This window comes from Oenanthe melanoleuca, chromosome 1A (assembly GCF_029582105.1).
Source record: "Oenanthe melanoleuca isolate GR-GAL-2019-014 chromosome 1A, OMel1.0, whole genome shotgun sequence".
Taxonomy (NCBI): domain Eukaryota; kingdom Metazoa; phylum Chordata; class Aves; order Passeriformes; family Muscicapidae; genus Oenanthe; species Oenanthe melanoleuca.
The window spans coordinates 23,383,937-23,508,637 of NC_079334.1; the positions used below are offsets into that span (position 1 = coordinate 23,383,937).

At 42.8% G+C, this 124,701-nt stretch overlaps 3 protein-coding genes and 1 long non-coding RNA gene across 7 annotated transcripts; 2 read left to right on the forward strand and 2 right to left on the reverse strand.

Annotated features, from left to right (window-relative positions):
- Positions 1 to 264: 264 nt before the first annotated feature.
- Positions 265 to 13,668, reverse strand: LOC130248225 (uncharacterized). Its single transcript, XR_008839613.1, has 3 exons — positions 13,648 to 13,668; positions 3,794 to 3,888; positions 265 to 3,220 (listed from the first exon to the last, which is right to left on the reverse strand). It is a non-coding gene; the product is annotated as an uncharacterized LOC130248225 (long non-coding RNA).
- Positions 13,669 to 15,167: 1,499 nt separating this feature from the next.
- On the forward strand, positions 15,168 to 75,677 carry EP300 (E1A binding protein p300). The gene is made up of 31 exons (XM_056481815.1): positions 15,168 to 17,058; positions 30,875 to 31,533; positions 39,396 to 39,572; positions 41,719 to 41,980; positions 42,734 to 42,847; positions 43,749 to 43,985; positions 46,462 to 46,555; positions 46,882 to 47,016; positions 47,421 to 47,538; positions 48,018 to 48,192; positions 48,587 to 48,664; positions 49,468 to 49,577; positions 50,101 to 50,256; positions 51,316 to 51,762; positions 52,239 to 52,427; positions 53,313 to 53,469; positions 54,009 to 54,127; positions 55,309 to 55,548; positions 56,102 to 56,190; positions 58,611 to 58,691; positions 60,799 to 60,855; positions 62,291 to 62,368; positions 63,367 to 63,434; positions 64,080 to 64,230; positions 64,771 to 64,917; positions 65,349 to 65,462; positions 67,113 to 67,278; positions 67,876 to 68,040; positions 70,039 to 70,200; positions 70,659 to 70,940; positions 72,280 to 75,677. The coding sequence occupies exons 1-31, from the start codon at positions 16,965 to 16,967 to the stop codon at positions 74,506 to 74,508; spliced, it is 7,350 nt and encodes a 2,449-aa protein (XP_056337790.1). The 5' UTR covers positions 15,168 to 16,964; the 3' UTR covers positions 74,509 to 75,677.
- Positions 75,678 to 83,923: 8,246 nt separating this feature from the next.
- On the forward strand, positions 83,924 to 103,131 carry L3MBTL2 (L3MBTL histone methyl-lysine binding protein 2). Of its 4 annotated transcripts, none has more exons than XM_056481817.1 (17): positions 83,924 to 84,002; positions 85,379 to 85,646; positions 85,859 to 85,992; positions 86,680 to 86,803; positions 87,766 to 87,845; positions 89,128 to 89,245; positions 89,565 to 89,699; positions 90,370 to 90,458; positions 91,355 to 91,586; positions 92,282 to 92,361; positions 92,941 to 93,045; positions 94,117 to 94,264; positions 95,100 to 95,182; positions 96,848 to 97,082; positions 97,837 to 97,902; positions 98,820 to 98,942; positions 99,773 to 100,657. In XM_056481817.1, exons 1-17 carry the CDS (start codon positions 83,982 to 83,984, stop codon positions 99,880 to 99,882), a joined length of 2,151 nt encoding a protein of 716 aa, XP_056337792.1. In that variant the 5' UTR covers positions 83,924 to 83,981; the 3' UTR covers positions 99,883 to 100,657. The 4 variants fall into 4 exon arrangements, with proteins under 4 accessions (XP_056337792.1, XP_056337793.1, XP_056337794.1 ...); XM_056481818.1 differs by having other exon boundaries at positions 86,680 to 86,794; positions 99,773 to 100,644; XM_056481819.1 differs by lacking the exon at positions 97,837 to 97,902.
- A 354-nt stretch (positions 103,132 to 103,485) lies between these two features.
- CHADL (chondroadherin like) lies at positions 103,486 to 106,863 on the reverse strand. The gene is made up of 4 exons (XM_056516365.1): positions 106,676 to 106,863; positions 104,922 to 106,583; positions 104,070 to 104,236; positions 103,486 to 103,732 (listed from the first exon to the last, which is right to left on the reverse strand). The coding sequence occupies exons 1-4, from the start codon at positions 106,826 to 106,828 to the stop codon at positions 103,507 to 103,509; spliced, it is 2,208 nt and encodes a 735-aa protein (XP_056372340.1). The 5' UTR covers positions 106,829 to 106,863; the 3' UTR covers positions 103,486 to 103,506.
- Between the last annotated feature and the right edge of the window lie 17,838 nt (positions 106,864 to 124,701).

Genomic DNA, 124,701 nt, shown 5'->3' on the forward strand with positions numbered 1-124,701 from the left:
GAGAAGGAGCTGATAATTCCAGTGAGTTCTGCAATCTGTTCATATGCTGCCCACATCACAAGCTGCTGTCCTGTCCTAGGATTTAAGATGTTCATGAGGTGTTTCTGAGGAACTCAGAATAACAGCTCAACCCTGCTTTGTCCTGATTACATAAATGACCCCAAAACAACACACCTCTTGGGGTAGTAAGGGGCTGAACATGCTCATTTTCAGGTCTCCTATTGGCAGTATTCTGAAGATGACTTACCTACTTAGCATAGGTGCTGCCGAACAGGGCACCTGGGAGATATGTTCTTCTCTGCACAGCACCTTCTGGATCCCCAGGGCTCTTCTTGTCCCACTGTGCCATGAAAACTGGGACTCATATCAGCTATAGAGCCTGTCCCACCCAGAGGCATCACCATCCATTTCTGGGTATCCTGCTCACACCACTCTGCAACCTACTTGTAGCTCCAGAAAACAGAAAACTGAGGGGCTGCTGCAGGGTAAGCTTGTGACTTAGTCCAGTTAAATGGTGGTTTGTGATTGACCTGGAAACTGTTTGAAACTGGGTCCATCAGCAAACTTGGGTGACCAGAAGATGGTTGGTTTTATAGTTTGAGACAGGTTATTTAGAAAAAGAAATTAAAACCCATCAATGATGTGATATTTTATTGTTTTGTCCTGAATTCAATTGCTGTTCTTTCAATTTCCTAAGATGTTAAATGGGTTTTTTCAGCCTTCTTTTCTTTATAGCAAAAGATAAGATTGATACTGAGTCAAGGGACCGAGCACTGCCGTGAGATCCTGGGTGCAAACATGGCCCTCCATTCTCTGCCTCAGGCCTCTTCCCATTGCTACACCAAGGACTAGATGAAAATGAAACATCCTTTCCAGAGGGACTCAACCAAATAGATTCCCGATGGTTTGCTTTTGTTCATAAAGCTGAAAGCTTTATCAAAATCTGCTGTTTAGATACCCTGTGCCATTTAAGCACATTTGTTAAGGAATGCTGCTATGTTTTAGAACACCAAATTGTACTGACTTGAAAGCAAAACCAGTGAGAGACTCCAAGTCAGAAATACAATTTAATAGGAAAAAAAATAAAAAAGAGGAATATAAAATGCATGCAATACTACAAAAGAAAAACCACTGACAGTAAGAATACAACCTGACACCCCGCTAGTTAGGCTGGTGGTAACATCCAGATGAAGTGGTCTTGTTGAAGTGGTGATCCTGTAGAATGGTCTGGTAGCTCTTGTCCTCTGGAAACCAGTGGGTAAAGGCTGCCTTGGTGTTCTAAATCTCAGCTTTTATCTAGGTAGGAAATGTTTGGCTCCTCCCCCACGCTGGAGCATCTCCCAGTGGGCTGATGTAATTTTATCAGACATACAGTGGGACTCAATGGCCCATTAACAGAAGATATCTTCCTGGAGGAAGGATGGGTGTGGGAAAGATAAGAAAATGGCCTGGTTTTTACAAATGGCCCATTAGCAGAGGATATCTCCACAGAGATAAGAATCACTACCCCACCTGGTTTCAGCAGATGATGATAGAATACATACTTTTGGGCACATCTTTACATTGTAACCTAGGACACAAATCTAAGAGCAACCTGTCATCTCTGTAAGTAAAAACATTAGGATATCTAAAAAGAAAGTTGTTTATTTTGACTATCCAAAATGGATGAACACTAGTAACTAAACTACATGAAAACACAACTAAAATCATAGTCCTTATTTTCTACATTTGAAAGCATTTTTCTCCTCAATAATCTCTTGATTTCATGTCTATACATTTTTATTATTAGTCATGTGGCAGCTCTTTTTAAACTGTATTTTGAGAAATAAGATTTCCTCATTGATGATCTCAAACCTTCAGAGCAAACCATGAGTTCCCAACCAAAGAGCTCTTCCCATGTCAGCACACGAGGCAAAATTTTTAAATGCAGCCAAGGTAAGGAGAGGTATTTGAATTCCTTTGAAAGAAAATAACTTCCTAAAATACTACTATCAAATACAGAAGTACTAATATTTGTCTAAGCTGAACAGATCTTCACCTCCTAGGACTGCTGTGGCAGATGGGTCAGAGCAGGTGGAAGAATACGCATAAGGCAAGGAGTAAAAGCTCTCTCTGACAAAGAGGCAGAAGCCTTGGAGAGGGATGGGCCAAGTTGTGAACCTTCAATAAAATAATCATCAAATCAGAAGTGCTATGACCTGGTAGGTAAAAACTTTAGTTTATAAACTGGGAGGAGTAACCACCAGGGTTTGAAATGTCCCTTGATGATGAATAAGCAGGTGAGCAAAGGTGGGTACATTCACCATGTGCACATTCTGAGGCTTCACCATCATTGCTCCTCTGTTTCATTGATCCCCTAGTTGAGCTGGGAGCACCAAGAAGGAGATCTCCCTGGGCTACCCACAGGTCTGATCCAGGGCAAAATTGCCTTTAGCTCTAAGGGTTCAGGTCCATCCTGCCTGGCTCCTGCTGGTCCCCTGAGAGTCAGGGCAGAGGAGCATACGGGCAGCTCTGCTGCTCCTTTCATTGCCACCAGCACCTTAGCTGGATCCTGGGGAGCAATTTGATGAGTTTTGCATTCAAAGTAGGGGGTGAAGTAAAAAATTTTCTCTTTTTCTCTGATGTTCTCAGAGCAGTATGACAATGACACAAAATTAATATAAAATCAAGAAAAAGTATCTTTTAATAATAACAAAAATAAAAGAGTGCAACAGTGAACCCTAAGGTTTCTGGAAGTTTTTCCAGTGTATCATCCACCCACTAGTGAATTTGAATGAAAATCACTGAAAATATAAAAGCTCCAGAAGCATTTCTGATTGAAAGAAGTGGACAATAAACAGATCATAAAGCTGCATACAGTCGCCATAGCGACAGGGCTTCCAAAAGGACACAGGGGAGCCTCAGCCTTCAGGAGCATCACCAACCTCCACCACACCAGGAGAAGCAGGACCATCCCAAAAGGGAAGCTGGGAGTTGTCCTTTAAAGGGAGGATGTCCCTTCAGAGAGACAGGTGAGAGGCTGTTCATACAGAGCCATTCCTGCTGGTCCCCTTGCCAAAAGAATCACTGAGCAGATGTGGAAAGTTTGGGATCTTGGGAAGAGACCTTCAGAAACATGGCCTTAGGACAGCAATTGAGTTGTCTGGGCTTACCTCAAGTAGCAAGGATGGGAGGTGATCTCAGGTCTTCATCAGCCCAAGTTTCTAATTGAGACTGAGCCCTGAAGAACTTCAAAGAAATAAATTAATTCAAAACCAGCAGAGGCCAGAATCAACCAGCTTAGCTCCAAAAATCTTTCCTGATTAGAAAAAGAGCACTGAACACTCCTGACTCCATCATGGGGCACTGTTCACAGAAGACTTTATCTCATATGGTAAAAACAAGATGAGTAAGGGAAAGGGTTGCTCTGCTACCCAATAAATAGCAAAAGCTATTGATAAATACTTTCAATAAAGTCAAAGTCCTCAATACTTTTTTTTATTATCAGCCTACAGTGAATATATTGCTGCTGAATAGGCAGCCAAGAAAAGGAATGAGATGCAAGCCTGAAAGCAAGCAGTGGTTAGAGAGCACACAGATGAGGTAAATGTTTTCAATTTCATTGTGCAGGAGCAATTTCACACAGCACTAACTGACAGTAGTGGTTAATTTGGGGAGTTAGTGATGGATATGCCAGAACCCCCCAAGTTTAAAAAGGCCAAAGGAGTTCCTATGAATAGGGAAGAGAAGCCAAGGGAATCACAGACCAGTCAGCCTAACTGAAACACTTTAGAACACACAATGATTTATTTACCAGCTTTTCTCCCAGAGCAGACCAACAGCAGAAGCTCCAGAGGTGCAGCAGCTCATCTCTAGACAGGTTTTGAACCAGTCTCATACAGTGTCCAGCTAAACCAGGCAGAAAAACACACTTGATAAAATTAGTGGAGGGCTAGTAGCAAAGCCCTGTGCTATTCTGGTCTTTAAAGGTGATTTATTTTCCAAATCAAAGGCTGAACCAAGTGAGGGTCATCCACGATCTGTCCTGAGCACAGGCTTGTTCATGGCTTTCATGTAAATTATTTGCCTGAAAGATTAGGTTGATTAAACCTGCAGATGACCCAAAGCTGTGTCATGTTGCAAGTAACACAGATAACTCTCTCTAAAAAATAATACAAAAGAAGCTTTACAAAATAAGGTATTCAAATTTCAGCTATGGTTACTAATAGCATCTCAGAAAGACTGAATATACATATAGATGAGATCAGTCAAAATCCTTAGCTACATATCACCCTAAATCAGGAAATTACTTTCTACCAGAGCACTCTGCAGAGCTCACCCCCCAATTTGTGCTATCTCTGCAAGAGGAGAACCAGAGCATTTTTTATTTTACATTTTAATTTTTTATTTTTAAGGCCCACATGTTGCCTCAGGCATGCTGTAATTCACATCGGTGACAAAGAAATGTGAAAAGCCTTCCACCACATTACCAACAAGCCTGGGGCCTCCATGGACTGGGAATTCAATTACATTTTGACCCTTGCTTGGGCAGGACATTGTGGGATGAGGATAGAACCAAAGTAGAGTCAATACTGAGAAAACTTTAATGGTCAAATAGTAATTAATGTAACAATGTTTTGTAGGTTTGGATCAGAAGCCATGAGATTAAGGAAAAAATTTCCCCAAGTTAGCATCCCAATTCTTTTCCAATAAGAAATTTACAATATTTTAATTGTAGGAGGAACTAGCCCAAGGAAACTGTACCAAGGAGAAAGTGTGCTGAGCAGGATGCCAGGTACTTTTCTGAAAGTTGGGAGATTTCCACCAACAGCATGTGACACTCCCTTCACCTCTGCTGCAAGACAAACTTCCACCCTACTGGCAAGGCTTCCTCCTACACATCTGTATTTTATATTACAGATATATGATCAAAACTGATCAGGCAAAATCAAAGGTCACTCCCTGGTGGGACTTCCTGACACAGCTTATGAGGGACCTGATTGGCAGATGCCACCAGGGCTCACAACTGGCCAGAAAGCCCTACAGTGGGAACCCAAGGCTGATTTAAGCAGAAGTTATACCCGTACAAATGATAACGATAGTGATAATGATAATGATGAGAGAAACATGATTCTCTTGTATCATCCACTACCCAAAATAAAACCATGAACATGACGCCTTGGCCTGGATAATGCATGCAGAGGAAGATGAGCTAGACTTGAGGGAAGGCTCTCATGGGGCTGGCCAGGCTGCAGCCTGCTCTGGGGCCACGTCAGACTCCAGGCTGTGTGCCCAGAGGAAGCCTTCAGTGCTGTGTTTGGCATAATGAAGAAATATGGATGTGAATGAAACCCTCCAAGGAATGATGAAATTACATTGTTTGTTTTATCTTTGTTTTAATGAGTCAATTCCATCTCTTCTTGGTTTTCTGTTGGTATGAATGGGTGACCAGGTATGCTTGTGTGAAGAATACCCTTGGAGGAATACTAAAACTAAGTAGTAAATTAGTTAAGATGGCAGGTTTTGGAGTTGAAAACAAGATTATTCAGAAGTAGCCAGGCTTACCTAACCTGGTTTCTCTTCTGCTTTGGCAGTGGAGAAAAACTGGGCCACTTGTGAAACAGGATATATACAGACAATAAATGTTAATACATTTTAAAGTAAAATTAAGGTTTAAGAAAGATGTGTTAAAGGAAAGTTACTGTGGTGATGCCTGCCATGTTACATCCCCAAACACAGTGAAAACAAGATTACCATATGATCTGGGTCATACAGCTTGGCGAAAAATCCAAAGAAGACTGGATATCCCCCTTCTGTGCAGGAGAGACATCTCCTTCGATATCCTTATATCTATCAAAGGCTTATGTTCATCACTGCTGTAAAGCTCACTGCTGTGGTTTTAGCCTGAAAAGACTCTGCCTCCTCCTTGAAATCTTCCTAGGCAAGATTAAAATCTAAGTAATTCCTTCAGTGGTAACCTCACAAGTCACTTTGATAGATATACAACCTGTTGATCAACCATTTGAATCTACTGATTTATTGATTTGATCTTAATCGTGACCTCAGTGTGATCACTTAATTGATCTGCCTTTAATTAGCTTAGCAGAAATAATGAATTAATCTGGTGATATCCTTGCTCAGGTGTTCCTTCATGCGTTCATCCTTTTTAATCACCTCTTCAGGGAATATACAAGGTAGATTTACATTATTAAATAGTCACCGAGGTCACAAACCTGAGGGCAGGAGTAAATTTGGGTAGGGCATATGCCAGCAGCTCAGCTCTGCACTGCTCCAGCCAACACCTCATACACCCTGTGAATAAACTCATCTCCAAGCAATTTTGGTCTTCCAAAGGTCTTGTTGCATTGCTGAATGAAAGGTAAGGAGGGCTTCATCTCAGAAGCAGTCAAACATTTCAAGGATGTCTTTCTCCATAGTTCACAAGCAAAGAAGAGCAGACAGGGCATCCTGGGCCCCACAGTGGATGATTTATCCTCCCTTAGCCTTCGCTTATGAGCACAGAAAGCTCTGATCCTTAAAGTCCTTAGGGAAAAAGTTGTGGCTGAATTAAACTAAAAGAGAAGATAAGATTTTGAATGGTAAGATTTTGAATAATACAGTACTGGGGTGACAAGCATCCCATTCTGTCTTTTATTTTTTGCATTGTCACAGTTATGGACACCAGGTGAGACGACATACTCCTGTGGGATAGGTAACACAAAAAACAAGTCTCAATGGACTTTTATGTGAGGTGGATGAGTGGTGGAAGGTGCTGAAATCACACAAAATCACTCGGTATTTGCACCTAGATGGTTAAAATTTGAGCAGAAGGGCTGAGACTTCATGCTTGTCACACAATGCGACTGAACAGAGAATGAACTGGGCTGGTGCCCATGGAGGAACCCACCATCAGAGTATGAGTTCCCACTGCTGCCAGTGCCCAGGCAACTCTTCCTTCAGGACTGATGCTTTCAAATTCAGGTCAAATGCATAACCACAACAGGAGCAGGGAAAAAAAAAAAAAAAAAAAAAAAAAAAAAAAGGAAAGGAAAAAAAAAGGAAAAAAACCCACTCATATTACCAACTCTGTGGGTAAGGGATGCAGTTTTCCTGACCACTCACTTAGCTAATTTTGTTATTTACAGATATTTCTGTTAACTTTGTGAGAAAGTCAGAAGACATCATCTGAACTGGGTTAGAAATTATAAACAAGCATTTTAATTTAAACTGGAGAAGCTGTTAAAAGCCTGTTTTGAAGGCAGTTAAAGTTCATGAATTATTTAATCGGGCTTTGTTTGCAGGCGTGGCAGCAGCCTCTTTTAAAGTCATTCCTCTGCTTAAAATCAAGCCTTGCTCTCGTAAGATTTTAACCACTTCTTCCTAGGTTAGGCACCGGGATGGGCTGGTGACGGTCCCTGCTGCAGTCGCATACCACTCGCGTGCTGCTGGCGTTTGAATCCAGGCTGCTTCCCTGTTTCCACTGCCGACTGTTTGCAAACGCAGGAGAGGAGCTGGGAATGAACAGAGCAATGCAGAGTCGGGGAGGGAGGGGTTTGGTGGCTGGGCTGGAGTTAGTCACCGCAGACTTCCATTTCCAGATCGTGAGGAAGGACTCAAGCCATTTTAGGCATTTTCTTGGACTTCCTTCTCGGCTTTTAATTGAAATACCCAGGAGGGATGGAGGAATCCACAGGCCCATTTTGCACTGATGTGGGATACTTCTGTGCAAGCACAGACGTGCTCCCCCTTTATATTGTAGAGTCAGACCACTGTTGTTAGTCTTCGCCTTGGATCCTTTGCATGGCAACGGGGAATCTTCCACACGTCTCACCTTCTGGAAGCTGATGCACTCCTCTGTGGAAGATGCTCACTGCGGTGAAAATAATGCTAAAAGAATTTTCTTGCAGGAGCTAACTATACTGGGATGGCTTGAATATTCAAAACAAAACACATTTAATTCTGATACCTCTGAGGTATATAAATATACATATACATTTATCCATATATATCTGTAAGTCCCACAGATAGGAAGACGTATGAACCAGCAAATTGCAAAATCACAAGAGGCTTTGAACACCCCTATTCCTTTTTAGCAGGAATTCAGATGCCTACGTCTAACAGAGCAAACAAGAAAAAACTCTGCCTAGCTGCCAAGACAACTGACATATCCAGCTGACAGACTTTTCACTATGCTTCTCACACCGGTGTTGAAGGTTTTGCATCTCCCCTTGTCCAGCAGCACAGTCCTTTTTGCCAGAGCAGCTGTCTGGGATATCACCCCCAGGATGTCCCGGGGAGGCAGGCAGCAGGCATACTAGAAGCACATCCAGCAGGGCCAGGCAAAGTCCCCTCTGTCCATTCCCAAGCATGGGGCCCTTACTGTGCAGAGCAGCAAAAGGGATTTTTTTCCAGTTGATATTACAACACTTTTTTTCTCCTGCTGAGACAAAAGAATTTTCTCTGTCCAGGGGAGCTCATTGTCCTGGTCACCCAGAGAAGCTCTCCTGGGTTTGGTGCTTGGCCTAGCAAGACCGTGCAGAATGCTCATGGCCAAGCTGATTCACACTGAGCACAAACATCTGCACAAAATACTTACTTATCACATGGTGAAAGAACCAGAGTTTCTGGCCTTTTGTGATGCTGATTGCGCACCTTGCGCTTTGTGTTTTGCTTTCTGGAAACCGATTCTTAATTAGCAACAAAGTTGCAATAACAGAAACACTGAGGACAGAGCAGTAACATCAACCTTCAAATTGTTACTTTCCTGACCACTAGAAAAGCTCTCTACCTTCCCCTAAAAGCTACTTAAATGTTTCTTCATTTCTAAGAAACGATAAACCAGCCCTTGCTGACAAAGTGCCATGACATCAACGACCTTCCTTGCTTGTGGGGCCTGCTGGTGTATGAAATGATGATCAGTCCAGCCATCTCAAAAGGTTTCAGTTGTAATCCCAGGTAGTTGCACTTTTATTATGGTGCCTGGGCTGAGCTGGGTGACTGGCCTTTCCCTGACACCCCACTGATACGATCACCTCCACGCCCCGAATCTGGAGCATCCTATGACATCCCTCTCCCATGTCTGTCCTGCAATCAACGGGAAGGCATCTGAGATGGCAAAAGAGGTTGGAGTAAACATCACAAATCAGCCCAAAACACTGCTCTGCTAAAATTATTTTTGAGGCAACGTAGGAGCACAAGGAGAAAAAGTGTGCTGCTGGGGGGCTGCCAAGCTCCTGCATTCTGGCTGCTCTCTTGGTCCCCTTCAACAGCGTTGCACCATTGGGATGATGCTCCCTTCTCCAAGGCTCCCAGGCCTCGCTTGAGGGACAGGTAGGAAATGAGAACTGAATGTCTGGTGTCGCCTGATGTCAGCATCCCTTGCTATAAGAAACCAAGAGAAAAGAAAAACTCATAGGCAATAAAATGTGAGGGTTTGCAAGGAAACTTCTGGGAAGAGAAGTGGTAAGTCCGTATAAATTAGGAAGGTAGGGAACTGAGGATTAACCCTTTTGTTTTACACACATTGTTTGCGTTAGAATCAATTGTATTTTGGTATTTGTTGTTAATAATTGATTTCTATTTGCATGTAGAAGGAAAGAATTCATGCCAAAAAGCCAAGAATGTACAAGATCTTTTAAGGGAAAAGCGGGAAAAGCAGAAAAAGACAAAAACCAGCCAGACCTATATTTCCTGTGGATTTTTTTTTCTTCCATGGCAGCTGTTAAACCAGCTCAGATTGTGTAAACTAAGTGTATTATCCTGTGAACAACAGGGTCCCATTAGCTCTGTCAGAAGGCCAATACCCTTTGTACTGAAAACCTCTTGATTCAGTACATTTCCCTGTAATAGGGTAAATTTCTGCTTGACCCCATTGAAGGAATCACTTTAAATCTTAAAATATAAAAACCATTAAAGCAGAAAAAAAGTTACTTTTCCCCTCTCTTTGCATTTTGATTGCAGACATCAAACACCACGTTGCAGTTCACCATATAGAAGAATGTTGTAGCAAGTAAAAAAAAAAATACTGAGAAAAAAAAAAAACAAGAAAGGGAGGGATTGTATGGCAGTAATAAATGTATGCTGTTCTTTATAAACACATGTGTGGTGTGGATTTGTGTCTGTGGGACAATTCAGGAAACAAATGAAAAGATAAGTTTTGGGTTTAAACTCAGCAGATTTCAAAGTGCATTGTTTATACCTCTGCAGTGCAATAAACCTTATCAAGAACTTTTCCATCGGATACAAGAGTCAAAAGGAATAAGAGGAATGTGAACAGTATGCTTCCTTTGGGTTGCTACAATATCTGTAATTCTTTCAGCACAGATTTCCCATGTTAGCTTAAGCTCTGTCTCACAACGATCATTTTTAGCAGATAATCGTAAATACTTTGCTGAGCTGACTGAGTTGTTCAGAAATTTGCCATCATTTCACTCTCCACAAGCTCAAAGCATGTGGCAAGTTCAAGGGCCCTTAATTAAAAATATAATACTTTCATTCTAGAAGCTATTGCTTGCATCCCATTAATACTCTGGGATAAATCAACTGCTGAAGTAGATGCATTAATTTCAGTCCAATTTCATTTAAAAGCTACAAAAGTACAACATTTTTATTTAATGATTTGAATGTGCTTTCTGTAAGGGGTAGTAGGATCACCTCCCCTTTACAGAGAGGAGAGCTGAGCCTGGGAAGTGAGAGGCAGAGATTTGACCTTGGTAAAAGCTGGGAGAGCATGCGAGCCTCTTGCTCCAATCCACATTTGTGTTTTCATCATGAACCAGGACATGAAAACAACACACGAGGACACATATATTTCAAGCATGAGATTTGGCTCTAGATCATCAGACCTCAAAGCTGCAATATTTCCTAGGCAGAATGTACTTCTGCCCCTCTCTTAAATTGAGAGGCCAATTTTTGTCCTCTTTTCCAATTTTGCTCTTGTAAGGGAAGACAGCACGGCATGTTTGTTAGAACTATAATGTTGCATTTGCTAATTAAATAAAGTGGGGGTTTTGGGAGAACTTCTTTTAAGCAAAACCATGTGTTCCAGGGAGGAAACATTCTTCTGGTAAACAGCTGAGCCCTTAACATTTAGCAACATTACTCTGTGTTTGCAGCTATTGAAAACTGTGTGACCGAGGAAGCCTGTGTTTCTGAGGCTGAGGACTGAAAGCATTTTTCTCGCTGTCAGAACGCCAGCCCTTTCTTTTATGTATACGCTAAAAGCAAGAAAGAACCAACTATTGGACGGTTGCTTCTTATGGTTTTAATAAAATTTGTCTCATATCAAAACGCTGCTGGGTTTTAATGTTGACGCTGTGCTGAGCAATGTTCTCTGCTCTGGCACAGCTGGCTCTTGCTTTCCAGAAATATAGCTGCACCCTGGCAATACTTACAAAAATTGCAGCCTTCAAACATATCCTCATCCCTCTGACCTGTGCCAGAAGGACCCTCCATGCACGGATCTCCTCGTTGGTACAAAGAAGGGGGTCATTCCTCCTCCCTCTCCAGCTGCTGTGTGAGCAGAGTGCTGCGGTGGCAGGAGGTAGCTAGGGAACAGAAGTTACCTGCCAGACATGAACAGCAGCCCTGGAAAGCTCAGGCATAAAAAGATAATAGAGCTGGAAACTGCAAGCAGAAACAGGACTGAGAGAATGGGAGTGCCCTGTCCTTGGCTCCTGCTTTCCATTCCAAGAGTCTACATCTTTCACAGACACTAGAAGGGGCAAATTCTGCTGGGGGGGCAGGGAAGTTTTATTCGGTAAAAGTGATTTCCTAAGGAGCATTAGGGAGGGGGGAGGCTGACTTTGAGGTCTTACAACGTTTCTCTATCCAGCAGCTGGAGGGGGAAGGCCAGAGCCCCAGCTCCCTCTGGACCGAGGGAGATGATTATTCCTCTGCCCGATCATCTCACTAAAGATGGGCTGCTGAGCTCTGGGCATCACGTTGACCTTTGCAGTACAAAGGGATCTTATCTTGTTCTTTGTAGCCCTCAAAGCAGCTGGGCATGCTTACAAATTTCAGTAACTACCAGCTAAGGCCAAACAAGATCCCACGATAAAAGTTCAAGGCTCTGCATTCCTCTCTTATTGCTTTCCTGAGCAGATTCTCACTTTAAACGACTTATGGTGCTTTCATCCAGTTATCTTAAAGTACACAACGACTACTGTAATTACTGACAATAATGAGCTAATCAGTTCTTCTAGGTATTATTTTCAAGTGGTAAATATTACTATCCTTGCTGTAAGAATGGGGAAACTGAAGCAAAGACGAGAAGCTTTGGATAATAGGTGTGTTTTAATATTATATCCTCCTGGTTTTATTTGTATGGGTTTATGTATTTGCTTTTTAGTATTCTTTGTGTTTTGCTATTGCTTTCCAGTAATGTTATCTGCCATGGGTTGTGTGTGTGTACTAAAATTAATTTAAGAAAATTGCAGTGATTACAGAAAACAGATATTGATGAGGTTTTTATCATTGTTTATATATATATATATATATATATATATATATATATATATAACTTGATTTATCATATCCCTGTTTTCCTGACTTTTCCTTTTCTTTCTCCTTATTTTATTTTGATGACTTTTTTTTTTTTTAACCCCCAAAATAATGTTATTTTCTATTTATTTTCCCTATATATCAGCTTGCATTTAAATCTCTAATATGGAAAGCCAACTGAATATCACCTTCTGATGCCTAAAGAACTAAGGTACTTAAGTGGGTAGGAAGCTTGCAAGGCAGAACTATAGCGTTACTAAAGTTAATCTCATATATATAATCAATATTCAGATGCCATATGTTGGTTTGGTAGCACTTATCTAAGAGTTTAAGTTTCCTACAGTTCAGGTATGCTTTCCTGAACCCTTTTCAAAGATGGATAGACAGGTAGCCTGATCAAAGGCTAAGTTTCACCAAAAAAAAAAAAAAATTGTTTGTCAGCACAATTTCAGGTAAACTATGTGGTAGGGTCAAGACTCTAGATAGGAACAAGTGTCACAAAACTCTTATTTGCAACATTTTCTTTGCTTTAAACTTGTTGTTTAGTACCGGTCTGACTTCTAAAAGCATTTAGGTGTTTATGTGCACTTCAGCATCTTTATGAAGCTAGCACTAATTCCTTATTGAACTGTGGACTAAGGGCCTCCAGATAGTCTGCAACCATTGACTTATTTCAGTCAACTTCTAATTCTAAAGAGACCAAAAAGTTAAAATAAGTCTCAGCTGTGTTAAAAAATTGCTTCACAAACACAGGAAACAGTCAATCTGTTAAAAAAAAGAGGCAATATAAAACCTCTATAATTGGAATATTTTGGGAAATTTAGGAACACTAAAAGGCAAAAAACATGTGAGAACTTCTAACATAGTTTCTAAGGTGCCACTGTCAAGTTTAAGGCTGTTAGCCCTGGCAGCTTTAGTTCTGAGACTTTCTGCAGATTATTTTCCTGAGGGTTACTTGTCCTTGCAAGGCTCCCTCCACTTCTCTTGGTATACTGCCTATGCCTTCAAGACTTTTCAGGAAGGCTAATCCAATCTTTGGGCATTTTTGGAGTGGTTTGTGTTTTTCCTTTAGCGCTGGGTGAGACAAGAGCAATCTTGCTTAAAATAAAACCCAAACAAGGCAAACTGGAGAGTGGGAGTATGCGAAGGAGCTGGTGGATAATTTACAGGGCTGTGAATCTCCTCTTGTAGGCTGCAGTATTGATTCCGTGTTTAGTCTAGGCTCTTCCCAAATACCTGCTTCGGCTCTCAGGCGGACTGCAGTGAGCTCAGCCCTGAGGGTGAGCAGCAAGGGAAGTCCTGCTTGCAAATCTCCGGTTTTGTATCAACACCCCCCGATTTTCCATTAAAAACACGCACGTGCCTGCGTTTCCCTTCCACTCCTATCCCGTAATGGTGTGCGGCCCGACGGAGCCCAAACGCACCGGGAGGAAATGCCGGGATGGGGCATTTCCTCACGGATGAGCCCTCAGGGATCTGAGGAAAACTCGTGGCGGGTCCGTAACCTCTGGGGCGGCTCAGGGCCGAGAGGGCTGGCGAAGGACCGCGCCAGTGTCACCTGTGCCGGCGGCAGCCCCGCTGAGGGCGGGCGCGCTGTCAGGGCTCTGCGATCCCTCACGGCGAGCCCGGCGCCATCCCCGGCACGCGCGGGGGCCCGGCAGACGGCGCGGGGCCTGTGGGCTCATGTACCCTTTGGCATAAAAGTGTGTGCGGTTTGGGGGGGTTTTGTGTATGTTTTGTAACGCCGAAGGGAGCCTGAGGCAGCTCTGGGCACTCCCGGGATGGGCAGTACAGAGCGCCCCCAGATTAGCACGAATTTATTCACAGAAAGCGCAATTAGGCATTGGGAGCTTCCCGGGGAGGTGGTGGAGCCTCCGTATCTGGGGGCGTTTAAGGAAAGACTGAATGTGGCACTCAGTGCCATGGTCTGGCTGACATGGTGGTGTCGGTCACAGGTTAGACTCCATGATCTCAGAAGGTTTTTCTAATCTAACTTATTCTGTGATTCGCATATCCACTCGCCCACCTCGGGGTGCGGGTCCGGGTCCCCAACCCCTTTCCTGGCTGGCCGGGGGCTGCCGGCCCGGGCTGCCATGTCTGTGGCGCAGCACGGCCCGGGACCGGCGGCAGGAGCGCCCCGCCCGCCGGTGCAGCGGGGAACCGGCCGGGAGCCGCCAGCCGGGAGGGAAGGAAGGAAGGAGGGAGGGAGGGAGGGCGATGGCGAAAGAACCGTGCTCTTCCTCACGGCGCCTCAGCCCACCGGGCCGGGCAGCAGGCACCGAACGGTGCAGTAGGCCGGGACCGCCACAGGGCCCGACCAGGCTCCCTCGGGCCTACGCCGCGCACTTTTGGGCCGACAGATAAGGGCGTGTGGGGCGGGGCAGGAAGAAGGAGCCTTTTTTTTTTTTTTTTTTAAAGGGAAAAACCCTTTGCCTTTAAGGGGCGGGGCCAGTGGAGTTTGCGGAAGAGCCCGTCGAGAGGCAAGCGCTGATTGGGTGAGGGCGGTCTCGTGACGGCGGCTGGGGAGGTCCCAATGCCCCCACCCCGCCGGCGCCCCGCGTTCCATTGTGTGCGCTAGCGCCGCCGGGCCCCGCCCCGCCGTGTCCCCGCCCGCGACGCTGACCACGCCCCCGGGGACGGCCCCGCCCCCCGTGTTCTCTTGGCTCATTTCCGGCCGCCGCCGCCACCGCCGCTTCCCTCCGAGGGCTCGGGAGAGCGAAGGAACAACAGCCGCCATTTTGTTTGTGTGTGAGCGACGGAGGGAGGAGAAGGGAGCGAGAGGCCGAGCCGGACGGGGCGAGCCAGGGGGAGGGCAGCGCACAGAGACCCAGGGGCTCGGACAGGGGACGGGGAGAGAATCGAGGAGCCCAGACGCGCCCCCCCCCCAACCCCAGCCTGCCCGTACCCTCGCTATTCCTTCTCTCTCTGTTTCCTTTTCTCTCTTCTCCTTTTCCCGGAATTCTCTCTCCCCGCACTGCCCTCCGCCCCCGCTTTGCCCGCTCCGCACACACGCCCCCGGAGCGCCAGGCAGGGGCAGTAGGGAGCCTGCGCTCGGCCCCCGCGCTGCCGCCGTCCCGCCCCGGCCCCCCCCGCCGGGCTGCGCCGGGGACCCCCTCCCCCGCCCGGCCATTCCGGGGCGAATCTCCCGGCCTCCCCTGCCGTGAATTTTTCTCCTGTTTTATTATTTTAATCTTACCCCTCGCTCCTCTTTTCGGAGGGGTCGCTGCGCGGCCTCCCCTCCCACCCCGACTACCAACCTCTTCGCTCCCTTCCCCACCCTCGCAGAGGCGAAGGGGGAGTCCCCACCGCGCCCCAACAGCGGCCGAGGGTCTCCTCCCTCGCTCATCGCGCCCCGCATCGCCCGTGGGTCCGGGGGAGCTGAGACAGGCAGCCCCCTCCCTGCCACCGTCCTCGGCCGCCCGGGAAGGGGGAAGGTAGGCAGAGAGGGCGGGAGGGGCCGGCTTCTTCCTCCTCCTCCTCCTGCCGCTGCTGTGGGATCGGCCCCTCCGCTTGCGCCGGAGGGGGGGCAGCCTGCTACTGCGAACGAGAGAAAGAGGAAGGGGAAAGAAGAGAAAAAGGGGGGGGGCAGAAAGGGTGTTGAAACCCGCCCCCCACCTTCCCATCCCGCGATCGGTGCTGCCTCCATCAGGACAACAACCCCTCCTCCTTCCCTGCACAACAAGATGTGAAGCGGAGACTCCTGGGACTTATCCTCACCCTCCTCATCCTTACAGCTCCCCTTTCTGCAGCCATTAGCGACGGGCGAGGAAGAAGCGAGTGGAGCTGGGGACCCCGCGCACGCCGTGCCACTCCCCCCGCCGCCCCCCCCCCAGCCCTGTCGCTGGCGGTGGGTATTTTTTCGCAGGGTGGTGTTGGAGGGGGAAGGAGCCGCTGCTAGAGGACGGTGATCTTTTTTTCTTTTTTCCTCCTCCTCTCCCCTCCTTCGCCCGCCTCCTTGTGGCGATGAGGAGGAGGAGGACGGCGCCGAGGAGGAAGAGGCTGATGGCGGCGGTGAGGAGGCAGCAGGAGGAGGAGACCCCCCGAAGGATGAAGATGATGATGGTGGCGGCGGCGAGGAAGCACCAGCACAACAGCCGGGATTAATTTTACAAAAAAAAAAAAAAAAAAAAAAAAATACTCACCAGCCTTTTTATTTTTTTTTTTTATCTTTTTTAATTTTTTTTTTTTTTGGCGGGGGCTTTACCTGCTCTTCCCATCTTCGTGCAGCCCTTTCGCCTGGGGGAAGAGGCCTCATCCCCGCCCGCCTCAGCTCCCACCTCTCCCAGCTTCTCCGCTGCCGCCCTCCCGGAGCCCGAGGAGCAGAAAAAGGGGAACTTGGCCCCCCTTCTCCGCCAGATCCTCCTCGCTCGCTCTCGGCGTTATTGTTGTTCTTCAGCTGACTCGGGGCTCCAGAAGAACGTGAAGGTTTTGGGGTTCACCCCCCAGCTTCTCTCTGCTCTAAGTGATTGTCTAAAAAATTAAAAATGGCCGAGAATGTGGTGGAGCCGGGCCCGCCTTCAGCCAAGCGGCCTAAACTCTCCTCACCGGCGCTCTCCGTGTCCGCCAGCGACGGCACAGGTCAGTCTCGGGGCCCCAGACCCTCCCCGCATCTCGGTGCCGCAATTTACTGCCCTTTTCCCCCCTCTTTTGCCTAAATCTCCTCCTCCCTTTTGCTGCTGTTAGCTCGAGCCTGCCTTTCTCCTTCCCTTCTGTTTCGCCTGTTCTCGCTCTGTTTGAAGCTATTTGTGTTAATGGCATAGGGAGGGTGTTCGGATGTTTTTGCCCTTCTGGTTTTTTGGAAGTGATTGAAAGCAAAGCCGTTCAGTTTATTGTGCTTTTGATTAGCTGCAGATAGGACTTAACAGTTCGTAATTTTCGTGTCTTTCACAATAGTAGTGATTATCGAGCTCCTTGCTAAGCATAATGCCAGTTGCAGAAATGCGAAGTAGTGCTAAAGACGATGCTTTTGTAAGCTACATTGTTGAATTACGTGCATACGCACAAACGTCTTGTTTTTGTATTTTATTTTGCATATATAGGTTTCTTTTACAGTTTAGAAAATAGAGATTTATTTCTCTGCTGTTTTTCTTTTTGCCTTCTTATGTGCAGTCTGCTTATATGATTTACTTTTCACAATCCTTCGTTCTTCTTCCTTGCAGAAGTGTATAAAAATACTGCTTTTCTGATTCAAATAGACCATCAGCTTGAGGAAAAACAGATAAAACCAAAATCCAGATGCCGTGCTTGTGGCATAAGGTTTATTGAGACTCTTATCTTCTTAGAGATGAAATTTTATTTCACCTTATTTACATTAAGAATCAATATGGAGTGTAGTTAATCTTGCCTCTCCTGTTTCTTTGCTGCAAGACCAAAATGTCTGAAATTCCCCTGTAGACTTAAGAGCTGTGAAGAGAAAAGGGGCTTCCCTGTGTTCCTGCAAAGATCTTTGGTGATGCTGCGAAGGCAAGCTAGAGCATGGAAATTTTAGGTGCCTCAATCCCTAGCAAATATGAACTGGTTGTACTGGGGTGGGGGGAGGAAGTAACAAAGAGCTCTTCAGCTTTTTAATGCTTCTTGCGAAGCAGGTGAGTATTTAGTGTCATTTTGCTACGAGAATACTCTGTTACCTGTCCCACAGGAGTTTCTTTGAACTCACATTAGATCTTATTAGCCTATGGGATATGGAGGAGGCCTCCTCCTGCCAGTCTGGTCAGTGGTGGCATTTCTGAAGGCACCAGTGCTCTTGTTCAATGCAGTTAACAACTGGCAAGAAAAGGGAAGAGTAGTTGTTGTTGTTGTGGGTTTTTGTTTGTTTGCTTTCTGAAAAGCTCTCTTTGACAATTAACACCAGGTTTTAATAGCAGGTCTTTGAGCTGTGTATATGATTCTACATACACTTGGGATCATCTCAAAAATGTTGATTTTTCCTTTTCTATTGTCGATGAATGATTTCTTAGTTTTGAAAAGTTTGTGTGTGACTTTTAGTACATATTAAATACAGCCAATATTATGTTGTAATTGGAGGACATGACTCTTCCTAATATCAACAGGTCTCTAGTAAGAGAGTAGAAAAGGGTTGGAGAAGCTATTCTTCAGCTACAACTAGTTGTTGGCTGTTTTTGTGCTAGACTTGGAAAACAGTGGTTAATTCAATAGTAACTGTTTTTAATTTGTCTTGATAGTGGTTATTTTGCTCTGTTCAGAGAGGTGAAATAAAAATATTTTGGAGAAAAGTTCTGATACTTTAAAAATATGAAAGTTAAAGGCACATTTTTATTCAAATGAACACATCTAAATTCAGACATTTGTGATCAAATAAGTGTTGGATAATTTGTGAATGTATTTCAGTTTAACAGGTGCAGACTTTCACAGAATACTTAGTCTTTAGTTGTTAACTTACTGGACAGCTTTTTATAGTTAGTAAATGAACTCTTTACAGTTTTGATGACTAGGGACTGGACAGTTTCAATAAGTTTCAGAGAGTTTCAGTTTTTCTCAAAACAGTGACTGTCATCTCTGTTACCTATGCAGAGGTTTATAGTGGTGCAGACATTTCATATGTGCTACATGAGACCCATTAAAAAGTTTTTAATATTCTGTTTTTGTTTTTTTTGTTTTTTTTTAATAAAATCCAACTTTTGAACCAATAAATGTATTTTGAGGGTTGTATTTTTTGATTTGCTGCTTGAACCTGCAGTTTGTCTTGTCATACTTCTGTTGTGGAAAACTGCTTTGAAGTTTGATTTTTTTAACCTATCTGCTGGTTAAATTTGCTTTGGAATAGTGCAAGCAGCTATCATTAAGTAAATTCCACTTATAGAATCTTGGATTGTCCCCACTCCTCGGTTAATTATAGGAAATAAGTAACATGGTGCTTATGTACTTACTCAAGCACTCTTTCTAAAACTGTTAGATTCTCATCACTGTCAGAGGGAAGGAGAAAGGCAAGAAACTTGCACTGTTGATGAAACTTTTTTGCAGCACCTGTGCATAGTGTTGTTTTTGCTGTAAACTTTTTGATTAGTTTCTTAATCTGAAACGTTTTTGTTTTTTAGATATATAAAAATGGTGACTGACTCCTGTTAAATTATTCCCAAAATTGCAGATGTTAAGTGTAGTTATATTGAAGACTAAGAGGAGCGTCTAACTCATATGTATTTTCACTGTAGACCTGGATGGTTCTCATATTCTGGGCCTGGAATGTACTAAACTCTCACGTTGGTGGCTTTCTTCTAAAAAGTAGGCAGGGATTGGATTGTCCTAATATGCTTGATACATTGGCAGTAGCCAAATATAGCTGCATTTCCCACTTTTCTTGCGGTCCTGCATCATCTTCTGTCTTCAAAGTTATAGATGGTTCATGTGTTTCCTGTTTAGAATTTGCTTTGCCATGGAACATACTGTGTTAGTGTGCTTTTAAGTTGTTTTATTAATGCCAGTTCATCCTTTAGGAGGCAAACTGGGATGTTTGCAGCACATCTTGCAATAAACATTTTGAAGTAGTTTAGAATGTCTTGGTACTGTCAGTGTCCTGTAGTATGTTAGAATTTTTGCATGGATTAATTTTTTCTTTAATGTGTAGCTCTGGAATAACTTCAGAGACAGGACTGTGTGGGATTTAATTTAACTATACAGGTCTGGGTTTTTTTTGTTTGTAGTTTTTCTTTCTCCTCTCCACCCTATTAAAGTGTTAAATTTATTGCAAAGAAGAATGGTAAAGATTTATGTATCTTGTCCAGGCCTTATATTTTTCTGAGGGACGTTTCAACTCTACGGTGGGGTCATCTTTTGGTGACAGCTGTGGCTGTGTTACACTTCTGTACCAGCACGGTTACATTGACAGAAGATGACACTGGCTACTTTGCAAATGTAGCTCCTTTGCTTGCCTTTCCTAACTGGTAGCAACATTTTTGATATGTTGCACCTACTCTAACAAGACTTTCTTAAACATCGTGTTAGCAAACTTGTGCATGTTAGTACCCCCACGATAACAGAATAACGTGACTGCATCCTGAGGAATTACCTCTTGGAGTAAAATGAGTGATAGTTGTTCATAAAGATAGATTTTTAATTGGATGCTTTAAACCACTTGTTTTGGTATTTTTTTTGTGGGGGGGGGTAGTGGTGAGGAGCAGTATTTTTATTTGTGGATCCCTCCGCTTTTCCTGCAGTAATGCAGGTGTGCTGAAATTGCTATGTACAGATTTCCATGGGACATATTCAGGACAGGAGAGTTTAATTGTATTTTACAACCCCCACCACACCACACACACTCTCCTCCTCCTGCTTTAAAAATAACCTATTTACTGTGAGCTGGGAAAGTGTTTTGGGCTCTTGGTTCAGAACCAGTGTTTCTTCACAGAATAAAAATGGAGTACACTCCCTGCTGCAGTGTGTTTGTGTAGTGTTGTGTCTTTAGGCTGCTGGATCTGAAAACAAGATTTTTAAGTGCTTAGTGTTTCGGCCTTGCTGGGACACTGGAAGTCAGTTTTCTGCAATTAGTTGGCATGTGTGTTATATCAAAGATCAGAGAATGTATTTGTGGTGTGTGCCTTATCATCTTTCAGTTTACTGTATCCAAAAGTCACGTTTTTCTGCGCAATAGCGCATCTTCAATCTGCCTTGAAGTATCCATCTTTTGTAAAGTCTGGACGTTCCTTTTTGTCAGAAACTGTTTCTGACCTTTTACATTTTATTCTCCATCACATCAAAGGTCTAAGACCTATTATGAAACTTTTCTTCTGTACTACTGCAGTTTTGACTGATGCTCATCTTTAATTTGTTCCGAATGGATCAGGATGTTTCTTTTCTCAAAATGAGTTGTATTGATCTTGCCTCACTGCCCTTTACAATTCTGTTTTCTGAGAGCTGTGTGGTTTTTGCTAGTGTTTGTGTAACTACATTTAAAACTAACAACTTTTCATCAATCTGTTTTCTAGCTAATGTTAAAAAAACCAAATGATTAGCTACATTATAACTTACAGCTATCAGTTAAATGTTTTCATCCCGTCTTGTTAAAAGCCGTATTTCTTGCTGGTCTTGCCTTAAAATGTCATTTGATGGATGGCATGTACTGTAAGTCAAGTATGGCAGTGGTGGATGCTTGTGGGACAAAAATAAGTGGCTTTGCTGTGTAGCTAAACATGCTCTCAAAGTAACTGTATTAGGAATAAATATAAATTAAGAAAATTTAAGTCTGTGAGACTTCTTTAAAAAGTAAATCAATCATTCATATAGTACTTAGTGATTTTTTTAAAAAGAAAATCATGCAGACTTTTGAAGGTTGCCAAACTCCTGTATCTATTATTTTGTGTCTTTCACCATGGCATCTCTGATATAGGTAGGTACTTCTGAGCAGTGTTAGAAAGGTACCTAATTTTTTAAAAAAAATAAATACTCCAAGATGAGGATCGTACATACCATGGTGTAAAACTGAGTGTTGAGCACTTATGGATAAAAAAGCCTTTGGGACTGGAAAACCAGTTTACAATTGCAATTTAAAACTAGATTCATAAGTTTTGTATTCAGGGAAAACCTTTGTTTGGGAAAACATTTGGGAATTTAAATCCTAGATTAGAGAAAAATTACTGGTTTTTTTCATCTTGTTGCTCAGAGTCCTAGAGCAGGGCTTTGTTTGAGTTCAGGTTATTGGTCACTTGTGCATTTGCAGGAAACCAAATTTTATCTGGAAAAGGTCTATCAGACTCTAGGTTTTAGTATGTGTTTTTGGGGGATGTATGTCTAATAAGATACTGGGACTAAATGCTGAATTCTACTGTAGGAATTCTGGGGGTTTTTTGTATCTTTATAAATTGGAGAAAACCACAGTATTATTAAATTTTATTTTTTATGATTTAGTGTATATTTCCTGCATCTTCTCTCTAGGCTGCTTGATATCTCCAGTGTGTCATCTCAGTGTCTTGCTTAGCAGAAGGAGCCTTTCAGTGCTTGTTCCAACTGTGTAGTGATACTACTTCAACCTTGCTCATCACTTGCGTTTGTGATCCTTCTGAGAGGATTTACCCAAAAATCACTTAGATTTATTATTTGACAAATGGAGTCGTTTTGCTGTGTAGATTTCACTGACAACTAAACAATGCACACCTGTCTCCAAGGATTTTGTTTTTCTGTCTTTACTTAAACTGTAGCAGCAGGCTGAAGTAAAATACATCTGTCTCTGCATATGGTGGTGTGCCTGATAATAAACTTCTGTGGCTGCCTTGAATTTGTAGGACTTTGTGTAGAACTTAAGCTAGGACAGATTCTTCCCCTGAACAGTATCTGACAACCTATTGTTCTCCTCCTAAATAGCAACAAGTTTTCTTTAAATGGACTGACATATCAATGTACTTAAAGTTCTCTTAAAAACTCGATGTGCAATATTCTCCTTCAAAATAGCTATTTCTTCCAAATCTTCTTGAGGAAAATTAGAAGTGCTGAATTCTGATGGACTCAAGCCACAGTAACTTGTTGCTCAGTTGATGCTGTTCCTGTAAACACACCTCACATCAAGCATGTGAAGTTGGAGCCCTGTCTAAGATTTTCATTAAAAAGTGCAAGTTAGGTACAGAACCTTGAAAAACAGGTTATTTTCTATTAGTGGTCATTGTGAGATGAGGCAGATGAAGATTTGGCTCTTTCCCATTTGATGGTGTGAAACACCTCTGTACTACATCTTTTGTTGTATTCCTGTAGGAGATCTAAGGATAGGAGTTTTGTTAGGATAGTCTCTGCTTGCAGAGTCAAGATTTGCTATTACCTTTTTTTGGTAAGGCTTCCTAATACCACTGAATAGACAATCTCTCTTGTTTTAAGAGAGATTGTAACACACTCCTACTGTTTTAGTGAATGAAAAGACACTACTTTTCAGGGGCTTTTGATTTTTGGAATCCTAGTAAAAAGTAAACTTTCAGCAAAATGCTGATATATGACTCGCTCAGTACGAATTTTGGTGAAGCTAAACTGCCTTTTACATATTGCCGAATGTAATTTCGGGAAATCTGGGATATTACTGGATTAAGATAATGAAGTCTGATCTGCTGACTTATTTTGTTTACTTGTATATTTTTTGTACATAAATTCAGCATTTCTTTTTGCTTTTACTCTGGAGTAATGTTGAATGAACTCAGAAAAGTGACTTGACTTTTTAGTAATTGTATATGCAGATTGCATCATTTCAAAGTCGTTGTTAGCTTGACAATGGAATGAACTTTAGTCTTTTCTTGAAACTGATTTGTAATCGCTTCTAAAATGAATTCAGTGTGATTTGTGCACATAAGGGTGTTCCCATCCTATCTGCATGTACCCAGTTTTTGTCCACCAGCTTCTATAACTTTCTTGACCTGTGTGCATACACAGATGCCACTGGGAATAAGAATGCTAATTTAGAGACTTGAGTAAAGTTAAAGGTGGCCCAGTGAAATGTGTGGAAAGAGCTACATATTCACAAGGAAATTATTATTAATGGTGTGACTTCAGCATTATGGAATTAAAATGTCAAAACTTCATCTTATGTGGATTATCAGTGATGGCAAGACTGGTACCTTTGTATAACAGCATGAATAAACAGGTACATAAATAAAAATGTCTCCTTAAATTCCTCCTTAAAGAATATTAAATCTTCAAACACACCCTATTCCTGAATTTTGACCCCAATCTTTTCTGTGTGATTACATCACTTCAGTTTCCCTAGAACAATTACAATTCTATATTCCAGACTCATAACCATTGCATTTTCACTATGGTTTTCTGTAGTTAACTCCAGCTATCATCTGTATCTCTAAATACTGTTTTTTAAAGAACTTTGAATATGACACTGAGAAGTTTGTTATAAATACAGTTTTCTTCTGAAGATGCAAAAAACATGCATCAGTCAGAGTCTACTAAAATAGGCATTTTGGTCAATACTAGTTTGGGAAAAGTATGATTTAAACTTACAGGCTATTGAGACTTCACAAAATTGAGACTATTTTCCTTAAATGAAAGTTGATGTGTTTGGCACCAGTGTTTGAATAGGGATTAGGATAGCTTAAAACAGAGGTCCTAATTTTAGGACTTCAGTAGATGTTGAATGATATGCTGTTGCTGCTTTAGAACAATTTTTGTTGTAAAATACTTACATTTATGCCTGATTGTTACAACTAATACTGGAATCATGTGCATTCTAGATGGTGAATTGGACTTTGATCAACAAATATTTGTTTGTTTTTAAAAATATTTGTGCCAGAAATTGTGTACTACGGTAATGTGCTAACATGTTTTGAGACTTTGTGTTTGTTGTCTTCCAGGCGTTTTGAATAAGGGGGTTTTTAATATGTTTTCTGTTTGTATTCTTTACAGTCTTACCTCAAATTACAATGATTCTTGATGTAGTGAAGAAACAGATCCTTTCTGGATTGGCAGGGAAGGAAAGCAGCAGTGCTTTCCCAGTTTCTTACGGGGAACAGAATTAATATCAAAGTCTAATGCTGAAGACTGTTACTCAAATAGCATAATACAGAGCACGAATTCACAGTTGCTGTTGAGCAAGGGGTCACCCCCCCCATTAGGGTTATACAGGGAGTGCTGTCTGAGGATTTTGGAAGCATTAAGCTGCAATGATGACTCTAGACCTTAATATCTTAGGCTGATGTGGATGTTTTGCCCCTTCATTTTGAATCAATTTAGGAGATGAATTTAAGTTAATTCTATGTTTTAAGTTAGAACATTTTGACAGAGCTTGTGTTACCATTGCGTAATTGTGGCTTCATAGAGGACTTACATGAAAAGCCCCCTCTTTTAAGGGATTTGATGGCCGGGTCTCCAAAGTGCAGTATAGCAAAGCTCCAACCAGGTTGGTATGTGCCCCTTCCTTAGGTATGTGTGTTTTTTTTTTTTTTTTTTTTTTTAATTTTTTTATTTTGTTTTGTTTTGTTTTGTTTTGTTTTGTTTTGTTTTGTTTTTTGTTTTTTTTTTTTTCTTCTTCCTTGATAAAACTGCCTGGACTTGTGTAGCTTAATTTCCTGTCATTGATGACTTTATTAGCACTTTGTTTCAAATCTGTGCTTCACTTTGCTTCTGCATTTTCATGGATACTTGAGGGTTATTCTATGAGGTTGTGTTTCCTTGTCTTGCCCTGCCTTTTTTGGTTTTATGTTTTGAGTTCTAGCTTTCTTTTTTTGAGGACATTTCAGACAGCGTTTTGGGGCCTGTAATGCTGGTGTTTGACTGCAAGCCTGAATGGCCGATTTCTCTGGAATACTGGAGGGATCTTCTAGGCACTTTCTCTATTACATGTAGAGAAATTACACTTTTCTCTATTACATGTATTACATGTAACTGTTCAGTTATGGGTAGCTTTTGTATTGCCATGCAGGGAAGATACTGACCTCAGCACCTTACTGTTATTCTTTGTCTGAAAGCATGGCAGAGGTGTTGTGGTCCAACATCATCTGTGGTTCCTGTCAATCCTGTCACATACTTTGTATTCATTGTCCTTTATTAAGCCTTGTCTGCCTGTTTTGTTGTGAACCCAATGACTGTGATATAAATTGATCCACTAAGAGGTTGCTGGGCTTCAGAAACATTTGTATAAAAAAGGTGACTGTTCAGCAGCTTTCTAAGTTGCTGTGTCTCAGTTTGGAATATAATGGGGACAGGAACTGTTGAGTTTCTTACCTCTTTGCTGGTCTGACAGAGGTAGGCTCAGGACTCAGTAGCTGTCTGACCTATCTGCTGTGCAGGGTTCTTGAGGCATCACTGATCGCACATGATGCTTGTACCAACTCTTCTCAAGGCTGAACGCTTGGATGTCTTGAGTCTGAGGGTTTGTACCTGTGAGAATAAAGTGTTGCTATTTTGTAGCATGTGGGGAGGTTCCTAGAAAACAAGTATTGTTCACTGCAGCCTATTTGCTAAGATCAGATGGTTTCCATATAGACGGAAATACCTGTTTTATTCTGAAAGGTGAATAAAGGTCTGTTGTCTTAATCCCGAAATAAGAAAATAACAGAATCCTGACTGTAGGCTAGAAAGCATGGAAAAAACTCATATGTGTCACCAGAACACATGCTGATTTCCTTGCTAACTAGTTAGTATTGATATATTTTCCCTGTTTTATAAGCACTGTCATAAATTGCTGCCTTGCCTGCTTTGAGAGCTGTTGCATCACTGGTGCTACCAGGTGCTCTTGCAGTAAAACTAACTTGAAATAAATACTTTGTAGCTAATTTGAAAATTGATCACTTGATAAGACACTGAAGTCTTATTGACTTAAGGATTTTGATTGCACATTCTGCATGTATTAGTTTAAAGTCCTTTTTTGTGCCAGGTGGCTTTTCAGCCCAGGCTGGCAGTTTCCTTGCAATCTTGCGGGTTGGATATTGTCAAATGCAGACTTCTAGAAATAGAATCTAAAATCAGGAAGACAGTCCATAGTATGCAATGCAGGTTAGTACACTGATTTTTGAAGTTGTCTTCTCACAGTTTTAGGCGCATTTCATACTACTTAATCCAATCTAACTGAACTGCCACTGATAAATGGACCTGCTCCTACTGTCTTTTCCGATTTTCTCACTACAGATCTGATGTAGCCAGGGCAACTTAGGTCAGTTTCTTGACTTTTTTTCCCTAAAGACTTGCGAAGTGTTCAGTAGTGATACAGTTCCTGAAAGGAATTATGATATGCCTTTACACGTTGAGATGATCACAGGTTAAGACTTTCGGATCTGCTACTTAGATGTTGTTTTGAGGAGGTTTTCTTTTCTTTGCCTCTTGGGTGGCAGCATCAATCTATTATATATGTTCTTGTTACATATAGAAAGAATACAGTAATAATACCATAAACAGCATAATGGGGAATCACTCTGTGCTGCTCTACTGACATCAGAATTCAGCTCTACCACCACCACTTCCTTCCAGTGTATTATTGGATGGTTTTGGGCTTTAGGCCAGATACTAACTGTTTTGTTACATCCTGATTTTTCTGTGTCAGGATCTCTAAAGATCCTGTCCTGGTGGACAAACGTTTGCAGGACTAATATTACTCCTCTGCCTTCCCACAAGCTTGATTTTGTTAGTGAGAAATCTTCGCGCATACCCTTAAAGATTACAAGAGTATCAGTGGGCTCAGCGTACTGGAAAGTCAATCGGTTCTCTGGATACTTCTCACCATTGTCATAAGCCATGGCTTTGGCTATATATGATCTTGTTTTCACATGGTTTATGAGCTGCCTGGCCCAGCCTTGACAGTTTTTGAATTGGTCATAGGTAGAACTCTCTACATTGGCCTTTAGGGCACCAATTCTATGTAGAAGACTGAAATGGATTGCAACTGTTAGATACACACAAGGTCCTATTCATCTTTATGGTCATTTGAGATTTTGTTTCAGTCTTGTATCAGAAAATTTTTGCCTCCCAGCAGTTGACTAAAAATGTAATTTTCATAGCTGACCAGACAATTGAAAGTGTTTTTCTTTATCTACTGGCTAAAGAAGGTTTATTTTTGAAGGTCTATTTTTGGAAAAGACTTCTAAAAAGAGCAAACTCACTCCAGAATATTGCATTCTTGCTAGTTACTACTTACAATTCTTGCTAATAGTTGACAGTATTCTTTTACAATTAATTGTCTGTAGTATATTCTCTAGGATTAAAAATTCTAGCAAGTTAGTTTGCGTGGAAAGTTTTATATGGAACGTCTCAAATGTTTTGATGTAAAGAACTAATCCAATTTGGATTATTTCACAATCATTCAGGTTGAGGGTGGGTTTTGTTTGTTTTTTGTAGCTGGGGCTACATTGTGTTAATTAAAAGAATTAATGACACAGTTTTATTACATTTTTCTTCTTGTTCGCTGATGTCACAGAATGACCCAGCCAGTGAGCTCAGATAGCTTGTACCTGGATGCTCCAGACTCGTAAGCCTTATAGCTGAAACTAGCTCCTTATTTATGAGGAGGGAGAATTTCAAGAAGAGTGAAATCTTCAGAGACGCAGATTAATATTTTCTTGTGAGTCAAGCTGACCAAATCTTTGTCTCTCAAAACAAGAATTGCACTGCCCCTTTCTGGTGTTGCATCTGAAATCATCTATGTGGTCTTCCTGAGAAAATACTATGTGGTAGTTTGAAAAACAAATTAGTTTTTCATATTGAAACATTTACCATTAATTTTCCAGTGGGTTTGCTGAAGGGTTCTATATGCGGTGGTCTGAACTCAGGAAAGGTGAAGCGAGGACTTTTGATTTGGGACTTGCCCTGTACTGGAAGTTGTGTTTGTTCAAGAGCAGAAGTTCTTTGCCCAGCTACAGTCAAAAACGTGGCCTTTGGACTGTGTGGGTGCTGATGGGACGTGTCTAGGCTGCCATGATGGTTATGTTGTAGGTGCTGGGTCATGTTTTCTCCAGTCACTTAACTTTTGTTTTCAGTTTTATTTGCTCATCATTGAGGACAATAGACTACAACAGAGTTCCTGATTGTATCTTTTACTTCTTCCTCACTCATGAGGAACCTCCTTGTCAGGTTATTAGCAGAGTCTTTTCAGGATGTAGTTTCAACAGTTGCCTGCTGAATGTGTCCTGACAGTCTTCTGAGGTGTCAATGGAAGCTGATTTAAGGTGGCTTCAATTTTTTTGATTGCTTTTTACATTTCCTTTATCTCTAATTCCGGGGTCTCTTCCACGAACTCTTCCCTTGTTCATCGAAATGTAATTCTTAAGCTAAACACTGAGCACTGTAAGTTGATTTTGGTTTTAGTTTTTTGTTTGGGCTTTTTTTTTTTTTTAGTGGGGATGGGGGGGGTGTGTGGTGTGTTTTTAGATGAATCTGCTGACACACAACATTAAAATCATCATTTTAGATGAAAGAGAACTTGGACAAAGATTTATTCTTCTAATTATTCCTTCACTTTTGAATCTTCAAAAATGCCAATTATGCAAATGAATGATCAGTCCTTAGTGTGTCTTGCAAAGCTTAACATCTAGCGCAAGATGTATGGTAATGAAGAATGGGCTATCTGATTTTAGTAGTTTAAAAATTCTTTCATGGAAATTTTCAGTCCATCTCTGGTGGTTTGTAGTAATGTAGAGTGTATAAAAGGAGTGTTAAAATCCCTGTTGTGGTGTCCCTGCATTCTTGTCAATCTCATACCGTGTTTTCAGAATTCTAAAGTCATAGTCTTATCCATGGTAACAGTTGTGAAGTTGTAGAAGCTTTTAGTCTGGGTGTCTGGTAATTTGGATATAGTATCATGTGAAACATTTTAAACAGATCTATAATGCTGATGAATTTTTCTGACTTACATGCTATTCAACTGTAGGCTTTTTCCACTAATATTTGAACCATCTAGACCTTGAGCTCCACCATTTTTGGTCACTGCAGCCAAGGCTGCATTTGAGCTTTGCATTCCTCACCAGATACACATTGTGGAATGACAGTTCCCCTCTCACTTGGAGAGGGAAGTTGTCATCAATGCATGTCAGACATCATAAGCTTTCCAAGTTATTTTTGGTTTAACTACTATAGGTTAAATAGAACAAGGTATGTACTACTACTGCAGATATGAGAACTTCTTGTTCTCTTGAGCAAATCGATTCTGGGTACTATGTAATATTCTTGTATCTATATAGTCCAAGTAGCAATCTTTGGCCATTTAGTTACCTTGGCTATTGCTTTGCATGGGCTCTTGAGATGGGAATTTGTTTTTTCATTCTGGTTTTTCACAGCTTTGTGGCAAGGAGGGTTACTTTGTTTTCTGACAGTATTTGTTGTGGGAAGATACTGTCTGTCCAGTGAAGTTCAATGAAATTTGGCGATTCAATGCTGGTAATGATTGCATGTGGAAGAATAAAACAACCAAACAGCTACCCAAAATACGTAACCAAAAAAACCAAAACAAATGCCAGAAAACCCAATTCAACATAAAACCCTATAACCAAACCTCTATTATTTTATAAAGAGTAAATTTAAAAAAAAATGTATTGATATATTAATTATTGGTGTTACAAAAGTTTAGCAGACAGAGTTTAGCAAAAGTTATAAAGACAGCGTTTTCCCATCAACCTGCTAATTCTTTCTTGTAGTTGCTGTTTAATTTCATTGGCTAACTCTGAAAGATTTCAGTATGTATTTTTTACTCCTCCCTTGTCAAAATTCTCAAGTTGGGAGATTTTAGGCTGAGATATCCAGTGGTCTTTCAACACAAATTGTAGAAGGCTGAAGTAGAATGGTTTTCTCTAGTTTAGACCCAAAAAGTTTAGAATTACTTTTATCCTGACAAATTAGATAGCATTCAGTAACAACTGATGAGGTATTTTGCTCAAATATAAAAAGTCAAGTTCTTCTAGTTACTGGAAAGTAAAAAGTAGAAACTTAGATGCTATTAATTGCTCTGACCTCATATACAATTTATTTTGTTTTTCAGATTTTGGATCACTCTTTGATCTGGAACATGACTTGCCAGATGAACTGATCAGCTCCACAGAACTTGGACTCACCAATGGTGGTGACATTAATCAGCTGCAGACCAGCCTTGGCCTGGCACAAGATGCTGCCTCTAAACACAAGCAGCTGTCTGAACTTCTACGGGCTGGTAGCTCCCCAAATCTCAATATGGGGGTTGGTGGCCCTGGCCAAGGCATGGCCAGTCAAACCCAACAAAATAGTCCTGGAATGGGAATGTTAAATAGCATGGTGAAAAGCCCCATGGCACAGGCTGGGTTGACTTCTCCCAATATGGCGATGGGTGCGAGTGGACCAAACCAAGGTCCTTCTGCTCAATCCACAGCTGCAATGATGCCAACAGTGAACAGCCCAGTTAACCAGCCTGGCATGGGAATGAACACAGGGATGAATGCTGGCATGAATCCTGGGATGTTGGCAGCAGGCAACGGACAGGGGATGATGCAGGGGCAAGTCATGAACGGTTCAATTGGAGCAGGCAGAGGGCGACCCAATATGCCGTACCCAAACCCAGGCATGGGCAGTGCTGGCAACTTGTTGGCTGAGACACTGCAACAAGGCACTCCACAGATGGGAGGGCAGGCTGGACTAAGAGGGCCACAGCCTGGAGCCATGAACAAGGTAAGACAAACTAAACTTCATTACTTTTCCTCATTGTTGACTTTGTTTTGTAAAATTAATCCTCTGCACTGTGGATTCTAGGTTTTTTTTTTTTTTTTTTCTTTAAGAATCCTGTATGATGGATTAAATAGTTTATATGCTGCTAAAGTGGAATTTGTGATGGTCATAAGAAGCAAAAATTGAATCTTGCGTAACAAACAAGACTATGGCTAGATTAAAAAGCCTATTTTAGAAATCTTGTGACAGTGCAGATTATCCATAACACTGAATAGTAACTTGATTGTATTTTATTCTGTTTTACACTTTGTCTGCAGCTGTATTTTTCCATCTAATGTGATGCTGGTATTGCGAGTGTAATGGGAATCCATCAGGCCCTTATAGATGCTGTGGTGCTTTTTTCTGTAGGACAGTTAATGCAAGTATTTGTTGTCTGAGATCAGCTGAGTATTTGTGCTGTAGCAGATGCTGAGAGGTACTCACAGGTTTGAATTGTCTGATCTACTCACTGTATGTGCTGGGTATTCGAGTTACTGATGGAGAATGAATGCTGGTGTAGACATCTGAAGACAATGTTGGATTTTTAAGACCGCTAATCTGACTCAGTTTTAGTTTTAAAATTTGTAGTGTCTATTTATGGAGAGTAAAGCAGAAAGCTAAACAAAAAAAAGTGATACTGAGAGGGAAATAAATGTGCTTTTGTAATCCAGAAGGTTGGAAGAAAGTTGTTGCCATAAGTCACAGAAAAGATGAGAAAAGATTTACTGGTTTAATTAGCAAAAGGATGTCTAAATTTAATTTTTGTTATGCACAATTAGTCATCTAAAAGTAGGAGCCACTTGAGTATTCTCCATTTTTTTGTGTTTTGATCAAAAGCATAGAAAATGAGTGTTTTAGTTCATTTAAGTGGGTATTTCTTGTTTCTTGCTAATGAGGGGAGAGGGTTTTTTTAAGGTGCTTTGCAATACCTAAATCTATCTCAGAATACCTAAAGTCAGTCCACTTGGAGGACTTGGAATGATAAGTAACAGTCTATAAATGTATCTGAAACATACTTAAAAATTATGCTGAGTATTAATGATTTTGTCATGCTTTAATATATTAAGTGAAATTACTTTGGTGTCTTTGAGCATTAATTATGAAATTCTTTGGTCTTAGTTGCTTCCTTAAGCTCAATGTGCTAACTTTAGGGGGTGTGTGTCTGTGTGTGTGTGTATATGTTTAGTAATGAGTTGCTTCTGTTGTCTGGTCATTTCAGATAATTTTGCCTGATAGGAAAATTGATGCAAAGCTTGATTGCTACGAGTAGAAAATTTATATGCAGCTTACAGTGGTAAGAAATACGTAGCTGCTTGAAGTATTCTTGCATTGGAATTATATAACACCTCATTCATTATTCCTTGGCTGGGAAAAAAAAAAATAAAATAAATTTGATCTTCAGAAAGCTGTATTCAGAGGTCAAAAATAGACATATTGAGTGTTTAAATGAAATGCAACTTCATCTTTACTTATCAGGGCTAGAGTTATGCGCTATAATAAACTCATTTATCTAAAATTAAAGAAATCAAGCTTTTGACCGATTTAGTCTAAAATTAAATTATCTACTTTCCTTACTTAAATTCCAAAAGTTCTGTACATCTAAATTAAGAACACTTTATGCTTTTGAGAATATTCAGACCAAATACGCAGTAACTTCTGTTTTTTAGTTCATAGTCCCAGACTGGTTAAAAATACTTAAGCTCTTTAACTAGTGATAAAATAATCTTGAGACCTTTTTTTGTGTGAAGTTTAGTGGATATAGGCCTTCTAAAGGAGTTAAAACTGTCGGATGAGAAGGAACAGTCTGAAATGGAGGCTGAAATTCCAGAATGTCTTCAATTGGTTTGGTTGTTGGCAGGGAGCCTGTGTTTCACTTCATACAGTAGAGTTAGCAAAGTCTCACAACAGTAATGTCTGACCATTTTATCTCCCCACCCATCTGCTTTTGGGTTTTCCCACCTACAAATCTTCAAAAAGTAGATGAAAACAGAGGACCTTAAGCAGTTGTTTTTAAAAGCCAGTTTTTCTAATTGGTAAATTTAGTAGTGTGTTACTGTTAATGTGGGAGTTTGTGTAATAACGTCTGTAGATTTCCTTCATTGCTGCAAAAAATGCACATTATCCAGAAGCTCTCCTTCAGTAGGAGGAAAAAAAAGATGGGATGCTTTGGTTATGATTGTTGACTTCATCATGTTAGCTTGCCAAAGGCAGCCCCTTTAGATGATGGGAGGGTTGCTTCAGAGTTCTCTCTCAGTGAAATAGAGGTGTTTTGTGCAATGATTTGTATGTAATAGCTTAGGTTTCCTATGATGCTGAGCAATTGGGAGGGAGGAGGTTATGCTATTCTAACAGGAAAGATGAGCTCCAAGGGGCTAGTCAGTTTGGAAAGTGAAATTGGTTATGTTTCCACTTTGTTCTGTTATCCTGTGGAGTTACTGTTTTCCTCTTCTCTTCCCAAAATGTTGATTAGCAATAGAGCAGAACACTTGCTTTGCTCATTATCTATGTACTTCTGACCACCTCTAGTTATGCATGCTACTTTTAGGACTTGAAATTCCAAATGTCATTTCTTTTCATAAACTTATCCTGTCACAATCTGATGTTTCCATCCTGTGGTTTAGTGTAGTTTTCTGTCCTGATGTTAGCAGTCATCAACATATGAAGAAGCAGTTCTGTCCGGATGCTCTGTGCTGGTTGCATGACAGGCTGGGTTGAGAAACTAAACCTGAGTGAAATTGAAACTCAGGTGGTCATTAAAAAAATAATTAGTTTGAATTGTTTTTCAGGTCCAATTTATACTCATCAGTTGGAGAGGTAGTATCCCTGTATTAGGGAGGGGATCTTTTAAAGGAGTTGATCTTGCCTGTTAGAGGAGGGTGTGAATCCTACTTTGATAACAGTACAGGCATAAAAATGTCTGTGAAAGTCTACCTTGAAAAGAAGCATTAGAAGTTTGGAGGGAATGAAATTGTAAGAAGTTTTATGTTCTTGAATAGTTTTTTGTTTTCTATGTGCTTGGTTTTGTGCAAGTTAAAAGGATAACAGACATGCCTTTTACTCTTGAAAATAGTGTTTTGGAAATTGCATGTAATGCTTGCGTTCTGTCATCATTTTTCAGGCATTTTGTTTCACTAGATAGTTTTACAGCTTTGATTTGATTATGAACAGGTAACTTATTACAAAGGTTGCATTGGTAAAAGCTGATTCATGTTTCCGGTTTGGAATCATTCTTCATTTGGAATTTTATCTGGTTAAAACCTTTCTTTTGTTCTTCCACAGGGTTCTGCTGAGAGTGCCTCATTTAGGATCTTAACTGTCCAGCCTTGTGTGAGGGGAAGAGGGTGTTTTGTGTATAAGTTGCTGTATGCATTTCTGTCATAGTAGTGCTCTGCCACAGAATGGTAGTCCTGACCTTCAGGTCACTTACATTTCCTCTCTGTTTCAAGAAATGTTCCCTTACTCCACTAATTAAGTGGATGTGTAGGCAGATTAGTAAGGGCATTACTACTACCTCTGCTATGTGAGCATTTCACTTGAAATGTTTAGTTCCAGTAGTAATTCTTTGTGACTTGGTTTACTCTTTCAGTAAGTACAAAGCTCTCTTCTATTACTGGCTTTATTAGTTTAACCTCTGTTTAAAAGATTTAATGGCAATATTTTACAAAGACAAGCCTAATTTGTTAGAATCTCCTTAACTTTCTCTAAGTAGAACAATAAGAAATTTCATAATAGATTTTTGATCAAAGTAGAAGAGATGGAAGATGTCACCCTCAAATTGTGAAATGAGATTAAGAAAATAAAAACATCATATATTCCTTAGTGTTAGCATATTTAGTCTCTCATTTTAGATAGGTGGTCAGTGTTCTTGATTGTCTTACCTTTTTCAGTAGCTATCCGATATAACAGGTAGATGTATCCATAATGCTCTGAGTCTGTGACTAAGCATGCTGTATGATTCAAATGGTAGTGTTGAGTTCCAGTCCTTGGTTTTCTCTTCTTTGGTAAACCAAGGTGGGGGAAAAAAAAAAAAAAATTGCTCACTTTATACCAGAGAGTAAGAGAGAAATGTTTGTTTATGAGGGGAAAAATGGAGCAGTGAAGACTTGAAGTCTAAGTTTCTGGAGTGGCATGGGGAGTTTCTTGCAGAAATAGCTGTGACATAATGCTGGTGTCTTGAAATAGGCATCTTAAAATACTGTACAGTTAAGTGCAAAGAATAATAATCAATAACAGTCCTTGGAAAGAATGCAGCGGACACCACTGGCAAAATGTAGTTAGGGTGTGCTTGAGTTCAGTAATGCTCTACTAGTCAGTAGAATGGCACTAGGAAGTGATGTACAGTAAATTCTTGTTTTTGGAGACTCAGATGGAATTTACTTAAACTAAATTTCCTGTCTGTTCTTCATTGTGTGCAAGTTCTTGTATATGTGATGAAATTAAATGGAAGCTGTGAGGTGAGGAGAGGAAGAAAAACTTTGGATGAATATGAAGAGAAGTAGGAAGGGCAGTGAAAGGAAGTGGTGGCCAGGAAGAGTAAGTAGAGGTTGTACTTGCTGTCTTGTAGCTAGTAATTAAACTGTGTATGTTTTTGCATTGTACTGCAGATGAAGCCTTGTACTTCTCTCATGTGGTGATACTAACACCACCTTTCTTTGGCTGGTCCTTCTGCACTTGGTTGTTTATCTATCCCCTCCCAATGAACATTAATGTGCTGATGAACTGTGTGTCAGTCATTTTGGTTGTTGCCTACTGATAAAATTATATAGAATTTTGATCTTCCTTCTGTAGTCACGAGGCCATACATTTCTTCCTGTTACGTGTTTCCTTTTATTCATGTTTCTCAACATGTCACAGCAAATAACATGAGCATGCTCCTGCTTCTTGTGCAGGATCACAAGGCCACCTTGTGCCAGGTGGAGAACCTCCCAAATGACCCTTTTCTGACTCAGTCTGGAGTTGTATGCAGGTGATTTGTGCTAGGTTAGTCTGTGATGGCAGAACTGGGGGGCATTGCAGTGAGGTTCAGCTGAGGATCTGGCAGGTGTCAGTCTCACCTGGATCAAGTAATGGTTGCTGGTTTGTTCAGGGAACCTTGAGGAATTTGATTTTTAGTGTCTTAGGTGTTGCTTGAGTGTCTGGCTTTGAGTCAGTTTGGTGTGCTTGCCTGTTAACCTGGCCTGAGCTTCTCTGGTCTTTGCCTCTCCTGCAGCCTGGAATGGGAAAATACTACCTCTGTAAGGAGCAGCTAGGCTGAGCTGGGCACATGGTGTTCTGCTGCCAGATCCCTCGGCTCAGTGGGGTGAGGAGCAGGGAGAGCGCCATGGAGAGAGCCTTGTTGGAGGGGACTGATCTTGCACCCCCAAGCAGTGCCAGTGGCTGATGCTTGAGGAGGCACCAGAGATCCTTGTGCTGAATCAACTTGATGAGTAATTTCAAAAAGTCAGAAGCTTTGCATAGAGTGTTTGTTCAGCTTTGTTGCAAATATAAATATTGATTGGCTTGTTGAAACCGTATCTGTGAGTTTCATTAAAAAGTTGTTTTGGGTGACGTAGCAAAAATTTTTAACTCTTGGTTTGAGTTTCTTACCTGTAGTCAGGACAGAGCTGGCTCACAAGGTCTTGGTTAATCTGAACCCTTTCATATCAGTGTGTGAAGTCTCCAATTGTCTGAGTTTGGTGTCTTGATTTCTCCCTATAACACCAGGTTGTGAAAATGTGCCTACAGCCTTTAATTCTGAATTGTTTGGTTGGTTCTTTTGTTTTTTAAGGCTGATAGCAACAAAAGTTACAGAAGTCAAATGGGGCTGGTCATAGTGATAGCCATCATAGTCTGTGCTTTGGTGTACTTTCAGATGTCGACTGACTTTGGGAGCTGTGATTGTTAATGAGCTTGAAAGCTTTGCTCAGAAATTTATGGTTTTGGGGATATCCTTGCTTTCAAAACTGTCTCTGGAGTTTTGAAAGCCCCTCAGAGGGATCAGGCTATCTTAAGTGGAAAACATAGCTTGTTTTCTTAAGGGACTAATTCTCACTGTCAGGCCTTCACTAAGCCTTGAAAACCTGTTCTTCAGTTTAAGGTGGTAGTGACGATGGAGAATATTTCTGAAAGTGTGTTTGCTGACTCCTTATGCTTTTCTTCTCCCTTTGCCTTCTGCTTAACTTGCACATAAGATCTTACTGGTGTTCTGAGGGAGAGGAGGGAAGGCTTTGGGTCTTACCTGTCCTGGTTTTGGCAGCAGCTACTTCATTGGTCACCATAGGTGTATGCATTGTGGTCGAGACAGGCAGTGGGAAGGAAGGCTTTTAATTCTGCTTGATCATTACACAGTTTGTTTTGCTGCCATGTGTAGAGATTCTTTTCATTGCTCTCTAATGAATTACTGCTGTGTGATTACAGTTATTGCTTATGTGTGGAGGAGGGGGGCTGTCCTCAAGTGAATTCGTTTGTGCATATCAGATGTCTAAAGTGGCAGGTTCTTTAGTGGATTTTTATTCCTCTACCTGTAGCTTGACTTTGATCCTGCCTTATTTTGTAAATGCAAACTGAAGGCTGTTATAATGGATTGGAGGTTGTTACAGCCTGAAAAAGGGATGTGTGGCTAATTGTAGGTAATCTCAGGACATGTTGATTACTCCTACTGCCGGTTGAAGAAGCTTGGTGAGCAGAAACAAGGTGTTTCTTCTAGGGCATGATGCTTTGAGAATAAATGTAGAAGTGATTCGAAACAAGCCTACCATAGGTGTTACCTTCTTCTTTGAGTGCAGGAAAATGCTTTGAACCAAGGAGCATCAAGGAGACTGGACATTGTCTAGTCAAAAGTTAATGTGAGTTGAAACAACACAGCTCTTTAAAGCAATTTTGTTTGTTTGTTTTTGAGTTATGGCTTCTTGAGGATCCTGCCTGAGTAATGGTGAGAACTTGGTGATCTTAACAGAAATCTCCAGTTTTTCTGGTCCTCTATGACTAGTTCTTTTGGTCCTAGAAGGCAAAATTTCGCATGGAAAATAAGTGGGAATGCAAGGAATGGAAAAAAATGTCAGAGGACAAACAACTTTATTGACAAGATTGCTCCTTGTTCCTTAGGTTCTGGGCGTTCCAAGACAACAAACAGTATATTCTGGTGTGCTAGAAGTGTTGAATATGCTTATGGCTTGTATGAAACATGAATCTATTTCCCCTGTAGGTGGATGGTTCAGTGAATTTGTTTTGTTTGCAGTCTTTCTACCTGTCCTCTCCTGTGGCCTCTAGTATTACAAATGAGTTGGTGTGACTGTAAGGTGTTACCTATGACTGTGGTATATTCTTAAATTGAAAATGTTTCTGTACTGATAATGCAGACACGCATTGTTGTACCTGTTTGGAGAGGAGCTGTGGGAGTGCTAACAGTTGGGTAGGATGGTTTTGGGATAAACTTTAGTGATATGAGTGAAGATGGTATTTGTCTCCATTTGGAGTCTTCACAAGTGCAGGGAAGAGAAACTCAAGTCTGGGAAAATTATGTGGTCCGTGGTACAAATTTGTTATTCAGAAAGGTGAAATGAGAAATCTGTAGAACCAAATATTTTATAAAGAAATAATCTGGCCACTTCCATCCAGTCAGATCTCTAGGATTGTTAAGTTGGCTTTGTTGTGTTTACAGGAACTGTCTAGTTGAGGAGTTAATGTTGTGTGATGGGTAAATCTGTGAACCTGAAGGAGCAGGGGAAGCATGTGGTCAGTATTTCATTGCTGGTGGCAGTGATTGCTCTTGCTTCTCTGAAGTATAAATTTGCCTTTTTCATTGTGAACTTCATCTTACTTGAACACCTTCCTGTTTTAATTCCTAGATTGGAATGATGAGCAATCCCAGCCCTTATGGCCAGCCCTATAGTCAAAATACTGGGCAGCAGATTGGAGCCAGTGGACTTGGCCCTCAGATGCAGAATAAAGCTGGACTGCAGAATAGCTTACCACAGTTTCCAATGGACAAGAAGCCAGTTCCTGGGGCAGGAATGCCTAACATGGTAAGTAGAATGAAAGGTGTATTCAAAAAATGTTGTGGTAAGGAGGAGTAATATGCTCTGGTCTTGCCACATTGTAAGTTTTTTGAGGCTGTCATACTCAGTGTGAATATGTGCTCAGAATCCACAGAGAATGCACCAGTTTCAACCCCTAAGACTGATATGAGGAAAAGGGATGAGTTGGCTTTGTATGTTGTTAAACTGCATCTCCACTCTTTGGCCTTCAAACCCTGTTAGCAGGGAAAATGAAATGGAGCTCCTTAACTAAAATGAGCTTTGTAACTTATTTGGACACCTCTGCTCTCCTGTCTCATCCTTTCTTTTGTTGTTGCTGTATTGGGCCCCTTCTCCTCAGAGTATCTCTGTCTGGAGAATTGTCTTCCTGCTTGTACTCACTGATGCTTTTGGGAAAGAGAGGTGTCCCTTCTCAAACAGGTGTTACCTATGATAGGACTTAGAACCCCAGCCCTGTGTTTGTTCTTGTGAATTACACAAACACGTGCAACAGTCCTGATGTTTTAGGTGATTCCCTGGCAACTGTAGTAGCCTTGGTACATTTCCTTTTTACCTCGACTCTTATTGCAGCAGGATTTAAGGAAAGGGGAATAAGAATGGTGGGAAAAGTGGATGACCCAAGCTTGCAAATGCCAGTGCCTCACCACATGCCTTAACATTGGATTCCCTGGCTTGAGTTTAACACTGATGCCTCATTTTCAAAGCCTAAATTTGTTAGGGGTATGACATACAACATGTCTTACAGGGTTATTTTATTCCTATATATTTTTTTTTAAATTTAGTAAACAAATTCATATTTCCGAATATAGCTTGTGTTTCTCCCGGCTTCAAATTTCACTCCCACACACCCCCTGGGAGGGTCCATCTATTGATGTTACTAACTGTTGCTGAAAAAAACATTTTCCAATTAACTTTAGCACCTTTAAATTAAAAATAGCTCCATCCTGTGAGTTTTATTTAATGGTTTTTTAAGTTGAGCATGAAACATTGGAAGATGAGCAAACCAGTTGGTTGTATGAATCAATAAAAAAGCAGCCAAAACTTGTTCAGAACCCCAGCTGTCAAGTATGTGTTCAGTGCAGAGCATATAACTCTCTTGAACTGGTACCCAGCTGAACGTAGGAACTTGAAGTTGTTGCTGTCTCAGTTGTCATTTAGAATACCAGGCTGCAGACAAGACAGTTACAGTGATATTGAAACATGCACAGACCCTGAGAGCCTGGCTAATTGGTATAGTCACCTTGTAAAATGAAGGGTTAATACTAGTAGTCAAGAGCTGAAGAACTGGGGTTTAGAAGTACAGGTAGCTGGGGTTTAAAGATCTGGAGATCTCCAGAAACATCCTGTAGAATCTCTGGGAAGAGTAAATTATAAACTGAAGTCTGTTGAACTGAACTGATGCAAGCAACATAGAGTACCTAAGCCTCTCTTATTTGAGTGTTCCTCTCATGTCACCTGAAAGGAATACAAAAGAGTTCTGAACAGATACACAGAATTAGAGAAGACAAACTAGATGTTGCCATATCTGACATTAGTTCTGTACTGTTTATTATCCTGGAGCTGTGCTTCATCTCTAGCAGAGACTAGCTTGTTTTGAATACTTACATGCAAATTTGCTGATGGAAAATGGTTAAAAACTTCCCAGAACTTCTTTCATTCTCCTTTTCTAGGAGCAGTCAACTTGAGATACCTTATCCTGAGAGGGAAAACCCTATTCATTCTAAAATGAGCTTTCTTCCATTAATGCAAGAATTGTGGATGCAACTTTTTAGCCTTCAAAATGAGGAGATTTGAGATCTAAATGCTATTAATATTTTCTCGTTGGTCTAGCACTGCGAATTAACCTGTGAGCATGTGCAAAGGTCTGCTGCCCATTGATAAGGCAAGAGCAAGGACTAATACAGTGATATGGAGAGGAAATTGTGGCTGGCAAGAGAATTGCCAGGACTGTTGCTAAGGGGCATTTTTAATGAGTCCTCCAGAACTACGCATAGGTGGGCTATTTCCTTAGTCAGAGGATGTAGTAGTACTTATTTCTCTAATTGGACTTTTTCTTGTGTTGCTTTTTACTTGCTCAATGAATAATTTTCAAAAATATATTTATTTCTGGGAATTTCTTTTTCACCTTCTTCAGGGCCAGCAGCAGGCTCCCCAGGTACAGCAAGCTGGGATGGGGCCAGCAGCTTCTCAAGGAATGGGGTCTGGAGCACCAACAGCAGATCCAGAAAAGCGCAAACTCATTCAGCAGCAACTCGTTCTCCTCTTACATGCTCACAAGTGTCAGCGCCGAGAGCAGGCCAACGGGGAGGTGCGGCAGTGCAACCTCCCACACTGCCGAACCATGAAGAATGTCCTGAACCACATGACACACTGTCAGGCTGGCAAGTCTTGCCAAGGTAAGTGGGGGAGTGGTCATGTAGATGAGGTCAGTGTTTGAGGGAGGAGAAGGGCTCCTAGAAAGAGTTGGACTAGTGGGTGACTTGGGAAATAAGTTATTTGCTTAAAACAGGGAATTGTAAGCAACTTCTGAGCCTCTGTAAAGTTTAGGCAAGTTAGAGGGGACAAGATACAACAAAGAGATGAGTAAAAATCTTGTGACTAACTTCATAACTCACTGTAAAATCTTTGGGTTCTGCCTTTTTTTAAAGGTAGACGCAAACCAAGAATCTGCAAATAGGAGTCTACTTGTCTTCCTTAAACTAGAGAGATGAATCTTGAGCAATGCCAAGCCATGAATTTGACTGCTACTGGCACTTTTAGCCTCTCTCTCTCTCCTGTGAAACTGCAGTCTCCCTTTTTAATAGCCTTGGCTCATCTGGATTGTGCCGATAGTTGACATCTCAGTTGCTTGGCACAGTCTGCCTGATACCTGAGTAGATGGAGGTATCCTTCAAGCCATGGAGACACAGGCTTGGGTACATCACATGGGGTTTTCAAGTAGGCTTTGGTTGAGCTGATAGTACTAGAAGAAATCTGGCTACATGTTCAGGGCTAGTTAGTGCTGAACTATTTCAAATAATACTTTATTGACTTGTGTTGATAGAGATATGTGCCCTGAGAGAAAATGCCACTCTCTACCCAGTTTGGGATGACCATGTGGAGATACTGGCAGCAGTTTGTAAATGCTTTTCGTTCCTTCTCTTTCTCAGTGGCACATTGCGCATCTTCCCGACAAATCATCTCACATTGGAAGAATTGTACAAGACATGATTGTCCTGTATGTTTGCCTCTCAAAAATGCTGGAGACAAAAGAAATCAGCAATGTGAGTCTACTGGGGAATTCTCTGTGTTAAATAAATCATAAAATGAATGTTGGGAGTTAAACGTTCTTGCACCCATATGGTAGTGATGATGCTCTCAGACCTGAGAACATGTTAATGTGATTTTTCTCTTGTTTTAATCCCAGAGTATTTTTCTGACTCTGATTGCTAGTGTTTATGAAAGCTTTCTAACTTTATTGTATTTTTTAATCAAGAGAGTAGTAAGGGTGAACAAATTATAGCTCTCTCAACCAAATGATTGGCTTTTCATTACTGCTTCTTCCATCTGGACGGATTCTGGAGACAGATGTGCACATACATGCACAGGGTGTCATTTCAGCCCTTGGTTACTTGGTTCTGTCTTCATTCTTTGTTTGCATCAGATGTCACTTTCCCTTTCTTCTTGCGTCTCCTTGGTCTCCATGACAAAATGTTTAGCAAGATTTTTGTCATTCTGTTACCTGTATGGGTTTTTCCCCCACCCTCCCTACTTTAATGTTACTGTGGGCTCTTCTCATGACTAATGTGTGCTATTTCTTTAATACTGAAAAGGGCAGAAGAGGGGTTGCAGTGGCTGGTGCAAAGTTGTATGCACACTTCTGCCTTTAGCCTCTGTGACATGGTATGTCTCTGTTTTCAGTTTGAAGCCAGCAGATGTGTCCTAAATACTTAAGAGTGGGATTTCCTGTGAGCAGCCCAAAGGGGAAGACAGCATGTTGGATTGGCTGGTTGGGTCAAAACTTGTCTCTCTGTTTCGTGATAGGTTTTTCAGATCTGTTCCTGCATACATCCAGAAGGAACTGTTTCAGTTCTGAGCAGGCAGTGCACTCTTTGTCTGTCCCTGTACTGGTGGCCTCTGTGGCTGCCCTCTGCTCTCCTGACTAACTCGGTGTGTCTCTCGCAGCGCTGCTGGGCGGAGCTGCGGTAGGACTTGCCAATACCGGCTCTGTGGGCATGGGCCAGCAGACAACGCCCAGCATCAACACTACCAGTCAGATAGACCCCAGCTCCATCGAGAGAGCCTATGCAGCCCTCGGACTGACCTATCAAGGCAACCAGATGCAGACACAGCCCCAGGCTCAAGTGAAGAATCAGCAACAAGGACAGTCGCCCCAGGGTCTGCGCCCCATGAATCCTATGAGTAAGTTTATCTGTTAGCCTTAAAATGCAAACTATAGGCAACTTCCCCATGCTACATCTAATGCAAATTTTCTCGACCTACTAGCTTAATACTGCTAGTTAATTTGCAAAAGGTAGGGCTTTATGGTATTTTAGACTTGAAATAGCAAGTTTCTCGGTGGAACAGGAATATTGGAGGCCCAGGTGCTTTCTCCTGGAAGACAAGTTCTCTGGAAAAACTAGTTTCTTTGAAAAAAAAATTTCCAAGGTTTTTTGGTTTTTCCTGTTTGCTTTATAATTGTACTGTAATGCATATTTCAGGCTATTGGGGAGTTTTTAATTGGATATGCAGGCATTGGAATGCCAGCATTCAGATGTACTTCCCTATCATTCAGAGCATTTTACATTTGTATCTCAGATATGTAAAGTTTGTTTAAAAAATGAAAAATAGTAAATAATTGACATCTTCCCTGAATCCTATTATGTGATCTCACATAGCTCTAAATTATCTAGGTGGCTTATAAGCAATATCACAGGACTAGATAAGAATTTCAATTCAAACTGCAATTAATTGGAACCTGGCTATCAATGGTGTCAGATGAAGTCACCTTTAATCACCAAATCTAAACTTGATAGTTTGAGATTACATCGCAGGAATTTTCTTACTTTTAGCTCTTTGCTTGAGTTGCATAAGCAGATGTGGCTTTTTTAGCAGAAAAAAGAAATAAAGAGCTAGTAGTGATTTATCACAAGCTTGTATGGGATTGCAATGATCGTGCCTACTGTCCCATGGCAAACTGGTGTGCAGAATTAGAGATTTCTGCAGAAACACACAAACTCCAGCCTGCAACCAACTTCTACTTTGCTCTGCAAAGGGAATGCTGTTCCTGAGTTAACTCAGGAAAAGCTGCTGGGTAGAGTACTCTTGTTAATGAGGTGGCTGGCCCTCACAGATTGCATGTGGTTTGCTAAAATTTATCCTCCAGTGTGTGAAAACGGGGGAAAGAGCAAGGGTCCTGAGAGCTTAGTCTTAAAAGTTAGATTAAAATTATATGATTTTCTATTGTGCCTTAGAAGTAAATATATCTATTTGTTTCTTTCTAAATCTTGCTATTGTACTTTTCTGAAGCAAATTGATTCCTATTTTTTTATGTATGTGATTACTTATAGACAGTTTTGCCTGTTCATTCCTTGCAGAACTGTGGACATTCTTTATACAATTGCTAAGAAAATCCAATTAAATGGGGTTGAAAAAGCTCTTGAAGTGTGAAGAGCAATTCAATGTAGAAAGGACAACCATGGAGAGTGTAGACTTTTGACTGTTGCTTCCTTATTAGGAACAGGTGGCTCAGGAGGGAATTACAATAGGTGAGATTAGGAATTACCCACTCATGGCCTACAGGACAACAGGGCCAGTCTAGGAGAAACAGCAGAATTTGATGAGGACTGCTATGTGAAAAAATGCTGTCCTAAGTAGCTCAAACAAATGGTGGGTTTTGACAGTTGAAAAAGGAAGAGTTAAAGTAAAGGTTGACTGTTGTCTTGCACATCAGCATGCTTTCAGATGACAAAGTCGATTTGGAAAGAAGAAAAGGGCTAAAGGAAGGGAGAGTTTGAACAGATTTATGAAAAATCTGTTAAATACTTGGTTGTGATATTAGGGGTATGTATTAGGCTAGATAGACTATTCCAGTGGGTTTCTCCTGTATGCAGTGTGTAATTTTGCTTGAAATACAGATTTGTAGGATTCAAATGTCCTAAATACATGTGAAGCTTGGCAATGGCTTTCATGCTACTTGCAGCTTCACAAAACAATCTGTATGGAAGCTCCAGACAAAAATCTGCTGTGTTTTTCTTTACTAATTGATATGTAACTGTAGTGTGTGAAGGAAACAGGCGATTTTTAAGGTCATTAAGATCTGATATGATTCAGAAAATCAGGTTTTGTTATACAAAAATTAGGGGCGTTTCCTGCAAAGTATTTTCAGATTTTTCTTCTTACAAGTGTTGGAGTTAGTTGTAGGATCACTAAGTATCGAGTGGGTAAGAAAGGACCTTGTCTGAGGTAGGTGGTAGCTGATGTTTTAAGTTTTTGAAACATTTTTGAATGTATATCCTAAGATTCTGAATGAAAAAAACATCCAACTGCTTCTAAATGAAAAAGCAGAAGTGGTTGAAATCTTCCCTTACAGAGTCGCAGGAAAGGACTGTGGAACATAATATTTGCAGCAAATTGAAATCACTTGTTTGTTGATAAGTTCAGGAAGATGTGCAGAGGAGTTATGGTGTTGATGCTTCACTTGGAATTCACCAGTGTTGTGCCTCAAACTTTTTCTAAGTTTGTAAAAGAAAGAGAGTGAAGAGAGCAATGGGTAATTAATATTCCCTTCACAAAAGTCCAAGAACTTGAAAGTCTATACCCCTGTTATTGCTGAACAGTTACTGATTTTGTGTGTTAAATGGGCTCTTAATTTTTTCTGTGTTCTTCTGTTTTCTAGATGCAAATCCAATGGGAGTGAATGGAGGAGTAGGGGTTCAACCCCCTAATCTGCTGCCTGACTCAATGTTACATTCAACCATGAATTCTCAAAAGTAAGTTGAATCCTTTGTACCCCAGTGATGTTGTTTTGATCTCATGGCACTTCTTGCATAAACAGTGGAGTAAATGCCATTGATGGCTATCTCTCCAATTGGATTTTGTAGCTTTTGTTGCAGTTTTCCAAGTCCTTGGGTAGAACAGCATGTACTCTTTCATGGTGTTGTTTGGTGTGTGTGCAGCTATTTCTGCAGTTTGTCCATTGATTAGGGAATGGCTGAACTAGCACTTTGTCCTAACATTATTCTAAAAGAGGCTGTGACTGTAAGATGATTAAGCTGGGGCTAGACTTTTGCACTCAATTCTTGCTCTGTTTTTGAAGCCCCATGATGAGTGAAAGCGCCAATGTTGCCAGTTTGGGATCCATGCCAACAGCTCAACCATCCAATACCGGAATTCGAAAGCAGTGGCATGAAGACATTACTCAGGATCTCCGAAACCACCTTGTTCATAAATTGTGAGTAGCTAATATCAAAACAATCTCCTGTTAGATGAGCTGCTGCCCCAGAAGTGTATAGGAGGCAGAGGGGTTGCAGAAGGAAGCCTGACTTTGAAAACTAGAGGGCCAAGGAGTGAATTTTGTCAGGATGCATGAGAAGGGAAAGCAGAAGCTGGAAAGGTGGCGCTGCATGTACTGGTGTGGGGCTGTTGTGTTGGAAGTTTCCTGCTCCATACTCAAGCCATCTGCAAGGGCTCAAGCCATCTACAACATCTACTGCCCCTGGAAAATGTAGCAGTAGATGCAGTCTGTCAGCGGATTTGCTTGCTGCTTTGTGTTCAGACTACTGGGGTTAGTGCTCATCAGGGAACATTCTAATCACTTACATGCATTTCTTTAATATTTTTTTCCTTCCTTCTTAGAGTCCAAGCCATATTTCCTACTCCTGACCCTGCAGCACTGAAGGATCGACGTATGGAGAATCTGGTGGCATATGCTCGGAAAGTGGAAGGGGACATGTATGAATCAGCAAACAGCAGGGTGAGATGCTGTCCCTTGTCTAGTTCTGTGTATTTCTGCCTTGATTCTGTAGTGACTGGGGAGGAAGAGGAATGAAAGCATAGATCAGAATCACAAGCTGTTTAGGGGCTGCTGGATGGGGTCTAGGAACCAGCCAGTTGAAGGCTGCTGCCTGGGTGTGCCAGGAGTTGAGATGTGCTGTGCCTGAGACTTGTCACAGTCCCGTAAAGGCAGTGTTAAAGCTTTTCGCTGTGACTGTTCCAGAGAAATGTTGGACATGAAGAGAAATATCTGGTGTTCATCTAATACTTGAGAACAGTTCTCTTAGCAGTGCCTCTTCCCCGCCTCTTACCTATCTGAAAGTCCCTGCAAAGGGGGAGACCGCCTCCCACCCCAAGCCAAAATGTGTGTAAGGCTGCTTTGCAAATTTTAATCACTGGGACCAGTTGCCTTTTCTTATTGTGTGTCTCATCTCCTTTCTTTTATTCCCCCCCCAACAGGCAGAGTACTACCACTTGCTAGCAGAGAAGATCTACAAGATTCAGAAGGAGTTGGAGGAGAAACGAAGAACAAGGCTCCAGAAGCAAAATATGATCCCAAATGCTCCAGGCATGCCACAAGCTCCCATGAATCAAGGGCCCAATATGGGACAGCCACAGCCAGGAATGTCTGCAAGTAAGAAACTTTGGGTTACTGATTACCTGGTGCAGAAAATCCTGTACTGTCATTTCAGTAGCCTGGTGACCAGTTGGCTGTTCATAGGTACCTGACTTGTTTGTGAGCTGCTGTTCATTGTTGTACCTTGATAATATGCTTCAAATTTGTCCCCAGTTTCTGATAGCTGACTCTAAGTCAGAGGCTATTTATGTCACTAAGACGTCCTTCTATTTTCAAAGAAGTTCTTGAGTCTGCATCACACTTTGAGAACTCTTTTATAATGCTTAGTTGTGGTATAAATTTACTTCTTTTATACGTGAGTTTTAATGTGTAATTCTCACTAAAATGTTTGCTGTATAAATCTTGGTGGTCTTGTGAATAACACTATCTTTTTCAATGCCTTTTTTTGCAGATGGTCCTCTTCCTGACCCAACCCTGATACGTGCCAATGTGCCAAACCAGATGATGAATCGCATGCAGGCACAGCCAGGTGAATATTTGAAGACAATTTGCTACTGTGATTTTTAAAGGAATCTTGGATTTGGACAGCTCTTACAGAAGCATCAGTGACCTTGTATCATGTGGAGTTTTTATATTTAAGAAAATAGCTATCTATATTGCATAATTTTTACATAACTATATAATAAATATAAAACAATATCTCTAGTAGTATTCATCTTGTGACTATTAGCTGCTTGCTTTGCTAAATAAAGATCTTGATGGTTTTGGAATTTCTGATTATGTATGCATAGAATGGTGGGATCAGTCAAACATGGTGAGCCCAGCCAGCTCAGGTGGGGATATGTTGGTGGCAAAGGGAATGTGGTGAGAATTCCAGCTCAGAAAAAAAGGGCAGAACCTTTGTTGCACGTTCAAGATGTGTTATAGCCAACATGAAAAGTACTTGAAGTTAAGATACAGCTTGATATTCAGTAAGTGAATTTCTGATATATAATTAAGATATTGCAACTTTCTGTGGAAAGTTGATCTTCAACAGCAGGTGTGACAAACAGTATTTGTCACGTGTTAGAGTTCTCAAACTTAATGAGTTTTAGTAACAGTGGAAGCAGATGTCTTGAGGAGAGAAACGCTGGTCTGTATTTTGAAAGAGTAGGTAACTTGAACACTAAATTATTCCACGTAACTATTTAATAGAAGGCAAAATTTGATTGAAATCTGATTGCTAGAAAGCAAGATTAGAAAGAAATAGCATTTCTTCTCCAAATGTTGAATGGTGCCTAAAGGAGATTTCAGGCCTTTGTTTACATGTGTTTTTTTGGCACAAACTCACAGGAATGAATCAGTTTGGCCAGATGAACATGCAGCTGTCATCGATGGGACCCCGACAAACCCCTCCTCTTCAGCACCCTGGACAGCTAAGTCAGGCCGGGGCCATGAACCAGGTCAGTGTGCCTTCCCTCCAGGGCTGAGTTCACTGTTTGCTTCTCTTGTCTGTAGTTTCCTTAAAATCAATAATAAAAGAAATTTGAAAATAAATCAAACATCACTTCTTCATTCTCCTGGCCATTTGGTTTCTGTCTTTTGCTTCTCCTATAACGTTTGCTTGATATATAGTAAGTCTTTAGATCTTTGCTGTGAGAATTGCCTAAAAAATTAAGTTGAAGTGGCTTTTTGTTGCATTCTTAAAACAAGGAACCAAAATGAATCTTAAGTCACAGTCCCAATCTGAAATCAATATCTTTTACTTAGCTTTTAAGAGAAATCATCATAAATTCTGTCTTTTGAGAGGAGCTATAAGCAGGCTTTGCACGTCATATCCTACAGATAAGTGGCAAGCATAAATTTCTGCAGCAAGATAAATGATTTTGGGGTTTTGGGTTTTTGGGGGTTTGGTTTGTTTGTTTTGTAAAATGTTACGAAGGTGTATGTGCATTGTGTGAAATTAATTGCTTTCTTTTCTACCAGATGGGATTTCCTTCCCGTATGCAGCAACCAGGAGTTGGCCAGCCTTCTGGTCAGAATCAATTTCTACAACAGACTCAGTTCCCTGCTTCTTCCCCAGGAATGAACACAGCAAGCATGCCTATGACTCAGCCTGGCAATCAGACACCAGTATCTCAAGTAAGTTTCTGATTTCTTGAAATTGTGTCTGTGACCTTTGGTTATGATTATTTAGTTTGTAGTAATGGAGAACAACTTGTTTCCCTTAGAGACTTTTGGAATTATAGTCAACCAAATTAATTTATTGAGACTTTTCCTTCTCCTGTTGTAGCACTGGGAATGGCCAGGGTGAAATATTGTTGACTTGTTCTCAGGCTTAAATTTAAGGAATTTAAGAGGAATTGGTTTAGGTTTGTTTGTATGGAGCAAAGAAGAAATTGTGACTCAGCATGCAGTAGTTATGATTCTCTTGCTGGACAGCAAAGCAGCAGAGCCTGAGAAATTAAGAGGTGGCAGAAAAAGTCATAAAAAGGCATGTCTGTCCAGGCCTGTGTGTTGCTGGCTTTGGGGGATTAGGAGGGTTATCACTACTGAAGATCTGAACTTACAGTCTAGCAGTTTCCTTTCTGTCCTCTCCCTCTCCCTTTTCAGCAAGAACCTTTCAGGCCAGGAAGAAGTAGGGAACGTCAGTTTGCTTCTCACTGATGCTTCTTCCTAGTTTGCAGGCAAGATTATTGTGGAGTTACAGTTTTTTATCTTGACCAATAAATTTTTTTTTTTTTTTTGTAATTTTATAATGGTAGCGTTACAGCTGTACTTATTTGTGGTGATAAATTCAGTTTCTCATCTTGGGGGTGGAGGCATGGGCACACTAAGTGTATTTGAATGCAGTTCTTCACTGTGGTGCATTGTCCCGTATTCAAGATGTACAAATCTGCAGTTTTAGAAATGTTTCGCAAGCTGGGAGTGTAGGTGTGCAATTCTTTAAGTATATCAAAAGTACAAGTTATTCTATTGAAACTTCTCTAAGAGAGATGAATAAATTATAAAATAGCCATATGTTTGTGTAGAACAAAATATATCAAGTAGACCATTTCTGCTTTTGAAAGAGTTTTTAAAAGTGAAGCAGATGGTTTGTCACATTTTTTAAAGTACGCTGTGGGAAAGCAGACATTTGACAATAATTTTTCTTGCTTTTCTATTTCAAGTCACTGCAAATATGTACCTGTTTTCCTACAGGCACAAATGACCAGCGCTTCCTGTCCTGTGAACTCTCCTGCAATGGCTCCAGGTTCTCAAGGGAGCCATATTCACTGCCCACCTCTTCCACAGCCTCCCATGCACCAAAATTCTCCTTCTCCGGTACCTAGCCGAACCCCAACACCTCACCACACGCCCCCAGGCTTGGGATCACAGCAACAGCAGGCGGCAGCAGCTGCTGCCACCACTGCTCCCACACCTGCTCCTCAGGCAATGCCACCTGGACCACAGTCCCAAACTATGCACCCCCCTCAAAGGCAAACTCCAACGCCTCCACAGACACAGCTGCCTCCGCAAGTCCAGCCTCCAGTTCCAGTTACCCCTTCTGCAGAGCAGCAGCAGCAGCAGCCCTTGTCACAGCAGAGCACGACTGCATCTGTTCCCACACCAACAGCACCGCTGCAACCTCAGCACCCCACAACACCTGTAAGGAAATCCTTTGATTGTGCTTTCCCTGCAAATGTTTGTGTGTAAGGTTTAATTTTCATTTGTGCGTTCCTGGCATGTTTAGTATTAAAATAGGGTTTTTTTTCATTTGAGGAGTAAACTTTTTTCATCGAGGCAAGTCTGTAGATCATCTGTTGTTTCCAAAGAGGAAATACTTTACGGTATTCTTGGACATGTTTTAAAATTCATTGTGAAACATGGATGAGATTTTTGGTTATCTATACATAAATATAAGCGTAGCCCTTATACAATAAGGGAAACAATGGTCATTTTCTGCCTCTGATAATGTTTTCCAATAGTTGAGGTTGTGGGACACTTGATTCTTCAGGGAAAGCAAATAGAAGGACTAGAGTACTTTTTAATTCAGTGGAAATGTAAAGCAGAGGTAAAACCTAGATTAGAAAAGAAAAATAGGTTCTTTAGAAGCCTGTCTGTAACTTGTTTTGTTCCCTCAGCTTTCACAGCCAGCTGTGAGCATTGATGGGCAGGTATCCAACCCCCCATCCACCAGCAGCACAGAGGTGAACTCTCAGCAAGCTGTTCCAGAACAGCAGCAGCCACCCTTGCAGGAAGTGAAAATGGAGATTAAAACAGAAGAAGGGGAACCAGAACAAACAGAGATGCAAATGGAGGAGAAATCTGAGGTGAGATTGTTGACCAGATATTGGGTAGAATACCTTCACCTAGTACTGCTGGATGCTTTTGGTCATTCCTTCCAAAATTCAGTGAACTGTAGGTGCTACCTGCTGCTGTTGCAGTTTAATTGTTGTCTTCTGTCTTACTCCTAAGAAGGGTCTATGTTTTGTGGTGAAATTGTGGTAAAAGTCAGTGGCCACAGGAAGGACCATTATAATGTGGGTGCTATGAGGCTTTGCTTTGGTAAATGCCAGTGTGAGAATGCACTCAGGTCAGTCCTACATCTGTTAAAACAGTAGATACTAGGATGAGAGGAAATGGCTTCAGGTTGTGCCAGGGGAGGTTTAGTTTGGATATTAGGAAAAATTTCTTTACTGAGAAGGTTATCCAGCTTGCCCAGGGAAGTGGTTGAGCCATCATTCATGGAGGTATTTAACGATGTGTAGCTGACACTTTAGGATGTGGCATAGTAGCAGACTGGGCAGTGTCACATTAATATTGGACTTAATCTTTAAGGTCTTTTCCAAACTAAATGATTCTATATGTACATGATGGGCTGCTTTACTGGGCTTTAACAACTTGTCACCAAGGACAGCCAGTAGTGTGGCTGTCCAATCATCCTGGCAGCTCTGGTGTTTAACAGACTGTTAGAACTGCCTGAAGAGGGACCCATGTGTCTGCTTGCAGCTCAGAAAACTCGTTAGCAGCTCGTCATTGCTACTAGGCAGTGTTTAAAGATGCATTCTAACACATTTGCTCAAGTTTTAGGTGTTTAGTTTTGACTAAAAAGGAAATAGAAGAGTGAGTGGGCAGCATGACAGGTTTAAAGTACAGAAATGTGGATGGGTGGCCTCCCAGAAGATTTAAGTAACAGGCTCCAAACTGCTTTCCAGGCTAAAGTAGAACCAGTCGTGGAGGAGTGTAAACCAGACCCAATGGAGCAAGAGGAGAAGAAACCTGAAATGAAGACTGAAGTACCAGAGGGGGAAGAAAGACCTACTACTCCAGCAACTCAGTCTTCTCCAGCAGCTGGGCAGTCTAAGAAAAAAAGTAAGCGGAAAGACTGTTTTGACTTAAATTCACTGCATCTCCCTAGAGAAATCTCTGCAGAGGAAAAAAACCTGGGCTTTCCTTTTTGGTACTTAGTGGATTATGTGGTACTTATATGGATTGTTCTTTGTGGCTTTTGGACAAAAATATCTAATAATACATGTGCTTATAATTGGCTTTGGGCAAGTTCTTTAAGCCTTTAGAATTAGACACTAAACCATCGTAAAATTGTCAATACAATGGAGATTTCAAATACTCAGTTACAGCTTCTCTAGACAATTTTTTTTCTTGGGGCCTCTGAGAGGGGATGTATCTGGAATGTGAACCATCTCTACCATCAATGTCATCTTATGATCTCCTTTTCCTCAGATGATCATTTTAATATCCTTGCAACTCAGTGTTGCAGGGGATAAGCAAGCCGTGCTAAGTACCGTAAACCCATTGTCTGTCTGCGTTTTTCCACACACATCACGTTTTCTAGCAGGTTTCTTCCTTCCAGCTGTTTCTGCTATCTTTCTAATGTTGATTGTTTTCCAAAGTTTTCAAGCCAGAAGAGTTGCGGCAGGCGCTTATGCCAACACTGGAGGCACTTTACCGTCAGGATCCAGAGTCTCTTCCATTTCGACAGCCTGTGGATCCCCAGCTACTAGGAATTCCTGTGAGTGTCTTAGGAAGATAATTTCTTGGTTTTAATTCAAAACTACTGTATTTTTGAGAACAACTTAAGTCTGTCTTGTTAACATCTTCATATTGATTTGTCTGGGGAGGTTTAACTTAGATGGTGGAACATACAAGGTCTGACTTAGGAATGTTTGTTTGGTTCCTTTTACTAAATAAGCAGAAATAGCATGCACTGGAATGATTTGCCAACAGAATCCCACTGCTATATAGCCTTTTTATGGTTGCTTCATATTGTGTTGCTTTTATTGCTGAATTTCATAGGTGTTTCTCATCATGTATAAATCTTGTCTGAAGATATGGGAAATTAGGCAGATCAAACCAACTTAAAAATACCCTGTTAATTATCTGTTATAGGAAAGGAAGAAACAGTTTAAGTTATAGGTTTGTTTAGGTTAAATTTTCTGCTTGTTCTGTCTTGACAAGACAATTAGCATTCAAGGATCTGTATTTTTAAACTCTCTGAATTGACCACACAAAAGATTACAAAATATAAACAAATGCATAGGTGTTTTTAGGTGCTTCAGACAATGTTCTTTGCCTGAAGGAGTTTTTGTTTGCTGTTGGTGTGGGGATTTTTTTAAGGCAGATGCTGCAAAATTTCAATGTCTGCTGTATTACAGGCATTTATACACTTGCTAGTGTTTATAACAAGCCTTCAATTGATTGTCATTCTGCAGAATTTTGTAGACATTGCACTGTAATCAATGGTGGATTGGAAAAAGGCATTCTTTAGAGGAGATGTAAGTTTTATTGTAGAATAAAGTTATTTATTTTTGTTAGGTTTTCTGGGCTACTGAAAATAGTTGCTTTATATTAATGTTCCTGTGTACATCTTGGGATCACAAAGGCTGCAAAAACATTGGCATTTTCTACTATTTGTAATACTTGTTTTCCTGATTAAAAGGACAGTGACTTGATTTCATTAGTTGTGAATAAGTAGCAGCACCTGAGAAATAAAGGAATAATGAAAAGAAAGCACTGGGGAATTATATGGTATTACTGAGAGATTGCATTCTACGTGTCACAAGAAGTTTGACAATCAAGTCAGGGATGAACCTGTTTTTCTTAATGAGAAGAATTTGTATGCTGAGAATGCACATGCTGTCATGTCACAACATAGTTCTCTAGGAGGGTTTTGATGTGCTGCGTTTCTTGCAGGATTATTTTGACATAGTAAAGAACCCCATGGATCTTTCTACTATCAAGAGAAAGCTGGACACAGGACAGTATCAGGAGCCATGGCAGTATGTGGATGACATCTGGCTCATGTTCAATAATGCCTGGTTGTATAACCGCAAAACATCCCGGGTGTACAAGTACTGTTCCAAACTGGCAGAGGTGTTTGAGCAAGAAATTGACCCAGTTATGCAGAGCCTTGGTTATTGCTGTGGAAGAAAGGTAAGACAGTAAATATCTTCAGTCTGTTGTTTGCTTCCTAGAATTGAAGGGGGGAAATACAGCAGTTGCAATTGTTATCAGTTATGGTGTATCAAAAATTTCTGAAGTTTTACCAGAAATTAGCAATCCTGAGTAATCTGAATTTGAGCGTTTTGTGGATCTTCTAATTCTATCTAGTCCTTAAATAATCTATTTGTATGTAAGTCCTTGTGGGGGGGAAAGTCAGCAACAGAAGACTTATTTTGGTAAGGACAAACTTTTGCTATTGCAGATTAAGCAAGTGTGTTTTTATTACTTCAGAAGTTCTGTATTTCACTGTATACTGAAATTCTGTTTCCCTTGTTCTGATGTGCTTTCTGTCTTTAGAGAAGAGTTAACTTGAGAATAACAGCCCACTTAATGTCTTTTGTGGCTAGCACTTCGTACGCTTTGCTGTACAGAGAGATCTGTGCAGAGAGTAAGGTGGAAGTGTTTACTGTCTGGGTCACACTTGCTTTTCACAGGGAGCAAGTGAAAATGTGTGAATACTAAGGTGACCCATTCCTCTTTGCAGTTGGAGTTCTCGCCACAGACTTTGTGTTGCTATGGCAAACAGCTATGCACGATCCCTCGAGATGCCACTTACTACAGTTACCAGAACAGGTAAGGAAAACTCAGTTGGTGCGGTTATGTGCATGCAGCAATCAATCAGTTACAGGCATGCATGCATTTACATAGACACCCTCTTTATATGTGTACATCTTTGTTTTAAGATAATTTTTGCTGGAATTGCTTTTGAATAGTTTGCCTTGCGTGTTAATAATGATTTCTTTGAGCAAAAGTTCACTGCAGCCTTTGCTCTTCCCTCCTTTGTTTGCAAAAATGTGATGTTTTACTACATTTTGATCCTGCAGTTAATTAAATATTCACTTACCTACAAATTATATATACAAGTCTGTTGCCTTTGCTTCCTACTGTGCAGCAGTATTTTTCATGCAGAACACTGAGTAGACTATGCAGAAACTGTATTAATGCTCATAATACATTTTGGTTTTGGCAAGTCTTTGTTTTTCTCATGATGTCAACACCGAAGAGCAAATTTACTTCTGTATTGCACATCTTAACTGGAAGATCTGTGTATTCAGATCTTGAGCAGATTGATGCTTGCTTTTTCTCACAAAGTTTCTTAAAGGGAATTGTCTTGGCAGTAGCTATCAATAGCTCTGTAAAATGCTGTCCCTTCTACAACTCTTTTGAGTATCTTTTTTACTTGGGGTTTATTAAAGCATTTAAACTTACTTGACTTCTGAAAGGAGGTTCCTTACTAGTCATCTCTGACAACTGGTGAGGTAAGGCAGGAAGAAGCAGGCAAATACATGCTTTAACATTCCCATATTCCCTTGCCTGTCACCAGAACGTACCTATTAGAGCAGGAAATTGCTTACCTCCAAGATTCATAAATTTATTTAGTTCCTGCCCTCCATTCATTCCAAAACCTCAAACAAAAAAACCTGCCCCAAAACAAACCAGAATGACAAAAACATAGCGGATTTTACCTGAAACCCACAATTTTCCAAGAATTATAGTTTCTTTAAGCAGAGATTATAAAAGTTGTAGCTTAACCTTTTAAAGCTGCATAGAGGTTTATAGAAGTAAATGGTGGTTTTTAAGCTTCTACTTCTTTAGTTCTATAATACTCCACAACAGCAATTGTAGTTTTAGAGTTGTATGTAGTTTAGAGCATGTCATGTCATGTCACGTCATGTCGGTATCTTGTGCTTATGTTTGTCTGTGGGCAAGTACTAGGGTAAACCAAGGCTGTTGCTCAGAAATATGACGTTTGATATGTTTTCAAATGTTAGAAGGGAGTGTCTGCATTGTAACAGGTGCCTACATGTGACTTGTAGATTATATCATATATACAAATGCATATATCTATAGATTGAAATGTATAATTTTGGAAGTACCATTCTCTGCATTATCTCAGATAAAAACTGAGAAAGGAGGTTGAGACCTGTCTTTTTAGCCTAACACTTGCTAATACCATAGAATAGTGTGGCTTTATAATGAACTTGTTAGAACTTTTTAATTTCTATTTTTAGCTGTCTTGTGCACTCAATTAGCATGCCTTATAATGGAGAAGCCACAACTTTGGAACAGTTTTGAAGGCTAGGGTAGAATCCTGACTTAATCACTATTTTATGGAAGTACAAATGAAACTGTTCTCTGTAATGCTTGCTGTAGTGATGGTTGGACTGTTCTATGTGCAGATTGGGCTATGACAATCATATCCATTTAGAGCATTATGTGTCTAGTTAATGTTAGTTAACATAGAGTTTGATGGTTCTATTAGTCTGTAAGAATTTTGAAGACAGATTTTATTGTTCCTAAAGTTTCTGGTATGTAGATTTTCCTTTCAACTGGGAGAGAATTCTGTGAGCTTTCAGCATTTATACATTTAAGATGGAAGACTTCCTCTCTTCCATTGATCTCCTGCAGATCCTTCTCCCAACAGAACTGCTGTGCTGATGTACAAGTCAAAGTAGCAGTTCCTCCTTCCTTCTGCTCTTTCCCCTGTCTCATTTTAATTCTTTGCTGTACGTGGCATGGATTATTAAAATGAAGAGGGTATGGGTATGCTATAATAGAATACTCTTGTTTAATTTGTTTTTATCGTTTGCTGCTTGTGAACCCATTTGAGAGATTTAATGCTAATCTGTGCTTTGCCTTGGCTTTCTGCTTTGTGTTGTCTTGTCTTGCTTCTATGTTTTTGTTTTTGTCCTGCAAACCCCCATTTCTTTGTTTGTGTGTGTGTTATTTTTTTTAATTTCTCCTTCATGCTTGTCATTGTCTGCACTTGGCTTTGATTGCGCAAAAAAAAAATCCAAACCAAAAAACCAAACCAACCAAACACAATGTGGGGCCCATAAATCTGCATCATTGAATATCCTTGTCGCCGTTGATGACCTGCTCTCTGCTCCTGTCCCTTCCTTGGCCTGCTGTGATTGGTGGCTCCGTTGCTTGACTTGGGCTGTGTTGTGTGGACGGAGCAGTTCACCCAAATATGGCCTTCTTGCTGACAGGTATCATTTCTGTGAGAAGTGCTTCAACGAAATCCAAGGGGAGAGCGTTTCTCTGGGAGATGACCCATCACAACCTCAAACGTGAGTTATTTGTGTTTGCTTGGGCTGTGCTTTCAAGAGCTGTATCGTGGCCTACAGTGCTTTCTGTAGGGAAGGGGACTTGAGCTGTAGGTTTTTAGTAGCAGATGGATGATACATCCTTCATAAAAGCCTGGACTTGTGCTTGTCTTTAAAACCTGGACTGACTGAACTAGTGAAAAATAAGCACTTAGTACTTAAAATTGCAACTGTACTGATAGAAGGGAAAGAAGAAAATGGCTCTTTCCCTGAAAAAGAAGTGGAAGTATTCTACTGCAGAAAAATAACCCTGCCTGCAGGCAAGTGTGTGGCAGACAAAGCTTGAAATGTCAAACGTACCATTTTCTTTATACCCTAGTTATGCTATTAAACTTGTATTCAACATCAGGTTGTTTTTCATCCAAATTAGAAGCAGGCAACCTCCTTTTGCCGTACAAATGTTTCACTACTGGAATGCCATCTGTCTGAGAAGAGCTGTGCAGTGTTTGGGGACACAATACAAGGCTGTGCATTGATTTTACCATGTTGGTGGCAAACTGTTGGGACAGTCTCTCATTTTGCTGTATCCTCCTCATACCACCCCCCAAAAAAATCTTGAAACAGAATTTTTGGAGACTAAGGAAGCCCTTGAGGGACAAATGAGTGCCAAGCAGTTACTCTTTGGGCCTTTGGGGGAAGGCAGTGCAACAGCCCTGCAGGTAGAACAAAATGAGGAATTCAGGAAAGTCTGAAGGCAGAGGGAGAGTTGTTGAACTTGGTAATTGGACAAACTGAGTTAACTTTCATTTGGAACCAGATCCTGGATGCACTAACGGATACATACAGAACAGTACTGGGAGTATCTGTTTTGGCTTGGGATAGTGTAAGTGTACTGAAAGAGAGAGGGTAGATTGAGATTGGATACAAGTTCTTCACTAAGTGGATAATGAGGCACTGGAACAGGTAGCACAAAGACGTTCTGGGTGCCCCAGTACTGGAAGTATTTAAGGACAGGTTGGATGGAACTCTGAGCCACCTGGTCTAGTGGAAGGTGTCCCTGACAATGGCAGGGGGTGATGATCTCTTAAGGTCCCTGCCAGCCCAAACCACCCTAGTATTCTGTGATCTACCTTTCTGGAAGGAAAAAGGAAAAAATAATGTTGTATCTTAGTCAGTACAATGGGCCATATCGTGTCCCTGTGGACAGGTGAATTGCTATTCTAGTAGAAGCACAGATCCAAATTTTAATCAATACAGAGTCAGTGCTTCTCAAATCAGTATAGAGTACATCATAGGAATATACATGGTGGGTCTTGTTTAAGTTCCATGCATCATATTATAAGAGTAGTTTGAGGTAATTGAGATATTTAACTTCATAATTTATTTTATAAGGAGTTTCAACTATTCTGCAAGTGGTACTCTTCAGAATAAACACTGAAATAAGAGGAGATAGGAAGGTTAATTCGGCTCCTGCAAATTGGATTGAGTCTGTCATTGCTTCTCAGAGAGGGACATACTGATCTCATGCATTCTTTGGGGTAAATTCTCACAGATTTTAGTGTTCTTGTATCTTCTGAACTAGGTTCTTTAAAAGATACTTGGGACCTCACTGTCAAAAAGATGTAATTTTAGGCCTTGAAAATTATATAGAAAAAGTAAAGATAATGTATAGTAGTGGCTGGGCTGGGGTTGCAGGGTTTGGAAGCTGAAATTTATCCTTTGAAGTTGATGTAGGAGGAGGGTTAGGGGAATCTGAAAAAAGATAACCTACCTTTTTCAATAATCAAAGACAATTGGAATTCTCTGCTTGCAGAATATGAGAGGCATATCAAGTAGTCTTTTCACCATTAAATACAGATCAGACCATCCAAAACTTGAATTGTCAGCAAGCTTTGATATTTATCCTGTAGTAAAATTGAGTAAGGGAACACTGTTGTTCTCTACAAGAGAAAAATTGTTTTCCACAGATAAAGTGGAATGGCTAACACTGTGTAAAATACAATTACTTTCCTTGTAGTGCCAGTGAGTGTTTAAGAAATCTGCTTGTAAGTTTTGGTTCGTGGATAGGTGTGGTATTGCATGAATGTTTGTTTTGTGTTAAAACTGAGTTTTATTGCCTCTTTCTCCATAGCACGATAAACAAAGAACAGTTTTCAAAAAGGAAAAATGATACACTGGATCCAGAGCTGTAAGTATTGCTGTCATTCTTTGAATGATCTTCATTTTATTATAAATATTTTGTAAGATACATGTTATTCATTCACCATCAGCTTTGTCTTTGAATGTTTTCCAGTTCCACCTAACTCTGTTAGTTGGTAGGGGCTGCTTGCTCAGTAAGCAGCAGATCTGGCAGTCAGTGCTGAGAGCCCAAACCACCATGGCTGTCCTTGAGAAATATGCAACACTGGGTTTATGGGCTGAAATTACTCCAATTTTGTTGTCTTGCCTGTGGATTCAACAGAAGGATGAATGCAGATAGCTCTGCTTTGAAACCTTATTGTGGCAAATGCTCAAGTCTCAGAACTGATTTGAGTCATTTGGCAGTAGCTCTTAGTGCTGTTGGTGTTTCTAGTCACTGCATTTTACAGACAGCTGTAGAGGAAAAGGAAAAGTTGCTATATTTTGAACCAGCCAGTTATTCTGTACTGCTCTGAAAGCAGAACTGCAGTCATTCAGTAACATTAAGATGATGACTCAGCTGCTTTTCTTGATATTCCTGAGCAGTTTTTTGAAGCTGTTTTACATGGTCCTGCATCATATACCTGTGCCGCTATTTTGCAAACATTATCTCAGTTCTCAAATGAATGAGCAAAAAGGATATTTATTGTTCCTATGCCATCCTTGTAAAGGCACAAGGATCAGCCAGTTCTTCTGTTTTACAAGGGCTGTGGGAAGGAGAGAATAGTGGCTGGATTCTTAACTTTTCTTTGCCTTTGTTAAAGGGGAAGATAGACTATAAACCTAATTTACAGTGGGATTCCTCAAGAATAGATTATAACTATTCATTTAAAGTCTCAAACTTTTAGACAGGCATGTTCAAAAGGAGTCAGATTGTCCCACTACCTGAAGCAACCTTAAGTATTTTGGAGAATTATATTCACCAACATCTGGGAGCTAAACCATATGACTTATCTCAGTTGTGCTTAAATCTCTGCTAATCTTCTGAAAGTGACTTAAGTAGTTGCTTCTGTGTTCTTCCTTCCTACCTTTCTGCATTATATTTGTAATATACCCCAGGGTTCAAACACAGTGTGGCACTAACAGCCAAATATTTCACCTGGTTCTTCCTTTCTGACATGTGTGACTCCATTCTTCTCTACTCTTTATAGCAACAAACAGCTTACAGATTTTAGCCTTAAAAGGGCTTCATTTGGAAAAAAGAATTAGTGGATGGTGGTAAGATAAGCAAATGGTAATAATGTGTCCCTGCATAGTCCGCCTGTCTTGAGCTGGCAGGTTCTTAATTTGTTCTGAAGGCTGTTCTCAGCATAGATGTGACCTCTGTATTAAATAGACTCAAAAGCTTAAATGCTAGAAGTGCTCTAATAAATTATTAAAAATATACAAACAAGCCATGATGCTACTAACCTTTGCTTCCCTTTGCCTTTTTTTGCCTTGTACAGATTTGTTGAATGTATAGAGTGTGGAAGAAAAATGCACCAGATCTGTGTTCTTCATAATGAGATAATCTGGCCTTCTGGGTGAGGAGTTTCTCCTTATTAAGTAGATAAGATATTTACTATTTGGTAAAGGTCATGCAAAAACTTCCTTATATTGCTTAATTTTAAAAGGCTATTTAATGGAGGAAGTTATATTCCCTGAAAATTTTACACAATCTATAGGGTAACATCAAATTTAGACAGTATATCGTACATTGTTGTGTGTGAAGTTTTCTAATCTTTAATATTTCCAATGCTTCTTTGTGTGGAACAGAGCATTTCAGCCTTTTAGAGATGCTAGCCCATCATGAAAAGATGTTTTTAGTTCTGGTAACAGTTTCAGACTGGTCTGTTTTCTGTACAAATCATACTGTTTTGTCCTATTCAAAAAATTTTGTAACAAGGATTTAACAGGTGAATCCACTTTTTTGACCTCAGTGATCAGATTAAATTTAAAAACCAATATAGTTTTCTTTAGATGCTCCATGGTTATTGATCAACATATGTGTTTTCTCCTGATTTAAAAACTTTTAAAAGGATGATAAATTAAATGTTGATAAAATTTTATAAGAGCTTTAATGTCCCATTTCTTGTCAAAAAAGCTGTGAGTTTAGCATTGCTGCAGTAGAGGGTGGATGTCCTGTAAGAGAGGATGAATCATAGAATCGTTTCAGTCTACAGTGTATTTGGGCATCTAGAAAAAAAATTAGCCTTATGCTTGGTGTTGCAGTGTCTTATCAGAGACAGCAGTTTGAGCCTATTTGCTCCAAGAATACTTTGAGCTGATATTGTCAGACCTTCCAGTAGAGACTTCCCTGGAAGGAAAGTGGTGACTTATACGGCATGCAGCACCAGAAGCTTAGATCTTCCTCTGCAGCTCTGAAACAGTTGAGCTGTTCTTTGTGCTTTGCTTTCAAATTTCAGTTAAGGTATCTTCTAGACCAGATAAGATCTGGTGAAAGATTTTCCTTCTAATTGTAAGATGCTAGAGAAATTGGTGGTCTGACATGGGGTGACTTCACTCTCTTTTTTTGCTTCAGTTTTGTCTGTGATGGCTGCCTAAAGAAAACAGGACGAACCAGGAAAGAAAACAAATTCTCTGCTAAAAGTAAGATTCTGACACCAGCAAATTTAAATAATATGCTAAGAATGGGGAAGATGTGGCTATTATATGTTGTATTTAAGTTGTTTGGAGCTCAAGGAGGATACTTTTGGTCAGTTTTGACCATCAATTCTATAGCATTCAGAGTGTTTGCATTCACAGGTGGTAGTGTTAGTTAAGAGTCTGTTTTAGAGGGCTAACATGCTGTTTCAGAGCACTTCCATTACTGAAATATGTTCTTTTGGTAAGTGGAGGTACTAACTTGGCTAGTATGGCTTTATAGACAGAATATACTTCCAAATGTAATCTTCAAACTGCTTATGAAGATGTCTGAAAGCAGTATTTTGTAATCTAGTTTAAGTAATTAATAACAGCAATTCAGGAGAAGCCTTAATTGTGATTGACTTTTAAGACAAGATAGAAATTGTATTGGAATACAGATTCTTTATTCATTTAAACAATGTAAAAGCCATAAATGTGCCTGCAGGTGAAAGACAACTCACCCAATCTAGAAGTGGTAGAGTTTAAAAATAAATTTTAATTTCTGTTAACATACTGTGTGTGTTAAAAGTAATTTTTTATCTGAGTAGAGATATCACATATGAACAGTTCAGTTTTATATATGTTAAGAGTTGTATTTTCCTCCTGTAGGGTTACCAGCTACAAGACTTGGTACCTTCCTGGAGAACAGAGTCAATGATTTCCTAAGACGACAGAATCATCCAGAGGCAGGAGAGGTCACAGTTAGGGTGGTACATGCATCTGACAAAACTGTTGAAGTAAAACCAGGAATGAAAGCAAGGTATGTTCATTTCTAATTTTTCTTTCTTTTGACAGACGTGGGAGCTGTTTGTACTTATATGATAAACTTTGATTAAATAGAATAATTTAGGTTGGAAAATAATTCTAAGCTTGAGTCCAACTGTTATCCTAGCACTGCCAAGGCCACTGCTAAACGATGTCTCCAAGTGCTACATCTACACATCTTCTAAATATCTCTAGGGACAGTGACTCAAAAACTTCCTTGGGCTATTTCAATGCTTGACAGTCCTTCTAGTGAATAAAATCTTTTTTAAGTCAAAAAAAGACTTGTATTCAAAACCTCATCATCAGACAGTTTGTGACAAAGAGGTGTTCCAGCAGCACAATAATTTTTTGTGATTGTCTTTTTCACGGTAAAAAAGTGGGTGCCTCATATTTGAGTAGTCTCTAAACATTTAACTTTCAAATTGCACTAAAATTGTACTTAGAGTAGCCCTCATCTTTGTTGCCTTCATGTAGTAACATGCAGTCTCTGATATGTGAATATATTTGGTATTCCTCTTTACCCTCTGGTCTGCAGGTTTGTAGACAGTGGAGAGATGGCGGAGTCTTTCCCTTACCGAACAAAAGCACTTTTTGCCTTTGAGGAGATTGATGGTGTAGACCTGTGCTTCTTTGGTATGCATGTGCAGGAGTATGGCTCAGACTGCCCTCCACCCAATCAAAGGTGAGGAACCCCACAAAAGTCCCTTTTCCCTTGGTACTCTGGTTTGGATGAACCTCCTGTAGTTCAGTATAGAGCTTCCCTGTTGCTCATGTGAGACCCTTAGTGCTGTTAGGTTCTAGAAACAAAATAGTTTCTGTAATGTTAAAGTTGTTTCTTACTGGAGATGGTGGATGGCAGACAGTGTTGCCTTAAGGATGACCTGTGTTCTCAAGGAAGGGGTTGAATAGTTTTAGGGAGATGTGGCTAGGATATCAAAAGAAGGCCAAGTTTCTAGAGGTAAATTAGGATCAGAGGCTTTGCAGATTGCTGTTGTAATGGATGCTTCAGATGTATAAAAGAACATTAATAAACTTGCAAAATTACTTAAAAATCTCTCCTCTTTCTCATGCTTTTTTTTGTCATTGGTTTTTTTTTTTTTTTTTTTTTTTTAGGCGAGTGTATATATCTTACCTTGACAGTGTTCATTTCTTCCGACCTAAATGCTTGAGGACTGCTGTCTATCATGAAATATTAATTGGATATCTAGAATATGTTAAGAAACTAGGGTAAGTATCTTACAACATTTTCTTCTGTACAGCATTTGTGCTGAGTAGTTCTTGCTGCAAATTAAATTACTACATCCTATAGTAAAGAATATGGTGCCTAAGTATCAACCTCTGATAGAATAACAGTGTTACAGTTAGAATACAGTTACAGATAGAATAACTGTACAGTGTACAGTTGAAAAGGAGAAGAGAAAAAGGGATTGCAAGCTTTTCAGGGGAGGCTTCTGCTTCAAGTATTTTTATGTTTCCAAACTTATGTAAAACTTTCTTAAGGTTAAGTAGAAACAGCCTCTTCTCCAGTCCATAAAATGTTGTCACTGTGTAATGCCACGGCTTTAATTAGGTCATTCCTTTGGACTAGTAAGTAAGTTCTTACCCTTGTTTATAAGGAGAGACTTGTGTATTTTTTCTGTACTGATTCACTCTGTAACAGTTGTATAAGGTCACTAAGAAATCTTGAGTAGTCGAAATTGTGGGAAACTGAAGAGTTAGGAAAGAAACAGGAAAATATACTTGAACAGCACAAAAGGACATGAAACAGCTGCAGTAACAAGAAAGGTAGAAATTAAATTACCCTGATTACTGAAGTAGAAAGGCCAGTGAAAATCAACATCAATCATTCTGTTGTCAATACCTAGTGTAGGTTGGTGAGGTTATTTTGGAGAAATTTTTAGGGGTTATGTTTAAAGCAGTTGATGAGAAAAGTTATGGGAATTGAAATGGAGGTAAGTCATGCTATCTTCAGTACCTCAGTGAGGTGGTGTGTTCTTTATTACTTCAAAAGCATACATTAGGCTTCCTTCTGCTTTTTGTTGACTGTTTTCTAACCTGTGAGTCTGTACATTTGCTGCATAGAGCTCAAGTCTCAGCTTTACTTAATGCTATTTTCTGTGCTAATGAGTAACATCATATTCTCATTTTGGGAAAGCAGTCTTGGTCAATCAGTATCATCTCCATTATCAGGCAGAAGGAGTTGCTGGTTGCAGCTCCCAGGGCTTGGGGAGGATTCTGCAGAGCTGTTTCTCAACAGGGCAAGGATGGTCATTTTTCTCTGATTATTCTTCCTACTAGAATTCTCTTAAAAAACTAATAAGGAAGAACTGAGGATAAAGAGGTGATCTTAGGTGTTATATTTGATGCAGCTGCTACTAATTGGCTGTCATCTGTCTTAATAGTACTCTAGATTGTGCACTCAATACCATAGGTTGACAGTGCCTGTTTATTCCGAGATATAATTCTAAAACTTTTTCAAATTGATTCTCAAAAACCAGAGGATTTACAATAGAAAAGTGAATTCTGTCTCTAAGTAAATCTGTTTTTTAAACGTTGCTATATAAAGTATTACTGCTCTGTCTCGAGATTTCACTACTGAAATAGCTAGACTTGATCTTTCCCCATTGGTTAATTGGGAGATGGCAATTGCAGTTTGTGTCAGGCTTTGTTTTTTATCTAGGCTGTAAAATGTGCACCCTTTACATGTAAGTGCTTCATATATAGTGGTGGATTTTTAGAAAATTAGTGGAAAGATGGAAGTGTTAGGTCCGGGAACAGCTGCCAGCTCAGTGGTGGTGCCACCTGGTGTCAGCGAGGAGAGTGCACGAGAGTCCATTGTCAGCGCCCACATGTGCCGGTTTTGTCTGACCACGCCAGGTATACTACTGGACACATCTGGGCGTGCCCACCCAGTGAAGGAGATGACTACATCTTCCACTGCCATCCTCCTGACCAAAAGATACCTAAACCCAAGCGACTGCAAGAGTGGTACAAAAAGATGCTGGACAAGTCTGTGTCGGAGCGCATCGTCCATGATTACAAGGTGTGTTAAGTGTGTGCTTGGGGGAGATTGACCAATTTCTTCCTCACCTTATGCATTGTGCCTGATTCTTGGTGTTTGCTGCATTGGTTTTAAGTGAATTGGGCACCAGAAGTTTAGAGTTAAAATGTACTCTTAAAAACATGTAGCTTCTGAAGTCATTCTAGCAAAAGACTTGAAATGGTTCCTTTGAACAAACTGGACTCTTGAGGAATATTGTAAAAGAGCAGAAGAACATATATGGAATCTTAAATCTTCTTGTGTTAGATCAAATTGCAGTGTTAGGATGCTGATACAGTTAGTATGTCAAGTCTTTGGAATTACTAGGACTTACATGAGCGTTGTGATTACATTGTCCCAGTGGATAGGAATGCACATTGAAATCTAGCACACAGTAATGATTTCTTTCTTCTGAGTGGGAATATTTGAAATGTATTTGATAAACTGTAACTGATACAGTGTTAAATTTGCACTTAGAATGTGCACTTGTAAAATGAATTTAAATATTAAATATCCTTTGTTTAGTGTGCTGATGCCTTTTCTTGTCACTCATTGAGAACATTGCTTTTCATTATGCGACTTGGGTTTGCTTTCTTTTAGGATATATTCAAGCAGGCAACAGAAGACCGTCTAACAAGTGCAAAGGAGCTCCCTTACTTTGAAGGGGACTTCTGGCCCAATGTTCTGGAGGAGAGCATTAAGGAACTAGAGCAAGAGGAAGAAGAACGGAAGAGAGAAGAAAACACTAGTAATGAAAGCACTGATGTAAGGACTTTTTCATGATTTAATGTAAAAGTTCTGACTATGTATAGCTAATTGTAAAAAAAGAGGGGGGCAAGGCACTTCAGTTAACTGGGTTTTTCACTTTTCACTCTAATATAAATTTAAATATTATAGTTTAAAAATTAGAGCTGGTAAAATACCAGTAAGCTACATTTGTACAGCACCTGTACAGCAGGTGTTCATATGGCTATAAACTATCTAATTACCAAAGACAATTTTGTTGAAACAGCTGCTAGTTGAATATTTTGCTGCTGAAATCCAGTTATTATCAATGATCATGTTGCCACCTGATTTGGAAGTTAAGCATTTGCTTTTAAATATAGTGGCTCATTCATTTTTTTAAACTTATACAACAACAGTCTTAGCAGAATGTTCTGAGAAGGTAATGGAATGCTGTGAGTTAGTACTTTACTCTCAGTAGGTTTGTTTAGTAACTTTAAGGCATTGAGGATCTGAAGCACAAATTACTGCTGAGATGTTCTTGGGCTACTTTAAACTAGAGAAATTTCTTGCTGGTGTCTTGTGCAATTTTTTTGAGAGTATAAAAGTGTGTTATCAAGTTCAACAAAAAAAACCCCAAAAATTAAAGAGATGCCTCTTAATTCAACAAGTTTGAAAGTGAATAGATGCAGAATTTATGTATCTGCCTAACCTTGGATGCTCTGAGCTGTTATGGAAGAGGTGATGAATCTAGGATAAGATTAGTAGTTTTGCTCACGCAGTAGTACTTTTAGTACTCTTTAAGCACTGTTGCTTTGTCACCTTATCAGATACTAGATTTTTGGGAGGTTTAGAATTTTTTTGCTGGAAGATGTGTGGATCAAAAAATGTTAGGTTTAATGTTATAATTAAAAATTGTGAACCTCTTGTGCTGCTCTTTGCAATACCTTCTTTCAATGACTTTGATTAAAGTGCAGGAAATTAAGCAACATGATATCAAATTTGCATTAAGTAACATCTTTCTTAGGAAGGTATTGTTTGCTTTCCACAAGGTATAGTTTCAAATCCTCATCTCTCTAATATACCCACTTGTATAGGAACCACTTGTGAAGGATTATTTAGCTCTGTGTGTGAGGCTGGTCAATATTTAGTTGAGCCTTCACAGCAGTTTGGTCCCAAAATCCTGAGGTAGGGCCAGCTTGCAGTACATTAGTATTTAACTTTATTAAAAATATTTTAAACTCTTTATTGATCCTATGCTTCACTGTTGAAGGAACAATAATAAGCTGTACTGTCAGGTGATGTGATAATTATCTATGTTCACTGGGAATTTCCATTCTGGCAAAGTTACTTTAAGCTTAGGAAAAATGCTTATTTGGCTAACAGTTACTTTGATCCTTGATCATCTTGTGCTGTGGGGTTTTGAGGGGCTCTCTGAGCAGCCCAGCGAGAAACAAACTGCCCATTACTAACATAATATGGTTGAAATTAAGCTGACCTTTTTTTGTTTGATTGTTGCAGGGTATGACAAGTGCATGCTAGAAGTTGCACTTGTAATGCCTTTTGGACTCAGAACAACAGCTTCGTACTAAAATCATGTTAAATTTAAAAATAAATCTGTCAGAGCTGTAGCAAACTAAATCTAGGTGGTTTAAGTGTTTCTTACCTTTGCTTAGTGCCATATCAATTGCACTTTGCAGTTATTTTTGCTTTTGAATTCCTTGAGAATTCATCTACTGAGCCCCTTTGTAATTGTGCAAGAGTGTGTAGCTATAACAGACAAACAAGTTTCATTATATAATGTTTTGCTTGTATATCCTGAGCATCTGTGCTTTTAATATTTTTGGATGTATGTATTGCTGATTTTGATATCTTTAGGAGTAATCTAATGGAATTAATTTAATGTTTCTGGGGACCCCAGTATGTGTCTTCAGAGTAAATGATTGTGAACTGTATTTTGTCCTGCAGTTACAGAATATGTAAAAATCATCACGTGGTGTTGCTTATATACCTGATGTAGAATGTCTTTAAAATTGCTAGGTGAGCAAGGGAGACAGCAAAAATGCCAAAAAGAAGAACAATAAGAAGACAAGCAAAAACAAGAGCAGCTTGAGTCGTGGCAATAAGAAGAAGCCTGGCATGCCCAATGTGTCCAATGACCTCTCCCAAAAGCTGTATGCCACTATGGAGAAGCACAAGGAGGTAAGAGTTGATTGAATGAGGAATGTTCTTTACTTCAGTAAAGAGGTGTACAAAGCTTTGGTACTTCAAACACAGTCAAGCTCTGTAAATTATACAGGTTTGGCTGGAGAATTGGGTGTCTCACCCAGACAGACCAGTGCCAGTAAGTCTGGGTGCTCTTTGCTGCAAGAGCAGTGGGAATAAATGCAGCTATGCTTGTGCAGAACTTCCTAGCAGTCTAGACTGCTGTGGCAGTTCTACTGTTACTGTTCAGTCCAGTGCCCCTTTCCAATTTCTTCAGAGGAAAGTGAAAATGCAGGGCATCCAGATGTCCGAGATTTCCCAGGCCACACAAGCACTCCACCTGGCGGCAGGTCATTCAAGTGCTAGCTGATCCTGGAACTGTGCACTCTGTGATGAGGTTTAGTGACCAAATCATCTTGCTAAGTGCTAGCATATTAAGCCTTTTTATTTTTCAGGTCTTCTTTGTCATCCGTCTCATTGCTGGCCCTGCAGCCAACTCCCTGCCCCCCATCATTGAGCCTGACCCGCTCATTCCATGTGACCTGATGGATGGGCGTGATGCCTTCCTAACCCTTGCTAGAGACAAGCACCTGGAGTTCTCCTCACTACGAAGGGCTCAGTGGTCAACCATGTGCATGCTGGTGGAACTGCATACCCAGAGCCAAGACCGCTTTGTTTACACCTGCAACGAGTGCAAGCATCATGTGGAGACCAGATGGCATTGCACTGTCTGTGAGGTATGCTTGGTGAAGTTTTCCCTGCTTCTGTCCCTGTATCTTCGTGCCCAGAGTGCTCTTTACCTGAACTGATTTCTCATTATTAACTGATGGAAAAAGATCTGTGCAGTTCATCTGCTGGCAGTTTGGAAGGGAGGGAAAACATTTTCCTTAACAAGTGGTTCTACTGATGTGCTACTTGGTGTGATTTCTGCCTTGAGGAGAGATGAAATAATTGTGTTTTCTGTAGTTTTGAGATCCTACTGCCCAAGAAATTGGGAACTATAGCCACGGCTTGGGCTGGAATGGTAGGAACAGCTGATTTTTCTGAAGAGCAAAGCGTACATTTTCCTTCCAGAGTCAGAAGTCTGGGGCTCTGCAGTATTTCTGTAGAGGGCTCTCTGTTGGTTTACTGGCACAGAGGTTTTGCTGTGCTACGAGTCACATCCTAATACCCCTGTGACTTGTTCACTACTCTGTTGTGTCTCCATAGAATGCTGTAACCAGCATTTGTGTCTTCAGAAGTGTTTGCAAAACCAGTGTGTTTGAAGATCAAGTCCAGGGTTTTGGTTCAATGCCCATTGGAAGCTGGATTATTGTATCTGGCTTCTTAGTTTTTTAGCCTGCTGAAAGGGAATGACTAACTCAGATTTGATCCTAATTACAATTTGATACTTCAGTTTCCTCTGGTTACATATATCTAGATCTATATACACACACACATAAACATGTGTGCTTTTACCTTCTTGGTATATACCAGAGAGCAAATTCTAAATTTCCTATGGTTTAGTGAATTGTAAGAACTTAGGCCTTTTTCTTAAAGATAAATTACTGAACCCAAATTCATATGCTGTTGCTTTCACAGAACGCTTTCTGTTCTTTCAGCACTCTCTTGTTAACTCACATTTGCAAACTGAAAATTTGAAGAAAAAACTGAAAATAAGAATTTCATTCTTTGAAAGCTGATACCTCTTCTGCCACTCCTGCCCTCTTCTTTTGAAGCAGGAGCAGATGAGTGGCTATTTGTCCTCTGCCTATTTCTTTTCCTTTCCTGTTGGGATTTTTCTGGCCCAGCTGAATAACGTGTGACTTAATAGCTCAGAGCCGACTTGTTTTTCAAGGTTTATATATTTGTGTAGCTTTCAGACACCGTTACACCCACACACTTTCCCTGGCTATTATTTGGATTTATTCCTTCTCTAGTACCTCAACGTGGCATGAAAGATGGAATTTTTCCTTAGAGCAGCAATTTGCCTGGAACAGACTGGGAGTAATATGTTGAGGTGGCATGACATCATTTATTCATTTATGGTATGGAGTTTCAGGAACACTGATAACTTACCCTTTGTTGTCTTTTCAGGATTATGACCTGTGCATCACCTGCTATAACACTAAAAACCATGACCACAAGATGGAGAAATTAGGCCTTGGTCTAGATGATGAGAGCAACAACCAGCAGACCGCCACAACGCAGAGCCCCGGCGATTCCCGGCGCCTGAGCATCCAGCGCTGTATCCAGTCTCTGGTCCACGCCTGCCAGTGCCGCAACGCCAACTGCTCGCTGCCGTCCTGTCAGAAGATGAAACGGGTTGTCCAACACACCAAAGGCTGCAAACGCAAGACCAACGGAGGCTGCCCCATCTGCAAGCAACTCATTGCTCTCTGCTGCTACCACGCAAAGCACTGCCAGGAGAACAAGTGCCCTGTGCCCTTCTGCCTCAACATCAAACACAAGCTCCGTCAGCAGCAGCTCCAGCACCGCCTGCAGCAGGCGCAGATGCTGCGAAGGAGGATGGCGAGCATGCAGCGCACGGGTGTGGCGGGCCAGCAGCAGGGATTGCCCTCGCCGACACCGGCCACGCCGACGACTCCGACAGGCCAGCAGCCCCCAACACCGCAAACCCCACAGCCCCAGCCTCCACCCCAGCCTGTGTCACAGCCTCAGCCTGCACCTCCCAACAGCATGCCACCCTACACCATGCCAAGAACTCAGCCCCCCAGCGCTGTGTCCCAGGGCAAGGCAGGTGGCCAGGTGACGCCTCCAACTCCGCCTCAGCCACCGCAGCCACCAGTTCAGGGCCCTCCTCCAGCAGCAGTAGAAATGGCCATGCAGATCCAGCGGGCAGCAGAGACCCAGCGCCAGATGGCACAAGTTCAGATCTTCCAAAGGCCGATTCAGCACCAGATGCCCCAGATGCCACCGATGGGAATGAACCCTCCACAGATAGGCAGAGGTCCCGGTGGCCATATAGATCAAGGAATGGGGCCAGCAGGAATTCAGCAGCAGCCCCCGTGGGTGCAGGGGGCCTTACCCCAAGCTCAGCTGCAGCCAGGAATGCAGAGGCCATCCATGATGTCAGTAGCTCAGCCGGGTCAGCCAATGAATATGGCCCCTCAGCCAGGGATGGGTCAAGTACCTGGCGCTGCTCAGTCCAAACAACCACCTCTGCCCCAGGCAGCCTTACAAAACCTACTGCGGACTCTCAGGTCTCCCAGCTCACCCATGCAGCAGCAGCAGGTGCTTAACATCCTTCACTCCAACCCTCAGCTGCTGGCTGCTTTCATCAAGCAGCGGGCTGCCAAGTACGCGGGGTCCCAGAACCCGCAGGGCATGGCGGGGCAGCCTGGCCTCCCGCAGGGGCAGCCGGGGCTCCAGCCGCAGCAGGCCATGCAAGGGCAGCAGGCAGGGGTGCACCCCAATGCAGCCATGCAGAACATGAACCCCATGCAGGCAGGAGTGCAGAGGCCCAGCATGCCCCAGCAGCAGCCGCAGCAGCAGCCGCAGCAGGCCATGGCTGGGATGAATCCTCAGGCACAGCAGATGAATATGAATCACTCGGGGATGGCTCCCCAGTTCCGAGATCTCCTGATGAGACGGCACCAGATGATGGAGCAGCAGCGCCACCAGCAGCAACAGCAGCAGCAGGGAGCGGGACCGGCGCTGGGGCCAGGGATGGCCAACCACAACCAGTTTCAGCAGCCCCAGGGTGTCGGGTATCCCCAACAGCAGCAGCAGCGGATGCAGCATCACATGCAGCAGATGCAGCAAGGAAACATGGGACAAATAAGCCAGCTTCCACAGGCCATGAGTGCAGAGACTGGAGCCAGTTTGCAACAGGCCTTCCAGCAAAGGCTGCTTCAGCAGCAGATGGGGTCCCCAGCTCAGCCCAATCCTATGAGCCCCCAACAGCACATGCTCCCCAATCAGGCCCAGTCCCCGCACCTCCAGGGCCAGCAGCTCCCTTCATCGCTCACCAATCAAGTGCGTTCTCCGCAGCCTGTACCCTCACCGCGGCCCCAGTCCCAGCCCCCTCATTCCAGCCCATCCCCTCGGATGCAGCCTCAGCCTTCTCCGCACCACGTCTCCCCGCAGACCAGCTCCCCACATCCAGGACTGGTAGCTGCCCAGGCTAACCCCATGGATCAAGGGCACTTTGCCAGCCCGGACCAGAGTGCAATGCTTTCCCAGCTTGCTAGCAATCCCGGCATGGCAGGCCTCCATGGTACAAGCGCCACGGAACTGGGGCTCAGCTCCGAGAACTCAGACTTGAATTCAAACCTTTCACAGAGTACACTAGACATACACTAGACACGTTGTAGCATTTTGGGAGCAAAAAAAAATTAAAAAACAGAAAATAAAAAAAAAAACTTATTTTCGCAAGACTTTTTGTACTGAAGACAAATTTTTTTGAATCTTTCTTAGCTAAAAGGACATTTTTCCCTGGAACACATCTGAACTCTGCAACAGTAGTTTGTGGTTTTAAAAACAAACCGATAATGAACCTGAGGGACAGTAGAGTACAAAGAATATATTTTTGTTATGGCTGGAATCATAACCAGTCCTTTTTCTTGGATTTTTTTTTTCCTCGTGTGCGTTGGGGAGGTCGGGGGAGGAAGTTGGTCTTTTGGTTGCTCACCAAAGGATGCCCTGCTCACACCTCCAATAGGTTTTATTTTTTTTTAAATTAATGAAAATATGTAATATTGATAGTTATTATTTACTGAGGCAGATGGTAAACATTTTCCCTATTCTGGTTTTTCTTCATGTCACTGCAAAAAAAACACCACAAAAACAGAACAACAGAAAAACACAGCAGAATCTTTCCTAAAACCGGAGGACAAAAGGGGTTAATGTTGCTTTAAAACTACATTACATATATAAATATATATATATAAAAATAAATACCAATCTTTTCCTCTTTGGTTGGAAATATCTCAATTCTTTGAAAAATGTAAAAATATTAAATAACTCAGTCCCCTCCCGATGTCTACTTTTGTCCTCCAAGAATTTTCTATACAAGAGTCTGAGCTTAAAAAAAACTTCAAGTATTAAAGTAATTTGTACATGTAGAGAGAAGAGAACATTTTTGGAAATACACAGGGGCAGCTGCCAAATGGATGTAGTATATATATTGTGGTTTCTGTTTTCTTGAAAGAATTTTTTTTGTTATTTTTACATCTAACAAAGGAAAAAAAAACATAAAAAAGAGGGTAAGAAACAATTCCAACAGGATTATTTCAACCTGAGTAAAAGTCCCTGGGGTTTCTTCTTTATGCTTGCTTTCTCTCTCCCCTGCCCCCTTTCCCACCCTCTTCCATTTTCTGTAAAACTTGAAAATAGAAAGCAAAAAACCCTCAAATGTTGTATATCATGCAATTAAAGTTGGTTACTTATAAATAAGAACTTTCAATCACTGTATAGACTGTTAAAATTGATTTCTTATTACCTATTGTTAAATAAACTGTGTGAGACAGACATCCTGTTTTTAATGTTTCCCTTCTCTCCCACATGTGTTGCTTGTTCTTAAAATGGTGGGGGTAGCAGAATATGTGCTACTTCAAATGTTTGCTATCTAGACGTCAGAGCTATTTAATGTATATGACTGTTTTAAAATGCAAATCTCTAATAAGGGATGTGGAGTAATAATTAGTCTTTTAAATGGACTTTTGGTACAACTCTGCATTCGCGTTGTTCCCGGCATGTATCTTACCAAAGAAACGAGGTCTGACCTCGACAGTTGTGCCAGTCAGCTGTGCCCCACCCTGCTCACACAGCCTGGGAGCAGCTGATCTTCAAAGGACCTATTTTGCATTTTGAAATGAGAACTATTTGTTTGGATATGTGATATTAAAAGATCCTATTTCACTTGGAGTATATTGTGCGCCTTTTGGCACTGAAGTGTGAGCACGAGGTAAGCTTGTGTGGATGTTCCTGCGGGCAGGTGCTGCACCAGGATGATGTGTGGGTGTCCAGTCACCCTGTGTCACATCTGGTGACCTGCTGGATGCAGGGGCATTCCCAAACAGAGCTGCTGTCACCATGGAGTGCTCATGCAGTGACCCCAGTTGTGTGTTGCCCACAGGAGTTAATCCAGTCATGTCGTTTGTTGAGCTCAAGCTGGTTCATTGAGGGCTTTCCAAAATCCAACCTTATGTGTGCATGTGCATACAGCTCTGGCTGCCTAGGGAATAACTCACCACCAGGGTGTTATGCACCTGGAAGACCCAGATGGGACCAAGGATGTGACCAGAGCATGATTGTGTAATGCCGGTGTTGGGAGCATCAGCATATCTGCAGTTCCCAGACAAATAACACAAGCAAGCTGACCTCAGGAAGCTGCTAGTGGAAGATGATGGAGTAAATGTGGATCGATGGGATACTCAGCCAAGTGCCAAACAAAAGTAATAGTGTATTACTATGTGAATGGATGTTGGAGATCTTCAAAAGAGGGAGGAAAATGCTTGGGTTTTGGGTATAAACACAGGACAATGAAGCTTGTATTTAAAATGGAGTTGGTGGCAATCATTTAGCAAGATGGTGGAAAGTTTGTGGCAGGCTGAAGGAAAGCAGCTCTGGGCTTTGGTATTCGTCCTTGGCTAAACCTCATACTGTTCACCCTGGCATGGTGCAGACCAGCTCTGCACCAAGCCCACAGTTACCCTGGTGCGTTGGGGAGGGACTGCTCCTGACCTAAAGGAGAGCAGAAAGCAAAAAGAACTCCCACGTGTTGAATGCCAGGGCAGAAGCCTGGGATTGTTTAAATTTGTGCTCTCTACAGTAAGCTTGCTTCTTCTTTTCAGGCCACCAAGCAAAGCCTAGTTTTGTTTTCAGCTTTGGGGGACTTCTCAGGATGGAGCATAAATAAAATTCTTTCTGACCACATACAGGCTAGTGAAGTGAAAAGCGTGCCCAGCCTTCTAACTTATATGCTTTTAGTGCAAAAAACTTTCATTTGTGCACACAAACAGTGGTTAGAATTTGTCCTGACCTGCATCAAAGCATCTGAAGTGGGGATGTCCTGGGACCTTGCAGAGCACATTACAGATCTTCAATTGTTAACATAAAGACTTGTTTGAAAGATGCCGTGCTGTATTCTATGTGGTAGCACAGCTGCTCTGTCCCTGTTTGTAGGTGCTGATCCTGAGCCAAGTTCAGTTTTTGAGGTGCTGTGATGATCAATAGTCTTAAATTTACATAGGGTTCCTTTTCCTGACATCCCTCCACTTCTGTTTTCCCAGCTTGTACTGGAGAACCAGAACCCACCATTTGGGGAACTACTATGGATGTTTTAGTAATGGAAAGATTTCAGGGTGACAACAAAATTAGGGTGTCATCTATATCTCTCTTGCCATTCAGTTACATCCAAGTTAGAGTAGGTTGTTTTACTCCTATTTATTAGACTCTTGGACCAGCAAAAAGAATTCACACCCAAAGTTCTAGCAATCCAGTCAGATATTGATTGTCCAGTTACATTGATGCTAATGGTTATACTCAAATAATGTGTAGATCAGTGATGTAAACTTTCTCATGTCTGACCTTCCAATGTCCCAGCTCTCTCAGCCTCTCCCCATCTGACAGAGGGTCCAGTCTTCTCATTACCATCCTGCCCATTTGCTGGATTCATGCCCATGTCTCTCCTGTACTGGGTAGCCCAAACACCAGATAACTGCACAAAACCCAAGACAATGTTGCTACCAATTAGACAATTGTTGTAACAGCAAAACAAGCTACAGCAGCTCCTGGCAGGCCAAGACAAGCCCAGGCAAAGCCTGACAGAGCTGTGGCCTCACTGGAAGCAGCAGCACCATGACAAGGCTGAGGTAGATGATGTAACAGTGACAGCCATTCCAGCTTCTGTTGCATTTTTCCAGTGCTTTTTCTAGTGTATGATACACAGTTTCTCTGCAAGAAACTCCACCTCTTGTTTCCAAGATGGTCTTTTTGCTGCTTCCAGTTTCAGCCAAACTCAAGGACTGCAGCCCATCCTCTGGACAGTCTGGAGCAGGTCTTGTACTGAATGACAGCAACAGTCAGAAGAGTCTGCTCCTAATGACCAGTTCTGCCTAAGTGTGTGATGAGGCTTCCTACCCTAAAAATGAGGTTTTATTTGAAGACCAGCCACAGGATGCTCTGTCTGGGGAATGTTTATTTTTACCAATCCTCTCAGCAGCTGCCTTCTTACAACACTGGGGTATCTGCCAGTTTGCCCAAGAAGCCATTTCTTCCCTCAGCTTGACAAAGCAGATTGTGTGCTATAGATCCCTGCCTGAGACACATCCTAGCCTATCCCCTGAAAGTGTAGAAGCACAACATGCTCCATCCACAGGGATTGCAGCAGCATCTGTGCTTGCATCATGGCTGGAGAGCTACTGAGCTGCTGTCAGCCTTGCAGGTGTGGCATGTGCATCAGCATTTGCCTGTGATCTGGCATTTTGTTTAGAAACATTTTGATGGTTTGCTCAAGTTGCCTCAGTTGCACTCCCTTAGAACAGGGTCTTGGTTTCAACTCTCCTGCAGGGGATATTGGATGTTTGGAAGGGAAACCTGTTCTGTGACTGGTGCTGTGGGTGGCTGATGGGCAATCAGCCATGGTTCTGGTCTACTTTCCCTGTTAAGGGAGTGTGGTGGATTTGGGGAGGGTGGTGAAATTACTGTTGGCACCATCTTCCTCAGTCATCTTTAAAGCCCTTCCTCCATCCTGATGAAGTTGGCACAGCTCAGACTGTGGTTTTCCCCAGGTATGCTGGGTGGTGGCAGGCTCTGGTATATCTTGGGAGCACAAAGCTATGTGGGATGCAACCACAAGCTCTGACAGTAGGTATTTTGCTTCTCCTCATGCCCCTGCAGTCCTGCTATTTTGGCTGAAAGTTCAGAGCTTCTGTTGCCCTGAAAAGTAAGGAGTCTTTCATTTTGTTTACTCTTCACTTTTGTTTTTCATTGTCTGTGTTGTCCCACACCAGTGAGGCACTGAAATGAGCTCCCAGTACAATGCTGTGGTGACCAGAGCTTTGGAAGCCATACAGTGGATGTATCAAACCAGCAGGCCTGTTGATGGAAAGCCAGAGCAGCCTGAGGAATGACCTGGGTCTATGACCACCCACATTGCCAGGGCTTATAACCACATTCATGGCCTGAGTTACAGCCACCAAAAGTCAGAACTCCAAACTCATTAATTAAAAAACAACAACAACAACAACAACAACAACAACAACAACAACAACAACAACAACAACAACAACGAAAAAAAAAGAAAAAACCAAACAACCAAACAAACAAACAAAAAAACCCAAATCAAAACCAAACAAAAAAACCCACAAAAAAACCCCAAAAGCAACAAACAAACAAAAAAACTAAACCCCAGGGGCTCTTCTGAGAGCTCTTCTGTTTGCCTGCTGTTAACTCAGTATGAGCTTGTATTAAAGTATTTCAAGCCCTTTTTTCTGTCAGGTGGCCCCAATTCTCCAATGTCACCACAAGCAGTGAGAGAGAACCCTAAATTGGGACTCAGGAAAGGACATGTAAAGGGATTTCCACCTTGGTAAACTGCATATTATGTGTCAGGCCTTGTGAATGGTGTAACATCTTCTGCTATTACCTGGACCTACTGGTCCAGGCTGTCCTTTCTGCTGGGGAAGGTGACCTGGCAGGACATAGTGGGGGCCCTTCTTGAAAAGGGATCGAGGGATCCCTTCCTTGCAGAGGGATTGAGAGGCAGCACAGCTCAGCTAGCAAAAGCCAGATTTCTTGGGGGTCTGGGATGGGATAAACGCTTTAAACTGAGATTTATCTCCTAGAAAGTTAACACTTCCCTCTCCTTATCAGGATAGCCTTGGAACTGGGTGTAGTTGTTTTATGGGGTTTTGGTTTGGTTTGGTGTTTTTGTTTATTTGTTTGAGTTTTTTAAAATTTGAACAAAAATATTTACTGTTTCGTTAGTATTTGTATTTAGAGTTATGTTGACATGTATTGACAAATCTAATGTGGTAGTAAAATAGCAAGGAAGGACAGGCTTAGTATTTGTGCCCTTAACTGGGCTGCCTGTTGGGTCTGGGGTTGGATTATTTGTTCACTATACAAATTGCTGAATTACTATGTCTATTGTATAGTGTAACTTACTGACAAGGGGCTGTAAGTGCAGAAGAACATCAGTGTAACTTTAAGGATGATCTGACAAGGGCTTTCTGAAAGCTCCTCAGCCCATGAGAGAGATCTAGAAAACAGCAACTCCTCAAATCTCCCACCTGAAAGTGGGATGTTGCCTGTTCTTACATAGTGCAGGACATGCCTCTCTTCATTTCACAGTTACCTTGGTAAAATTAGTCTGCCAAAGGTTAAGCAGAATATATTTTCTTCTATTCCTTCTGTTTGCTTGTTGGTTTTCTAAGCTCATCTACCCTATTTTCCTGTTTCAAAGACAGTACTGTGAATGTATAGCTAAGGCTTACATGTCTATAAATACTTTTTCTTCAAAATGGTTCCCTTCCCAGTCCTCATGACAGAAATTAAACCCTTCAATGTCTTTTGGTTTTTCACTACGTCAGCTAGGAGGAGCCTTAGGAAGGCCTGTGCTACTTTCCACTGCAAACAAGAATTTGGAAGTCCTGGAACCAAATGGCTGCCACTTAATGCTGGAAGTGAATAAAGGCCCTTGGAGCACCAAGATTCTTATGAGTTCCTTGAAATAACCGAGTAGAAAACTGAAAAAGGAGGCTCTGGAGAAGCAGCAGATGAATTTCTGAAGCCTGGGGACCTGGAACATGGGCTCTGCTTCCCAGAGCATGGGTGAGAGAACAGTACCAGCAGACAAGCACAACAAGCCAGTGAGACAAGGCTCCTCAAGGAAGTTGTGGTAATAAGGGACAAAGCAGATGCTGAAGTACAAAAGCTGCACACCTTGGAGCTGAGTGCCTGAGGAAGCAGCCTGGCCCCCTGTCCTGCAGCAATAATCCCTCCCATTGCAGCTGGGATTCCTTCTGTCATTGCACCTGACAGCAGCCCTTTGATACTGATCTTTTCTAAAACCTTTATTGCAGATGATGTCAAAACACAGACCAAGCCCAGAATATCAGTAGGGAAGGAGATGGGAAAAGTGAAGTCTAATCTAAATGTTGGGTTTTAATTACCTGAGATTATCAGTGCTGTTCTCTCCCTAAAGGAAGGAGTGGCTTTACAGAACTATTTGGATTATTGTTACATAACAGAATGCTTATTATTGAAACGAATATAAGTATTCCTCAATCAATCAACCTAATTCAGCTTAAAACTAATTTACTTAAATGCTATTATTTATTGAAAAGGCTTATTTAGAACTGCAATAAAAAATGAACAGCTGTGGTTTGGGGGCTGCTTTTAAGCTTGTTCTGTGTCAACATAAAACTCGTTTCTACTTAAGCCTTCAAGAAGCCTTGAGCCAGGCTGTGTGTGACCTAAGGTAGCAGTGCTGCTTGTTCCACTCTGGGAAGGGAGCAGGGGATGCACACCAGTTGTGGCTCACAATGTGTTCCATGACAGATTATCACAGTAGAAAGACTTAATGAGCCTTTATTTTGTATTTGTCTTTTCTGGAAACAGCTTTGCTGTCTTTCATGCTGTGCAATGTCTAGCAGTATCTACAAGGAAATAACAGTTTTTATGATTTATTTCATTATTAATTATATTCTCTTAAAGCAATTTTCTATTTTGAACATTGCTGGAGGATTGTCTAAAAACCTGAATGTGGAGAATCCCTGATGCTATGGAAATTTGCTGATCAAGTTGCAGACTGGCTTTGCCAGCTCTCTGCCACTGTCCCTCTGTAATTGGGCTGTGACCACTATCCCAATTCTCATTGTGTTTCACAAGGACAGTGGAACTCCTTTTTTTAGATCAACTGCCTCATGTTAGAGCCTTTGGATTGTCTGGAAGAGGAATCCATGTGTAAGGTAAGCCTTTGCAACAAACCTTTTCCATGCTGCTTTACTCCCACCTGCAGCTAAAACTGTACTGAGTTGTGCTTCACACATTATTTGTTCAGCCACTCACTACAAAACCTATCGATGACTGGAAAGGCTGACCCGGAACAGAGACTAGACAGAGCAAAAGCAATAAAATAGGTATTTATTGAAAGGATGCATTTTGGGCAGTGTGAGAGCCTGGCTGGGGCTACACCCCAATCAAATCCAAGATGGATCCCAGTCTTTACACTTTTTAAAGTTTTGTTTCATCTACATATTAGGGTCAATTATCCAACCACAGCCCCAGGCTATGAAGTATCAGCCCCCTGCTTACCCCCTTTTCTTCACCATTGTTTTTGCTTTTTGGGTAATGGTTGTCCTTGATTCTCTAGCTGGGAAGGGATTGTTTTGTCTAACTACCCTGTGAAGAGAACTTACTAACACCTAATACGAAGTTTCAGAGTTACACACTAAGCAGTACAGAGTCTGAAACATATAAAAGCTAAAACCCAAGGCATAATTTCGTAAAGACTAGGAATGCACAGTACAGTCTCTTTTTTTTTTTTTTTTCTTCCTACAACATCAACACAGTGACAATGATAACAAAATAAAAGGGGTAAGGTGGAAAATAGAATTGCCTTCAGGGACTTACCTTTACATAAGCTTCTTGACAGGCTGATAGAGCTGGGGTTGTTCAGTCTGGAGAAGAGAATGCTCTGGAGAAACCTCACTGCAGCATTCGAGTACCTGGAGGGGGATTATAAAAAGGAGGGATTTTTTGTATGAGCACGTAGTGACAGAACAAGGGGCAGTGGCTTTAGGCTGAGATTAGATACAGGAAGAAATTCTTTGCAGTGAGGATGGTGAAGCACTGGCACAGGTCGCCCAGAGAAACTGTGGATGCCCCATCCCTGGAAATGTTCAAGGCCAGGTTGGATGGGGCCCTGAGCAACCTGCTCTAGTGAAAAGTGTGATAATTGATAAAAGATTCGTGTTAATTGTAGAAGTTTTGGAGTTTGTATAAACCAGAATACTTTAAAAAAAAAAATTGACCTAGATAAAGGGAAATATATGATTAAATCCACTCTGTTTAAATGCCCTGTTATAAATATTGTGTATACCAGTTTGTAAAAGACAAAAAGGGGAATTTTCCATAGTCTGAAAGGTTTTTTTGCAGAATCAGATTTCCTGCCTTTGTGTAATCAATAGCAAACTATCTGCTAAAGATCAGGCTTCCTACTATGACCAATTGCCCGAAGAGCAGTTCCACGGAAGTTTGGAAGTTTCTTTGACCACCACTGCTTACCTTGCAGAATTATGACAACAAAACAATAATAATTATTGATTACTACAAGGAAAACCATGCTATAAAAAGGGAGCTGCAAACCCAGCTCGGTGGAGCATGGAGTGGGCGGTGACCCCCTCACGTTTTCCCCAGCACTGCTTGCTCCGTCTATAAAATAAACCTATCTAAATTTTGCTGAATATCGAGACTTTTGTTTCTCATTTATAACAAAAGTGACCCTGCTCTCCGCAGGGGGCTCGAACTGGATGATCTATAAGGTACCGTCCAACCCAAGCCACAGTAGGACCGAGTGGGTTAATCCCGACCTACAAACAGGAACGGAGCCGGGCAGGCGCGGCCCGGCCTCTTCCTGGGCGGGACCGCCAGGGGGTTCGTTGGCCGCTGTGAGAGAACTACAGCTCCCGTCGTGCCCCGCGGGCAGCGCGGCGGGAACAAGCTCCGCGCTGATTTGCTGCGCTTTCCGCTGCTCTCGCCAATCAGACGCACAGCTAACGGGGGACGCTCTCCACGCGCGTGAGGCGGGCTGGCGGCGTCCGGGAGCGATGGAGCACGACCGGGGAGAAGTGAGCGGGACGGGACGGGACGGGACGGGACGGGACGGGACGGGACGGGACGGTGGTTCCGCTGGGGCCCGGGCTGGGATGCTCCTGAGGGCGGCGCTGTGTCTGTCTGGTCCCGGCTGGATGGGCCCCTGCGTCCCCCTCAGCTTCCTGAGGAGGCTCCGGGTGATGCTGCCCTTGCTTGGCAGCCCTGGGCACTTGTAGCGTTTTCACAAGTTTCACTCACCTGTTGTGGAAGAGTAACGATGCAATGGTGCTCACGTCCTACGAGCTGGTGTAAGGTGCACCCATACAGGGACTAGAAGGCGATGAAAATAATTTTTTTAGCGGAGTGCAGGCCTTTCAGATGTCAGGAATGCTGTCTGAGGGCCTGGATCCGCAGGAGAGCAGCTCTTTGTTCAGGGAGCAACCTGGGAACCTTGGGTCTGTTTTGTGTGAAAGCCAGGGAGGAAGCGGGGAGACAGCAGTGTGTGAAGTCTGATCTTCCTGTGCACGAGTCTATAATGATGTCCAGCCAGGGATCAGAGGGAATTTAGCACTGGAAGGTGATGGGCTTGCTGCTGATCTTTTGTTGTTGCCACTTGGAGGAACAATTGTATCCTGCTTTATGTAGCTGTTTGAATCTGCCTTTCTGTTCCATCACTTCCTGTGCTGATGCTGACTTCTTGCTGCTCCTTCATGAGTTGCAAACACATTTTCCCAGCTTCTTTTGTGCTTATTTGGAGCCTGGTTCAAGATTCTTCTAGTCTGAGACACACTGTTTTTCTGTCGTCTTTCTTCGGTCTCTTCCTTACAGCTTTCCTGCTGTAACAGCAAGTTCAAAGAGCTAGTGAATATGTTTAGCTGTGGAGACATCTGGTTTTGTGCAAAAACTTGCAGCAAATGTTCTATAAAATGATCTTGCTGGTGTAGTTTCTGAACCAAGGTCAGCTGTGGACTGTTGACTTCCAGGCTGTGCTGGTCTTGTGAGCTGTAGTGGCAGGAATGTTCAGCCTGTGCTTCGTTCTGTGGTTGTGTCCACTGTAGTACTGTGCAACTATATTGGTAGGAAAATTGCCTGGAAGGACACAGTCTCATCTGTCCTTCATCAGCATGGCAGTGCTTTGCCCTGTATTTTTCCATGTTCCTCAAGCTGTTTTCTATCTAGCTACAGCCCTGTGGCACTTTCCTCTTGGGAAGCAGAATGCAGCCTGTGGCATACCAGTAAATGGACCTGTTTGGGGGAAGCCATTCAGTGTCCTGTCTTTGGGGTTGTTATGTGGACTCCTTGCTCAGCCTCACTCCCTGGCCCGAGAAGGCCTCCTGCTGCAGCAGAGGCAGGTTTATTGTGCAGTGGGGTGTAAAATGTCTATTTTAAAGCAAACTGTCTCTTTCTGTAGTTGGTGTCTGCCTTCTGCCACAAAACTTCATCTTTGGAGCGGATGGAGGAGGAAGGCAATGAGGAGGAGGAGGATGATGAATTGGACATCTTTGGGGGTTATGACAGCCTCACGTGCTACAACAGCAGCATGGGCAGTGACAGCAGCTCCTGTCTGGAGGAGTCTAGCGACGATGAGCTGGCAGACCGGGAAGCTGGAGAGCTTTCGACCTCTCTGATGCACCAGCCATCCACAGGCCGCCTCACAGAAGACAGTGGCTCCGAGCCAGGTACTGCCTGTGCTGCCTGAAAAATCCTCAGGGCAGTGGAGGGTGTGTGGCTGCACCTTGGGGATGCTTTGGGAGCAGCTTTGGATTCAGACTGCGTTTTCTAGGCTGTGTGGGGGATCTGCTCTGTGTAACGACAGTCAGCTGGTCTTAGCTCTGTCCTTGTAGTGCACTGACTCTGCCAAATGCTCATGTTTTTGCCTTCCTTCTCCCAGCTGTGTGTGAAATGTGTGGAATTGTGGGCACCAGAGAGGCTTTCTTCTCCAAGACCAAGCGTTTCTGTAGCGTCTCCTGCTCCAGGAGCTACTCCTCAAATTCCAAAAAGGCCAGCATCTTAGCTAGACTGCAGGTGAGTTAAAACCTTTCCATCTGGCTCTCTCTCCATCTCTCTTGTCATGCTGGGGGACTTCAACCACCTCCATACCTGCAAAAAGTAGCATGACAAACTGTGGGTAATCCAGGAGACTCCTGGAATGCATGGGAGATAGTTTCTCAAGCCAGGGAAGGTGTAGCACAGGGAATGCAACAGTAGATGGGATGGTCACCAAGGTAAGTGAACTAACTGGGGATGTCAGTACTGGAGGCAGTGGCTCCAGCTGCAGTGGTCATGCATTGCTGGAATTTGCCATCTTGAGGAATATAGGTCAGCTAAGAAGTAAAGTCACGTTCCTGAACTTTAGGAAGGCAGAATTCCAGCTCTTCAGGGAAATTCTGTGAGCTTTCCTGGGGATGGAGCAGGATGTGCCTGTATGTAGGGGTAGGTGATTGCTCTCTAATTAAATATCAGACTGACATTCCCAGTGGCTTGTTCTTCCTGCCTGAAGTCCCCAGAGAAGGCATGACAGCTTAAAGATGGTGTTCCCTAAAAGCTAAGAAAGGACACACTGATATTTTACTTGCTGTTTCTTATTCCTGTGAGCAATAATAAATATTGTAGTAACCTGAAAACTGTCCCAGGGAAGAAATGTATACCCAGTTGCAGGAGGTGACTTAGTCTCCTGTGCCATTAATGTTTCTAATGTTTGTTCTTTTGTAGGGGAAACCACCAACAAAGAAAGCTAAAGTTCTGCACAAGGCATCCTGGTCAGCCAAGATCGGGGCTTTCCTGCATTCACAGGGCACGGGACAGCTGGCAGATGGGACACTGACAGGTCAGGATGGTGAGTGTAGGTGAGGTGTGAGGAGGTGCAGCTGCAGGAGTCACAGAAATGGGGACACCTTGAGGGCTGTAAGCTCTGCAGTCCTCCTCCTCCTTTCTGGTACACTGCCTTGTACGATGTGTATGGATTGCTCTAACACAGGCTGGCAGAACACAGGGCACATCTTCTTTCCTCTTCTTGCCCATCCACTATTGTAGCCTTATACTCACTCCTCATACAACTTGACCTGGAGCATAAACTCTGTGGTCCCAGCACCCACGAGGTGCTGACTTGTGCTGGCAAAGGTGACTTAAAGGTGTCCTACTTCTCCCAGCCATTCCCTGCCCTGCTGCTCATGGGGAGTTATATTTGCCCCGAGCCACTCACTGATCAACTTGAGCAATAACCAGTCACTGCAACTGAAGGAGCAGCAATTTATTGTGTTATGGAAAAAGGAGGTGCTGGGGTGTGGCAGCAGCAGGGAGTGATTCCTGAGCAGACTGCTGCTGGAGCAGAGCTGTTGCCTTCAACCAGGAGTAACTGTGGGATTAATCTGTCAAAGTAGTATCTCTGATTTTCTCAGTGCCCTCTGGGAAAACAAGTGCTGCTGATATGACCCTGCAGTATTGCTGCTGAGAGGCAAAGATGTGAAGTGATTTAAATGTGAAAGGATGCACTCTCCCTGGAGTGCTTTAGCCATGGGCTGGACTTGACCTCTTTTATTGCCCTTTCTGCTCCCCCTTTTCCAAAAGCAAGTGGCAGCAAATATTGATTAATAATGTATTTTGCCTCTTGTAGGGTTTAGCGACCATGCACTCACATAGGGTCTAGTTTCCCACAGAGAAAATGCAGTGCACTGAATGCATAATCCCTGTGTGCTGTGTCCTGGTGCCTGGAGGCTGCCATCTGCAGTCCAGAAGTAACTGATCTCTGTGCCTGTTCTATGATCTCATCTGATTTTCTGCTCTCATGTCTGCTTGTAGCACTCGTCCTGGGCTTTGACTGGGGAAAGTACCTGCAGGAGCACAGCTACAAGGCAGCTCCTGTCAGTTGCTTCAAACATGTGAGTTCTACTTTGCTCTGTGTGACAGGCACAGGGGGTGTGTCATATGCATGGGGTCCTGTGCTCCTGTGACAGGTGGTGAGCAGAGGCCCAGCAGGGGGTTATTGAGACTCAGAGGATACAGGGAAGAAGTTCGGGTTTCTTGCAGCTGAGAATGGGGGGGTCTCACAAAGGGTCCATTGAGGAGAAGGAAGCAAAGGGAGACTTGATAGAAGCACTGCTGGTAGTGATGCCTTAGATTTTTAGCTTTTTATGTAATTTCATATATTTGTAGCTTTGTAGATTGCTAAAGCATGCATGGCTGTAGCTTCTAGTATTTTGCCAATTCTTCTTCCCTGCATTTAGGAACAATAAGTTAACTTTATAAATGCACTCAGAAATATTGTTGTCTTATGCCAAGAAGAGAACCAACTACAAGAACATTGTTTTCCAACAAGAATATGATCCAGACATAATGAAAATGGGGCAAAAGATACCTCTGGACTGCTTCCAGTGGGTCAGAACCCCAGGAATTATTACCTAACCAACTAACATTTTAACTGGACAGTACATGATAAGTATACTGATGAACTAACCTTATAAAAATTGTAGAATTTCTATACCACATGTGATTTTTGCCATATTGTGTACCTGAAAGCTTTCAGGTAAAGGTTTGCTTTTGTATTCACTCTAACACTGTTGGAAAGATCTATTTTCTGGGCATCAGTAGCCATGGCTCAGTGTTGACTGGGAACAGAATTAGTTCTGACTGAGGATGATAGTGGAAAGCTAATTTTTCAGTTTGTATGGCTGAGTACAGCCCAGGGTCATGTGCAGAGAGGAATTCAGTTTATGTGAGCCTGGCAGGAGCTGCCCCTCCAGCATGCCCAATTTTTATAAGACTTGTTATATTTCTTTTGAATTGTGGTCTGATAATACTGACAGCATTTCCTTTTTCTTAAAGATAGGTCAGGCAGACATGGCATTTTTATTGATTATTAAGTGTTTGTATGCCATAGAGGAATGGCAGCAGCTACTTTGTAGGACATCTGGTAGTGAAACAGTTAAGTATTGCTGTATGGTATTCTGCCTTTTGGGATCTTCAGTGAACGTCCTAGTGAGATGTTTGGGATAGTTCAACTGTATTTCAAGATGTTGACAGAACTAGGAGGGGTAAGGCATGCAAGGCTGTGTCTAAGGTGAAAGTGTAGCTGCCCAAGACATGTCTCTGAAAGCTAGAAGGGCCTGAACCCTGCTCTGATTCCCACATCCCTCTCCCAACATGGCTGCCTCAATCTTTCAGGTGCCACTCTTCGATCAGTGGGATGATGTGGTGAAAGGTATGAAAGTGGAAGTGCTGAACAATGATGCTGTGCTCCCCAGCCGTGTGTACTGGATTGCATCTGTCATCCAGATTGTAGGTAAGTCTCCAAAGTAGTCTTTGACAGCTGGGCACATCTGAGGGAAGCTTTAGAGAGCTGAGGGTTGCTGGTCCAGCAAAACAGCAGCTCCTTGGAGCTCTGCAACTGTTGAGAGATTTTGGAACAGGAAATACCATGGTGCGGGAGTGAGAGGAAACCAGCATGTGGTTCTTCTGGTTGCTGGGCAATTTGCAGGAATAGTTGCTGGAGAAGCTCTGGTAACCTATGCAGAGCTCTGAAGGTTGTGCTGTGGGTACTAAACCTGTGGTGCCAAATTCTTGGCCTCTAATGCCTTTGGTTGTCTGCGTTGTCCTGGCAGGATACAGGGCTCTTCTGCGGTATGAAGGCTTTGAGAACGATGCTGGTCACGACTTCTGGTGCAATTTGGGCACAGTGGATATTCACCCCATTGGCTGGTGTGCCATCAACAGCAAAATCCTGGTACCACCACAAAGTGAGTGTGGGGCAAGAGAGGGCAGCATGTGCCTGGGCATGGAGAAGCTTTGGTTTATGCCTGGCACAGGGGGGCAGGTGGTCCCACTGCAACTCTACTACAGCTCCATTTGTGCTTTGAGTTGCAAGCAGCAGTTTGAGTTTGGAAAGCTGGAGACTGCTTGGATTGCTCCCTCTGCATCTCCCTATCATTGACCTGGGGATGCTGCATGCAGAGCTGATTTCCAACCTGTGGGGCCTAATGCAGGTGGCTTTTCCTCCTTCTAAACCACGTGGTGGCTGGACTTGAACTTTGGGGAGCTTTTTGGTCCTATATCCTGGGCAGTGTCTCTAGTAAGTGCAGTGGCTCCAATCCCTGCACAGCTAGCAGTTCAGAGAGGGATGCCAGTTTAGTGAAATTGTGGCAAGCTGAGATTTGCTTGATAAGGCTTATATGTTTTTGCTCATGTGTTTTGTTCTATTACCACTTCCTTGTCCAATGTCTGCTTGGCCCAGTTCATTCTGTAATGGTGATCCCTTCAGCCAGATGTGAGGACAAGCTGGCAAAACAGAGTACAGAATCTGAGTGTGAAGAAGGCCTTTTGGTGCTAATGGGCTGTCAGAGAGATGAAAGGTGTGGTGCTGTAATTATTTTGGTCATAAATATGGACTTCTCCCCTGCCCATATGTAGCTATCCATGCCAAGTACACTGACTGGAGAAGTTACCTCATGAAAAAACTGGTGGGAGCTAGGACCATCCCAGTGGATTTCCACATGAAGGTAAGTGTGGGAGGCTGTCTTTTTGCATGGGGGAAATGAAGCCGAAGTCAAGACATATGCTCAGCATGTCTCTTCTGGTTCTGATCTGTGCAACTTTTGTGTGCCTTGAAACCTGGGCAGGGCAGGGACAGTGAGTGCATCCACATGCTCCTAGGATACCTGTCATGATGCTGTGAGTAATGGAGGGCACAGCCTCCATGCCCTCTCAGCACAACAGTTTCTGCTTTGGGTCACAGGCAGGCTTTAAAAGCTGTTGTCACCTGGTCTGCTGGGAAGTACTGGGGATGAGGTTTGGCATTTTGCTGGAGGGAGAGGCCAGTGCAGGTCCAACTTGGCCTTTCTCTGCCCTGTTTGAGTGCCAGGAAATAGCTCTGAGTCAAAAAACTTTGCCTTCAGTGTGGCTAGTAAAGCAGCCTGCAGGGAGTGAGAAGGGCACAGGCTTCCTTTAAGTGCCATGGCCTTGGCGTCTTTATAGCTCTCATGATTGTTTTTGTCTGGCCTGCACTGAGATTAGACCTTGTTAAAGGGGAGAGGGTCTTGTGTGTCTAGGAGCTTTGGAAATGACAGATAAGGAAGACAGTCCCAGAGACAGCAGGCAGGAAGGCAGATGATAGGTTGTTCTGTGTGCAAGGTAAGTGGTGACACTGAGCTGGAGATCTGCATGTAGTTAGGGGAATTCTTATGAGGCCACATGACAAAAGGGAGACCCAGGGTGTGTGCCCAACCACATTGTAATGTCCAGGGCTGTGAGCTGCCTGTTCCACCAATGAGCCAACTCCTATGCATCCCTTCCTAGTCAGCTTTGGGCAGTACCAGGGTGCATGTCTGTGGGGAAGGCTGTTCTCTGGAGTGTTTGGAGAGCTGTGGTTGATCTCACCTCTGTCGGTTGTTGCCAGATGGCGGAGAGCATGAAGTACCCGTTTCGGCAGGGCATGCGGGTCGAGGTGGTGGATAAGAACCACGTGTCCCAGACACGAATGGCAGTGGTGGACACAGTAATTGGGGGCAGACTGAGACTCCTCTATGAGGACGGTGACAGTGATGATGACTTCTGGTGCCACATGTGGAGTCCCCTCATCCATCCCGTGGGCTGGTCACGGAGAGTGGGCCATGACATAAAGAAGGCAGGTAAGGATCAGGCCACAGCAACCCTCTTCTGATTTGCTGCTGTTGACACCAGTCTTGGCATGCTGGGAGTGAGGCAGTTCCCTCAACATCTAACAGGTGAAGTCTTCTTAGTTTTCTGTCTGCTGGTTTTTTTATCTGGATAGATAAAAGCCCTGTGATCACAGGTCAGAACAGGGGAATGTAGGGTTTCTTACCTGAAGCAGGCAGTATGTCCCCTTAGTGTGAGAATGCAGACTTTGCAACATGAGAGATGTTTATAGTCTTTTTGACGAAATTCATGCTAGCTTCTGTAACACTGGATGCCATCAGGTTGTGTTTTTCTGGACTTTACCAAGAAGAATTGTTGGTCGTCTTACTCTGGCAAAGTAAAAGACAAAGAAAAAAGCAAGACTTGAGCTCTGCTGATCCTTTTGGTTGTGTCTCCATTCCTTACTATCTCTCCCTGGTGACTACAGCTGCATGTAGAGGTGTTATCAGTAGTGGTCAGGAAATTGAGCCATCTGCTTTTGAGCAAGCCCTTTATCACCACATTTTATGAGAACTGTAGGGAGACTGACCTATTATTTATATTAAATGACCTTATATTGAGGGAAATTGTAGCAGCTAAGCTCTCATAGGAAAATTAATAACCAGTCTGTTTTCTTATTGCAGTTGCTGCAGGTTCTTTACCTCTCTGTTTCTTCCATTCCTCACAGAAGAAAAGCGTAATGACATGGCAAACCATCCCACCTTCCGGAAGATTTACTGTGATGCTGTCCCCTATCTGTTTAAGAAGGTAGGACAAGTCTGCCTCTCTGTGGGGGTCACAAAGAAGGAAGCAGTGATAGCACTTCCTTGCTTGGGCATACATGCTGCTGTGTGGGTTGTTGAGGGTGGTCTTTCTTATAGCTAAAGGCAGTAAGGTATTTAGGGTGTCAAGGCTGTTGTTAAGTTGGAGCAGGTCAAACTAGAAAGGTTAAAGAATTAAAGGACAATGACAGATTGAGGGACTCAACTGAAGGGTGAGCAAAGGAGCGTTGAGTTGGAGAGGGAAGAAGATTGCATGGGAGAGACCAGTTCTAGCAAGGAACTGGATCATGATGGTAAGGACTGAGATGAGAAGGAGGCTTGCTTTGTTGTGGAACAGCAGTTGGGCTTGGCTCTCTGACTGTCCAGAGCCTTGGCAAGAGTTTGCTGACACAAACATAGTGTTGGTTTGGCTGGCTTTTTGTATTTCTTGTAATACTTATACTTTCCCCTCCCAAATTGAGCCAAGTGAAGAAGTTCTAATCCTATTTGCACTTGCTGTGCTTGGTGTGAGGATGGGATTGTCCCATACCCCTGGCAGCACATGTTAAGCCAGAGTCTCCCTTAGGTACGAGCTGTCTATTCAGAAGGTGGATGGTTTGAGCGAGGCATGAAACTGGAAGCCATTGACCCCCTGAACCTGGGCAACATCTGTGTGGCCACTGTATGCAAGGTAAGTTCAGTCTTTTCAAATTAATGTGACCAGGTAGGGTTTTGCATGGGGGAGCAGAGAAGGCTGTCAAGAGAGACAGACAGCTGTTGTGTGGAGGCAACTGGGGGTTACACCACAGCTCTGACAAGCTGTTGTCCGTGTGTACTTAAATGGACAGCACGAAGATAAGCATGCTTGGTCTGCAGTTAGTGTCCAGTGTGTGTGATTGGCAACCACCCTCTTTCCAGCCTTGGGCATACAGTAGGGAAGATCTGTTCTCCAGTTCTGAGAGTGCACAGAGAGGCCCCTGTGGAAAGAAGGGAAGAGTTGTGAAGTGACCTCCATGTGGGGAATAGCATGAGGAAGCTGAGGATGGATGAGTCTCCATCAGTCTCTATTGCTGAGGTAGTTGTAAGCTCTACTCTTGTGCTAGTGTTGAGAAGTAAGTTCCTTGCCCAGGTTTCCTCAGAAAAGTATATTGAATGTCGAATGTATAGCATCCATCTGGGCTTTTCCTGCTTCCTCAAGAAGCTGTTTGCCCTCACAGTAAGCTGAGGACTTTGACACTTGGAGTTTGGCAGTGGGATGCTAGAGCTGTTTGTGTCTATAAAATGTTCCCTTCAGCCACTGCTTGGAAATGGCAGTTTGGGACAAGCATGCCTATTGCCTTTGGTAGGCACCAGTTACCAGTGAGTGACAGGATGGGACAAGTCTTATTGTTATATGAAGTAGCAAATCCAAGGGTGGTGCTCTTTCCCTTCTACCCAGTAACAAATTCCTGATCTGGCTGGTGTAGAGGGTTTTTGAGCTACAAGTAAAGTGTTTCTAGGGGAGAACAGAGCTCCTGACAATTTAAGGCTTTTCACATAGTCCTTTCACAAGGCTCTTAGTGTTGGTCCCAGTCCTACAGAAATTGCTGCTTTGGGGATTAGCTTGTATTCACTAACATATTAGGAGAAGCTTGGGGCATATAACATTGCATTTTACTGTCTAGTGGTATTTGTGATCAGTGTGCAGGGACTCTAAGAAAGAATCTTTTGTGAGGAGGAGAGGCTGTAGAGCACTACACTCATCCCTTCGCTCCCATCTCAGGTTCTCTTGGATGGGTATCTCATGATCAGCATTGATGGAGCAACATCTGATGATGGCTCTGACTGGTTCTGCTATCATGCCTCCTCACATGCCATCTTCCCTGCCAACTTCTGTAAGAGGAACAACATTGAACTGACCCCTCCAAAAGGTGAGACTTGGACTCTGCCCTGTGGTACAAACCTGCATGCAGAATCTGATAGCTGGTGCATTTCTGAGAAGGGTCAGGTTTAGATGAATCAAAACAAGGTCCCAGTCTGCTTGTTTTTCAGGGAGACAGGGCTAGTTCAGAGACCCAGGCTGTTTGAGCTCTGCCCATATACCAAGTCTTGGTTAGCCCCTGGCAGATCAGTGGGAGAGGTCAGTATGATCCCCAAACTGAACAGAATAAAAGCTTTTAAAGGACAGGGAGGGTGGGAAGGATAAGTAGAGCCATTGCTGCAGGAGTCAGTGCTTAAGTGTCCAGAGTCATCTCTATTCTTTTCTCCATTAATAAATCTGATGTGTATTTCTTCAAACTCCTAAGAGATGATCACCCTAGGAGTGTTTTTGCTGCCTCGTCTAGCTATACTCAAAAAGTCCTGCTCTAAATTTCTGTGTTTCAGCATTTTTGTGCAGTTCTGTTCCATCTTCCTTTGATGTTCCTGCTGCTGGGAGAAAGAAAGATTGGTCTTAGTGGTGTGTCCTGAGCATACTACTTCCTACTTGCTGCTTGTCCTCCCCTTTCTCTGTAGTCTGTGTCTATGGCTGACACAGATGTTCAGAGCTGCAACTTGCGCTTTTTTGTATTTGCCTGCTGGAGAGGGGTGCTGGACTCCCATGGAATCCAGGCACTAGGTTCATGTCCAAGGTCAGGCTTTATGTGCTGGTTTACTGACCTGTTTTGCAACCAGTTGCTATGCCTTCTCCTGCCTACTCTGCCTTTTGTCCCAGCTAGTCTACCCAGTGACTGCCTTTTTACCTCTTAGTGTTTCTTCCTTCTGCAGGGCATGATGCAAAGACATTCAGCTGGGAACGTTACCTGGAAGAGACCAAATCCAGACCTGCTCCATCACGTCTCTTCAACACAGTGAGTACTGCCAGGAAGAAAGGATGTGTAGCGATGCTTGGAGTAAGCAAGGAAGAGTGCAACAGCTCTGGCTGTCACAAGATCACTGAGATGGAAGTGACTTCTTGTCCAACACCCCTGCTACAGCAGGGTTTCCTGTTGCAGGTTGCTCAGGACCATGTTCAGATGGATGGAGACTCCACAACCATGTGGGCAACCTGTGCCACTGCTCATTGGCCCATGGTAGAACATGTTTCCTGATGTTCACAAGGAAACTCCTATGTTTTAGTTTGTGCCTATTAACTCTGGTCCAGGCACTGGGCAGCACTGAGAGGAATCTGTCTCCGTCTTTGCACCCTCATTTTTGGCATTTATACGCATAAATAAGGTACCTTTGAACCTTTTCTTCTCCAGGATGAGCACTCACACCTCTCTCAGCCTTTCCTCATACGAAAGATGCTCCAGTTCCCTCATCTTCATGGCCCTTTGCTGGACTCTCTCTAGTATGTCCACATCTCTCTTGTACCAGGGAACAATTCAGGTGTGGCCTCATCAGTGCTGAGCAGAGGGGAAGGATCACTTCCACTGATCTGCTGAGAACAGGTTACCATTAGCCTTCTTTGTCCCAAGGGCATATCTCTGACCCATGTTCAGCTTCATGTCCACTGGGATTCCCAGGCCATTTTCTGGCACACTGCTTTCCAGTCAGTCTGCGCCCAACTTGTGCTGGTGCCTGGGGTTCTTGCTCTTCAGATATGGGATTCTACCATTTCTCCAGCTTGTCAAGGTTCCTCTGGAGGGCAGCACAACCATCTAGTATATTGTTTCTCCTCCCAGTTTTCTACCACAAGCAAGCTTGCTTGGTTTGATATGACATTCTGACATGTCTTCTGGATAGTTAATGAAGATGTTGAGTAGAATTGGATCCAGTTATGACCCATGGGGTACACTGCTAGTTACTAGCCTCCAACTAGACTTCATGCCACTAATAACCATCCTCTGGGCCCAGTCACTCAGCCAATTTTTAGTCTATCTTGCTTTCTCTGCATTCAGCCTGTATAGTCAAATCATCTTCTCTATGAGATTGCTATGGCAGTGTCAAAAGCCTTCCTGAAGTCAGGATAGACAATATGCAGTATATACAGTCTCTACTGGGCTGCAGTTTGCTGACTGTCAGCACTTCAGAGAGAGCTTAAAGGCCCAGGAGTACCTGCTCTCCAAGTTGGGATGTCAGTGTCCTGCTTTTGTGGGTCCCTCTGAGTGTCACCTGTGATTCTCTAGTGTTTCTGTGAGCTCCAGGCTACTGGTGGGCTCTGCATTGCTCATTACCTGTGGATGTATGGCTGGCATGTTGGGTGGAAGGTGGGAGCTGCTTTACATCAACAAAACTGCTGCAACACCTGGGCCTATGCTGGTCTTTCTGATTTCCCAGGGGTATGTCAGGTAATTGTTTGACTGTGTGTTCCTGAACTGCTGCTCCCCACACATCAGGATCTTGCTTCTAAGGGCTGGACTGAGATTTACTAAGGACACAGCTGGCCTTGGATCTGTGAGCTTGTTGTCTGTCTGCTTGCTTTAGGCTGGAGGCTAGCCTGTGTGAGAATGGTGTTGGCCAGATGTGGGTTTGGACAGAGTGCAATGGTCTTGGCTTTTCTTTCTTCATATTTTCATTTTTTATGCACCCAGGACTGTCCGAACCATGGCTTCAAGGCAGGCATGAAGGTGGAGGCAGTGGACCTGATGGAACCCCGGCTGATCTGTGTGGCCACGGTGAAGCGTGTAGTCCAGCGTCTCCTTAGCATCCATTTTGATGGCTGGGACAACGAGTATGACCAGTGGGTGGACTGCGAGTCTCCAGACATTTATCCTGTGGGATGGTGTGAGCTGACAGGCTACCAGCTTCAACCACCAGTGGTTCCAGGTGACTGAAGATTTTATTGTGAATTCTAATGCTAGAGATAAAGATTTCCTTCCTCCTGCTCTGTGAGCAGCTCCTTTGAGTTTTGGGCCTTGCAGGGAGAAGCAAATGGCCTCCTTGAGTCGCACTGACTACCATAAATTTTCCTCTGTTGCCACGTTCTAGCAGCTGGCAGAGGGAGGAGCCTGATGGGGAGAAAACAGCCTGAGTTTTGAGATTGGCTCTGTTCCCCCACATCAACAGAGAATTAATTGCTCCTGAGGAAGTTGGGTAGAGTTCCAGGTGGTCCTATCCCTGCACAGCTCCCTTTTATTAAGCATCTCTATAACCTTAGCCAGGTAGCTGCAGGAGCTCACCTCATGCTCCCTTTTCTCATCAACTCTCTGACTCTGTCTGTAAAAGGTAAGAGCATCCTCTCAAGAGTTCATTCCTTCCCTTGTCACAGGGAGGCCACTGCCTCACCTTTGCAGATGTTTTCCTTCTTGTCCCAGACTATGAATCTTGTTTCTTTACTGCCCCACCAAGTCTATACTGGGCCTCTCTCCCCTGTGCTGCCCCAGCCTGCTGCCCTGGGCCCTCATCTGGAAGCACAGACAGCAACTGCACTAGAGCCTTGCTTTCCCCTCAGCTGGTTGTCTTGGGAAGAGGGCTTTGGCTTGGGGGGACGGGTATATCTGTTTCTCGCTTTTGTCACTTCATCCCAGTTACCTACTGGTTATGGGACTTGGCTTTCGTTTCCCTCTCGTCTCCATGACAGAGCCCACAACTGCAGCGAAGGCCAAGGAGGTGCCCAAGAAGAAGAAGAAACCCTATGGAAAGAAGAGTGAGTGATGTTTGATTAGTGCCCTCCCGCTCGCTCGCAGGCTGGGCCCAGTTAGAGGAACCCTGTCCATGTCCCATCAGAGCAGGAGAGAGAGGCCTTGTGTTGCTGTGGATACCCTCAGTTGGCTTTGGGTTTGCCAACACAGCTTCATCCTTCTTACCTGCCCTGTTACCTAAAGAGCAGAGAGCTGTGTGCAGGAAGGATCTGTTTTGCAGTCTGTTTTCTGTTGGCCGAGGTGTATATGGCACTTGCTTCCAGGTGTAAGGTTGTGCTGCTTTTCCTACTGTGTCCTTGGTTAGAGGGAGATGTTTGCTGCAGCTGGAGGGTAGCTGGAGAGCAACCCTGCTTTGTGCTGAGGGAAAGAGGGCCTTAAGATGGCTGAAGAGGCCAGGAAAAAAACATTTTATTTTTTTCATTTTGTCATTGTTGTTGTTGTTATTGCAGTAGCTGTGGCAAATCATATAGATAAAAGATTTCTTCCTAGGGGGTGGAGGGGAAAGGAAATCTAAAGAATATAAAGATTTTAAACCTAAATAAAAAGGTCAGAACATTACAATTACAATGTCTGCACCTTGCAGCAAATAATGCTCATTGCCTAGGACTAGACCCAGACAGGTAAGCAGAGCTGACTCCACACTGATTCCAAGAGGACCTGCTCCTTGGAAGTTTAACACATGCTGAAGGGCCTTGCCTTTAATGAAGGAGAACATGAAGGAGCATATTTTGAGATGATGACTTTAGAATTTTTCTCCAATAGGCAATTTCTGTTGCATAACCAGTTGGCAGCTAATGACTGTGTAGCTTTCTGTTTGGTTGTGCTGGTCTCTGGCCTGTGGTTTCTCAGAGGAGCAGGGTTGCTGATTTTCCAGGGGAAGAGAAACACATTTTTGCTCATACTCTGTTATCTCTTTGTTAAGGAAAAAAGTTACCTGCCAAAGCCCGCAGTGTCAAGCAGCCTGTCAAGAAGCCTTCTGCCACGAATTCAAAACGAGAAGCAAAAGCTGCCAGCCAGGCTTTGCCAGAACCAGCACCTGATGAGAGTAAGGGAATGAATTACTCCATCCTGCAGCCACATCCACCTCTCCCTGTACACCCTCTTGGCCACTAAGTCATGGATACCCCCACAGGCAGGAATAGGTAGCAGCATGTCAAATGTCCTTCCATACTCTTCCAGAGAGACTCCAGAGAGTGGAAGAAAATATTTGCTTTCCCTGGAAAGGTTTGCCTCCCGAGAATGTTTGGTGGGACCAGTACTGCTCAGTATATCAATGGTGCTAGTGCCTGCTGAGGGCCTGGCTCAGGCCTGCTGAGCATTCTGGTTGTATAAGGTCAGGGAGGAGAGACAGAGTGGATATGTCAGAGGTAGCTGTCACATCCCAGTCCCCATAAGGGCTGTTGCAGCATGTGAGCACAGTCTCTTGTACTATGGTGACCAGAAGAGCAGCTGAGTCACTTGCCAGCCCTAGTGGGTAGGGGGAAGGAGGGTGGGTGAAGTGCCTTGTGCACATGGGGATTGGAGAGTCATGAAGGTCCCTTCTGTTCATTTAAGTTCCCCTGTGTGAATGCAGGCAGATTGAAAATGGACCACACCAGCTTTTCTTCCCTTAGGATCTGTTTTTGGGAGCCAGCAGCTGAATGCTGCCAGGGTTTAGGCCCATCCTGATTGCTGCTGTGACTGTAGATAGATTTGCAGTGGCATGACAGAGCTGCCTGTGGTGAGGGACCCTCAGGAAATAAGCAGGCCCCAGGGCTGGTGGCATTTGAGTACCTGCATTGACAGAGCTGGTTTGGAGGTGCTGCAGAGAATGCAAGTCAATATGGGTTGATTTTATTTACTTATTTTTCCCTCTCTCTGTCTGTCTCTTGCTAGTCATTGCTGTACGGGTGAAAGAAGAAACCATTGACCCTTCAGATGCAGAATTTGGAGAGACAGGGCTTCCTGTTCCTATCAGCAGCATAAAGCAGGAGGACACAGACTGATTTGGAGCATTCCCTAGCTGCCCACGGCAGCTTCACCTTGTGGCTCTTTAGGGAAGGTCCTGGCAAAAGGAAACAGGACCAAAAGGGCCTTCCCTTTTTAAAGCAGACCACCCTGCAGCATCATAACTCTGCTTCCTGGTGTGCAAGAAAATTTCCCCCAGACTTGTAATATTAAGCCCTGGGAAACAGCAGAAGGACTGCAGGCATGCTAAGGAGCATGACCAGGGTGGCTGCTGTGGTTGTGCATGCCTGATTTTGAAGGCACCTTTTGGAGCAGGAGCTGGAAACAGGGAAAGAGGCTGCTGGAGCATAAAAGGCCAGTTTGGGTTCTTGGCTGTGGCTGGAGGTGACAAGCTGCTGTCCAACGTGATGAGTACAAGATGTATCAGGAAAGGAGCTGCCCCATAGGACTTTGGTGCTGTGCTCTCTGGTCTAAGCGTTACAAACCTCAAGAAAATCGGGACGGGAAGAGTGGAAAGAGGTGAAGAAGCAAAAAAAGATGATGATGCCTGCTGAAGAAATGAGAACTTTTTTCATAGAATCATAGAATGGTTTGGGTTGGAAGAGGGCCTTAAAGATCTCAAGATCCTCCTCATCTAGTTTCAATACCCCTGCTGTGGGCAGGGACACCTTACACTAGAGCAGGTTGCCCAGAGCCCCATCCAACCTGGCCTTGAACACTTCCAGGGATGAGGCATCCACAACTTCCTTGGGCATCCTGTTCCAGCGCCTCACTACCCTCACAGTAAAGAATTTTTTTCCTAACACATAATCTAAAACTACTGTTTTTTTGGTTTGAACCCATTCCTCCCTGTGCTGTCACTACATGACTTGTAAATGGTCTTGTCCCATCTTGCCTGTATGTTCCCTTCAGTAGCAGGAGACGGCAGTTAGGTTACCTTGAAGCCCTTTTTCCAGAGTGAACAATCCCAATTCTGTCAGCCTTTCCTTGTAAGAAGAGGTGCTCCATCCCTTTAATCATTTTGGTGGCGTCCTCTGGACTTGGTCCAACAGGCCTTTATCCTTTTTGTGCAGAGGACCTCAGAGCTGGATGCAGCACTGCAGGTGGGGGTCTCACCAGAGCAGAGGGGGAAAATCCCCTTCCTCACCCTGCTGGATATGCTGCTTTTGATGCTTTCACTCATCTCTTAATGCTTAATTGGCTTTCTGGGCTGTGAGTGCATATTGCTGGGTCACATCCAGCCTCTCATCCACCTGTATCCCCAAGTCCTTGGAAGGACTGCCCTTGGTCCCTTCAACCCTCAGCTTGTGTTGATATAGGGGTTGCCCCAACCCAGGTGCAGGACTTTGCACTTGGTCTTATTAAGCCTCATGAGATTTCCATGTGCCCACTTTAGAGTCTGTTCAGATCCCTATGGCTGGCATCCCATCCTTCAGGTGAGTGAAGAGCACCACTCAGCTTGGTGTTATCTGCAAGCTTGGTGAGGGTGCATTTTATCCCTTTCTCTGTGTCATTAATGAAGACATTAAATAACACTGGTCCCAATACAGAACCCTGAGGGACTGATGCCCATTGGGACTCTGAGCTGTTGACCACTACCCTCTGAAGGCAACCATCCAAACAGTCCACCCATGGAATCCATCACTCCAGTTTGGAGAATAGTTGTAGGAGGCTGTGTCAAAGGCTTTACAGTAGTCCACCTGGCTCTAGAAGCTCTCCTCCATGCATTGCAGGAGTCTCCTGGATTGCCTGCAGTTTGCCTTAGTACTTCCCCAGTGCACATGAAGGTGGCTGAAATCCTTCCAACATGACTGGAGTGTGTGAGCACGATGCCTCCTGAACTGGGGCAAGAAGGCTTTGTCAATAGGCTCTCCTTGGTCAGGCAGCTGTAGCAGACCCCAGCCACAAGGTTCCCTTTGATGTCTCAGTGTCTGATCTTTCCCAAGTCTTTCAACCTGCTCATGGCTGTTCTTCAGGGACAGCTCTTCACACTCCAGGTACCTCTTGATGTAGAGGGCAACCCCTCCACCTTTCCCTCCTTTCTGTCTCTTCTGAACAGCTCATAGCCATTGATTGTCACACAATTTGTTCCACCTAATTTTATTAATGGCAGCAAGGTCATAACTTCAGCAAGGTGGCTTCTCCTTTGGTTTGTTGCCTATGCTGTGTGCATTGGTATAAAGGCACCTTGGCCAGCCTGTTGGCTGCATCACCTTCCTAGAGGAACACTCCTTAATTCCTTTGAGATTACAACTTCCCTGTTGGCTTCTGTTACCTCAGGAATCCCTGGCTCACCTCTGTAAGGCTCCCAAGTGTGCTCCCCTGTGTCTGCTACCTCTTCAAGTCACCTGCAGAGAGACTTGCTAGCACCCTGTCCCTCTAACCTTTTCATACCATCCTACAGCTTGCCAGAGAAGAACCTGAAATTGTCCCCCTTATATCTTGTTTAATCAAGAAGAAGTTTAGGAAGATTTACCACTACCATAAACACCTTCAGTGGTAGCTCTTTGATGCTCACCTTGAGGCACAGTCAAGGAACACCTTTCACTGCACTGATTGGTATTATCTACACCCATGGAAGCCATGGAACTTTGGACCTCACCTGCACTGAGTTCTTTAGTTTAAACCCATCTATCTCACCAAATTAGGTAGACTGCTTCCAAAAATTCTCTTACCATTTACAGACAGGTAGATCCCATCCACCTAATATGTTACAATTATTAAAGCACACCCACCCTAATATGTTTACAATCATTAAAGCACACACTATTGTCACAAAAGCAAAAACCTCCATGGCCCCAGCCTCAAAATCAGATGTTCATCTGCAGTATATATCTGCTTCTGTCATTTCTTGCTTTTAAACCAAGAACTGCAGAAGACTTGGACTATGGTTTGAGTTTTTAATTACTTTAACAGTTGTACTGTAAATTTGATCTACAATCTGTACCCTAAAACCCTGTGACCAGCTTCAGGAAGAGGCCCAAGGCTTGCATATCGCTTTCCTGGCCACCAAAATGCAGTTAGTCAAAACATATCTTTACCTGTAAATTTATCTTTTGAAGCCTTTTCAATTTAAACAAACTTTATAGGTCCCAACCTGTGCAGTCATGTGGAATAGCTTGAGCACATTCCTTATCACGGGATCACTTACGGATCACTGATCAAATTCTGCAGGAAATAAAAAGGCTTCTATGTGCATATGTTTTAATTCTGAGGAACTGCTGGGAATTAAGGCAATGTTTTGACTAATAATTTTTAAGCTTTCTGGCATAAGACTTGTGCTAGTGCAGGACCTTACTGGATGGTGCTGGTTGCAGTCGCACTCAGGGTTCTTCTATGATTCTGGAAGTTGTGAAAGTGCTCTCAAAAACAAAACCAAATTTGTGGATAGCAGCTTTTCCACATAGCTGGAAGGAAGAAGCAAGTATTCGGCTTCGTTGTTTGCACCACCAAAGCACGCTGCAGACTCTATGGAATGTGCCTCTGTGTTCTGCAAAACCAAACCCTGCATCTTTGGCAAATCAGCATTGTTTCGGTGGCACCAGGCTCTCCTTTGCACCTTGGGCAATATTCATGTTTCCATGGCAGGGACAAGTCTATAAAAACTGCTCTAGCCAGACTGTAGGTATGTGTCCAGCATATCCTACACACTTCAAGAAGCCCTAAGCTCTGCTCTTACTGAAGCCTTTGGCTGGTGATTTTCCCGACCTCTTTTTCTTGCTGGACTTGCTTGCAGCCTTAGTCTTGTTAGGATTGGTTTCCCCAGGCTTGCCTTGTCCCCAGCCAGGGCAAGTCTGGAAAGTGGTGGAAAGTTTCACCTTCAGCCCCTTGACTTCTGCAGGGGACCCACAGGTGGCCCCTACGCGGAGGTTGAGTTTGTTGATCCACCTGAAAATGTGGCAGAAGATCAGGGAAAGGAATGAGGCAGGGCGAAAGGAAGGGCAAAAGTCTACGCCCATAGGTGGATGATCACTTCAAAGTAAGGCCAGGTCACCTGGGTGATGTCTGAATATTGAGTATTTGCCCACCCCAGCTTGTGGTCGCTTTCTCTACACCCAGAAAGCCCAGGCAGCTTCCATCCTTGCACATAGATGTGTGCTACATCTCACCAACACTGGAAAAGACCGAAAATGTCCAGTGTGCTTTGAGCTTGTGCCTTCAGCATTGGGGATCCAGCTGCTCCTCCAGCAGATCCCTGAGGCTGTTGTTCCCCCATGGCACTCACCTGCGCAGCGGAAGGAGCTGGCAGTCGCAGTGGAAAGGCACATCCTGCAGGCTGAGGATCTCCAACCCCGTGAAGTTGCTCATGTCAGGTATGTTACTCATTTTGTTGCTCTCCAGGTAGAGGCTTCTGATCTTGGGACCGAGGCCAGTGAAGGCATGGGGGGAAATCTGCAATGGAAGAAGGGTAAGTCAGGGGCATGCTGATCAAGGCAGGGGAGCAGATCTCTGACCCTGAACTTCTGATCATTTTGGGGGGCCTGACAACCTGTCCTGACCCTGGCAGCCCCAAGGAAGAGCTGCTTTAAACAGGGGGGACTGTTAATTAATTCAAGCAGTTTCAATCACATTTTCGAGCTCATTAGACTCCTGTTCAGTCTTCTTTTTAAGAAGGTCACATGCAGGAGGTCTCAGAGTAAGAGCTGGGTGCTGTTAAGAGACACAGTTTTTATGAGGGTGCTGATAACACTGCATCCTTGAGAGGATGGAAATATTCGGGGAAATAGCAGTGAAGAGTCCTGCAGGACAGCCTGTAATAAGAGAAAGAGAAATCTGGCCAGAGCTGGGGGAAGGAGGTGATTTAGGGAATGGTCTGGACCCCAATGAAATTGGGTGTTTAAGGACTGGAAGGAGTAAATTTCTCCTAGGGGAGCCAGGAGCAAGGTTGAAGCAAGGCAATACTACAGCTGGGCCTGAAAAAATTCTGGCTTCCCAGCCAGGCTATAGAACATCTCCTGAAGGATTGGGAATTCAGTGATGTCTGAATGCCCCTTTAGGGGCCACCAGCCCCAGACAGCAGAACTTGTAATATGCCCTGTGGTGCCACTGCCCCTTGGGAGTCCCATAACACACTCACCCACTCCAGGCCCATGTTGTCCAGGTAGAGGTGCTGCAGGCTGGAGGCCACTGGCAGGAAGGCACTGTCCCCTATGTGCTTGATGGGGTTCCGGGACAGCTTCAACTCACTCAGGGCAGGCAGGCCCCACAGGGCTGCTGTGGGCACCTCTGTTAGGTGGTTTCCTTCCAGCTGCAGCTTTTCCAGCATCTTGGTGGGAGCCAGGGCAGCAGGGGCGATGTGCCTGATGGCATTCCCAGCTAGGTAGAGCCAGCGGAGCCCCCTGGCTCCGGCCAGGTCACCCTCTGCCAGCTCCCCAATGGCGTTGTGCTGCAGATGCAGGGAGATGAGGTTGGGCAGGAGCCGGAAGGTGCCTGCAGGCACACGGGTGAAAGCGTTGTGCTCCAGGTCGAGGTAGGCGAGCTGCGGGGCCCCTTCAAAGGCGGCAGCCGCCAGGCTGGAGAGGTGGTTGTCGGTGAGGTACAGGTAGACCAGGCTCTCAAGCCCCCGCAGTGCCCCGGGCTGCAGCACCCTGATGCTGCACCTCTGCAGGTGGAGCGACACCAGCCCCTTCAGGCCAGGGAAGGCATCCGCTGGCACTGTCCTGAAGGGGTTTCGGCGCAGGTCGAGAAGGCGCGTGTCCTCTGGGAAGCCCCGAGGGATCTCCTGCAGGTTCCTGTTCTCGCAGGACCCGTGATGGAAATCAGGGGAGCAGACACATCCCTGGGGGCACTGACTGCTGCCGGCTGCCCTTGGTTGCTCTGGCAGTGCCGTGGGGTTAGGAGGTGACCGGAGGCGACTGCATCTCATCTCAGGGGACCTCAGGGAGTCAAGAGACCGACCACGGAGGGTAGGGGGGGCAGCACAGGCACCCTCAGCCTGCACCCGTGCCCTTGCCAGCCACTTGTGGAAGGGGCGCAGGAGGCAGGAGCAGAGCAGAGGGTTCCCATCCAGGCTGACCCTTACCAGCCCCCCCACCCCAGCTAGGGGTGGCAGCCCCTGCAGTTGGTTTTCCCGGAGGTCCAGTATACGGAGCTGGGGACTGTGGGCAAAGGCGTCGGGTGCCACATCCTGGAGAGAGGCATGGTCCAGGAAGAGGTGCCTCAGTGAGGCCATAGCCAGGGCTTCCTCAGCCACATAGGTGATGGGGTTGTGGCCCAGGTCTAGCCAAGTAGCCCCATCCAGCCTGGCCAGAGCCTCGCCAGGCAGTGCCTGCAGCTCATTGTGGTCCAGGCTCAGCCTGCGCAGGGCAGGCAGAGCAGCAAAGGCCTCAGTGCCCAGCACATGGAGGGCATTGTGGGACAGCCGGAGCCATCTAAGAACCTGCAGACCCTGGAAGACCATGTCTGGGAGGTAGACCAAAGCATTTGCCCTCAGGTCGAGGACAGTGAGGGACCCCAGATGGCCAAAAGCACCCGGCTGTATCTCCTCAATGCGATTCCCCTCCAGAATGAGCTGCTGGAGGGAGGAAAGCCCGTCCAGGGACTCCTGATAGAGGAGTACTATGCCATTGGAGGCCAGGTTGAGGTAGACAAGCCTCCCCAGACCCCGGAAAGCCCCTTCCTCCAGCCTCTCCACCTTGCAGCGCTGCAGGTCTAAGTGTGTCAGGTAGGGGGTGGCAAGGAAGGCTCTGGCTGGGATGACCATGAAACTGTTGCCCCGAAGGTCTAGTTCTCTGGTGCGCTGTCAGTCACACAAATAAAACACTGAGTTACCCCAGGGCTGCCATACCTATCTTCTCTCCCCATCCCTTGACCTTTCTTCCTCTTCCCCACCTCTGGGATGGTGTCAGGGATGGCAGTCAGGCTCCCATTGAGACACAGGACATGGGCGCGGAGGTTATCGCAGACACAGGGTGCAGGGCAGCGGGCGGCAGCTGTTGCCCTCAGGGCTGCTGCAAGCAGGAGGAGCCCCCAGGATGGCCCCATGTTGGAGGGCACCTGTGACTGGGGGAGAGACAGCAGTAAGGCCAGGAGAGAGGCCAGGCTCCCATGCATCCCCAAACACCATCCCCTGCTTGGCACCCCATGTTCCAAGAGGGCTGCTGCTATCACCTAGTGGGGCAGATCTCACTTTCTCTTGCTCTCACACTACGACTTCACAAGTTATAAATGAGGAAGAGTGGAAGAAAGAGAGGAATGAAAAGTGAAGGTCATAGCTAGCAGGTCATTCAAAAGAAGCTTGAAACAGACAGCCATCTCACCCCTGCATTTTCTTCAAATATCACTAACTTCAGATTACCTTGGTCTGTGAGGGCAATCAATATCTCTCCTACAATTGTTTTTGTAAGGCAAGCAGGTGTATCTATCCAGGGCATGTGACCACACAGGCTTCTGAGCTGCTACCCTTCTTTAAATGGCAAATGTCCTATGTCTCCACTATCCTGGTTATCTGCTTCCCAGCTCTCTGCCTACTGCGCTGCAAGCTCCATGCTTCCCTCCTAAGCTATTCATAGCAGTGTTTGGAATAGAACTCCACTGTTTAGCTGCAGGAAGGAGAGGTTGGTTTTGGCTGGGCAGAAGTGAGTCCCTGGGGCGAAGGTACCAGAGAGAGGCCAAAGCTGGGAGAAACACAGAGGAGGCAGCAGGCTGCAGATATGACCAATACTAAGCTTTGGGACAGCATCAGAAGCATTTGCAAGGCTCAAACTTTTGAAGTCACTGTAGTGCACAGCCCCATACCCACTGTAGTTCATTGTCCCTGTGGTCCCATGCTCCAACACTGCCCTCCTGCTGTCACCCCACCTAGTCCTGCTGCAGCCCCCACACACACACTGGAGCAGTGCTCTCCTGCACACCCACTGCCTAGTGTCACCAATATAATGTCCCTAAACTCAGTCCCTGTGCTGTGCCTGGAGCACTGACATGCCATCACTCCCTCTCTCCTTCCCTCCCTCACACCTGGAGGATTCACATACCCTGGGTTTGCAGTACCTGGACTTCAAGATGTGTCGAAGAGAGGAAAGTGTCCCCTGCCCTGTCTAGCAGCTGACGAGCTCCTGCACCGGTGTTTGCTCTTCTTGCAGAAGTGAGAACTGAATGGACCCTGTTGTGTTGCTTTCCCAGCAGCTCTCACCAGGCAGAGCCAGAAACGTGGGAGGAGGAAAAGGACGGCGGGAGGAAGGGTAAGCCACCCCTGGAGAGAGGGCAGCAACCCAGACATTACCTCCCCCTTGATTCACCGGGGGCTGGGAGCACCAGCCCAGCAAAGCCCATGTGGGGCTTATATTCAGCGTTTCCAGGGCTCTGCCTTCATGTTTCAGGCTATGTTAGACACAGGAGCTACAGAGGTGCAGGGCAGAAAAATGACATCCAGCCAGAATTGCAATGGCAGTGCTAAGCCTGAGCAAAAGGAGAGGCAGCTGATTAGTCGTGCCACGTTTACAGCCCTCCACTCTCCTAATTTTGCTTTTATACTTGTTTAGAAGAGGCTGGGTTGGCAGTGCCTTCATCACACATCATTAGCTTACAGAAGGACATGGAGGTATTAAATTTCCTCCCAGACTGTTGTTCTACTCTCCCAGGGAATAGGAATAGATATGCAGCCTGACAAAAATCCTGGAAGATTTGATACTGTATCTTGTTCCCCTTTAAGCCCTTCTCCTGTTCAAAAGCCTCAGAAGAAGCTGAAGCTGATGAGATCATTGCTGGGTAAATGAGCAAAATAAAAGCCTGAGGTGAGGCTGGGGAAGGGCCAGATGTGGCATTCAGTGCCTGATACACCCTATCATCTCCACAGGTTCTCCAGCAGAGCCCAGGCCACTACGAGGCAGAGAGGTTTTGCTGTACAGGCTGTTGACGAGTCAGGGAAGGGGGTTCCAGCCAGAGGAGATGATGGAAGGACCAGGAAGAGGGGAGCAGGGTGGGCAGGACTGTGGCCAGAGTGGAAGTTCAGGTACGCTACCTTCGTATCCCATACCCCATCAGGAAGACCAAAAAGCTGCCTCCCTGCAGCAGTCTCAGCTGCCAGAATCATTATGTCCCAGTAGAGACACTGGATTCTTCCCAGACCTGCTGCTCTTATCTCACCATTCCACTCTGGACCTCGAAGCCGCTGCTGGTCTTGCTTGCTTACCTCGCTGTCCCTCGGCTTCTGCCAATGGAAAAGACATGCTCAGGCCTGAGGAGCTCCAGCTCCCGAAGGAAACTGTGACCGAACAGCCCCACAGTGAGATCCTCAAGCCACCACCCACAGACCCCCACTCCAGCTGCCCAAAAGCCTCCAACTTCAGCTGGACTCACCATCACGATGTCGGTGCAGTCCATGCGCTGCTGGGAGCGAGGCCCTCTGGGCAAAAGAAGCTGGGCATGCAAATCAGTGCCCAAGAGGCTGCAGCCCTGCTTACAGGGGGCTCCTGCAAAGTGCCTGGGACTCCAGAGCACTGGCCCTGACTTACAGGGCAGCCCTGGTCCCCAAGGCCTACTCAGGCTCCTTCTCTCCAGTTCCAGGATGTTCCCCACTAATGGGCCCCATGCATGCTGCTAGCTGAGGGAGCACAAAGGCTCCCAGACCTGCAGCCTGCTTACAGGCCAGTCCACACCTAGGGAGCCACAGAGCTCGGCCTTCCCCCATGGCAACAGGAACCAGACTCTACAGTCAGGCAGTCGGGCTCATGGCCTAAAGCGGAGGAGCTGAGACCCCAACCCTGAGGACAGGGAGGGCACATGCCTGGCTCCTGGCCCTACATCTCTAAAAGGCCGGGGCCAGGGATACCTGCCTCATTACAGGCGGTGCCTCCAACCACCCGCTGAGGGCAGGGATGCACACAACCCCACTTACAGGGATGTCCCCTGCAGCACCATGGAGCACAGGCTCCAGCCCACACCACACTTGGAGACCAGCCAGAGCCTGGCCACACCACAGCACAGCAACACATCCGTCTGCAGGAGCCCCGGGAGCCTCCTCAACAAGGCACCAGCCCAGAGCAGTGCCAAAGGCAGGACTGTGCCCTGCAGCACCCTGCACCCTGGCAAGGGCCTGGGAGTGCTCATTCCTGTCACCTGGCTAAGGCAGCCTCCCCAGCCCTGCTTACAGGGACCTGGGGCTGCTCCTGGGGACAAAGTGCTCCACAAGGTTGTGACACATGCCCTGAGTACAGGGCCAGCACGCTGCCAGGTCACCAGCAGGACCATCTGCATAGGCACAGACCCAGGCCCTGGCTACAGGCGGGTCACCGTGCCCACAGTACTAAGTGACTTTGCTCTGTCCTCAGAAAGCAGGGGCAAGACTGGATGCTCTCTCCACACCCGTGCACTTTTAGGGACCTCCCTGTGGCCACACAGAGCTCCTCTTTCCCTCCTGGTAAGTCTAAGCTACACTGCTCTCTTTCTAAAGGGGAGTAAAGGGGGACAAATGCACTTGCTCACTCACACCAGCTAAGGGGAAGACAAGGGAGGGGAAGACAGTTCCAGAAGAGGGAGCAAGTTCTGTGTGGGCAAGCTGCTCTAGGGAGCCATCCCTAACACTGAGTGGGAGAGCAAAGCATCAGACCTGCCCCTGCAGCACTGCAGGGAGTGCACAGGGGTGGCACAGGGACAGAGGCTGTGACACACCCTGAGTACAGGGGGTCACGCTGGCAAGGGGCCAGCAGCTGCCAGAAGGCCCCACCCTGGTGACCAGGTGGGTGGCTGGGCTGGGGACCAGCAGAGCTCCATCTCTCCCACTCAGGTGTGGAGACAGGGGCTCTCACCCTCCTTACGGGATTGCCCCTCTCTCCGGGCAGCCAAAGGAGCACAGTGGCAAAAGGCCAACAACAGCAAAGACCCAGCCCTGCACACAGGGACACTGCCCAGCCCAAAGCCAGTCACAGCACCCTGAAGGTGCCCTCAGTGCTCATTCCGATCCTTACAGATTACCTCAGAGTTCTGTTCCATTGAGATTACCTCAGATTTTCCTTTCATACATCCCCATCTGCACCTATGCATGACCTCTCATTTAAGCCCCAAAATGCCACCTATTGATTGCCTCAGATTTTACCTCCAAAAAGTCCTTTTTGTCCCCTACTGATTCCTCTCATATTTTCCCTCACAAATGTTCCCTACTTGTCCTGCACAGATTTCCTCCGGTTTTGCCTCAAAAAGATTAATTCAGTCCCTTGCAGATTACCTGAGATTTTACCTTAATAAAATTTCTTTCTGGCCCTTAAAAATTGCCTTATCACAAAATTTTCTCTGCCTTCCTCCCCAGATTACCTCAGACTTTTCCTGGCTTTTCTCAAAAACAATTTCTTCCTCTAGGAATTGCCTCAGATTTTCCCACCAAAATGTCTGCTACATGTCCTCCACAGGTTACCATATCTTTTGTTCCCACAGTCCAGTGGGGATAAAACTCTTCAACTTTACCCCAAAAATATACATTCCATGTGATCCAGGTGATGCCAGGGAATTCCAGCATTCCTACCCTCTGCAGTTCTTGCTCTGAGTTACCTCAGCATTTCTCCTCTCAAACTGAAACGCTGCAGTCCTGTGACAGTGCAGGCCCATCCATTTTTTACCATGAGTTCCCCGTTCTGGGTTTTTCAATTGTCCACAATAATTTTTCCCCAATGTAGCATTTCTTACAGTTCTTTCATTCCAACCCCACAGGTTTCCAATCCCTGTTTTACATATCCATTTCAACTGTGCATCACAGTTTTACTTCTCTTCCTACCACCTGTCTTCCCCATTATCCTGTCCTATTTTATTCCCCTTAGCATTCATGTAACCTTCTTCCAGCTTGCTCTGTCATTTCCTATGAACATCCTCAATCACACCCAAAGCTTTACTTTCCCCTTTATGAAATAAAGCACTTAACCCTTCTGGATGCTCAGTTTGGAAACAGGCTGGTAGCACTTTGACCCTCAGTCTGGGTGACTGCCTGTAGCACTCATAGATGATCCCAGAACCACAGCCACAGTGTTCTGCCATTCCCAGGACTGGAGATCCCAGTAAACATCTTCAGGACATTTACTGACTAAATTACAAATCTATTACAAATGTGCAATTATTATTTTTTGTCTAAGGCTGTAAATGCAAACACTTTTGTACAGTTTGGTAGATGAAGAGAAAGGGTTTCTGTCTGAAACAAATTCTACCAGCTTCTTCCCCCCGATAATTTTTAGCCCTCACTCCAGACTGTAGGAGGTTTAGAGACAGGTTTACCATAGTGCTTTGAAGGCTTTTTTGTACTTTGAGAGTACTCTTTAACAGCCTCACCTCTAGGATGGCTCTGTGCTCAGAGAAACTGCCAGAGAGCTGAGCCCAAAGTCACACTGCAGACCCTCATATAGAGCTTCAGAGCTGCTGGGAGAGGAGAACCTGATCCATTGACTTGTTCCCTGAATAGCACCCATTGGGAGGTACCTGACTGGTTAATACCTGTGGTGTTTCCATGACTGAGATGGAGTCTGGTGCCAGGAGTCCTGGGGTGCCTTCCTTGACAACCAGAAGAAATGCACAATGGAGATGCATGTGACTTTTCAGGTGCTGCTTCAACTCCTCTGAAACAATGACCTGCCCCACCAGAACTCAGCTAAATAAAACCAAGGTGTACAGCCAAATGGTGAACAGTATTTATGTTCAAGGGCAAATTTGAGCTGAGCCTGAAATCTGTCATGAAACAAACCCTCAAGAGAGCAAATAGGCTGAAAGTACTTCTCTTATTCAATAGAGATCTTGCAAGATTATCTACTTTGTTATTTAATAGCCTTTAGATTAGTAATTTCAAGACATGGAAAGTATTTACATATGATATATAGATAAATCTAACATTGAATTAATTTGAATGTCCTTATTAAATCCAAAGGCTTCACATTTCAAAGTTTATTGCAGACAATGCACTGTTTATCAGAAGCACTAGGAACATTTATTGAAATCAGAGCATAATTTGAAATTACTTTAATGAGAGAGTGTAAATTTTAAGCCAAATCATACAACTTCAATAGGAGCAACAGTATATTGTTACACATTGTTTGTATGTGGGCATGGTCATAAATTTTCTATGAACAATAAATTCACTGAAAAATTCATATTTTCATGAATACAAGTTACACTGAGAAGCATTTTAAGCCCAATTATGGCAAATATATTTTTTTTTCAAGGAAGAATGCCATTATAAAATATCAAAATATATAAGAATTTCAAAAGGAAATGTTCTTTTAGGTTTCATAGTTTTGGCATTTTGTTTGACAAATTAGCTACTCTTAAAGGGAAAATAAAAAACATAAAAAATATATTTAAAAAAAAAGAGAGAGAGTGAACCCAAAGTAGAGTATCACCTAAAACAGATTGACAAGTAGTGTTAAAATCGATAATATGTTGGGGGGTTTTCGGGCTATTGTTTTTTAGTCATTTTAGATGAAGGACCAAAATATTATTATTCCAGTTGAACAGACTTTCATTTTCTAGCTTAGTAAATAGAAACATCCATTTCCCTGCTTTGTGCTTGGGAGGAATAAGCACTGTCCTAGGTTGCAATGTAAAGATATGCCCAAAGGGATGTATTCTATCACCATCTGCTGAAACCAGGTGGGGCAGTGATTCTTACCCCTGTGGAGATATCCTCTGCTAATGGGCCATCTGTTGAAAACCAGATGGGGCAACGTTATTTTTCCCACACTCATCCTTCCTCCAGGAAGATATCTTCTGTTAATGGGCTATTGAGTCCCACTGCATGAGTGATAAAATCACATCATCCCATTGGGAGATGCTCCAGCCAGGGGGAGGAGCCAAACATTTCCTACCTAGATAAAAGCTGAGATTTGGAACACAAAAGCTGCCTTTACCTACTGGTTTCTATAAGACAAGAGCTACCAGGATCACTGCTTCAACAAGACCACTTCATCTGGATGCTACCATCACCCTAACTAGTGGGGGTGTCAGGTTGTATTTTGACTCTGTCAGTGGTTTTTCTTTTGTACTATTGCATACATTTTATTTTTTCTCTTTTTTCCTATTAAATTGTAGTTCTGACTTGGAGTTTCTCACTGGTTTTGATTTCAAAACCATTACAAACACATGTGAGGAAGGCAGGGAGAAAATGAAGGGGATGCCATGGATCAAATAAGCAAAGTAGAGAGAGTAAAGAAAGGACTTATCAAAAGTGACAAACCAGATGACAAATGTAAATGTTTTTTAACTCTATCTGCTAACATCAGGATACCTCATAATAATTTCCTTTCAGACCTTTCTGCTCCTTCATTAATTCCTTTTCACTGAGGTTATAGTGAATCTCTTTGTTTAATGATTCTCTAAAGATCCAAGAAGGCTAAATATTCTAGTAAGGAAGGTTTATTTCACAAATAATATTGCATTCACCAATATAATTAAATTGTAACATTTTCTGCCATAGGCCATGCCCCTAACAATGGGGTATGCAACATTCTACACCACGGGTAATTTTGGCAATATGAGCTTGTCCTTTCCCAGAGGTAAGTATCAATCAGTGGAAAATCATCAAATAGATGGTTTGCTCTGAGAGAATATTTAATATCCCAAGAAAAAGAGAGAAGAACCCTGATTACTGACTTCCTCTGGAGTAAAATTTGCCATGCTTGGGGTTTTGCAATAGTTTATATCCTCCTTTGATTGTAGGTGCAGCCTCAGGAAAGGAAATTATTCTTGAATTGTCTTTCCCCTAATCAAAAGCTCCCCTTCCTCATGACAAGAATATCACAGATGCAGACTCTGAACCAAGGTGTCAAGGATGTTTTCTGCTTAAAAGACAGAACTCACTGATGCAGCATTAAAAAAATCTTGCAAATAACTTAATTAGCTGGGTTTTTTCACCTACATTACGTGTGCAAACATATAATGTAGAAGTGGCCTTTAATTTGCTGGCATCCCAGAGACATTTTAGGACAAATCAAATGGTCTGCTTAGTCCAGTTTACAGCAGGTTACTGCAGCAGGCACTGCCTCAAACCCTGACAATATTTCTGTGGATCCCAGTGATCTAGAGGGAAATTACTATGTGCTTTTTCTCTCAGCATTAGGGCCCTCTGTTCATTTGCAGAATGGAAAGTTGTCTAAGCTTTTAATGTAGGTCAGACTCAACTCTTCACAGTGTATTCAAGATGCAGCTATTAAGCTTCTCTTTAAAACATTCTCATTTCCCAAGACAAGAGCCCTGGCTCAGCACTGTAATTATGAATTGCAAGTTCCAAAATTAACAAGTGATAAAGGTGAAAAAGGATAGAAGCACCCATGATTCATTATTTGTTGAATGAGGTCCAATATTGGATGGGAAAACTAACGAGCACTTTGTGCTTTGAGATGACTCAACAAAACACATGGGAAGAGCAATTTGCATTGGGTGCAGAGCAAGCAGAGCTCTTACTCCAAAGGCAGAGATGCTCCTCTTGCATCAGTGTGGAATTCTGGTGGTTTCAGTCGATGAGAGGTCTCACAGATCTCTGCAGGGAGAGACACTGCGAGTGCAGGCATCGGGTGTTCAGACAGCTCAAGTGTCTGGCAGAGACCAAAGCAATAACTTCACAGAAACAATAAAATTTCTGTACATTGGAAGCATTGTAGTATTTTTTCATTTAAGACAACATTTCTTTCACAGTGGAAGAGAAGAATTCAGGCAAATATAACAATATATTCTGGGAAAAGCTGCTGGATATGATGGAGGCTTTTTCCTAACCCAGGAGTAAGATTTCCTAATCTGAAGACTTTTCTTCTTCTACAGCAAACAGACTTTGTTAAAACAACAAGGGAAATGCATTAATTTCATGTTTTCCTTTCTTGCTGCTTGACTGCACTCCTTTGCTTTTATCATGAGAAGTAATTCCCCCTCACACACTCCCTTCTTCAGCCAGCAAATTTCCACATTACTATCATAGGGCTTGAGTGCTGTTTAGCATGGAAATTGCATCAGATTACCCATTTTAAAATAATATTTTTCCAAGGTTCAATATTTGTAGTCAAAGAATGCTTTATTTGTATTTCAGGAAGTACTGATTTTTCCTCTTTATATTTGAGGGGAATTTTAAAATCCTGGGTTTTCAACAAGCTATGCCTTTGTGTTGCTCAGGAGACCTGAAGTGTGTTTAAAAAAACAACCAACCCAACATCAAAAATCTTCAAGGGTCCAAGTCATACCTGTCCTGTCAGAGCTGGCTCAGCACAGAGAGCAGGAGGGAGCCCATAAAGGAGCCATTGTGTGGAGAGCAGCAGGACACAAACCTGCATTTATGGAGGATTGACTGTTCTCTCCGTTTTTTAATCAAGCTCTGTCTCAGAGCACCATGGCCAAATATCCCAGCAGCACCTTTGCCTTTCAAGTGCATCCTTCACTTGAGTCTCAACATAATTCATCCTTCTGAAAGAATACTCCAGGATTTGTTCCATTGAGATCACCTTCTCTCCACTCATGACTCGCACTTCCTTGAACTGGGCTGCTTTTTCAAGTTACCAGACTGATTTTAGTGCCATTTTTATCATTAATTTTCTTCTTCTCAGCATAAGAGCAATGGCTAAATAAAACTACTGTTTTTAGAAAGTTTAACTTTTGTGTCTTGCCAAGTTACCAGTTTCTGAAGGCATCTTAGAACTTAAAAAAAAAAAAAAAAGAAAAAAGATAAAAAGGGAGGTATAATTATGTTTTGCTTCTCTCCAAGCATTCTTTCTCACAAGCAAATTTGGGAGAAAAAAACATGGTGAGAAAGATCTGCTTTCCACAGGTGTTGAGTGCCAAGGTACTCATTACCACAACTTTTAAAATTGGATTGTTTGAAACTGATTTTCAATCACTGCAAATATTCTGGGATCCATGGGCAAATTTTCTATATATTGCTTAATTCCACTGCTTCCCTACTCCTTGTATGCTTTTGAAACCACCAATTTCCACAAAGAACAAACAGTCAGATAATGCAGTTCTGCTTCTTCTGTCTTTAGCTACAGATAGAAAAAGGAAAATTTCAGTCATCACTTTTTTAGAGGGTCATGTCAAAGTCTGGGAATGGTTTTCTCCAATTTAGTGTTCCCAGTAAAACCACTCCCTCCTCCCTGGGATGGGGTGGAGAGAAGAAATGGAAGCACAAAATATAAAACTTTCAGCTTTTTGTGTTCAGCACTTTGAACTTAAATTATGTTAAACATTATGCTTTTAGTTTTAGCATCAAGAAACCTTAATTAAAAGAACACTTTAAATTATATTATTAAGATGTACAATGATGGCTACATGTGATTTCTTAACACTCATGGTTTTAACTGATATTCTTCACAAAGTTTGCAATGGAAGCATGAAATAGTTCCAAAGGGTTCCTCTGCAGTGTGTTTATCATGGGCCAGTCTCCCTCTCTCATAAACAGACTGTGCCAGGAAACTGGGATTACTCATTTAACACACCTTTGTTTAAAAGCCTTCCCTTGGCACCCCCATCCCCCCTGAACATTCCAGCAGATAGAACTAGGATATTTTGGCCCTATTTTCTTAAGAGTATACCTAATTTCATCATAGTCAGCAAAATACTTATGCACATGCTGTACTTCATCTTTTATTTTCTTTTTAAAGTGGCCTCTTTGTTAGAATTTAACTCTTTTTCAGAAAGTAGAGGGATTTACAAGTGATTTTATGTCTCTTAGAGTTCTGCTAAAACTGAAGCAAGATTTTTACTTGTGTGAATCAGTCCTGAAAGTGAAAAAAACCCAACCAAAACAAACAACATAAATACAGTACTTTTTCTGAGGAGAAGGATATGCAGGAGATCACAATTTTTCCTAGAGCAGCTGGCACAGCAGGAGAAAAAAAACATGGACAAAATTTCCAGCCTGCAAACCCTTCTTCAATTCCAATACAGGAGTTCTGTAGAGCACAAGGAGTTTTTCAGTTGAATTTTATTGCACCAAGCATTGAGACAGATCCTGTAAAACCTTGGGAGCCCCAGGGTCTTCTATGGACCTGCATATTTTGTGTGTGCAGGAGCTTCAGTCCTTCTCTCCCACATTACTGAAGCAGGTCCTGCAGTTCTTTTTTTATCCTATATTTTGGGGTAGTTTTTTTTCCTTTTCCTCCCTCCCTTTTACTAGAAAGACAGCTCTTATACCTCCCCTTGAACATTCTATAATAATTTTACAAAGCTGTACTTTGAGCCAGACTCATAACTAATTCCTCCTTGCTCACCTTGAAAAAATTAGTCATAAATGGGACAAACAAGCACCCGGTTTCCCTGAGAGAACACAAATTTTAGGTAGCTGCTGCTAATTTCACGTCCTAAAATGCAACCCTTATGAGATTCAGCTAAAGTAAATCAAGATGCAAACAGACAGGAGGAAATAGCCTTGTTTTGACAGGAACAGGAACAACCTGGAATGTGTTTGTTCCTGAATAAAGCAAAGGCAGCTATTGATTGAGTCCAGCTCACTGGGATGATTCAAATTAAGCAACAGATTTAGGTCTTGATGTTCAGATCTCAGTCACAGAAGCTTTCCTGAGAGCTTGCATGCAAAGCTGTATCACTTACAAATGTGCATTTATGGCAGCTTTTCTGCTTGTCAGAAGAGAGAAATAGCTCAGAGATAGCTCAAAGACACAAATAAAAGCTGCCAAATTTGCGTTTGGGAGACACAAATAGAAGCTGTCAATTGTTTGTTTGTTTACAAGAGGGTAAACTGGGGCAATACAAACCTGGGATAAGGGTCAGAGAGAAAAGACTAGGAGAAAAAGGCAATGAGAGAAAACTGAAAAGGGGATTGTTCAGAGAAAAAGACATTTGTAACCCTAAAGGAGATATTCTTCAGAACTGAAATAAATGCTGGGCATCTAAAACTCAGCAGGCCTTTACAGTCTGCATGTATTTATTAAATCCTGTGAGAAAAGTTCATTTCCCTCTGTGGTATAGGCTCACATCTTTACAGCTGAGTGTAGACAAAAACCAGAGATTCCTACTCCAGATCCAGAGCTGATAAATAATTAGAACATCCTTATTAGCAAGCATGCCCTCAAGAAGCTTATCAAAAACTGCAAAAAGAACCTAACTTATATTTCTGACTATAAAAATATTTGTTTAAATAGATATTATTATTCAGGATTTTTTTTCAATGTGGGTTGGATACATAGCACACTGTAAATGGTATATTCTTTTGACATATTCTTGCAGTTGTTCCATGATCCACTGTTCAAAATGCTCCAAATTTCAAAAAGGCTACAGGATCTAAATCTCTAAGACTGGCCTTTGTAAAAAAGTTTTGAAATATTGAATATATATATATTATTATATATATATAATATAATCTACTTTTCCCACTTTTTATTTTTTAATTAATAGACTATAAATAGCAAGGAACTATTGCTACTTTTACCTGTTTCTGCCAAAACTTCTGTGTGGGGGTTTGACACAAAGTTAGATCATAGGTGAAGGAAGGAACATGCAATCTCTTTTCCAAGGACAGAGATTTTTTTCAGTAATATAAGAGCTATTTTCATTCTAGAAATGAATGACTTATCCCCTTCCAGTGGCAAGTATCAACTGGCAACAATTACCTTTGGAAAGAGGAAGTTTTCAATTTTAGGATGAGTGAGCACCATCTATAATTTTGTGCCTACAGGTTGCCTTAACTAAAAAGTTCAATAAGTTAAAGCCAGTAAAAGGGAAGAGGGGGGGTAAAGAAACCAAACCAAGATTAAAAAACAACCCTGAAACTTTAACTATTTCCAGCAAAATTAGTCTTTTAGCCTTTTGTTTGCAGACAGATATTATGCTTGTGGAATGTTTGTAAGTAGTGCTCTTTTTTTTTTTTAGCATTTTCTGAGTTTGTTTGAAGTGTTAGTGCTACAGAATTGTGAGGATGAACTCCAGATGTCATCATTTTGAAATCCAGGGCAGATGAGGGATGATCTTAAACACTGTTTATAAATAGAGGGCAAACATAGAGTCAGCAAAACAGCCTGGCTTGCCTTTCCTTTTTAGCAACATTAAAAAAATATAAGAGATATTAGTTCATTCAGAAAAGAGTTCTAGAAATTCCATTTTAAAAGCATATCATTTTACATAAGAAAAAAGCCCCACATATTCACACAGAAAGATTTCCCCCACACACAAAGGAAATGTTTCTGTTTTGATCTTCATACAAAGCATTTCAGCAACTGGCAAACTACAAAACCCATCACTTCTGTTAGAACAAATAACTAAAAATGGGCTCTTACCTGAATCTTATCCAAACTCCCAGGCAAGCTCCAGTCTTGCACCACCTCTTTGAAATCCACACAGGCCAAGAGATGCCAGTGGGAAAGAGATCAGGGACTTTATGAATTCTGATCTGTGCTTGAAGCTGCTATTTTACTGAAGTTTTCAAAATACTTGGTCACAATGAATAAAACAAACCTGGCATTTAAAGTAAAAGAGCCTTCCACCCTGAGCAGATCTCCTGAGGCTGACATAAGAATACATGATCTCCCAAATCCAGCCTCTATTTCAACCCTCTTTTCCTCCTCTATTTCAATTCACTATTTGTATGTATTTTAATGTAGTATTGAATTTTTAATTGCAGACACTCTATTAAAAAGCTAATTCTCTTGTTTTACTGCAATATGTGTTGATGCTAATATAATTATATAAAATGTGAGGAACAAAAAATACCATGAAAAAAATAAAAGCTGTGGTAAAATGGAAGAGGGGAAAATAAACATCCATAGAAAATTTAACCTTTATCTCCATGGCTGTGATAGCAACATTGGCCATAAATCTCACCTATGAGATTATTGATAAGCAAAATCATTTGTTGATAGTTTGAGCTAATTAATTAGCCCAAAATGCTCATTAGAGCAATGTTTGCTCGAGCATGAAATAAAGAATTCTATGAGAAGGAGAATTCCCATAAAGAATTATAGGAGAATTATATGGGGAAGAAGAACAGAGCAGTTCTGGGCCTCTCTACCAGGGGGACTTGGATCTGTCATTTTGGCACTAATTCAGGTTCTCCAGTGACTTTCCAGAGATTCTGAGAGCTATGGAATCACAGGAAGCAATGGTCAGTGTCCCATATCCCCCCATCAACTTGCATCATTTGTGAACTTTGTATTTTCACCTTCATAGGTCAGTGGTTTCAGGAAACAGGCAACAGTCAGTAAGAAGCTCTCTATAAAAATATCATATTGATCTAAAGTTAGAACTTTAGATCAATATGATCAATGATTTCTTGGTAACTTCTCAGTAGAAAACGAAAAAGGTGTGTAAGACTTTGCTTTAGACAAAGGGGAGATGTTTTAGATATAAAGTATGTAGGGATGATGCCAATCTCCTCAGTTTTGATGTCTAAGCTGAAATATTCTTATATACAATGACATCTTCATGATCCAGGGACAGGTAAGCCTTAAGGGTGGCACTCCCTGAGAAAGGCAGTCTTGTGTCTGTTGTATTTTACAGGCTAAACTTTTTTCAAAACTAGAGGGAAAATCTTTTTTAATCTCTTCCTGTGCAGTTCCTATCTAGTTTCATTTCTCTCTCCCTTTAAAAGCATTTGAATTCTGCCATCTTTGCTTAGGATGAAGTGCAGTTGACTTCATTAATAGTACCAGTTGTTTTCCTTAGAGTGAAACACAAATAAGACAGGTTATATTGCCTGTCCTCAGCTGCACTTTGTACTGCAGCTTTTTTTTCCTCTTTTCAAATGTAAGGTGTGAATGCAAAATAATTGCTGAGTGGGCTGTTTTGTATCCTAATAAAATATAACGAGTGACAGGGAAGTTTTATGGTATAAAAGGAAAATAAATAAAAGAAACATGCAGCACTTGGAATGGAAGGAGCTATATAGAGGCAGAGAAAGGAAATTATCCTTTAGGAATCTACCACGAGGACTGTTATGCTGTTAGTATTTAATAATATTTCTGGAGAAAGAAAAATACATTTTCCCAGTCATTTTGCTAGCATTTTATCTTTCCAATTAAATTTTTATAATAAATGGAGTTTTTTTATATGTTTCAGTCAATTCCATGGGCACATGTCATTCCTGTTTTAAATTCCATTTCCTTTAATAAGACTTTTAATACATCTACTTACGAGAAATGGAGAGGAACAAGAGTTCAGATCATAAATTTGAATAATTGTCTCATCATAAACTTTAATGCAGTGACAGCAATTGACATCACTAATAGCTGTGTCCATGTTATTCATTATTCCACTCTGTGTGGTTGGGAAAAGAGGATATTTCCCAATTGACTGATGGCTTTAGTAACCTCCCTTACATATATATTTTTCAAGGTTTCCAGAAGCATTCAGGTTCAGCTGCCAAAAATAGAAATCAAACTGAATGGCATATTTACCCCTGTTTCAAGTCTAGCTCCATGTCAGTATCTCCTTAGGAAAGGGTAAATAAAACAGCTGCAACGAGAGTTGGAGGGAGGAAGGTGGAAGACCAGAACTGAGAGTGCCAGGTTTGGGTACCCACTAAAAAAAATTTAGACAAAAACTAAAGACTACCTCTCACTCCTTCCCACCTGGTTAAAAATCTTCCTTTTGCCACTGACATATCACACAAATTATTGGCATTTTGATTTCCACTATGTCAATTTATGGCTGAATATTCAGCCATATCAAACAATGAATCAATCTTGATATTGAGGTGATCAAGTTCAAGCACATCCCTCTTTTCAAACATGTTCTTAGTATCGTGGCATTTTCAGACTGATAATATATTAAAATTATATCAATACATAAATATATCAGCAAAGCGTCTTCCTTTTTAATACAGATTTCCTTCTGAGCATTCAGCATCTATTTCTGGATAAATTTCTGTCATCAAATACCTCAAGGGAAAATGTCCTTATGATCAAAATTCATGATATTTAAAATCAATAGCATTATGAAGATATTTGTAATTGTAGGGTGGGATGCTGTTATGGATTAAAAGGTGATTAAGTTGTATGAAGAAGAGAGGATAAAATATTCTGTCCTCTGCAACACAGTTTAAAAATATTAAAATTCCTTATTAGGGTTTTTAAAAGTACATTTTAAGCAGCATTTTGCAACAGTAAAATAGCTGAGACAAATATAAAATTTCATGAGTTTTTGTGAGTCTGTGATTATTTGTAAAAAAATGAGGAGAATTAAAAAATATATCATTAAAGAATGATAAAAAAGAATTTTGAAACCCAAAGATAAAAACCAAAACATATTTGGTGTCTCCTACAATAAAAGACAGGGAGTAATTGGATTTGGTAATGAAAGCGACTATCTCTGAGAATTCTTTGGTTATAAGGATATTTCCAACAGCATTGAAGGACAATGCCAGCTTAAAAATTAGCCAATAAATATATTCTAAATATCAATTAATTCTAAGTCAATGCAATAAGTATGTGATGTTACTGTCATAACAATATAAAAGCAGATTAAACTTATATTGTCCTACAGAGCAGAAGATTCAAATTCAATGGAAACATGAACTACAGTTACCAAATGATAGTAACCTAAGAAATCAGACAAAATTATTAGCAAGATACAGGCAGAAATATTGAACAGTGGGTAAATAGTCTTATATCTTTTTAGACAATCCCAAATTTAGAGATTGGTGATTTGACACCAGAACAAAATTTGTTTAAATTTCCATTATTAGTATTAGGGACAGGAAATTTTCTGCATTATTGATATATGACCAAGCCAGGCACCTGCTTATGTGGCCAATAAATATATTTCATCACTGTGGTTGCAGAAACAAATACTGACTATTGTAAAATGTGGCTAAGTGAAATGAAATGACTGAGAAATAGAATTACACAGTAAGAATTGCATTAGCCTCCAGAGTGCTTGAGCAAAAGTGGATTTAACTGGATGAACTGGTGGAGTTTGCTGTCTTAACTGCTACAGCAAGATATATTTTATTCTAATTTTAACTGCAGGACCTGGGAGCAATTCCTATTTCCTTGATCAGGGACTTCAGTCCTTACTGCCACATCAGAGTGAGATCTATTCTGAATCATCCCCTTCCTGTAACTTCATTTCCAATGAAAGAAAACTTAAATGCTTGCATGATCTGAACCACAGTTTTATGAAATGCATCTGTCCTCCATTCTGCCTTCTCTTTGTTAATTTTCCTTCAGGAATTCCTTTACCACTCACAGAAAGTACCTTACAGTCAACTATAAGTTATTCTATAACTAAAACTGACAAACAGAAAGGCAACTTGTTTAGATGCTGAATGTTTGGACACAGTGGAGTATTGTCAAATCTTTTTTTTTATTCATAGATCCCCTAAATGTTTCCATTGATGGAAAGGACACTGTGCAAAAAATCTGATCTACTGACAATAGACTCTTGTTCCAAATCCACTGGTGGGCCCCAGGTGGAACAAAATCTCATTATTGTATAGCAGGTTCCAGAGTAATTTACAATTAACCTGAGAAGCACACTGGACCACCAGGCCCTGACAGGAATTTCACCATTGCCAGCAGTTTTATGGAGAGTCAGATGTTTCCTTGTGGGGGCAAATCTTTCAGTAGGAGTGAAGGAAAGTTAAGTTTAAATAATTATGTGTGTTTTGAGTCTGATCCAAAGCACACTGATTGTCAGAGGGAGCATTTGCCCACATGTTCCTCTGCTAGAAAAGACAACTTTTATAAGAAGCAATCATTTTAATGACTTAGAGTATAAATGGATAGCATGAGGTCATAAAGGTATTTCCTTTGCATCCCCTGCAATTCTATGGCTCTTGCATGGCACAGCAGTACATATTTAGAGCCAGAAAGGCTGCTTAGAGGTGCACTGCCATCCTCTATATCCCACAGGCAGGACTCAGTTTTATGTGAAAAAAAAGTCTATTTAAAATTAGTAGACATGTTCTGAATCCAGCACTGATCCTGAGGCCAGGAAACATATCAGCAGTCACACAA

What these genes read in the sequence shown, in the direction of transcription:
- EP300 (XM_056481815.1), top strand. Translation starts at nt 16,965, where the DNA reads ATGGCCGAGAATGTGGTGGAGCCGGGCCCGCCTTCAGCCAAGCGGCCT. An exon ending in GACCCATCACAACCTCAAAC is followed by an intron (nt 58,692 to 60,798) that starts GTGAGTTATTTG and finishes CTTTCTCCATAG; the next exon opens with CACGATAAACAAAGAACAGT. An exon ending in GGCATTGCACTGTCTGTGAG is followed by an intron (nt 70,941 to 72,279) that starts GTATGCTTGGTG and finishes TTGTCTTTTCAG; the next exon opens with GATTATGACCTGTGCATCAC.
- L3MBTL2 (XM_056481817.1), top strand. Translation starts at nt 83,982, where the DNA reads ATGGAGCACGACCGGGGAGAA. An exon ending in TCCCCTATCTGTTTAAGAAG is followed by an intron (nt 92,362 to 92,940) that starts GTAGGACAAGTC and finishes AGTCTCCCTTAG; the next exon opens with GTACGAGCTGTCTATTCAGA. An exon ending in TCAACCACCAGTGGTTCCAG is followed by an intron (nt 97,083 to 97,836) that starts GTGACTGAAGAT and finishes TCTCCATGACAG; the next exon opens with AGCCCACAACTGCAGCGAAG.
- CHADL (XM_056516365.1), bottom strand. Translation starts at nt 106,828, where the DNA reads ATGGGGCCATCCTGGGGGCTCCTCCTGCTTGCAGCAGCCCTGAGGGCA. An exon ending in ACAACATGGGCCTGGAGTGG is followed by an intron (nt 104,237 to 104,921) that starts GTGAGTGTGTTA and finishes CTTCCATTGCAG; the next exon opens with ATTTCCCCCCATGCCTTCAC. An exon ending in CAGCTCCTTCCGCTGCGCAG is followed by an intron (nt 103,733 to 104,069) that starts GTGAGTGCCATG and finishes CCACATTTTCAG; the next exon opens with GTGGATCAACAAACTCAACC.